A 130195-nucleotide genomic window follows, 5' to 3' on the forward strand; every position below is an offset into this window, starting at 1 on the left:
GCTTTAGTCGGATTCGGGTAATCGAAAATCGCTGTTTACATAAAAGACTCTTAATCAGTATTTTCTCAATCGGATTATCGGTGACCAAACCATGTAAACGTACTCGATGTCTAGGAAATTTTGGGCTGGCAATTTGTGCCACTTGATTTCATAGGGGCATGTAACTGCTTAGTCAGGCAAGTGGCGAATTCATCAATTTTATATGTATGAAAACGTAACTTTCAGAAATACCAAACACAACTTGAGGAGATTGTTTGACCTTAAATGAATTGGCCACAAATGTAAAATATTTAAAATGCTCTGATAATGTTTACATTAAGAAAAGGTACTTTGCATACAAATGAAAATCTACCCAAGCAATTTCTGCTCCAATAATTTCTAATATAAAAAAAAATAGTGATCACAAATAGCTGCTCATGTAAATCATTTAAATGATCTGGTCAAATAGAGTGAGAACCCTGTAGAGACAAATCTTTTCTGGAAACTTCTTAATCTTAAAGTGGGTCGTTTCGAAGCCCCTGCTTCTGTAGACATTTTTGTTCACAGAGATGATGTAACAGCGTGTTTAGTGTTCAGTATCTGGAACAAGAGGTTGGTTTCTCCATCTCACTTGAATTTTTTTATTAGCACAAGTTGTGATTGTAACTGTGCCCTAGAGAGAAGACATAATTAAAGGATTTTAATGAAGTGTCCAAAAAAAGAAACCCTGTGCTGTGATGACCTAGAGAAAGTTATGAAGGCCGTGCTTTTGCTTAGCTTTTTATTCTTTTGTAAATCAGGATTTTTTTGTTGGGGTATTTGGCTGTGTGACATTGCTGTTATGTATACATAAACTTATGTGATTAGGTTACTTGTATTGGCGCAAGTATTTACCAGTCTGGAAAGGAGAGTTTGTGATTTGAGGCTGCGCCTGTGTTTCTTTCCCTGTTGGCATGAATTGATCATTGCAGTCCGACGCAGAGCTCTGTGCTGTAACTGGTGACAAGAATATTAGGAGAATATTCAGTGAGGGAAAAAACACCTGGAGGGAAGAATTAGACTATTGCAGCAACAAATTCAACTGCAGTCTGTAAGAGCAGCTCGATCGTTCTTCCTGCAGCGCCAGTTTGCTTCCACTTAAAGCTCATTAGATTTCACATCTTGTATTTTTTATTTTTTAATTAATGGGTGGTTCTTAGTCAGAATAGTATTATAAACGCGATAAGACTAGGTCTAGTTGATAATCAAATGAGTGACTGCAATACAAAATGTACCAATCAATGCACAATGTAATGAAATATGATGGTGCAAAAATGACTCCCTTTACCTGTAAAGTGTTCATTCCCTGATTTTTAGTTGATTCTGAAGTTGTTACAAGTGTTATAATGCATTTAAATCTGGAAATTATTTTTTTCACATTGTAGGTGAATTTGGACACAAAAAAAATCCTTGTTTTGTAAAACAAATTTTTAATATGAAATGTATGAGAACAGAACTCTTTAAAATTTGAATCATTTACTTTGAGGTTATAACTGTTCAAAAATGTACTTTATTTACACATGTACTTTATTTCATTGATTGATTGATAGAACTAATTTTATATCCATGACATTGCAACACTAAAGCCCAACAGTCACACTATGCAAAAAAAAATGCTTTTCTTATATTTTTTGTCTTGTTTCTTGTCCAAATATCAAATTTCTTAAATCAAGAAGCATTTTCTAGACAAGCAAAACACATTGTCTTGTTTTAAGAAATAATATGCCAAAATCAAGTGAGTTTTTCCTCAAATCAAGCAAAATAATCTGCCAACGGGGTAAGCAAAATAATCTTCTCACAAATCGAAAAACAAGATTGCTTAGCCCATTGGCAGATTATTTTGCTTGATTTAAGGAAAAACTCACTTCATTTTGGCGTATTATTTCTTAAAATAAGGCAATGTGTTTTGCTAAAATGCTTCTTGATTTAAGATATTTGGACTAGAAACAAGACAAAAATCTAAGTAAGAAAAGCATTTTTTGCAGTGCAGCTTTATCAAATGAAATGAGTGGTTAACTCAAAACTTACAGAAAGGTAATTCTACTCATTTGGAAAAAAAAGAGTTTTGAACTCTTGTGTTGAAGGTATTGAGGTAATTAAATACCTCATCACTTCAACTCAAAGAGTGAGTTCACAGTACTTGGTTGGTTTGATTTCACTTCGTTTATTGGGTTTTTCTGCGCTCAAATTGCTTCGCTTACTCAAATGGATTTAGTTCACAGTACTCATTAGGAATAGTTTCTAAACTTAAATGGTTTGTTGCAATCGGTTTCCTCAAATGGTTCGAGTCATCTTAACTTGGGTTTTACAGTGTAATTATTATTATTTTTCTGCAGTGATTCATCAATAGGCATACATTCAAAATGTACCTGCATAATTCCGAAAAGCTAAAAATCTTAAAAGATTAATCAATCATATAAAACATTTTTATGTTTTTTTTTAATAAATAAAAAGTCTCTGCATTTTTATTTGTATAATATACATAAGCATGTTTGTTTTCTTACTAAAAACTATCCAATATTTTCCCCCCTTTTATTTCTTTAATTAAAGTTTATTTCTTGATGTTCCTTGAAATGGACTGACTTCGTTAACAGACTTCAGTAATTGAATTATTTGCCTTAATCTGAATGAGACAATAATATGATTAAGGTGTTTACATCAGTTGCTTTTTGAATGTTTCTTTCATGATCCCGTTTTACATGTTATAGCACATAGTTCGATTAACATAAAAAAATCGATGAACTCAAAAATCGCTGTTTACATGGTAGACTCTTAATCAGAGTATTGTCTTAATCATTTTAAAATCGCATTATTGGTGCACATGTAAACATACACAATTTTTAAGGATTTTTTTCCACATGCAACAGTATAAAAGGTTTTACTGTAGTGAGAAATGCAGTCTCTCTCTCTCAAGCCAGATGTACAGTTTGAAAGGCATTCGCTGGTTGTGTTGGTCTAATGATTCTTGCAAACAGGTGCAGATAAGCTTGACAGCATCAAACCGTTAGCCCAGGACTGTGCGTGCGCTTTCTGGACGCCTGACAGACACTGCAATAGAGGAGCTAAAAATAAAGCAAATTGCGCAATTGTTGCTGGGCTTTGATATGTATTTATTGACATTTACTTTATGCAGCTTAGAGGGAGGAATGTAGAGCTCATTTTGATCTCTGCTGGACATTGTGTCACAGATACAGAAGCAACATTTCTGTATTTCATGATTCATGTTAAGACTGCAGTAAAGATTGCAGAAGAGATATTTTTGTTTGTTGTAATGGCAAACTTCCAGGCTGGACTCCAGATTAATTATGTGTGATTTACTTTTGTTTTAAAGGTTTGTAACTTTCAGTAAAATGTTTAGTTTACTGCAGTGGTTAAAGAGCCCCTCTTATGATTTTTCAAATTTTCATGTAGTATGTGATGCATTTATGAAGATCTGCAAAGATCAAAATCAATTCTGAAGTTATTGTAAAATGTGTTGCTAGGTATTCATAGTTTTATCTGTAACCAATTTGCATACCCTCCCTTAATTGGCTGCTTGCATACTTTTACTTCCCCCTAAACTCTGGAGCTGGTTTGAGTTGTCAGCATCATGTTGAGTGATTTATTGAGACAAAACAGTTATTCTACACAATTCAGCTTACACTCATCTATAAAATTATTGTGCGGAAAACTCTTGCATATGAAATGATCCAACATAACATTTCATTTCCAAGAATGAGTTTGCTTACACTAAAAACTGATTAGTTAGCTTTACTAAAACATGAGTTAACCCATTATTAGGTATGTGCATAATTAAAAAAAATAAGGTCAACTTACACTTAGAATTAAAGATAAGCTGTCACTAGGACAGTACCTAACAGGTCCCCGTTGGAGCATATTAATACCTAAAAAGTACAAATGTGTACCTCATAGTATCCTAAATGGTAAAAAGGTGTATCCTAAAGTACAATTATGCATCCCTAAGGTACAAAAGTTTACTTTCTAAAAAGATACCACCTAGTAACATCTTTTATACCTTTATTTTTGGGCATGTACAATAGGGTTTCTCACTTCTTTAAAAAAAAAAAATTAAGAAAAGTCAGCTTGCCACTTTTAGGGCGACAGGTTTATTCACTTTTAAAGCATGTTTTTACTGGTACATTTTTTTTTACTTTGTGGTACTTGATGAGATCTTACAGCTGTGCAATACGTGTATGTATAAATGAGTGTTTAAAAGATGTGTTCTTGTTAGGTCGGGGTCGATCAATTATAGTTCTCTAAAGTTGATGCAGGCTCAAATTATCTAGTTAAATCAGCAATCTCTACTGTGCAGTGTTCACCATCACTGAGGAATTAGAAGACATGTTTATTGGTGTTTTGTTTTAAAAGCTGTTTGAAGATATAATCTTCCAAATAATCCTTTACATGGATAGTTCACCCAAAACTGAAAATTCTACCATCATTTTCTTCTCACATCACAAACCTGTTTGAGGGTCTTTCTTCTTTCAAAAATTATAATTTGACTTCCATGCATATAATAGCTTTTCTTGGATGCCTGTGGTTATTGATTTTAAAGTCAGTGTGAAATCTAAACTAGCTTTTTTTTTTTTTCTTGTAGCGCACATTGTAATTCTTAACGTGAACAATTCACCCATGCAAGGTTATTCACTGGGGAAAAAAGTTTTTTGGCAATGGACCTTTTTCACATTTCTAGGTTTCTCCACAGCATTAGTCATAGTTGGTTAAACTTAGAGTGCAGTGAATGGGAGAATACAACAAATAATTTTTCAGTACCATTTGCTGAAATAATAAAACAGCTCAACAATGGTATTAACAAGACATTCGGAGAAAGGAAAATATAGTGAGAAACTGATAACGGCAGAAGAGAGAACAGCGTCAAATTTACTGTCCTCCCCATGGATACTGAATTAGTAACACCTCACACAATCTGTAATTCATTTATTGTAATTTGATGCAAAGATGATATAATATATACACTCACCAGCCACTTTATTAGGTACACCTTCCAACCAGGTTGGATCCACTTTTGCCTTCAGAACTGCCTTAATTCTTTGTGGCATAAATTCAACAAGGTACTGGAAATATTCCTCCTGGATTTTGGTTCATATTCACATGATAGCATCACACAGTTGCTGCAGATTTGCTGGCTGCACATCCATGTTGTGAATCTGCAACACAATCTCACAGCAATTCGTAACTTTTTTTATTTAGTGGCTAATTCATATGAATTCGTACGATCTAATTCCTACAATTTAGTACGATTTGCCCATCACTCAATGGTGCTCTATTAGATTGAGTTCTGGTGACTGTGGAGGCCATTTGTGTACAGTGAACTCATTGTCATGTTCAAGAAACCAGTCTTTTGACATGCTTTATGACATGGTGCGTTATCCTGCTAGAAGTAGCCTTCAAAAGATGGGTACACTGTGGTCATTAATGGATGGACAACACTCAGCAACAACACTCAGGTAAGCTGTGGCGTTGACACAATGCTCAATAGGTACTAATGTTCCCAAAGTGTGCCAAGAAAATATCACCCACACCATTACACCACCAACCCTACCATTACATACTGACCCTACCATCTGAATGTCACAGCAGAAATTGAGACTCATCAGACCAGGCAACATTTTTCCAATCTTCTATTGTGCAATTTTGGTGAGTCTGTGTGAGTTGTAGCCTCAGTTTCCTGTTTTTAGCTGACAGAAGTGGCATCTGGTGTGATCTTCTGCTGCTGTAGCTCATCCCCCTCAAAGTTGAACGTGTTGTGCATGCAGAGATGCTCTTCTGTATACCTCTGTTGTAACGAGTGGTTACTTGAGTTACTGTTGCCTTTTTATCAGCTTAAACCAGTCTGGCCATTCTCATCTGACCTCTGCCATCAGCAATGCATTTGCACCCACAGAACTGCCGCTCACTGGATATTTTCTCTTTTTCAGACCATTCTCTGTAAACCCTAGAGATGGTTGTGCCTAAGAAATCCCAGTAGATCAGCAGTTTCTGAAATACTCAGACAAGCCTATCTGGCACCAACAACTATGCCACATTCAAAGTCACTTAAATCACTTTTCACCGCCACTCTGATGCTCAGTTTGAACTCCAGCAGATCGTCTTGACTGTGTCTACATGCCTAAATGCATTGAGTTGCTGTTATGTGTTTGTCTAAGTAGAAATTTACCTTATTGTGCAGTTGGACAGGTGTACCTAATAAAGTGGCCGGTGGGTGTAAATAAATACATATAAATGTTCATGCATTTTATTAATCAAAATATTAAAAACTTTGTAGGATTTAAGATTATGATGACTGGTAAATGCGTCATAAATGTCTTGTGAAAAGGGTCCATCTTCAATCAACATCCATTGATGTCAGTTTGACAGTTTCAGTTACAATATTTTTATATTCTTAACCACGCCCTTCATGCCTTTTTTTTCTCTCGAGGGAATTATGTGCAAAAAGAAATCCCTGCTCCATATTTAATATTCTGTTTCAGTTAAATGTAAATGAACACTGAAAAAACACAACTTCTGGTTCACATGGCATTTAAGCTTTCTTCAAATTTTCTTTGTGTTTAACTCATAAAAGTTTGGAATGACTTAAGGCTGTGTAAATAGTGAGTAAATTTTTATTTTGGCTAAACTATCACTTTAAAGCGGGCGACGCGGTGGCGCAGTAGGAAGTGCTGTCACCTCACAACCAGAAGGTCGCTGGTCGAGCCTCGACTAGGTCAGTTGGCATTTCTGTTCGGAGTTTGCATGTTCTCCCCGCATTTGTGTGGGTTTCCTCCGGGTGCTCCGGTTTCCCCAAAAAGTCCAAAGACATGCAGTACAGGTGAATTGGGTAGGCTAACAAACTGTCCGTACTAGTGTATGTGTGTGAATGAGAATGTATGGATGTTTCCCAGTGCTGGGTTGCAGCTGGAAGGGCATCCGGTGCGTAAAACATATGCTGCATAAGTTAGCGGTTCATTTCGCTATGGCGACCACAGATTAATAAAGCGATTAAGGTGAAAAGAAAATGAATGAATTATTGAATAAATTATTGTTAGATGAAATTAGGTAATTATAGATTTTTATTTAAAATTCTGTTGACTTGCTATAAAGTCTAAATATCTAGACAAATATAAGACATAATTATGTCTGAAGAGTTTAGATGCAAAAACCTCTAAATGCCATTTGATATTTTCTAATTAGCATTTTTTTCAGACTTTTCTGTGTAGGCTCAGAAACTTTAATTAATAGTGATGAATAAGTTCTTTTCATTGCCTTTAAAGTGAAATTACTGAACATAAACATAGGAGGCTGATAAAAAAGCTCATTGTAGGGGAAATTTCAAATGTCATTTAGAGGTTTTTTCATCTGAACTCTTCGTATATTCCCAGTGCTGGGTTGCAGCTTGACGGGCATCCGCTGTGTAAAACATATGCTGGATGAGTTGGCGGTTCATTCTGCTGTGACGACCCCTGACGAATAAAGGGACTAAGCCAAAGGAAAATATTTAATGAATGAATGAATAATTATGCATAAGTTAACTACCCATAGTGACGGTGATTTAGAAAATCTATTTTAAAAGCAAAATAAAATTGCAACAACAGATTGAAAAGGTGGATGGTGGTAGTTGTTTCATGAGGTTTACTGTGATTTCTCTCATCATCAGCAGGCAAATTCTGCAAATGTACATCTACATCTCTCATCAGGATTGATGGAAATGGATTTTTTTGAGTACCACCACTAGTCCACTGCAACAAAGGTCGATGCAAGTCCATTTCAGTCCATTACCAGCTTGTCCCAAGGCTAAATCTGCTACTATAGATTGAACCTTAAAATAATGATGGAGTGTCCTGCTTTTAAAGGGACAGAAAGCCCCGGTATCAGTTTAAAATCGCCAATTAAAATGTAAAAACTATACATGCCCTTTCCTCAGGTTTAAAATCACTTCATCTCACCTTCGCTAATTTCTGTTTAGATGCTGCAGAGCAAACCTCATCTCAGAGACGCTCTGCGCAAAAACATTCAGTGTGCTCAGAATGGCAGAAACACAGATGTGTCTATATTTAGTCTTTCAATTAGTTATGGTCAGCTGAATCTTCAGCACATCTGTGCAAGGTAATCATTTAGAGCATTTTAAGTGGAACAACATTAAAGAAACAAATGCTTTCTATTATTACAACTAATAAAATGTTAAAACAAATAGTAAAAATAATAAGAAATTAGTTTGTTATTAGTTTTACTATTATTACTGTAGGTGTCTGCATTTACTATTAGTATTTTGATTAGTCTTATTAATTTTAAAAAAGCAAATTAACAAAAAAAAGTTGTTTGGCGTAGTGGGTAGCACAATTACCTCACAGCAAGAAGGTTGCTGGTTCGAGCCTCAGCTCAGGCGGCATTTCTGTGTGGAGTTAGCATGTTATTGCCGTGTTTGCGTAGGTTTCCTCTGTGTGCTCCGGCTTCCCCTAGTCTAAAGACATGTGGTATAGGTGTATTGAGTAAGCTAAATTGTCCATATAGTGTATGATTGTGTATGGATGTTTCCTGGTGAAGGGTTGCAGCTGGAAGGACATTCGCTGCGTAAAACATATGCTGGATAACTTGGTTGGTCATTCTGCTGTGGCAACCCCAGATTTATAAAGGGACTAAGCTGAAAAAAAAATATATGAATGAAGTTGTTTAGTAATGCTAATAACACATAAATGATACCAACCAACATATTCTTAACGTTTGCTTCTCAAACCTGCTTCGGTTGCATGGCAATTGTTAGCAGAATGTTGTTTTTCTTTGTGTTGTCTAAATCAATCTTGGTCACTTTTAGAATCATCCTGGCCCACTTTGGAGCACTGAGGATTAAACATTTACGGGACATACGCCGCTGCCTTCTGCTGTGGAAATGAGGCCATGTTGAGTTATGGTGTCTCCCCACTGGCTCTCTGTGGGATCTGGGTCAAATAAAGAGTCAGAACCAGGGCTTCATTCAGGCTCCAGAGATCTGGCTCATCTCTGCCTCTCTCTGCCCTCACTTAATAAAAAACTGAAATGAGGATAATGTTTTACTATGAGTAGGTTTAAAGCACTATTATAATAATGCATTATCTGTGTTATAGCTACTATTCAGTACAGTGTAAATATAGCTATAACCTTGAACACCAATGTTTTACAGTGTATCCAAGAGCAGACTGATGTGAGTCTGTTGTCGCAAATGATGAATGTCTAAAATGTTAATAAGCATGCCATCATCATTAGTGCACTTAAAGATTTTCTTCAAATTTAGGTATGTTTTAAGAATAAAAAGTATTCATTAATTTTCCTACAGCTTAGTCCCTTTATTAATCTAGCGTCACCACAGCGGAATGAATCGCCAATTTATCCAGCATATGTTTTAAACAGCGGATGCCCTTCCAGCTGCAAACCAGTACTGGGAAACACCCATACACACTCATTCACACACACACACACACACACACACACACACACACACACACACACACACACACACACACACACTACAGCCATTTTAGGTTATTGAGATTGGACAGATTAGCGACTACCGATTAGGTCATGAAATTTGATTATCGGCCGATATCGATCACTGGCCACTATTCACTAGTAAAATAGTATTGTATATACATAAAAATAAATAAAATGCTATATATTATTTTATATTTAACATGATACATCATATTAGTATACTAGGAAAAGCCAACTAAAACTTAATCAAGTAAAATTAATAAAATAAACTTAAAGTAGTAAGGATAAACACATAAACAAATGGGTTATTTAGCATAATTAATCTTGTAACTAAAATAAAAAGTCCCTTGTAATTTAACAAAAACACTTATCTGTTTCATCAAATCTGCTTGATTGTTGTTTTAGAAAATAAAATATGTTTCATTCAAAGACAGAGATGCCCAAACTAGGCCCATGGTAACCTTTAATTCGGCCCACCATACCATCTGAAAAGAGTGGAATAATGATAGGGATGGTTTAGAGATTGTCATTTCAAATGTAATGTAAGGTAAAAGCTAACTGAATTTTATTGTAAATTAACCAGATTTAGTTTAAATGTAGCCCATGCTGTCACCTGATGGATAGAGGACAATGCAGAGACCAGCAAATCAAGGCAAAGGCCGATTTAGCCTGACTAAGTAGTGTATTCAGCATTGACATGCACTGTTCACTGTTAGGCCTATGCTTTTATTGCAAAAAGTTATCATTTTATTAGATAATACAATTTAAAGTAATGTGTTTTTTTATTTTTTATTATGAAATAAAATTAGAAAATTTAACCATGGCAGCTTTAATGTAATACAGTTTGGAATATGTCGGCATACGGCTCTAACCTATAACCTAATTAGGACCAGGACCTTGGTGTCCCATCCAAAAGACAGCGCTCAAGGAAAGTATAGTGCCCCCTTCAATTTACTGGGACATTAACCTCAAACAGACCATAGGTTGAGCGCCCCCTGCTGGCCTCACTAAAAACACTTCCAACAGCAACTTAGTTTTCCCATGTGGTCTCCCATCCAGGTACTGACCAGGCTCAGCCCTGCTTAGCTTTAGTGTCAGTGAGTAACCGGTCTTGGGCTGCAGGGTGATATGGCTCTGGCTAATAAAAATAAAATTATTGTTTTAACAAACACTTATCCCAAAACCACAAATTCTTTATTTTTTTAACTTGAATTTATGAAAGAATTCAGAGAAACTTCTTCAGATAACTTTATATGTTTATCTGCAGTTAAACATGCCTAGTTTGCATGTTTTTGGCAGAGAGCTTAAAGAAAAGATAGAACAGATGTTTAATGTACATAAACACACATTTGATTGATGTGTTTGTCAGTAAAATCATTATTATTGTGGAACTGTGTGGAGTTTGCATGTTCTCCTTATGTTTCCTCTGGGAGCTACAGTTTCCCCCAGAATCCAAAGTCATGTGCTATAGGTGAACTGTGGATAAACAAAATTGGTTGTAGTGTGTGTGTGTGTGTGAATCCAAGAATGTATGGGTGTTTCCCAATAATGAGTTGCGGCTGCTTTGTAAAACATAAAACATGCTGGAATAGTTGGCAGTTAACTCCACTGTGGCAACCCCTGATAAATAAGGCACTAAGTTGAAGGAAAATGAATGAGTGAGTGAATGATTGCATTTCAGTTTGTTTTTCAGTAACTGTTGTTTCATTTAATTTGTGTTTTTCATTTATTCTGATTTCTTTTCAGTTCATGTAAAAGTTGTTTGACCACTACTTTCTGTCTTTGTTTACTAAAATAACCTTGCAGCAGGCACTGTTTTAAAACCATGACGGCTGAGACAGTGAGATGAGCAAGTTCAAGTGCAAAGAGCTTTATTGTCATCTCAACAGTACACAGTGAAATGAGACCATGTTTATCCAGTTACCACATAAAAATCACACACAACTACACAAAACAGTAGGAGACACACAAACAACACAAAACACCTCAGAACCAAGGGTTAAAGAGTAAACTACCTGATGATGTAAAGTGCAACCTGGTGCAAACAGTGCAAGACAGACATTAAAGTGCATTAAACAATTCAGAAGCAGAAACAGAAGCAGAAACATTACATTTATCAGTAAACACAGTTCCTCTGAATAAGTGCATGTGTTTGGAGGTAGTTCAGTTGATGCAGCTGCTCGGGATGCTCTTGAGCACAGGTGTCAAATCCAGTTCCTTGAGGGCCGCAGCTCTGCACAGTTTAGCTTTAACCCTGATTAAACTCACCTGATCAAACTCATTGAGTCCCTCAGGCTTGTGAGAAACCCACAGGTAAGTGTGTTGAAGCAGGGTTGGAACTAAACTGAGCAGAGCTGCGGCCCTACACAAACTGGATTTGACACCTGTGCTCTTGAGGGTCCCTCTATAAAGCATGTTCGGGATGGAGAGATTAAAGCTAAAGTTAAGACAGCTACAGCTTTGTCAGGATCTGTAAGTGTTGACAGATGAGGACAATATTGGCACACAGCACTGGCACTGGGTAAGTGTTGAGAATCAGCTCTGGTTTGCTTCTTGCAGGCACATTTTCTCCTCAATCCATCACAGGAAGTTCAGGCACAACGGTGTTTATAAAACAATAATTTATTTGAGTCTCATGACAAGAAGATGTAGAAGATCAGATGATATAATCGTCTTGACGGAGGGCTCTGGAACTTCTTGTTGTTCTTTATCTGGTGACCTGAAACAAGCAACACACACATATGTTGGTCTCCATGTTACACTAGTACACACCTCCTGTATAAAAATGTTCAAGGAAGAAAATGTAGAATTGAATACCTTGAACCAGCGATGGCTGCTGAGTTTCCCCAAAGCGATCCTCTTCCTGGGGCTCCTCTGCAGGCAGGACTGGACCAGTTGGCAGCACTCTGTGGAAAAAGATGGAGGAGTCTGATTATTATTACCTAAACTACATCTACTTGCTTTAATAATCAAAATCTTAACAATAAGATTTGATGATGCTGAAACATGAAGCCCAAAACTGATGAACATCACTGAATTATTCCTCTGTGTCATTTAGATTTACAGTTGGCTTTCTCTGCTGTAATAAATGGCCAGCTCACCTGTTGACAATCCAGATTTGATCCAAGTTCTTTCGTCTGTCAAGTCCAGGTCACTGTGTTTTGGAGGTTCTCCACACAGCAGCTCATACAGGAGAACCCCCAGTGACCAAACGGTTGCCGCCTTTCCATGGTACCTGCCACTGGATCTAAATTCAGGTGGACAGTAATCTTCTGTCCCTGAAAAAAGAAGATTTTCTTCATTAGTGACAGTAAGAAAGCTGATGCTGTTCAAAATATGGAGTTGAAGAATTAAAATCTCAAACTGCAGACTTGAAGGACAATACATACCACAGAATGTTGTATATGCTGAGGTCTTCAGAAGGTCACCGCAGCCAAAGTCGATGAGCTTCACTTCCAGAGTTTCCTTGTTTATCAGGAGGTTTTCTAATTTAATGTCCCGATGGAGGACCCCTCGCTGACAGCACATGTGGGCAGCCTGCACTACCTGCCACATGATGTGCCGTGTCATGTTCTCACTGAGGGTTCCTCTGTGCCGCTCCAGGAAATCAAACAGGTCTTCGCAGGGTGAGGGACGCTCCAAGATCATTATGTAGGAGTCAGACCTCTCCTGCCACTCCAGCATCCGGATTATCTGAGGAACGGTCGGACCATTGTTGGCAAGAATGGTTAGAGCAACCTCTAACGGAAGGGGTGTAGGATGACCAGGCTGTAGAGGAAAGACATTTGTTGTCAGTGATGTTTAAAATCCTTTTTGGCTCTAATTAACAAATTTTGAAGTAAAAACCAAGAGAGCTGCTTACAATGCTGAGGTAATCCATGTCACTGCTCTTCACAACCACCTTCATTGCCACCTGATCAACAAAAAAAAAACATTAGTAATTCTTGCTCTGAGCTCAAATCATCACAGTCATTCAACTTTTTCAATGTCATGTGACACAATAACCAGACTTGAACAGACACTGAGAGAAATATTTTGCTTGATGTAGTGAGTAAAATATACCTCAAGACCATCCGTCAGACGAACTGCTTCAAGAACTGTCCCGTATCCTCCCTGGCCAAGCTTTTTTACAATTCTGTAGCGGCCCAAAATATCTTCTGCAAAAAATAAAATGAATAAACATTATAGAAGAGAACATACAACAAGAGGATTAAAGCTGACATTTTAATTCATAATTTGACAGAAAATTTGTCTATTATTTTGAATATTTCACATTTCTTCACAACTCAATTTAAGTAAAAGGATTCTAATACACCTAAAGTAAGTAATTAACACATATTATATTAACACATGTTGTTGGAACACAGCATGAACATTATTGAGATCATTTAAAGGTCAAAAGGATAAAGGATGTTAAACCTCCTGACCTTCAAGACTGCTGGAGCTGGACGTCCTGCTGGAGGTGCTGTTGGAGCTGGAAGTCCTGTTGGAGCTGGTATTGGAGTTGGAAGACCTGCTGCAGCTGCTTCTGGAGCTGGACGCCCCGCTGGAGTTGCTGTTGGAGCTGAAACTAGAGCTGGCCTCGTCAAGACTCAGGCCGCTGCTGGTGTCAGTTTTCAGAACTTCATGACTCTCCACAGAGAAATCCATGAAAGTATCATAATATTCTGAATTTCTCTCCTCAGAGGTGACACTTTGAGCAGAGAAGTAAGTAGAAGACGACCCGCTCCTCATCTTTTTTGATGGTCGCCTCTCCTCAACGGGCTCGAGATGGTCGAACGCCTCGTTGGGGCAGGAGTTTGTTTGCGCACCTTGATGGAAATTGTGCGCAATAACGCAATCGCTGTCAGAAAAACAATCTCTCTTTCTCTTCTGTCCCATGATCACAAAATTTGGATAAAACACTAACGCTGTTGAGTTCGTGTAATGCAGACAGAAATATCGAGCCAAATGACAAATCTGTACAGAGAAGCTGTTTAAGAATGCAAGACATTCTAAATGTTCCATTCTAATTATGACGCAACAGCAGAGGTTTGTGTTATTGTTTGAAACGCAGTGGGAGAAATTATACATCCCAAAGAAAACACATTAATTAAAGCTATAAAATAATAATTCTGGACAAATTAAACAGAAAAGCTATATAAATATAAAATACACACAGAATACAGTTAAATGTTTTAATATTTAGTTAAAGTTTTTACATTAAAAATATGCTAAAATTTATAATTGCTTCAGGCCTTTAAATAGGCCTACACTATAAGTTCTATTCTTGTTTTATTGCATGCACTCTATTTGTGTGGTCGATTTAGTGTTTTTTTTTATAAGCCATATACATATTTTACATTTATGTCCATGTTAACATAAATAAATAATCAATTAACCATCTCTGGGCTGCTGTAGTTTAATTAAAAAATTATATTTCTTATGTTACATCTATACAAAACCTTGTAATACATTATCATACAGTTCTGGAAAATTTAATAGAGCTGAAATGCTCGTTTGTGTTATGAATCAATGTCATAAACAAGCCTAAGGCGTCTTTGTCATTTCACAGAAGAATATTGTCATTAAAACATTTACTTGCAGAAAAACTCAATAAGCTAAACCTGAACAGATTGCCTCTTGGCCAAGTCCTCATTGTAAATGAGAACTGGTTCTCAATTGAATTACCTCGTTAAATAAGGTTATTAGATGTTTTCGTTTTTTTTTTTTTTTTGGCTTTTTTATTAGTCTGAAAACACGGAATATTTTATATCTAATGGCTTTTTCCTGCAATGATCTAAAGGCAAATGCTGTTAAAAAATAATAATAAAAAGTCTTATTCTTATTTGTAAAACATGTTTATAATTTTATGTCAAATATATTAAATAACTTTAAAATTAACAAAAGTGATTTGTAAAATAAAGAACTTATATAGGTAATTTTAATAAAAGTGGTGTTTTTAACTAAAAACAACAACTAAACGTGTATTTATTGCTAGTACTTGTATAGCAAGACCTAATGATATTGTTCATTCAGAAAAAAAAGAAAATTTACTCATCGTGAATATATTTTCAGCTAAACACAAAATTTATGATCATTTAAAGGAAATTGGCAACTATTAGCCGAATTCCACAGAAGAAAAATAAACAATTATACAAAATTAATAAAAAAATATTATATATATATATATATATATATATATATATATATATATATATATATATATATATATATATATATATATATATATATATATATATATCATGTAAATGGTTAAAGTGAACTGTTGGTTTCAAAATAGGCATGAATTAAAACATATTGTTTTTGTACTCTTAACCCGAAAATGAAACGTGTTAGTTTTTACTTGCCCATAACTCTTTTTAGCGATACATTAAAAGGTTAGTTCCCAACATTTTTAAAAGTACCTTTATAAGTTCCACGGGAAATGATGATCTATTTCAGTCTGTCTGTGCCTTTTAAACCATTTTGATGTTAAATTGATGAGTTTGAAAACGCAATTGTCCCATACATTTTAAAGAAAATTGAATAATTCACAAAATTCTCGTTTGTGTATTTATGTCATAAATGCCGTTAACATTTCACACAAGAATATTATCAGTAAAACATTTATTTACAGAACATCTCAATCAAAATGTCTGCTTAACCTAAAAATACGTTTTCTTCTAAAAGCAAATATTGTTAGCCCGTTTTAAATTTTGAGGAGGCATACGTTAATTGTTTTAATAAAAAGTTGTATTCTTATTTGCAATATCTTTAATATGTCTTGTATATTTGTAAAAATAACTTTAAAAGAAACAAAGGTGATTTGTAAAATAAAGAACTTACGAGTAATTTTAATACAAGTGGTGCTGATAACTAAATAAAAAAAGTAAATTGATTTATTGCTATCATTTATTTGCTATCATCACAAGACTTAAAGAAATAATTCTCATCGTGAATATGTTTTCAGCTAAACACAAAATCAGATATTTTAAAGGAAATTGGTAACCAGAGAGTTGACATTAACCGAAGGAAAAAGTGGCCATCAAGTTAATAGTTGGCAGCAATTGTATGATTACAAAATATCAGTAAAATATCTTGTTTTTGTACTATTTAAACCAATAAAAACACCCAAAAAGTAAACTTATGTTACTCTTTACTTGCTCTATGTAACTCTTTTCTTCAGTGGAAAATAAATTGTTTTGGTTTCAAACATTTAATATTTTCATGTTCCACAGAAAATAATCATATATTTCAGTCTGTCTTTGCCTTCAAAACCATTTTAATGCTTAATCGATACATACTGTCCCATTAATGCAATGGAAAGTCATGGTAATACTCATTTGTACTTATTAAGGTTATAAATTACTGATAACGCGTTATCAAAATTTCACACAAGAATATAATTTATAACAAAAAATTAAATGGTTTATGGTTAGACTTAAAAGGATAGTTCATTTAAAAATGAAATTTTACGAAATATCAATCAAAATATCTTGGTTTTGTATTTAAACCAATAATACACCCATGAAATGAAATATATGTTACTATACTTGCAACATACACTCACCGGCCACTTTATTAGGTACACTCGTCTAACTGCTTTTTATTGGACATTTTTAATCAGCCAATTACATGACAGCAACTCAATGCATTTTGTCAAGTAGACATGGTCAATATGATCTGATAAACGTTGCCTGTACTGATGAGTCTTGATTTCTGCTGCAGCATTTGGATGGTAGGGTCAGAATTTGGTGTCAACAACATGAAAGTATGGATCCATCCCGCCTTGTATCAACAGTTTAGGCTGGTGGTGATGGTGTAATGATGTGGGCGGTATATTCTTGCTACTCTTTGGGCCCATTAGTACCAACTGAGCATCGTGTCAACACCACACCCCACCTGAGTATTGTTGCTGACCATGTACATCCCTTTATGATCACAGTGTACCCATCTACTGACAATGTCATAAAGCGTGAATCATCTCAGACTGTTTTCTTGAACATGACAATGAGTTCACTGCACTCAAATGGCCTCCACAGTCACCAGATCTCAATCTAATAGAGCACCTTGGGATGTGGTGGAATAAGAGATTTGCATCATGGATGAGAAGCCAACAAACCTGCAGCAACTGCGTGATGCCATCATGTCAATATGGTCCGGAATCTCTGAGAAATATTTACAGTACCTTGTTGAATCTACACCATAAAGGATTAAGGCAGTTCTGAAGGCAAAAGGAGGTCCTACCCAGTACTAGGAAGGTGTACCTAATAAAGTGGCCGGTGAGTGAAAAATGCTGTTTGGTTGTCAACTTTTTTAAAGTATCTTTTTATGATCCAAGTAAATTATGCTATATTTTAGATTGACTATGCTTTTAAAAACATTTAAAGCTTAAAGTGACGAGTTTTGATATGATACAGTTCCCTATCAAGGCCCCTAAACTCAAGCGACATTAGTTCTGTTCTTCTCATTAACCTATAAATCTTCAAAATCAACCACAGTTAAAACCGGATTAAGAGTGTTAAAAAATACCAAATCTCTTTTGGACAGCTTAATAAAGGATAGGTTTTATTATTTGATTTATCACAAGGCCAAACACAATGTCCAAACAAAAGATTGACACCTGAAAAAAATATGGACAAACAGAACCTTTCTATTAAGACTAACATTACTACAGACAAAACACACAATGTCGCGTCTATAAAACATAAAAAAAAAAAAACCAGTTTGTTTTGCATATTGATGTCCATCTGTCGTCATGTAGTATCCCTGAGCTTTTCTGGTCGTGTCTGTTTATGCTAGGACTGGTCAGTTGGTCTGATCCATGAGGTCGGTACCCACTGCGGCTCATCGTGAGCTCTTCTCACTGCGGTCAGCAGCTGCACACACGCCGCCTGGAGCCCGTCGTTTACAATCACATGATCGAAGAACTGACAGTAATGCTGCTCCATCTTGCGTCCCGCGTCCTCAATCTCCAGAAAATCTTCATCCTGTCTCAAGAGAGAGAACTTATAAAACAACAGAAACGAGGGTTTCTGCAGGTTTCCCAAAGTCAAATTTAAGACCTTTTCGAGACCACTATGAATGAAATTTTTAGACTTAAACAGGACAAAACCATAAAAATCTAATTTAGTTACTTTTTAAGCCACATATGTACAATAATGTGTCAAAACAAGCAAACTCTTGTTGTATGCATACACTTAAAAATGTAGGTAATAAATGTAACTTGATTTAATATCTTTTTGGATGGATTGATGAGTGTTGGCCTGATTGGGTATCTTTGCACATAGGTGTCACAATTACCAGCGATCTAATCCTTGTAGATTGCTGGGAAACAAGCAGAGTCCATAGGACTACAAATCTGCAATTATATGGACTACAGATCCAGTCATGCACTGCTCACATACACCAGTTCCGGATTCCGCTGATTGCACAAACACACATAGCCGGAGGATCATTACAGACTGATTACAAGAACTATTTATACAGCACACACATACACACACTTCACTGCTGAGTCTTGTTTAGCTGTATTGTGAACATTACGACGTGTTTTCCTTGCCTTGCCCTGCCGTGTTAGACCCTTGCCTTGTTTTATTGTTTATTCCTGCCTGCTGCCTGCCTTCTGATCACTCGCCTGTTATTTTCACTATGACTCTGGATTCTCTGTATCTACCTGATTGCCCCTGTGTTGAATGTTGCTTGCCTGACTTCTTCCTAATAAACCTGCATTTGGATCTGCAATTCTGTTGTCAGCGTCTTATTCACATTACAATAGGGCATTAAAAGACCTGTTTAAAACGATTTAAGACCTACAATGCACAAATTCTAGACTTTTTAAGGTCTAAAATTTAGTTTTTGAAATTTAGGACATTTTTAGACCCTGCGGGCACCGAAATATGGTATGGTGTGGTATGGTAAGACAGTCTTAATATTTAATCTAAAGAACATACACAGGTAAAAACATGACACTGTACTACAATGATTGTGCTCAGTAGTAAACCATGCTGACCTGAACTGTACAGAACCATACCGTTAAGTGGAAATCATGAACAACTATTAGTGTCTATTAAATAAGTATTTATATGTAATAAGCAAGAAATCAAAATCAGATCAAATTAAAATAGTATGTCACAAGTACTGGTATTTAAAAAAAAGTTACTAGTACATATCTAATAAACATCAGCTAATCAGTAGGTAAAGGTAAAGATGAACAGTTACCCTAAAAGGTCGGCTTGTATAGTAATTTGTGATGATATTGGAGTTCATCCGAGTGCGCTTCATCTGCTCAACAGTAGGAGGCTTTATAAAGATGACGTAGGCCCTCAGCTCGGGGGTCCTCACTGACTCCAGTGCCTGAAAACAGTAAAAGAGTAAGTTCAGTGGCAATTGTGCTGGTTGACAAAGTCAAATTTCAGACTTTTCATTTAAAGACTTGCTGCCTCCATATCCTTCCATATTACATTGTGAATGATGCATCCTGCACATGCACTTCAAATAAAAGGTTTTTGCATTAATTAATTTGCCGAAAAGACTTCATAACTTTCATCACTGTTACAGAAAAAGTACAAACAAGAACAGTAAACTGCTAAAATTAGTAAAAAACATAAAATATTTAATGTTGATGAGAGCTTCTGTGAGAAGATGAAAAAAATATTCACAACTTTGGGGGGAGAGATCAAATCAAATGAGATTGTGCTCTTTTCAAAAGAGGGCGGAGCTAAAAAATGCCTGTGTATCAATACAGTGGCAGTTCAAAATTAAGACTAACATCATATGCTAATGAGGGAGAGATTGTCACTAATGGGCGGGGCTTTCCCCCTCTGATGACACGTACAAAGGGAGAATGTCAATCAAAGTGTTTCTGCAGACTGTTTTTATAAAGTGCCATTATAAAAATAATTAATTAATATATTTTACCATTAAAAGCTGGTTATGTTCACTGACTGTAGCCACGCAACTGTGCTTATAAAAGTTATTTTTTCATAATAGATCCCCTTTAAGCTCTTATAGCAGGCCAATCTAATGGGGAAATGAAACTAGATGTAATACTGTACATGTATTATCAGCAAAGTGAACAAAATTTGAAGGATGAGAAAATGATACTAAAATGTGCCGCTAATGAATTAGCTACTAAATTAAAAAGTTACAAAATTGCGTTAAAAGTATGCTGTACTCAAATTTTAAATAAATTAAACCTAAAGAGTAATAAAATTATTAATAGCACAAAACAACTAAAATGAAAACAGAATATTTACAATAAAAGCTACAAATATTCATGCAAATCATAACAGTATATCAGTAATACTAAAAAACACACACATTTTCTCTTCAACATGCGGCAAATATTAAAGAAAGAGTTCACTTTTCTAAGCCTAAAAGTTAGCAACACACCTGCAAAAACAAACACTATTAAAACGACAAATGAATTAATACCAAGGGGAAACTTACATATGGCTCAATGTCAATCACACAGATCTTCCCACTTGTCAAGACATCTTTAACTGCATCCACACTAATGCCATAGAGATGACCTCTCAACTCCCCGAACTCAATAAACCTGAGGAAAACAGAGCAAATCTGTCAAATAATCACCCCAAAGCTGTTATATATCTTTGTATGCACAACTTAAAATATTTATTGAATTTGAATGTTTGTATTTGACACCTTCCTGTGAAAAATATTTCCCAAAATGATGTTAAACAGAGCAAGGAAGTTTTCACAGTAATTCCTAAATAATTTTTTCTTCTGGAGAAAATCTGATTTGCTTTATTTCGGCTAAATTGAAAGCAGTAAGATTTTTTATTAAACCATTTTAGGGTAAATATTATTAGCCATCGCAAGCATTTTTTTCTGATTGTTTAAAGAACAAACTATTTTGTCTAATAATGTGTTGAAAAAATCCATTAAACAGAAAGATTTGGGGGGCTAATAATACAGGAGGGCTGATAATTCTGACTTCAACGGTATGTGTATTCCAGCACCTGTGATTGCACACCATGCTGTCGAACTGCTCTCGGCTGACGAAATGATATTCTCTGCCAGCTTCCTCATGGCATTTGGGTGGCCGTGTGGTATCTGAGCGGAAATTAAAGACTTCATAATCAACAAATGCATACACGTTTAACAGAAATAAAATGCATTGTTAGATTCGCAATGAGAAACTTACGAGGAACGGGTCCTTGGTAGACCTTTGGATTGATCTCAATCAGCTTCCTGCGTAACTCATTTACACCGACACCAGATGGACCTGACAGAAAAACACAGGCTCAGAATATACAGAAAAATGTGCAAGGGATGAATGAACTTTACATCACTGCTCATTAGTATTGCATAAAATGTGTTTAAAAGATGTGAAAAGATTATTTGAATATAAAAATATGTACAGTCGAGCCGACGAGCCCGAATTTCATCATATACCTGGCAAATCTGACTTGAAGTTATATTTATTCAAGTTTGTTTGACCGTAAATGACACAGGCTTTTACCAAACGATACAGTGCATCCGGAAAGTATTCATAGCGCTTCACTTTTTTATTCCAAAATGGATTAAATTAATTTATTTCCTCAAAATTCTTCACACAATACCTTATAATGACAATATATTTTAACTTTTTTTTATTTTAACTTTTAATGTATTTTAATATTTTTTAACTGTTGTAAATGTATTTATTTAAATTTATTTTACATGATTTGAAAAGGCATTCACCTGTCTATATAAGGTACCAGGGTTGACAGTGCATGTCAAAGTACAAACCAAGCATGAAGACAAAGGAATTGTCTGTAGACATCAGAGACAGGATTGTCTTGAGGCACAAGGCTGGGGAAGCTTACAGAAACATTTCTGCTGCTCTGAAAGTTCCAATGAGCCAGTGGCCTCCATTATCCAAAAGTGGAAAATGCTTGGAGCCACTAGGACTCTTCCTAGAGCTGGCTTGCTATCTAAGCTGAGTGATCAAGGAGAAGGGTCTTGGTCAGGGAGGTGATAAATAACCTGATAGTCACTCTGTCTGAGCTCCAGTGTTCTTCTGTGGAGAAAAGAAAACCTTACAGAACGACAACCATCTGTGCAGCTATCCATCAATCTGGCCTGTATGGTAGAGTGGCCAGACAGTAGCCACTACCTGCCTGGAATTTGGCAAAAGACACCTGAAGGACTCTCAGACCATATGAACTAAATTCTCTGGTCTGATGAGACTAAACTTGAACCCTTTAGAGTAAATGCCAGGCGTTTTGTTTGGAGAAAACCAGGTGCCGCTCATCACCAGTCTAATACCATCCCTACAGTGAAGCATGGTGGTGGCAGCATCATGCTGTGGGGATGTTTTTCAGCAGCAGGTACTGGAAGATCAGTCAGGATAGAGGGAAAAATGAAAGCAGCAACAGACAGAGACATACTGAATAAGACCCTGCTTCAGAGTGCTCTTGACCTCAGACTGGGGCAACAGTTCATCTTTCAGCAGGACAATGACCCAAAGCACACCGCCAAAATATTAATGGAGTGGCTTCACAAAAACTGGGTGAATGTCTTTAAGTGGCCCAGTCAGGGCCCAGATCTAAATCCTATTGAACATCTCTGGAGAGATTTGAAAATGGCTGTAACCGTCGCTTCCCATCCAACCTGATAGAGCTTGAGAGGTACTGCAAAGAGGAATGGGTAAAAATTCCCAAAAGACAGATATGCCAAGCTTGTGGCATCAAACGATTAAGACGATGTACAAGACGCATCGCTGTTTTTATTTACATTTGAACAAAAACTTTAAGTGAGAATTTTCCAGGGGTATAAATAATTTCAGGCTTGACTAAATATATATATATATATATATATATATATATATATATATATATATATATATATATATATATATATATATATATATACATACTACAATATTACTGTTTAAATGGAGAATTTTACGGTTAGATGTCCTCAGGAACAGTTCCCCCAAAACTAGCCATTGACTTCCAAACAAATACTATGGAGTCAATGGTTAATGTTTTTCCAGCATGCTTCGAAATAACTTCTTTTGTGCTCAAACAGGTTTGTGACAAGTGAAGGATATGACAGAATTGTTATACTTAGAATGATGACATTATTTTTTGAATGAACTAACCCTTTAGATACCCACTAATAGAACTATGAAGAGCTCTTCAGACACACTCACCTATCAGTGCTATGAGGCGGTGTGTGTGTTCTGGATGGTGTTGGTATCGCACCACGTCCTCATAAGGGTTTGATAGTGAACTGTAGCAGCTAGCGGGGCAGCAAAGGGAGCAGAATTGAGACGTTCCGAAAGCCTGACCCCTTCGCCGGCGACAGAGACGCAAACTTCTACGAAATCCAGCTAATATGACAAGGAAACATTGAACACACAGTCAAACATGCAAACAGGCTAATGAATCAGGAAGAGATACAGCAGTAAGTGGAATGCATTGTATTTTGTAATTAATCTAGTATAATGAATGCATGTAATATACTCTCAGAAATAAATGTACAAATGCTGTCACCAGAGCAGTACCCTTTCAAAAGAAACACTTTTGTACTTAAAAGTACATATTCGTACCCAAAGTGCCCATATTGTGCGTTAAAGCAACATTAAAGGTACATATCAGTACGTAAAATGATAGTTCACCCAAAAATGAATGTATTTACTCACCCTCTAGTGCAGGGATGGCCAACCCTGTTCCTGGAGAGCCACCTTCCAGCAAATTTCAGTTGATACCCAAATCAAACACACCTGAACCAATTAATTAGGAGCTGAACACATGTGATAATTACAGGCAGGTGTGTTTGATATGGGTTGCTCTCCAGGAAAAAGGTTTGTCCACCCCTGCTCGAGTAGTTCTAAACCTTTATGAGTTTCTTTCTTCTGTTGAACACAAAAGAAGATATTTAGAAGAAAGCTACAAAACTGTTCCCATTGACTTCCATAGTACAAAAAACAAATACTATGGAAGTCAATGGTTACATGCATCCAACTTTCTTCAAAATATCTTCTTTTGTGTTTACCAGAAGAAAGAAACTTTTAAAGGTTTGCAAAGGGTGAGTAAATGAATTCATTTTGGCTGAACTAATTAAAAACAGTACAAAACTTTCCCTTTTAAAAGGGTATCATGTCCATTTGTACCTTTATTTGTACACAGAAAGAACTTTTTGCTGACTTTTTGCTGTGGTAAAATCTAATAAATTTAAAATCTAATATAATTTTTAACTAGTAATATAAAGTGTCAATAACTAGAATTTTCTAAGTTAATAATGAATATTTACACATTTACTTCATGTAATAAATGAAACAAGTGGAAGGAGTTAAATATTAATATCAATTTACTTGTAATATTTAAATATTTTCAAATAGTTGCAAACCTAAAAAATATAAAGTAAATTTTAATAATTGATGTGTCGTGATGGATGTGTAGTTCCCAAAATGCTTTGCATGGGACTGAATTAACAGTAGAACATTTTGAAAATAAAAGCAATCTTAGTTGTGCAGATTTAAGAGAAAGACCTGTTAGAGTTTAATAATTATTAGTTCGAAGATTAAGAAAGAGTTTTGAGGCAGTGTTTTTAGTTTTGCGGTTAGAAGAAGAGTAGCACTCCTGCTTTGGATCTTGGCATTTTTTCAACATTATTGTTTGATGCTTCACTCAAAGAGCCATAGCTATGCTAATGCTAATGCTAACTCTGAGATCAGTAGGGACTTTTATAGTAAATTTGCTCTTGGGTTCAATTTGCTTTAACTAAAGTAAAAATAACAAATTCCAAGTCAGTGGAAATGTGTGTTTTAATTAAAAAAGTTATGCCAGATGTACTAATTTGTAACTAATAATATTTATTTAAATAAAAAAGCAGTGTTCCTTTTGCTAAAACATGAACTTGACATTATTTGAATAATTTAAATAAATATAGACTCATAATTAAAGATAATCAATTAACTTTTACATCATTAATTAAGGAGTGTTAGATCAAATATTAAGTCAATTTTACATGATATTATTAAGGTAATTGTATCTGATATAAGAATGTAAAATTTACTTGAAACTTGTAAGAGAAAATTGTTACGAGGATTTTAAAGTAAATCTTAAGAGTTATTATTTTTTTTCCAGTGTAAGAGTATCTGTAAAGAAGCTGTTATTTCACCACATTTTTTTTACCTGTCATCTGGCTGGCGAGTTTGACAAATTTGAACATTTTATTATGAGATGAACCAGACCAGTTGTTCTTTTTAAGTCTTGATGCTGTGAACATGAATCAGTAAATCTTGAAATGATCTGAGAGTCACTCACTCAAATAAATCCCCTTAATGTTGGTGCTGAATTCACTCTCCTCTGAAACGAAACAAAAGACACAATTAGAGAATAATCATCAACAACTGCAAGAAGAAAATAGTATAAAATGAGCACAAGCAATTGAAAATAATATTTAAAGACCACAGATGGGCTATTTTAAAGTGTCCCAATTGTGTTCTAGATATATCCTCCAAAACATTTACATCTATCCAAGGTCAAAATATTTTTTAATAATTTTTGCTTATACACACTGCAGGTTCAGCTCTTTTCTCACAGGATCTGAAACAGATGGTTTGAGGATTCAGTTTCTCTAAACTCCTCCTCCTTTCATAGAGCCTGTCTATAGGTTTATATACAGTAGAACTTGTGAACACAATGACGTGTACAATAACAATGGTGTCAGTTTGACCTCAAGTCCTCCTTTGGAAGTGCATGTACTGATTTCCAAAGAGGGTAAATAGCATCTTCTCAACAACCAAAGCCAAACTATTCCAGGCACTAGAAATAATTACAGTTTAACTCTTACAGTTTTCATTCATTCATTCATTTTCCTTCTGCTTAGTCCCTTATTTACAGTTTAAGGGTTCGCCACAGCGGAATGTACCACTAACTATTCTGGCATATGTTTTACACAGCGGATGCCCTTCCTGCCACAACTCAGTACTGGAAAACATCCATAAACACTCATTTACACACACACACACAAACACACACTACGGCCAATTTAGGTCATCCAATTCACCTATAGCACATGTCTTTGGACTGTGGGGGAAACCAGAGCGCCTGAAAGAAACCCACGCCAACATGGGGAGAACATTTAAACTCCACATAGAAATCCCAAGTGGCCCAACCGGGACTCGAACCAGTGACCTTCTTGCTGTGAGGTGACAGTGCTAACCACTAAGCGACCATGATGCCGCCCTCTTACAGGTTTACTCTTTGTAATTACAAAATAGCTGGGTTTAACTTTAGACGGTTAACCTTCACTCATTCTCCCAAACTGCTAGATCAAACACTGCATTAAAGTCAACTAATCAGAAACACAGATTTGAGTTATATGTGTACACTCACCATCCTTTAGCTCTTCTAATGAATCATCATGCAGCAAAAAACAAAAAACAAAAACAGAAATACAGTTATCGGAGACAATAAGTTTAAAGTATTAAAATAAATATTATGAATCACAATAAAATAACTTCTGAAATCTAGTTACTAGACATCGTCACAGAAGTTAAAGATTCTGTTAAAGCTGAATTTAGTACATTTTTTTTGCTCCTGATATGTTCAGGACTTACCTACCAGATTCAAAAGCCTCCTCATCTGTAAACATTGAACAAAGACACATTTATTATTATATTATAACAAGCGTTATATAGATGAGGTTTCAATACTCATTTAAATGAGAAAAGAAATACATACCTGCCTCTACACATTTTTCATCTATGGCAATCATGTCATCTTCTGTAGAAAGAAGACAGAGTTTTGTGCCTTAACCAGAATATTATGGTATCTTGGCACATCATTAGCTAATTATTTATTAAAACAAATAACCAGAATTGCAAAGGCATAGCTTATTGTGGTAATTAAACTAATTGGGAATAATAAAGGTTTGAAACAAGTAAAAGGTGAGTAATGGATGACAGAATTTTCTTTTTTTGGGCGATCTATTTCCCTAATACTGAATGGTTTAGTTCTAGTCCTGCATGATCAATTGAAATAAAATCACAATCACAATTAATCAAAAGCTGCGTTGGTCATTCACATTTTGTCTGAGCAACACAAATTAATAGTAAATGTCCTCCAAAGGCCAGAGGGCGCTCCTGCGCACAGAAACTTCAAACAGCTAAAGCGTTTGTTGGATAAACACAAATTTTAACTGTTTTCTTTGATTCAACCTCACCACATGACTATAGAATCAAATCACAGAAGGATTTATTTCAGTCACTCGACTGTAGTTATCTAGTGAGTTTGAAGTAAAGACATCTTATTAAAATGTTGTATTTTCATGTGCTTTCAGATTTAGCAGCAACAGAGTGGTAGTTCACTGAGAATCTATTCAAACAGCTGTCACTATCCGCTTGTTAAGTGTGACGTCACGCGAAGCGCTTTCCTGGTCCAAGCGCTCTATCAAACTAAATGGGGAGACTCATCAAATGGTAATAATAAATGTTTACAAAGCGCTGTAATACTTTTAAAAAATCATGATCGCAATATAGATAACCATGCTTAATATCCGATGGCCAGAAAGTGATAATTTTTTTATAAGTTGTAAAAATAATGGTGTCTGTGATGCAGCAAGTCCAGAGACTCTTGTGTACATCATGATTTTAAATGAAATTCACTTTAATGTGTGATAGGACTAAAAAAAAGGTCATGAACGAATATTTTCTCAGTTTAAATGAGTAGCGGTTTGGATCTGGGAACAGTATTTGATCCATCACGACTTAACAAGCAGATCGCAGAATGATTATCTTCAATTTCATAAACTCCAGATTAAATCATCTATGATCATGAACCCAATCCTGCATAGCATGTCAGTGAACTATGACTCTTTGTATTAAATGCAGCTCCATCTGAAAGCAGAAGCTGAAGGCTTATTACTGATTACAGAGCCTGCTTGACTGACAAACTGCGCATGACACTGTTGCCCAAATGAAATGCTCACCTTCATCTACTGTGCTCACTGCAGGTTGCATGCAAACAAAAGATAAACAGCAACAGCTGAATAAAAAAATACATGCTGAACAATGCACAAATAAAAAAAAATCAAGTACACTATTTACTTACGGCTTTTGACACAAGTGTGAGGATGATAAGGCTGAGACCACCAGAACTCTTTCTGCTTCCTACAAACACACACACACAGATCACATTTGGCCTTTAAGACTGGGGACAGCAGTGATTATCAGCATAATTGCAAAATCATATTCAAGCTGCCAAATCTCATCACATCATAGCCTATGCGAATACGCAACTACTCTGTCAGTGACCTTTAACCCCTGACTACTGAGAACTGACCTTTTCAGCAAGCTGGTGGAGGGAATGAGACCGGCGCACGCAGAGGTGCTGGGTAGTTTTACAGCTTGCCACCAAAGACTGTCTGACTGATCCACGATCTCTAGGATATCGCCCTTTCTGAACGTCATGCCGGCATCTGCGCATGGAATGGAAGGGTCCGCTTGAGGACTGTAGTCCACCATCGCACGCACATACAGCTTGTAGAGAAAAAACAAAGACATCACAGATGACTTTTAAGTATGTTAACCATATATCTACTTACCTCTCTCTCTCTCTCTCTCTCTCTCTCTATATATATATATATATATATATAGCATAGAGAAAATAAATGGTCTATCATTTCATATTATGTTCTATCGTATATTTTGTGGTGTCACAAACTACATACCTTTTCATAATTTATGCAAGCGCAATATTAGACAAGATAAAAGATGACAAAAGATGCACACAAAAACATAAACAATAGTATTGTGAGTTGCAATATTGTACATTTATATAAAGATGTTTATATAAAGTTCATTTTGCAGTTTATTTAGCGATTTTTTTTTTCATTTTTATGTTGGACCTGTATTGTCAGTGTTTGAAAAGTGTTCTATATTTTTTATTTATACATGGTACTATATGATGACATAAATCTTTATCAGGATAGTAGATGGTTTACCCTATAAAGTAAGTAAAAGTATCAGTTACACTCCTGACCCCTAGGTGTCGCTGTTGCACTGGTTGCTGTGTTGAATGTGCTTGAATAAAATATCAAAAAGCTGTTTTGCTGCTCAATTCCAGCTGAATACTCAAACAGCTGCATCCTAAATCACTTTTATAAGCATGACCTAGTTTACTCCTACTTTTTTGGAAATTCCTGGTGAGTCGGCTTGCCTATTTAATTCAGAGAACTGCATGCATGATTGATACCATGTCATTTTACTGATCAAATACAGAAGAAATAGCTCATCTAGGTATTCCTAGCTATGTATGCTAAAAACTTATCAGTGCTGAGGTTTGATAGCTCACCATGGTTTGGTTGTTGACTGGCCTGTCAGTGATGGAAACCACCTTAAACATTATAGTTCCATGTGAGTGGGCCTGTAGGAAGTAGACACAAAACTTCATGAATACTGATGATTTATTACTTTCTTGATCAATTTCTTGTAGACTGTTTTTGTTTTATTATTGAAAGAGATCGTGAAGAGGTAGGGATGACAATATTCTCCTAATATGGGACACCAGTACTCAACCAGCACATCATCACATGTTTTTACTAGGTCAGGCATGTCCAAACTCAGTCCTGAAGGGCCGGAGTCCTGCAAAGTTTAGTTCCAACCCCAATCAGACCCAACTGGACCAGCTAATCAAGCTCTTACTAGCCTTTCTAGAAACATCCTTGCAGGTGTGTTGAAGCAAGTTGGAGCTAAAATCTGCAGGACACTGGCCCTCCTGGACCGAGTTTGGACACCCTTGTACTAGCTCGTATGTCACATGAGATGTTTCAGTAACATTTAACTGATTACTCACTCACTAAATTTCCTCAGGCATTCCTATTATGACTTCTGGATATGCTGCAAAAGTATACTACTAAGTATACTAACCAGAATCTGTATGATCTGCTCTGGTTCTAGTCCAAACACAGGTTGACCGTTCACCTCCACCAGCCTGTCTCCAGCATGCAAGAGACCTTCAACAAGAAGCACAAGGACAACAAACAGGACTCTGAGAGGTAATGTTGACTTAGAGACTATGATGTGCCAGCATGGGTTTAAGAAAAAACGGAGAGTAAAACCAGTAAAGCCTCACCACTGCGGTCCGCCAGTCCTCCATGTATAACTCGAGCAATATAGATTTCCCCTGTAACATCATCTCTCCTGATTGTCGCTCCCTGTATTTAAAAAAAACAAGATATCAGTCAAAATAAATACCTTATTCGTTATGTATCAAGTACAAAACTGGAGTTTATCTGATGGAAGTGGCATGCACGTGACCCAAACACAAAATGAACAACATCCTTATATGAAGAGAAGGAAGTCAAATGAAGAATGAAATAATCAAGAAGAGAAATGATATGAGAAGGGACGGAGTCATGGAGAAAACAAAGATATGAAAAGCAATGAGAATGACCCATGAAAAAGAAAAACACATGACTTCCAAAAAGGTTGGATGAGCACTGATGTGCAAATGGTGACAGTGAGGACTGGTGGTGTCATATGAAATGCATATATGCATATTAAACATCTGAAAACCTGCATGCTTGAGCCAGCAAGAATCTGAAAGGATGTTCGTAACCATCCAAAACGTGGAAGCAGCTTCATTCCTTTTTCTTGTTTTTCTTCTTCTGGCTAAAGAAACATCTGAATGCTTTGCTGTTCACTTTGTGGCTCTGGGCAGGGCTGGACGGTAAGGAGCCATTGGTCATTGAGTGCTGTACATCAACACGTCTCCTTTGAGAAGATGGCGATGACTTTGCGTTGGGATTAAATGATCCCCCTTTAGCTAGCACCGGCTGTTCTAGCAGACTGATGGCAGATGAGGAAGTCGATGAAGAAGAGGAGCAGGTGGGGCAATGAGAAAAGCGAGAGGAAGAGGCATTAGCTGGACTGGTGGGGACACTTAGCAATCTTTTGTCCATCTGGTCAACAATAGCGCTTGGAGCCCCAGAACAATGAGCTGATACTGATGTTGGGTTGCTTGAGGAGACTAGCTCCTGGAGCTTCTCTACTACATGCGATAGCATCGCCAAAGCATGGGTATTCTCCTGCACGCTCTCAGATATGCGTTCAGTAGCAGTGGTCATCCTCTCACTAAGCAGGTGGACGTTTTCAGAACTGCGCTCCATGCAGCTGGCGGCCTGCCGCAATGTACTCCGCAGTTCATCCAGACTTCCGGTTTCCAGCCTTCTTTGGGAGCAAGCGATGGTCTCTCTTAACTCATGACAGTGCATTGGACTAGGGGGAGCAGTTCTGCAAGTTACTGGAGGGGGACGATAGCAGCAGGACGACGAGGATACCCATGGGGCTGGAGTAGAGAATGTATGTGGCAATGAGTTACCAACATCACTCTCTTCCCCGCTGTTTAAATCCTCAATTAAATTGCCTTCAGAGAACGAAAGAGACATGAACGGTTAAAGGGATGGAAACAGGAAGATTAGAGAAAATAAATCAACAAAACCATTCAAGTGATGAATGTAATAATGGAAGTCTACAAATCCACAAGTTTGGACCTTACCAATCACAACTGAACTACAGACACAAGGGGTGGAGCTACTGAGGCTAGGTCTCCATAATGCACTGCTCTGGTGGCAAGTGTTACAAGCATTGCTGTGGCTTGGCCTGGCAGGAGAAACAATCCTTGGGGAGGAGGGAGTGTTAATGGATGTGGAACCAGCAACTCGTGGACCTTTAAACATGGCATGTAAGCTTCCGGCCAGCCGCCCTCTGGCTGAGAATAATCCACAGTGGGTTGCCTGTCTTAAAGTCTCCGAGCGGTTTTGAACCTCTTTACCAGCTCCGGTCTATCCATGACAACACACAGCTCAGAGTGTTAGTTACCAACCAGAACACCTGATAAGAACAGCTATCAGTGAGATAAGAAATAAAAACCATAAATAATAGAAGGAAAGAAGTTATTGCTAAAATTCGTATTAAGAACAAGACGTTATACCACTAACAGTATTTATTGCTGTACCCTGTTGTCATGCTGATCTGAAAGGCAGACTCCAACAATGTACATTGAAATAAAGCAAAGGTCAGTAAAAGCAAGCCTTGGGTTTGCCTGCCACTCCCTTCTTCTGGTCATGCTCACCAGAGGCTGATTGTTTTTGACCAAGCAAACAATCCTCATGGCCTCCTCATCCTCAGGCAAGTCGTTAGGCAATGGTGGCAGATCTGGTTCATAGTCCCTTAGGCTTACCGTGTCATGAGCCGACAGCAGAGCCTGAAAAAAACACATGGTTTACATTATATTTCTATTCACAACCAATCAAATACTTCAAGTGTCCATAAAGATTGGCCTGAATCATTACCAAACTTACTTATAAATAGACTAATGGCCAACAAAAGAGGAAAAAACATGCCTCTGTAAACTGTTTGAAAAAAAACACATATATTTCAATCCTTTAAATGAATGCTCACCTGTAGGTGTGGCTGACCAAGGAGGTCATATAGTTCTCTAGATTCATTTGAGGGGTTTGGGACTGCCAGAAGGTCAGACAGAATCTAGAACAGAAAACAAGAACTTCAGAACTCATATTGCTATAAAATTTGTCGTCAAGACCACAATACCTAAAGTCATGACTTTCAGCAGACCCTCTAAAATAGGGATGGCAAACTCTGGCCCTCAAGAATTAGTTGTCTTGCAGAATAAAAAAAAATATATGAAGATTTTGTAGGTTTCCAATTCTGCTCTGGGAGTGCCAGCATCCTACAGAGTTTAGCAACAACACACTTGAGTGGGATGCTGCATCCAAATTAGCAGACTGAGTAATTACATTTGCTTTTAAACTTTTTGGATGCAATTTCGATGCACAGAATGTTTCTACTGAGTTTGAAAATCTTGATTATCTGGTTTACATGTGTTTAATTAGGGAAAATTAGGATAGTTCTCTTTAAGACTGCTACCCCCTTGACTCGGCCCCTGAAAAGTGGTAGAAAATGAATGAATGAACTCTGAAGATCATCCTCTCATTTAACTAGGGGGCAGTTGGCCTAATGGTTAGGAATTTGAACTTGTTTTTTAAGGGTTGGAGGTTCAATTCCCAGCAGGGGAGTGAATGAACCACCCACCCTCTCTTTACCTTCGATACCCAGTTGAGGTGCCCATGATCTAATTGCTCCCTGGGCACTGGAAGTAATAGTTGCTCACTGCTCTGGGTTTACGGTCACTGTGTGTGCTTTCACTCGTGTGAATTCCAAGTACAGGTAACCATATTTGACAATACTCACTTTACACACACTTCAAGATTACAACTCTAAATGGTACTATTTAAAAAGTCCTCACTTACTTTAAGACATTTAAGACACTGGGAGGTTTTTGACATTTTTTTGAGAAAGGGCAGTATAGACCAGGGGTCACCAATCTCGTTCCTGGAGGTCCGGTGCCCTGCAGGGTTTAACTCCAACTTGCCTCAACACACCTGCCAGGGTGTTTCAAGTATACCTACTAAGACCTTGATTAGCTTGTTCAGGTGTGTTTGATTAGCATTGGAGCTAAAACCTGCCGGACACCGGACCTCCAAGAACAAGTTTGGTGATCCCTGGTATAGACTGGCAAGATGTGAAAATGGACAGTAACAGCTAGCAGAGGAAACAGCTCTATACGCTATTGGCTTTGACAGAGTAGAAGCAAACGTTATGAGTGGAACAAACTGGTTAAAAAATTATGCCAATAAACTTTAAAGCTAACCTGTAGAGAAAGTCCAGATGAATATGAGACATATGGCCTGGCTGGACCCCTTAGATGCCTCTGTAGACATTCATACACCTGCAGAGAAAAAAAGCAGACAATGAGCTCTCAATTTGTACTAATTACAAATAATATATGTTGGATGGACTCTACCTTTAGTAGTGACTGCAACCAGGGGGCGTTGAGAAGACCATACAATAGTTCAGCTCCATTTATATCTTTATTAATAGAGCCTCTCACCTCAGCAATCACATGTGCCAAGATCTGTGTCAGACCTGAAACATACAAAGCAAAAACATCTAGGACTGGACACTCAGTACGTTTCAGTTATGTGTCATGCTGTTTGGCTTCTTAAACAGCCTTAATAGTATTAATATTAACATGTTTCTAATCAGCTAGGCAAACTGAATAGATAAGTTGGCTGCCATCAGATTTAAGGAGCAATGTTTAGCTTCCTACCTTTGTCTCCCACCTCCAGTGGAGCTGACCCAGGATCAGTCTCCATGTCTGGTTTCATTGGCAATCCTGGACAGTTTTAAGGATCAGGGAACAAATAGAAAAATGCACTGAACCTTGTCATGTAGAGCTGTTGGAAAAAGCACATGAACTTAAGTACAACCACTGAATAGTTGTTGCCTGTTGTAAATAAGTGAATTGTAAATAACTCGAGCTAGTAAACCTAAACCACAGAACCAGTCTCTACCATCTACTCAACCTTACATTGCTTTTGAGAAAGATAGAACCTTTTAGTAGTAGTAAATGCACCCTAACTCTGGGTAATATGTAACGTAATACTGGTTTAATTTGCAATCAAAGGGGAAATCCTTTCATAATTTTCTCACACTTCAATTCTTGCAAACTTCACTATTTTTTTCTTCTGTTGAAAACCGTTAATCACTTTCATAGTATTTGTCAATGATCCAGTTTTTAGCCTTCTCCAAAATATATATTGTGTTCAACAGAAAAAGAGACTCATAAAGGATTGGAACCAGGCCTGTATTGGCTAATTGGCAGAACCGGAAGAATTCCTGGTGGGCTGGTCCCTAGCTGCCTGCACTCTCAGCAGTCGGACTTTTTTTATTTATTTATTTATTCATTATTTTACCATAGCCTCTACCTTTTATTAAATTTTTTTTACAGCAGCTGCACACTTTTTATTTCTTTTCTCGCAGCCCCATTAGCTGAATGCCGCCTGCTGGTTAATGATGACGTACTTATTATTCGACTACCCAACAGCGGCACCTTGCTCATTAGCAAAATCGTTTGTTAAGAGATGCGCAAGAGATGAAAAAATTATAATAAAAAGCGCAGAAATGGGCATAATTAAAAAAAGCTGAGGACATTTTTCGTTAAAACCAGCCTCAGCGAGAGTACAACACATGAAGACGATGAAACGGCCGGTAAGTTAACGTTAAACTAGTTAGGAGCAGTGCAAAACAACGATGTCTGCAAACCACAGTTTATGTACCAAACGTTTTCTTGTACCATAGCTCATTAGCAGCAGCAGCCTCTAGTCTAGCTTTCTGCTAACAGCGAAGAACCAGGCCCCGTAATGTTACAAAGCACCAGTCATGAGCCCAACACACTGAAATGGGCAGGTAGGATTGTTATTTATTGAATATAAGAATTTGAATAATTAATGCTCAATGAAAAATGCCCTGAGACGTTTAATGTAATAAGAATACTGCATTAATAAATCTGACTTAACTTGATCAGAAAGCTAAAAAGGGGTAAAAATTAACATCATTAGAAAGTAATACTGTAGTTAAAAACAGCGCAATACTTGTTTTATTCATTATTTGTGTTTAAGGACTGGATAACTGTAAATAATCTTGCACAGAATATATATTCAGATATGGCAGAAAAGGACTTGCGATGTTTTAAAGAATAGTGTTGGAGATTTAGCTACCCTTTAATGTTCTCATATTTAAGAAAAATATTTGAAGTTTTAAAACAGCTGTGTCCTTGAAAATTCAATACATTTAATTTTAATCTTTATTTTCTACATATAGCTTATATATTTGTATTTATTTTATATTTTTTAATTTCAGGGTTTGGATATTTATGAGCGCTAGTTCTTGCCGAAAATAGATTTTGATACTGTTAAACATTACATTGTGTTAACTGGTCAAATAAATCTTCACTGAAGTACTGACGTTATTTTAATATAGTCAGTCGTGAACTGAAGTGGGCCGATCTAAGGCTTGAAACTCCAGGGCTGAAAAGAAATCCCACTCCGGCCCTGGCTCATATTATTTGGTTTTTAGCCCTTTATATAAAAAAGTTTGTGCACGCTTAATTTAAGATATAAAATACACACTTATTTGTCCAGTTCACCAAAAACGAACTCGTTTTATGCTGGCCCGCAAACGGAAAGTCTCGTTTTTTGTTGAATCTCGCGATAATTCTGCAGGCCTAATTTTCTTTTAGAAATGCCGCCATCTTCTGGTGATCTAACACGTGGTACCAATGATCGGTATATCTGGTATGTATACAAATTAACCACAATATAACTTGCTTTTTTATTAAATCATGTTGTATATGTTTGCCCATATGAGGTATTGTTGTGACAGAAAAAAACGTTAATTTTTTTAGCAGGAAAAAGACGTTTTTTATCTAGCCCTATATGTAATATAGTTTGCTGTTGTAAAATTATGAGGCTCTATTAAAACTTAAAGACCTGCAAAATATTAATTAGCTAATAATATTAGACAGCAAAGTATAATTTTACCTTTTCTTTCACCCAGCCACAAGGTCTTAACTTATATCCACAGCGGCCTGTTGACCGACAGGCAATCAATCAATCTGAGTCAATTCAGCAGTCGATCACACTTTCGTGGCATGAAATATAATATACTATGTTTGTTATTAGACAACTCTGATAAGATTCGGCTCTTTTTTTTTACGAGTGGCTACAAAGAGCTTTTCTCCTAAACTGAATAAAGTAAGTCTCTAAAACAGAAAATAAATGCCAGGCTACATCTAATTTAGCTTACATGCTAATCCTGTTTATATTACCAGTATGCTGATATAGTACTGCTTATATCTGTATGTTTCTCCTCTCTCACAAGATAAGTAATGCTGGTTAATAGTGTATTTATAATGCCTGTCTCACTGGATTTACTGAAATATGAAGTAATTGCAAGAAAATTATCTTAAAATAACCCTTAATATATGTATTATTTTAATTTATATTAGAAGATATTAACACAATTTGAAGAATACAACAATCTAGATGCTATTAAAAGACATTAATATACTTTTAATAATGTTAAACAATGTAAAAAGAAGCATTTATGTTGAATAAAAAAGTGTATATTTGTATTCTTTCTTTGACACATTAAAATATGTTGCTAAGAAATAACTACATTTGATTTTAGTGGCAAGCAGAACAAAAAATTCGACTGGCCCAACTGTGCTATTATTAAAAATTCTTAGTGTTTAGCCATGTACAAGTATTAAATATTAAATATTAAAATGTCCTACATTTGACTTGATAAAATTTAGATATTGCTGTTTGCTGAGCCTTTGAATATCAATTGCTTTGATATACATGTTAGATTTCAGGGACAGTAATAGCAGTTTTATGTTGGTCTCTTTATCCTGATATGATATCTGTCTTTAACACAGGACTGAGATCTAATGATTCTGAGGAAACCAACAAATTTCCAAGAATCAGCTCAGCAGAGCGGCATGTAGAAACAGCTCTCCTGAAATCAGCATAACCTAGAGAGCTGGAATTCACATTGTGCCTGAGGAGAGAATTCTTGCCTTGAACAGGAATGACTCCACCTATCAACAACAGTAAGACATTTTGAGCAGACCTGACTGTGGAAGTCAGAGCTTACTAAAAGGAAGTGGTTTTCTGTGTGAACAATAACCCATAAAAACATCCTCATTCTCTTCAACTCACATTTTTGCTGTATGAAATGACATTACTTGACCTGGCAAATCTAGTTTTACAAGACTTAAAAAAATAAACACGGATAAGAGGTTTATTTTAAAGACTGTGGCAGTAGATGTTTGTTACAGTTGTTACAGGACAGATACTACCTATGTTTTATTGCCAGTTTGGCAGTATTTGTTAATACCCTCTGCCTTTTTCATGAATCTTCATAAATAAATACAGATTAAAAATATATATATTTAAAATAGACCACTTAAGCTGCCATGTTTGATGAGCAAGCTCTATGTGCTTTTATTTTGTTCTTTTTGTGGCATCTCAGATTATAATGCAATATTGCGAGTTAAACATTAGATGGCAGTACTGTTTCAGTAAAGCAGTTTGGGCAAGACAACTACCCTGTACTCAAATTGCCAATTAAATGCACCATGTCATTGTTTGACAGTATAGTTACTATGAAATGTAGTATTTTTTTATTTTATTGTATTTTTTACAGTGAATTAAATTTTTACTCGTAACGATCATTTTATTTTATTTTATTTTTAGTATTTTTTTATAGTGAACTTAATTTTTGCCCACATCTTTATAATTCTATTTATTTTTTGTAGTATTTTTACAGTGAATTACTTTTTTTTTATCCAAAACTTTATCATTTTTATTAAATTTTTTATTGTTGCTTTGAAATTTTTGATAGTTTGCTGATAGCTCATTGTGTTTTACCTCATATCCTACTACTAATATTCTTTTGGCCTTTCAAGAGTTCGAGACTGTTGCCCAGCTTAGTTTAGGAAAGCCATTTTTTTCACAATTGCTAGAAGCATGACAACATAATTGATCAGTTAGACAAGAATCAAACTAGGAAAACAAAAATCAGGATAAGTATTTGAGCTTAACATATTTATATATATATTTATATTTAAAAAACTTTAATGCATTACATTAATATAATGTAAATATTTTTGTGTATTATTAAATTTTTGTTTGTATTTATACAGTTTATACATAAAAATATGCACATATTATGAAACTTATGAAAAAATATATATCTTAAAAGTAGTGTAATATTATGGAATTGTATCTGTTTTCATTCATTAATTTTCCTGCGGCTTAATCCCTTTATTCATCAGGGGTCATCACAGCGGAATGAACCGCCTACTTATCCAGCCAATTTTTTTATGCAGCGGATGCCCTTCCAGCTTTAACCTATCACTGGGGAACACCCATACACTCTTACTTTCACTGATTAAGTTTATTTAATTATAGCGCATGTCTTTGGACTGTGGAGAAAACTGGAGCCTCTGGAAGAAACCCATTCTAACACAGGGAAAGTATGCAAACTCCACACAGAAATGTCAACTGACCCAGACAGGACTTGAATCAGCGACCTTCTTGATGTGAGGCAACAGTGCTAACCACTGAACCACCGTGTCACCCCATAAATAAGATTTATATTTTTTCTATGTACAATTACGTATTTATATACATTTGATATAATCGTCTATTTATGTACTACTTAGTACCACAAATTGTTGAGTTATATATATATATATTTTTTAATGTAATAATTATGTGTAATAAATGATAATACATTTCCCAGTGATGAGTTGCAGTTAGTGGGCGAGGCAGTGGCGCAGTAGGTAGTGCTGTTGCCTCACAGCAAGAAGGTTGCTAGGTTGCTGGTTCGAGTCTCGGCTCAGTTGGCGTTTCTGTGTGGAGTTTGCATTTTCTTCCTGCCTTCGTGTGGGTTTCCTCCGGGTGCTCCGGTTTCCCCCACAGTCTAAAGACATGCGGTACAGGTGAATTGAGTAGGCTAAATTGTCCGTAGTGTATGAGTGTGTGTGTGCAGATGTTTCACAGAGATGGGTTGCGGTTCATTCCACTGTGGCAACTCACGATTATAAAGGGACTAAGCCGAAAAGAAAATGAATGAATGATAATACAATATAAATTTTTGTTTGATAATAAATGAAACAATAAATGTGTATACAAATGTACCTGCATGTTTTAGTCCTATATTTAGGAATACAGGTATACAGTTTATTAATCAATAATTACACACGTGCATGCCTGATGCAAATCCTTATGTGTTTGAGTCTTCATATGTCCTTTGTCCTTTTTGGTAACGTGTTCAGTAATTATTTAACAAGTCTTTATTTTTGGATAGACCCTTAAATAATAGATTCAAATAATAGGTTACTCAGTGCTGTCAATGTGAAGACCTAAAATTAGTCTTCCTACATAATGAATTAGTCCCTGAGCAATTTTGGGGTACTGTGACTTGTCTAGATCTGACTTTGTCCTTTTCCAATCACAGACCATCGCTCATGCCCACACGCACACATACACATCTGTCCTTCTGTCACCAGAAAACCTGAGCTCTTGCTAATTGTAGTTCTGGCAGGAAGCCTTCACCATAATGGTCTGTCTGTACAGCAGGCTCCCGTTCAGAACTATGGCTAGATGAGCCGCCACTGCACCACAGAGCGGGACGCCTGCCAAAACGAACTCTGCAACCTCTTTGGTGTGCCCTTCGGGTCAGCTTACACAGCAGCGCGCCGTTCTGCTGAAATCCCTCAATTAATGCAGAGGAGGAGGAATGACTCAAGTGAAAAAAGCAGGTACACAAAATGGTGCTCGCATTTATTTGCTGTGTCAGAGCGGGGCAGTCCAATACAAGAGGGTTTACAAATCGGGATGTAATGTGAGAGTGTTTCAGGAGGAAGAGTGATGTTCATGTCCGTGTCATGTGTAATCTTTCATTTAGTCTCTGGGTTTTGGGTCGGGTGTTCACTTTTTGACTTTTCCCTGGGCTGCCACGGCCTCCATGGCTTTGCGCACTGTTTCCTCGTCTCCCAGGAACTGCATGGGTTTGATGGGCTTCAGGTCTTTGTCCAGCTCATAGACGATGGGGATGCCAGTGGGCAGATTCAGCTCCATGATTGCTGCATCTGACATGCCTGCGGACATAGATATGGTCACAAATACATTGAAAGTATTTTATTATACAGCGCTCAGCATAATTGAATACACCTCGTGTTTTGAAAATGAATATTTGTATCCATTTCTCAGTGAATATAGGCAATGCATTTTGGTGCGTTTAAACCAAACAGATTTCCTAAACAGATATATTTATTAAAATAATATTTTAGTCACAAAACATTTAAAAGATAATACTATTAAATTCAAAGAAAATATTGCAAAAACAAATTACAACCTACAAAATCTCAACTACATTTTTTCATTTGTTTCTTTTCTTGATTTTTCCTTTTTTTTTAAATTTGTATTTAATATTTTTCTATAACATATACATTATATACATATACATATACATATATATACATTTGGATTTACAGTTTTTGGACCATTATTGTAAGTTATTTTGTTAGATAAGCTCCAGATTTGGCTTCAGTACCGACTAATCTAATGTATATGCACAAATATAATATTGTATAGCCTCCTATTAAAAATATCAATCTACAAGAGAGATTTGTGTGGGGTGAAATAGTTATTACAAATACTTGTTTATTAAAATGTAACGACAATACATAATATTGGTCTGAGAAATGAATAGGGTATATGCCGAGCTAGTGTTGTTCTCATACTGATAAACCTCCGGTGACCTGTTATTCTGAGTTTTTTTCCATTTTATATGGTTCCTTTTACCGCATCGATGTTGTAATGTAATTAAAATACAATCAGTTAAATAGACTTTGGCATTCATTTAGTTGCTCAAAACGAGACGAAAAGCCTTTTACTTGCACTCGCGGCGTCAGAATCGGCAGGCTAGCGCAGAAGCTCAATTGAATATACTGGGGTAAAATAAATGCTCATATTTTAAAGACATGGCGGGGAAAATGTAATTTAATGCGGTGCTTCTTGCACAATCTGACACCCACTTCATATTGGATATCACTCAGCCAGTGGAGATCGCTGATTTTTAAAGAAAACAGACCTTAAATTTTGCAATTTTGCAATGGCATTCAGTTCACCGGAAGTGCTTAACCCAGGTTACTGGCAAATTAAAAGTTCTATTAGCATGCTTCGTCATACCCTATTGAACTAAAATACAAGTAATTTGTCATTTGAAAATACAAAATGTACAAGCAATCATTTAAAAAAAGTGCAATACAGTAGTTTTAGTCTTTTTGTTTGTTATTAAAACTACTGTACTAGGTATATTAGGCTGCTGTCAGTTTAGGATTGAACCAATGTAATGATCCATAACTGTTTATGCTTACTAGACATAAATGACTGCATTCAATACTATTCACTACATGGTACTGTGATTCTTTATTTAATTATGTATTTGGTTATTACAGAGTGACTATTTCCTTTTCTTTATCATACATGTTTCTTTATCACAGAAATATGTAAAAAAAAAAATTAAGCTGTTCTGTGCCACAGCATCTATTGTCGTATCATCTACATCTACTCTACTATATTTGAATGACCAAAAAAAAAAAGTAACTGGTAAATAAAAAAATACATAGTTATTTAGCTACTACAATGCATTAGGGCATGGTGGCACAGTAAGTAGCATGAATGCCTGACAGCAAGAAGGTCACTAGTTTGAGCCCCGGCTGGGTCAGTTTCTGTGTGTAATTTGCATGTTCTCTCCGTGTTCATGTGAGTTTCCTCCAGGTGCTTCAGTTTCCCCCACAAGTCCAAAGACATGCGCAATGGTTTTTTTGGGCTAACAACTCACCTCATAAAAATTTGATGTTACAAAACTCCAACATGGTGCAGCTAAATATTAACTTTGGTATGAATTGCCCTGTGAGTATGTAAGTAAGTACTACAATGCATTTGAAAATAGAAATGTTAAAATACCTAACACTAGCAACCTAGGTCACTCATCAGCTAGTAATAAAAAGCAGCAGTTTCAAACTCAGTTTCTGGAGGGCCGCAGCTCTGCACAGTTTAGTTCCAACCCTAATTAAACACACCTGATCAAACTAATTAAGTGCTTTAGGCTTGTTTGATACGTACATATAGGTGTGTTAAAGCAGGGCTGGAACTAAACTCTGCAGAGCTGCGGCCCCCCAGGAATTTAGCTTGGCACTCCTTCTCTAAAGCAACACAGCTGTTTTTTTCTATCCTATAATAGCATCAAGTGTCTAATGTGTGTATTTATACTACAAACTGTAAAGTTGGAAAAAATTAGACTGTCTAGAGGTTCATATAACTAGCTTAAGACAATTTGGGACCCATTTAGGAAATATATCCAAGAACATGTTTTATTGTGGATAGACTAAGTCCTTGTTCCAGAAAATGGATTCTTTTTATTTTCTAAGTTCAAAGTAGAGTGTATGTGATACAGATTGTACAATTGTAGTTTTTGTTAAGCCACATAGTTATTTACCTTTCATTGTATGCCCTTAAGTTGATACTATCTATACCAGGAGTGCCCGAACTTTTTCTTATGAAGGGCCAAAAACCAAACTTCATTGAGGCTAGTGGGCTGTAGGTAAATATGGTTGCCACGGGTATTTTATAATGTTTAGAAATTACTAGAAAACATTTATTTATATTAACTAATGCAGGTTTTTATTTACATTTATTAAGAAACTTATTACAATAAAATCAAAACAATTTCTTTTGCCTTGATTTTCTTGCCAGTTGTCTTTTGCATAATTCTCTGTTTGTTGAGTGACAGTATTTACATACTAAAAAATTTTATTTATTTATCAGATTTAATTTTTGTTTACTTTTTTGTAGCTCAGCAATAAAACAAACAAAAAAGCTACATCAAATTGGCAATCTCTGTTCTAAAGGCGTTCGTCCTAACCCTCTCCATCATACTCACTTCTCCTTTCAGATGGGATAGTGGGCCAAATCAAAGGTTACAATGGACCAACTTTGGCCCCCGGGCCTACATTGGGCATCTCTGATCTATACTTTTTGAAATATAATTGTTTGTTTGTCTTTTTTTTACTGTAATTTGCCATAAAATTATATAAAAAAACAAAAACAAATTACACCCAATTATGTTTAAATGACAAATTGACTCATAATTTGCATCTAATTCTTTACAAACAATTAATCAAATACTGCCCATCTCTGGTTGCAACCACTGGTGAATATTTTGACACATACATGGACTTTCTTGACCTTTCCTTGACCTCTGTGACCTTTCTTTGCACTAGTGCATCTCTCTAGCTGTTGAGAGAGAATGCAGAACCTTTTCTACTGAAAGGTTGTGCCCGTAACAGGAACCATTCCCTTCCCTCTCTTGTCTATGCATGAATGAGTGCTATAAATAGTCTTTGTGCCATCAGGGATCATTGTAGCCTGGTGGTCAGACACATTCTGTGTGTCTGAATGCTGCATGTCCTTGTGTCTTGACACGGTCGGCTTACTAGCAGTTCTGTTGTAATAGAGTCTCTGAATGGTCTTTTAACTTAATGTTTGGCAGGATGATACTCACTCTCTAAGTGTTTGACGATGCCACGCAGACTGTTTCCATGAGCTGCAATGATGACGTTTTTGCCAGCTTTGATCTCAGGTACAATAACCTCATTCCAGAAAGGCAGGGCACGAGCAATGGTGTCCTTCAAGCTCTCGCAGATGGGCAGCTCACCCTCTTTCAGACCCTTGTAGCGTCTTGACTGGTTAAGAGGGAAATGGGGTAACTTTAAACTTTTTGCAGTGATGTGAAAGCTGTCACAAACATCAGTGATGTATAAAGAAAGCTATGCAGAGAAGGTATTAATTTAATTGAAGATATTTAGTTTGAAATATTCTATGTGTATGTTTCAATTTATTACAACAACATATCAATTAAGTTAAAAAATCATGCAAATAAAAAAATAATAGTAAAAATGTAATTTTTTTTATTTTGTTAATATAATGTTATATTTAAATTTTTTACTAGTGCGTCAGTTTAATAATATATATTGTAAGTAATAAATTAAAATAAAGTTGACATGTTATATACAATATAATGTAAGTATATTTTGTTATATTAAATATATTATGCATATAAACATACAAAACATCCCATTTAATTATTAGATATATTAATTGTGTATATGTTTAACAAATTATAACAAAAAAGGTTTTCTCTTACCTCACTGATGATCTTGTGATATGGATGGTCCTTATCCATAGGTGGAGGAGGAATATCAAATGATCTGCGCCAGATCTTAACCTGCTCCTCTCCATGTTTGGCTGCTGTCTCAGCCTTGTTCAGACCAGTCAGACCACCATAGTGACGTTCATTCAGACGCCAGGTGCGCACAACGGGCACCCACATCTGGTCTGTGCCCTCCATGATGGTCCACAGAGTCTTGATGGCACGCTTCAAAACAGAGGTGTAGCAAACATCAAACTTCATTCCAGCGTCTTTGATGGCCTGAGCGCCGCGTTTCGCCTCCTCCAGGCCTTTCTCACTGAGATCTGCATCAAACCAGCCGCAGAAACGGTTTTCTTGGTTCCAAGAGCTCTCGCCATGGCGTACAATCACTAGACGATGAGCAGCAGCCATTATGAAAAGGATATTTGGGTTTCACTACAGTATTTGTCTGACAAAACCCACCAAACACAGCCCTCCTTGCTGTTGTGCACACACTCTGTGACAGACAGTGAGCCCTGCGTGCCTTTGCCAAGCTCTTTTTATAGCATTCTGGTATGTGGCCTGTCATGAATGTCATATCTCTGCTGCTTTTTAGCCAATCAGTGTTTTGCTTTCAGACTGACAGATGACTTTGCCTATTGCCTCTTGTGTCTAAGGGGAGGACCGGATTTCTATCTACTACTCGAAGGGCAGAGGTCGTTCAGGGATTCAAAATAGCAACATGACTTTTAAACTGAGAGGTGTGGAATAAAAGTGCAAAGATCAGAGTAAGCCTTAGATCCTAACGGCTAGCAAGAGCCTACGAGTGAACAGTGCAGCTCACACACACACACACACACACACACACACACACACACACACACACACACATATATATATATATATGTATAGAGAGAGAGAAAGACAGAGAGAATATAGAGGCCCCATAATGCACAGTATAGCAGGAGTTTGCTAACTTTTTTGCCTAAAGCAAACATATTTACTTAAAGTATCCAGTAAGAACTTTCTCTCTCTCTGTCTCTCTCTCTCTCTCTCTTTCACACACACACACACACACACACACACACACACACACACACACACACACACACACACACACACACACATATACATTAATATATATATGTGTGTGTGTGTGTGTGTGTGTGTGTGTGTGTAGCTCTGGAAAAAATTAAGAGATCCTGAAAAGTTATACATAGTTTTACATAGTTATACATAGTTTTTTCCCCTTTCTCTATTCTATGTTATTCTAAATATTTTTTTTAAATCATGTTTTCAGACTTTAAACATTGCAAACAAACTATTAAATAAAATGTAAAAATTACATACAACTAAAAAAACTATTAGTTTCTTTGGAATATTACAGTTATAAAAGCCTTTAAAAAGCACAATATTCACATCTTTGTTTCTGTGGCCCATATTGCATGAAGTACCTCTCATAACCAGCAGAGGTGATGGTGTGTTTCCACAGGTAAAGCACTGAAAATAGAGCTATAGCCATTCCTTACCTCTTTTCCAATCCCCCTCCCTCTTTGCACTCTTTTTCCAGCTTTCATCTCTGCATCTGCAGTGGAAGATGAATTTGCTATGTGCTTATATTTTAACTTCTGTGTTGCTTTAGAATTCAATTATTGTTTAAACAATGTGACAACTCAGTGCAAATCATCACTTGTTTATTTTTAGCTTCTTACACAAAGAATGACCTTGGTTGCAGTCGCTAAGCGTATACTTATAAAAATTTGCATTTTAATCACATTATTAGATCAAAAACCTTAACATTTCTACAGATATTTGTGTCATAGTCTGTCTTGCACACACAGCTGCACATCTCTCTCTCCCCCACACACTCTCTCTCTCTCTCTCTCTCTGCTATTGATACTGCATTGTCAGAGTTTAGAAAATCACTTGCGTCAGAGCTCCTTTCTGCCTATATAAGCTGCACTGACTGCAGTATGAGCAGCAGATCAGTGCTTGAAGGCTGATCGAGCTGACTGTGGTACCTAGGCACAGAGCAGCTTGTCCTTGGAGCCATGAGTGCCGTCGGGTTTGACCCTTATTTCTCGTCCTCTTACAAGCGCTGGTATGTGGAGAGCAGCCCTCGGGTCTCTCAGCGTGGCCGCTCTCGCACCACGTTCTCTGCCCACCCACCATCTCTCTCCTCTAGCCGCCTCCACTATGCCTCCCCCGGCCGGACGTCTAGCGGTCTGCTGCTAAGCAGCCCCGGTCGCTCCGTGGATATTGACATCAGCCATGCTGCCCAGGTAAGCTCTGAATTTCGGGCTGTGCGAACTCAGGAGAAGGCCCAACTGCAAGATTTAAATGACCGCTTTGCTGGTTATATCGAGCGAGTTCATGAACTAGAGCAGCAGAACCGTGCCCTACAGGCTGAGTTGCTCCTGCTGAGACAAAGGCATGTAGAACCGTCCCGCCTGAGAGGCCTGTATGAGCAGGAGATTCGTACCCTAAGAGCCGCTGTCGAGGAGGCCCGCATGGAGAGGCAGGCCGCTTTGAGCCACCGGGAGAGCATGGAAGATGCCTTGCGGAGCCTGCAAGCCAGCTATGAAGAGGAGGTTGTCGCCCGAGAGGACTCCGAGGGCAGACTTCTGGAATCCCGAAAGGAGGCCGACGATGGTGCTTTGGCTCAGGTGGAGCTGGAGAAGAAGGTGGATACCTTGCTGAATGAGCTGACATTCCTGAAGAAAGTCCATGAGGGTGAGATATCAGAGCTGCAGGCCCAAATTCAATATGGAGCTCAGATCGCTGTTGAAGCAGAGGCCGCCAAGCCTGATCTGTCCAGCGCCTTACGTGACATCAGAGCTCAATATGAGAAGTTGGCTGCTAAGAACATCCAGTCAGCTGAAGAATGGTTCAGAGGAAAGATGGGTCACCTGACGGAAAGTGTAGCCCATCACACTGACGCAGTAAGGAACTCCAAAGATGAAGCGGGAGAATATCGGCGTCAACTTCAAGCTTGTGTCCTTGAGATCGATGCCTGCAAGGGCCTGAATGAGTCCCTGGAGAAGCAGCTGAGGGAGGTGGAGGACAAGCAGAGTGCTGAGGTTGCAGCCATGCAGGTTAGTACTACTGCCAACTATTTTACCTATTAAATCCCCTCGAATCATCATTCTTACATCCATCCTTCTCCACAGGATACAATCAGTGACCTTGAGGATGAACTTCGAGCCACTAAGGGCGAAATGGCCAGATATCTTAAAGAGTATCAGGATCTTCTCAATGTCAAGATGGCCCTTGATATTGAAATAGCTGCTTATAGGTGAGATCACAAATATAACCACAGGCATTCAGATTTATGTTAGTGCTTCTAAGGCAAATCTTTCCCCCTTATTATTACAGGAAGTTGCTTGAGGGGGAGGAATCTCGCTTCAGTGTGGGAGTTGGAGGTTTGGTTGGTGCTTATTCTGTTGGACCGGTCTACTCCCGTCCCATGTTCTCCCTGTCCAGCATGAGCTCTGGCACCCCCTACCTGCTCAGCTCTCGTCTAGTCAGTTCATCCTTCTCAGCAGATGAGGCCATCACATCCAGTCAAGCTCAAGAAGCTGCTGCCAGTCCAACACAGGAAGAAGAAGAGGAGGAGGAGGAAGCAAAGGAAGAGGAAGAGGAAGAAAAGGAAGAAGAGGAAGCTGAAGAAAAAGAAGAAGAGGAAGAAAAGGAGGAAGAGGAAGAAAAGGACCAAGAAGAAGAAGAAACAAAGGAGGAAGAAGAAGGTAAGATTTGTATGCTACTGTAATTTGGTATGTGTTATTTGAAGTATAAACAAGAACTGCATCACTAATTGTTGTTTTTAACAGGTGCCGAAGAGGAAGCTGGAGCTGAAGAAGAAGAAGAAAAAGGAGATGAGGGGGAGACTCAAGAAAAGGAAGATGTTAAAGGGGAAGATGAGGAAGGAGGAGATGAAAAAGAGGGAGATGAGGAAGAGGGTGAGCAGAAAGAGGGAGAAGAGGAAGAAGAGGGAGAGAAAGCTGATGAGGAGGAAGTGGCCGCAGAGGAGGAAACTGAGGCTGAGAAAAGTGAAGAGAAAGCTGACACAAGTGCTGATCAAGCCAAAGAGGACACTGAAACAGACAAGGAAGACACAAAGGAAGACTCAAAGGAGGACACAAAGGCAGAAAAAGACAAGGTAGAGAAGGAAAAAGTTGAACCCAAAGCTGAAAAAGCCAAAGAGGAAGTAAAACCAGAACCAGCCAAGGAGAAAGCCAAGGAGAAACCCGAACCGGAGTCAAAGGATAAAGGCAAGGAAGAGCCAGAAAAACCCAAAGCAAAGGAAAAGGCTGAGCCAGAAAAGCCCAAGGGAAAAGATGAAGGTGAAAAAGCCAAGAGTGAGAAAAAGGAAAGTGTGAAACAGGAAAAGGGAAAAGAGGAAGCAGAGAAACCTAAAGCAAAGAAGTAATGAGGATCTATAACAGCACAAATATTAGTACCCGCTTCTTTAGTCTACCTTCAGTCTGTTACAAGCAGTGTCCCTTGACTTATGGTGCTCACAGTTAATTGCAATACAATGTTTGAAACTACAATCAACCTTATCTGCTTTTAAAACAATTGATGATTGTCTGATGCTGTTGAGATGCTGATCTACACACCCCAGTGAATGTATACTTGTGAAGTAGATTCTATTTTTGAATGAGGCATCAGTTCTGCAATAAGTGAATGTCAGCGCAATAAAAACAGGCTTCCTGATGACTGAAAACATGTGTTGATTCTTGTTTTCATTGTTTGTGGGTGTAATAATTGTGTTAATTCATTACAGAGACGTTCTTCAGATCTCAGATAATTAAACCAAGTTTTAAACTTGAAAATATAAAAGGTGCTTTGTAAAAAGACCAAATTAGCTGCAGAAAATCTCATGCAGGAAAATCAAATATCACCGAGGCAATAATTAAGGGCTCTAATATTTAAGACATAAACTAATTTTAATTAATAAATAATTTCTAAAGGATTTAATTATTCTAAATATACAAATAAATAAATAAATAAATAATTTATAATAATATAAAAAAAGGGCGAAGCAGTGGCGCAGTAGGTAGTGCTGTCGCGGCACCTCAGAGCAGAAAGGTCGCTGGTTCGAGCCTCAGCTCAGTTGGCGTTTCTGTGTGGAGTTTGCATGTTCTCCCTGCGTTCGCGTGGGTTTCCTCTGGGTGCTCCGGTTTCTCCCACAGTCCAAAGACATGCGGCACAGGTAAATTGGGTAGGCTAAATTGTCCATAGTGTATGAGTGTCTGTGAATGTGTGTGTGGATGTTTCCCAGAGATGGGTTGCGGCTGGAAGGGCATCTGCTGCGTAAAAATTTGCTGGATAAGTTGGCGGTTCATTCCAATGTTGCGACAAGAAAATGAATGAATGAATATAAAATAATTTCTCCCTGTTCATTTCATACCTTGTTAGAAGCTGCAGATGTACCTGAAGTTTCAGAGGTCCTTCAGAGTACTAAGATCATTTTATATAGCAAATCAAACCATCATTATCACCTGTAAATAAAGCATTTTCCTTTACCTTTCAGGCATTTCATTCCACTGTGGCAACCCCTGATTAACAAAGGTACCAAGCCAAAAAAGAAAATGAATGAATTTGATATTTTTTTCTTTTACATGTATTACAGTTTTTGCTTGAACACTTTAGACACATGCTTAGACCAAAGTACCAAAACACAATTGGCATGTTATTTCTGTATCTACAGTAGTGCATTTGTGTGTGTGTGTGTGTGTGTGTGTGTGTGTGTGTGTGTGTGTGTGTGTGTGTGTGTGTGTGTGTGTGTGTGTGTGTGTGTGTGTGTGTGTGTGTGTGTGAGACTGTGTGTGTGTGTGTGTTTTCTTTTCTATTTTAACCTTTCAGTACAATTTTTGGTATTGGTCACAGCACCTTTTGTATGAAAAAACATAAATACTGTAAGAGTCTCATTGAGCTTTACAGAATGCTAACTGATTAATTAAAAATAAAACAGTGCAAAAATGAAAGACTGCAGTGTTTTATATGAAGTACACTAGTTTGTTGCTGCAAATATGAAATATATTCATATGATGCAAGTTTGTATAATTTTGTCATCACAGTGATATTTTGGTTAGATGTTGATAGTAAAGTTTCAATTTGACATAGATGTGAATGTTTTTTTCCGAGTGTTCTGTCTTTTGGGTTTATGTTTAATGTTGTGACACAAAGAGCCAAAGTTAAGCATAAATTGCAATTCTATACTGCATACAGTGCATCACAAACTGCTGCAGTAATGAAGACTGCACAAATAGTTCACGGCAGTATTTTTAGAAGTTCCTGTAGCAAAATCAGGAAACTGTGCTCTGGGCTGCTATAAATAATTCCGTAAGGTTTTTTTTATAGATCGAAAAGACAAATGCACTTTGATGCAATTAATGAAATTTTATCGCTTTTTATTTTTCATTATATATCATATTTCATGGAACGATGGACCATTTACTAATGCGTTGAGCTGTCCATAATAAATGCTGCAGTAAAACCACATGTATTTGTGAGTAGGTATCATATATCTCTGATGGTGCACACACTGTCTGCAATGCAGCAACATTTTCTCATTAAAGTCTCGCACACAACTGCTGCTGTAATAACTGTCATATTATTGCACTTTGCACATACTTACACATGCTTCACTGAATAAAAGTACTTTCAGAACATTCAGAATGTTAGACAAATCTTTGGGTTGCTGATCTTGTCTAAAAATCTGATGTATTTTTATTGTATTATATTATTGGCGATTTTTAAGTTGCTATTAGTTGTTTTATGAAAAAAAAAAAATATATATTAATATTCAATATCAGAGTTACTGTACCCATCAAATATTGATTTCTTAAGTCTTCTGAAGTCAAAGACTGGCATTGTGTTGTCTACAAATGATAATAAACATGTCTGAAAACAAACTACTTTTTTATGCCAAAAATCATTTAAATGTATATTCATATACATTATATTTGACATTACATTTAATATTTTATGCTGTAACCGACAACATTTTCCCTTATTTTATATTTTATTTTTTTTTACTTTGAAGGGACATAATAGTGGAAAGTATAGACTGGAAACATGGCAGAGGCAGAGAGAAGGGAAGAACTGGACTTGAAGAGGACCTCAAGCTGGGAATCAAACTCAGGTTGATGTGAGTACCTCAGTGCTACATGTCAATGCACTTAACCATTAGGCTTTTGGTGCCAACCAACAATTTTATCTTAAATTGGGGAAAAAAATGTCATCAGTAGTTACCAAATATACTTAATAAAAATATGAATAAACATAACTGTAAATCCAGGAGAACTGAGAATACTGTCAAATTGTCTCTGTAAACACTTTAAATATAATAATTAAAATTTGATGTTCAATTTAACAACTGAAAAGACAATTTCATACACCATAAGTATACCAAATGAACAGACGACTAAATAAATGCAGTATTTTAATATGATGTTTATTGAGCAAATGCTGCTGAGAAATTCATTCAGATGAACAAAGACATGGGACTGCAAACGGTAGCACCTCATTAACGGTAAGTAGTTGAATTCAAGTCAATCCTATGCATACAAGAATGTATGTGCGCATTGACAGGTTCATTTTCAAATGCACTCATCAGGTAAACATAACTGACAAAGGTAAAAAGCATGTTTAAGGCTAAGAGTTTCTTAGTTGCTTTATGTACTGAGTGTATATGACCATGAGCTATTTTCACCATCATCTTCATCCACCCCACCCTCCCACTTTTTTTTCTTCTTTTTTTTTTTTTTTACATTTTTGGCTCAGTTGGTGTCCTCGCGCTAATATTTGTAAGGCTACTTCGTCAGAAGAACACGTCTCTCTACAACCCTCATTGCCATTATTCGAAGCAAATGTCATTCGCCACCATTCGATTGTATATTACTGTCATACATAGGTATTTTTCTATCCCAAAGAACAAGTAGCATGTTCCACCCCCCCAACATCCCAGAGCTGGCATGCAGATGCCACATTCAAGTGACCGCCCCCCCTCCCCCAAATATTGCAGTTTGAACGAAAGTGAAAGTGAATCCCCAGCGTCCCGGACCGCATATGCAGCAAAACCCATTTAAAGCTGTCACTCAACATGCATTTTTTTAGCTTGCCGCATCTTATGGCTTCTCTCTATGCTTGTTTTGTTTTGGTGTGGTTAATGCAAGTACATCTGTTGAGCTTTATGATTTCTTCATTATGTTAGTTTTGTGTTGATTGCTTGATATGCTTCCTCCCCCTGGGATTTATTCCTCTTCGCTCAGTTATAGGGGTTCGATCGGATCTAATCGGCTTCGGTTGCCTTCACTGCCTGCTTCTCCGCTGGTTTGGAGACTACCTTCTCCTGGACGGTCTCCTGCACTTCCTCCCCCTTCTCGGTGACGGTAACAGTTTTTGTGACTTGTTTGACTCCATCTTCTCCAGTGGTGATGGTCTCCACCGTCTTGGTGATCACCACCCTCTGGCTGCTTTCGTCTTTGGTTGGGCTTTCGTCAACTCCGTTGGAGATCACCTCCTTCTTATCAGACACTTTCTTGTCATCTTTCTTGCCCATGTCTCCGTTCACGGTTGCCTCTTTCTTTTTATCTTCAGGCTCCTTCTCTGTTTCGCTCTTCTTTGTGGCTTTCTCGTCTGCTGGTTTTGGGAAATCTTCTTTAGGTTCAGCCTTGGATGGTTCTGACTTCGGAGTCTCCTTCTTGGAAGGTTCAGCCTTGGGTTCCTCTTTCTTAGGACTCTCAGTTTTGGGAGGCTCACTTTTGGGAGGATCCTTTTTGGGAGCCTCGGTTTTAGGCGTCTCCTTTTTAGGGCTTTCGCTCTTTGGGCTCTCGCTTTTGGGAGACTCTGCTTTAGGAGACTCTGCTTTAGGAGACTCTGCTTTAGGAGACTCTGCTTTGGTTTCCGTCACAGTTGCTTTTTCTTTCTCGGATTTAGCCTCTTCCTTCTCCTCTTTTCCCTTCTTGTCTTCCTTGGCCGCTTCTGGTTCTGCTTTCTTAGGCTGCTCCTTTACTTCCACTTCTTTTTCATCGGTTGATCCTTTGTCGCTGCCTGCATCTCCTTCTTGATTCTCATCACCTTCTTCCTCTGCTTCTTCTTCTCCTCCACTGGCCTGCTTCTCCTCTGCCTTCTCGCTTTCAGGAGAGGCCTTTGCTTCAGGTGCCTTGCTTTCTTCTGCTTCCTCCTCTGCTTCCTCTTCTTTCTTCTCCTCCTCACCCTCCTCCTCCTCTCCTTTCTCTTCCTCCTCATCACCCTTTCCAGCTTCCTCCTCTTCTTCTTGTTCTTCGTCACCTCCCTCTTTCTCTCCCTCCTCTTCTTCCTCAGCAGGGGCTGCAGAGGCTACTTTGGCTTGGGTTGATGCCACCACCTCCTCTTCTTCTCCTTCACCCTCATCTTCTTTCTCTCCCTCCTCATCATCACCTCCTTCTTCTCCTTCCTCAGCCTCTCCCTCCTCTTCTCCTCCTTCCTCGTCTTCTTTGGCAGCTGACAACTCCTCTGCCATTTCAGCCAAAGCCTCATCCATCTCAGACTTCTCATCCTCCACCCTCGTCTCTTCAATGATCTCCTCTACGAACTTGTGTTGTACTTTAAGCTTGGGTGGCTCACTTTTCACCTTGGGGCCTTTGGTGACGGTCTGGCGGTATGGGAAAGTGCTAAAGTGGCTCTCCTCTCCTTCAAGAAGTTTTCTAAATGAAGACAATGAAAGGTCATAAAAGACTTAGGCTTAAATTGATCTTCAATTGTGTTTTAAAATGTGAAAAAACAGAGTTTTGAATAAATGCAATAAATAAATGAATATTTTTCATCTAATTTACATATTTGCATCGATTACAAATCAGAGAATTTATTTTATTATTATTAATAATGTTATGCAAAATGTATATATAAAATATATACATAGAATATAAGATTTTAAACATTTGCATTCTTAATCATATAAAATGACTATTATAATCACTATTTGATGTATAAAATTTTACATTAAATTAAATTACACAGAAATCAAGCTTTTTGCCTAATGTAGCATTATAATTTACATATTTGTAAATTGAATGGAAGATAACATCCTTATTTACATGTTTTTTTAACTAAAAGAATTTACTTTTCTAATATGAATCAAATTTTTATTAATATAAAATAAACATTGAGAGCAATAATACAAATACATAGTGTTAAAAATTCATTCATTCATTGTCTTTATTAATCAGCGTTCGCTATAGCAAAATGAACCGCCATTCATAATTATAAATAAATGTTAAATGTTACTTAATGTTTAAGTAATTATTACATATTAAATGTTTAAAACTATTTAATATAATATTAGGAATACACTAAAATACTAATTATTATTCATTATTATATTGATAATATATTATGGCATATTGATATGATTTTTTGACAAATAATAATATATTCGGAATAAATAAATATAACGGTTTTTAATTTTTCTGCATTTACTTTTTACTCTTATGCATATTATCTTACCTGTATGCAGCAATTTCTATATCTAATGCCATTTTGACATTCAGGAGGTCCTGGTATTCACGCAGATGCCGTGCCATCTCCCATTTCGTGCTCTTGAGTTCATTTTCCAGCTGGTGGATGGTTTCCTAATAAGTTAGACATAATGTTGTCATAGTTTAGTCAAACAAAACAGTTGCTGAAGACAGAATACTTCAAGATAATATTTCATGCATATACATATTCTCCAAGCATCTTTTTGTGATGCAGATATTTTTACAGCCAATAACTGAGTTACAGTTCACTGTATCACTAAGGCTTCAAGGGCACTCAGTAGGTGCATTGGATCAATGTGTATGAGGTGATTCCAGGACAGAGCCAATGAGCTAATCTTGCCTGTGCTCTGACTCAGCAAAGAGTGCATGAGGAGAGACTGCAATGTAGGAGTCTGTCTATCCTTAACCCTTTCTCACACCAGCCCACTGCACCTATGATGTAATCAAGCATCATATGCAAATCCTCTGCTAGGTGACCAGCCTGCTTAACTGCGGCTTGATTTGATTAATCTATAAACAGCTGCAATGCATTTTACAAGCCAAACTGATTTATGAGGCACAACCGCGATATTTAGAATAGTGGTCAAACAACGATTTGATCTTATTAACAATAGCTTGCACTATTTAGAACTTACAGAACACTTTTATAAAACACCACACACTTGTGGAGGATCAGCTCTTGTTGTTTAAATTCTAAAAAATGTGTAAAGTATGTGAGTAAGTGAGTAACTACCTGCAGGCTGGCAAGGTCATTGTTGTGTCGGTCTTCTATGTCGTTCAGCTGCCTCTCCAGAGACTCTTTGGTTCCTCGGACAGACTCCAGCTCCACGGTTTTGGACTGTAGCTGGCGGCGGTAGTCTGAGATCTCGTCCCGCGCGGATTTGATGGCGCTTTTGTTTTGCTCGGCGGCCTCGGTGAGTTTGCTGTAGCGGCACATAAACCAGTCTTCCACCTGCTGGAGGTTTTGCGTCGAATGGCCCTCCAGCTGGGAACGGATCTCGCGCAGCGCGTCGGTGATGTCCGCCTTCTGGTAGTCCCTCTTCTCCACGGTGATCTGCGACGCCTGCACCTGCGCCAGGAGGTCGCTGATCTCCTCTTGGTGGTTGTTGCGGATAAACGCGATCTCGTCCTGCAGGGACTGCACTTTCTTCTCCAACTCTGCTTTGACGAGTGCTGAGTCACCCATGTCCTTCTTCAGGGCACGGACGATCGCCTCCGTCTCTTCTCTGATGCGGGCTTCCTCGTCGAAGCGGTCCCGCAGGCGTTGGATGTCCTCTTCGATGTGGTCAGTGTCCAGCTGGATCTGCGCCTTCTCGTGGTGGGTCTGCTCCAGCATGGAGCGCAACTCCTGCAGCTCCTGGTCGTAAAGTTCGCCCAGCTGAGACTGCGACACCTGCTTCTGCCGCAGTGCCTGGATCTCCGCCTCGATCTGCTGGTTCTGCTGCTCCAGAAAGTGCACCTTGTCGATGTAGCCGGCAAATCGGTCGTTGAGCCCCTGAAGTTGCTCCTTCTCGTTGGAGCGCTTGTAGTCTCCGTTGATGATGGAATTCTGGGTGAAGTCGAGGCTGTCGGCGGAGCTCAGTACTGCCGAGCCGTAGGCTCGCGCAACCGGGACGTTAAAGCTCCTCTTGTATGAGGAAGAACTCGGGCTCGTCCGGGACCAGGTCTGGGAGCGGAACCCGCTGGAGGGGCTCGAATAGCTCGTCCTGGTGTCCATCACCCTCCGGTAGGGGCTTCCTATAGTATCTATCGGATAACTCATCCGGCCGAACTGACGGGGAGTGGAGGTGCAGATGAACAGAAGAGTGAGGTAAAGAAGTGTACAGGTGCGGTGTGTGTGGCTCTCTCAGCGCTGGATAGCCGCTCTACCTGCCTTTATATACTCGAGGCGCTGTTGCGAAGAAGCTCAGGCTTGTTTTGACTGGACCATTGATCCGTCGATGTGGGAGGGTCCTGCCTGCTACACTTATCTTTATCTGACTTTCAGCTTCCTGGTCACACATCACGAGTGCTTGGGTGGCTAATCAAGTGTGCGATATACAATTAATAACTAATACAATAATATTTTTGTGTAATATTAATCAATTACCATTTATTTAAGAGTTTTCCTCAGTAGACCCAATTACTGCTCATTGATGTAAGTAGTAGTTATGTTTAAATATGGGGTAGCCTAAATGATCTAGACGGTTTCATGCAGTAGTAAATGTGTTGACTAATCTAATGTGTTACCTCTAAAAAGTTTTTTTTTTTAACAAGAGACTAAAAGTTTATGCATCTATAGTATTTAAATGTTATACCTCTATATCTGTTTGCTATATATAGCATGCTCTGACTAAACATCTGCATTTATTAAGCTGTTTAATAATACATCATTTTAAGATGCTCCCTAACCAACCTCTACTCTTAAAATCGCTTTCGGGTATTTGTGTGCAACACTTCAAAGAACAGTCTATAACAAGCTGTACTAACAGATATGTTGGTTTGAATATAAATGGCCAAAGAATGCTCCTTTGTCTTGTTCATTGGAGATTTTATGGCTCGAGTTACAGTGGACGTGACATCATTAGTACTCTGGCCAAAGTCTGAGAATCTACTTTCAGCACCAAGGACAGCAGCCCTTCGCTCACACACTCAAGGGCATTTCACAGCTCTAGCTTCACTGTCGAATGACACGACTACTTCCTTTTACAAATTTGACATTTTCTAAAAATGAAACACTGAACAGGCATGTTTTTTAATATGCATTGCAGTGTGGGAAAATGTGTAGATTTGAAAAATGAAGGGAAAATTTTGCATGCATTTTGGAGTTTATAAAGGGTTAGTTCACTCCAAAATGAAAATGTACTCCCTGTTCATTGATCCTCAAGTGGTTACAAAAATGGACGAGTTTCTGTCTTTTGTTGAACTATAAAGATGATATTTTAAAGAATGTTAGAAACTAGTAACCATTGACATCCATTGTATCAAAGACAACCAGTAAGACTTTACTAAGGGGTGTTCATAATACTGTTATGACACCTTTATAATCATGGCATGACACATGTAACTTATTATAAACACGATCATCATGAGACTATTATAACTGTTTTGAATATTGGTCTTTTGGCATTAAAAAGTCTCAGTAAAATTGTCAATATTCTGTCAAATAATTTTATAATGCAGTATCAAAATGTAATGACAATTTAAAAACAAATTTAATTTGTACCAATGTAGGTCAAAAAACATATTGACACTGTTATAAAATTTATGACACAATTATAATATGATGTCTTGACAGTGGGGGAAAGAGTTATGAAAATTCATACTTAAGGAAAAGTATTATTACTTACCCAAAAATGTAGTGCAAGTAGAGTAAAAATATCTGTTTTAAATATTACTCAAAGTATGAGACCTTTTAAGAATACTCAAGAGAAGTAAGTAGTGAGTATTATGCTGTGAATGGTTGATGCATCAATTTGTGCATGTGTGTGTGAAAACGTAACATCCTGTAGTGCATTTAGTGATTTTATGTGGTCATTTTTGTGATTTCAATGCAGGCCATGTGACAATTTTGTTATAAGGTTGTTCTGTATAATGCATGTATAATGCAGTTTTCTTTGTGCGATTTGATTGGATGGCAATCACAAAACTGTTTATTGTACTTCTAGCACTCTACTCCTGCTTCTTCTCTACTAGCCAGTCACCATAGACAAGAAAAATGATAAAGTAGTGCCTACAGGTTGAAGGAAAATAGTGGACTAAAAGTTCTGATACTGCACTAAAATTGTACTTAAGTGAAAGTAAAAGTATCAGTTTTTAAAACTACTTAGTAAAGTACAATTCCTGAAAAAAAAACTACTCAATTACAGTAATTAGAGTATTTGTAATTTGTTGCTTCACACAACTGTGTCTTGATAATGTCAAGTTGTACTGACAAAGACACTGACAGGATTTGCCATCTCGGTAATGTCAACTTTGTCAAAAAGCTATCATAACAAAGAAATCTCAAGCAATGTCATCTTTGCGTTTAAAACTAAAAATAACTGAGTGAATGAAACTTAATGTCAATTGTCATATGCATGGATAACCGATCATTAACATTCATATCATGCTTATAAAGGTTACAGGACAGTCTAATGAACACCCCTTCAAGTAGTTTTTCCAAACAACTACTATGGAAGTCAATAATTAAGTGTTTCCAGCATATTTTAAAGATCTTATTTTGTGTTCAACAGAGGGGAGAAACCCAAATAACAGAAGGGTCAGTAAATAATGATAAAATTTTCATTTTGGGAAGAAGTGTTCCTTTTGTTTTGAACATTTAAAGTTGACATTGTTAAAAAGCTGTCATCTTTGTATCAGATTAAGTATAATGAGACAAATATCCTGGTAAACATGATGCACCTAGAACTTCCAAGAGCTAAATAGTCAAGTTAATGCATTATTTTAATGAGTATTTACTTCATCTAAAAGATTGTTATGCTGTATAGTGTATTTACACAAACTAAATTTATATTTATTTCATGTTTAATGTGTTCTCTACACAGTTACAGTAACATTTACATTTACTATAAAATTTTAATTTACAAAAGTGGTTTTATATAGAAAGAAAGCATTTCAAATGCAAGTAAGTTGTGAACTTTTTCATGAAATAATCTGAGAAAATCATGTCAAAAATTGGGTAAAAAATGTTCCATCATCATTCAGCATAGCTGACTGTACTCCTCGTTCTGACCTCTTCTTTTTAAAATAAATAAAAGAGAAGGTGATGATGCTGCATCTTGACTCAAAATGTCCTACACAGTGGTGCAGTGGTTAGCACAGTCACCTTACAACAAGGTTGCTGGTTTGAGCCTCAGCTGGGTCGGTTAGGGTTCCGTTGTGGAGTTTGCATGTTCTCCCTGTATTGCCGTGGATCCCTGGTTTCCAGGTTTGCTTTACAGTCCAAAAGCATGCACCATAGGTAAATTGAATTGAACTAAATTGGTCGTAGTGTATGAGTTTGTGAATGTGAGTGTGTATGGGTGTTTCCCAGTACTGGGTTGTGGCTGGAAGAGCATCCGCTGCGTAAAACATATGCTGAGAAGCGGTGGTTCATTCCGCTGTGGCGACCCATAATAAATCAGGGACTAAGCCGAAGGAAAATGAATGAAAGAATAATTAGTATTTAAATTGCACTATTATTCTTAAATGGAGCCTTCAAATGATTATTGCTCCTTTAGACTTACAGTGCTTTTGTTTAAAGTTAACAAATTATTTAAACCATGGTAAGATATTGTACACATTCTACATAGAGCATTAATAAAGAATAAAGTATTATTCGCTTAATGCTCAAAACCTCACTTTCATCTTCGCTCCAATAAAATCTAGATATATGCTTTTATTGCATTTCTTTCAAGTTGAAGGGATAGCTCACCCACAAAATTAGAATCCTGTCATTCACACATCCTCCATTTGTTCCAAACCTGTTTGAGTTTTTTTCTTCTGTTAAACTCAGAGGAAGATTTACTGAAGAAGATTGAGGAAAAAACAGCCGTTTTCTATGAAATCTACTGTAACTTGCTGGCAGCAGTTTGCCAATAACTTGCTGTAAACCAATTGCAGTAAAAATACTGTATTTACTTTAACACCATTTATCTTGCTGCATATGTATTTGCAGTATTTTATATACACATAGTAAATGTACAGTAATTTTCACAATGCAACTTAAAAATACAGTAGTATGCTGCATAACAGTCCTACATTAAAATACAGTTTATTTTACAGTTAAATAATTTGTAATTTACAAAAAAATATCGTTAACAGTATACTATAGATAACAGTGGTTGCTTTTTTCCCCCAACATTCTTCAGAGAATCTTGTTTTGTGTTCAACCGAACAAAGAAATTCATAAAACTGTCCCCTTTAATAATTGTCAGTACACCTTTCTTGGCAGACTGCAATTCTAACTTTGTCTTTTTGTGCAGGTTGATGAATTACGTCTAGGTTTTCAGACAAAGTGTTCATCATCAACTGGGTGGTGTTAGATAGTGCTGACTATTTCAAACAAATAACTGTCTATGCTTAAAAATCACTTGCCTTTCTGTCTTTATATGCCTTGCGTGGTGCAGCTAAAGGTTTTTGACAAATCTGCATATCCAACCTCTGCCTTTCCAATGAAACCTGAGAAAAATGACTGGGACATTTAAGAAATGCAAACATACCAAGTCATTATTATCAGTTTCTTTATTACTATACATTTGAGTAATGGGGCTGCATGGCGGTGCAGTGGGCAGCATGTTCGCCTCACAGGAAGAGGGTCGCTGGTTTGAGCCTCAACTGGGTCAGTTGGCGTTTCTGTGTGAAGTTTGCGTGTTCTCCCCGTGTTTGCATGGGTTTTCTATGAGTGCTCTGGTTTCCCCCACAAGTCCAAAGACATGCGCTATAGATGAATTGGGTGAGCTAAATTGTCCGTAGTGTATGTGTGTGAATGAGTGTGTATAGATGTTTGCCAGTGATGGGTTGCAGCTGGAAGGGTATCCGCTGCATAAAACATATGCTGGATAAGTTGGCGGTTCATTCCGGTGTGGCGACCCCAGATTATTAAAGGAATAAAGCTGAAAAGAAAATGAATGAATGAATTTCAGTTATGAAAACACAACTTGAGAGTGCACTCCAAAAATATTTAGGCCTAACTAATATAAGTTTTGTATACTGATTGCACATAAAATATCCATCCATTTGGAATACATAGTTTTAACATTACTAATCAACCAATCAACTTTATGTGATGGATATTTGTTAATTACGGTGGCATGGTGGCTCAGTGGTTAGCACTGTTGCCTCACAGCAAGATGATCACTGGTTCTAGTCCCGACCGCATGTTCTCCCTGTGTTTGTGTGGGTTTCCTCCAGTTTGTGTTGGAGTGATCCAGTTTCCCTCACAGTCCAAAGACGTGCTATAGGTGAATTGGGTAAAATAAATTGGCCGTAGTGAGTGCAAGAGTGTTTGGGTGTTTCTCAGTGCTGGGTTGTGGCTGGAATTTCGTAAAACATATGCTGGAGTAGTTGGTGGTTCATTCTGCTGTGGCAACCCCTGATCAATAAGGGATTAAGCCAATGGCAAATTAATGAATAAATATGTGTTAGTTAAACAAATGAAACGAATGAGAACAAGATTTATAATATCAATAAATTCAATGTGTTTAAAAGCTTCTTCTTAATTCTTCTTTTGTGTGGAACATGGAGCTTCATCAATGTTGCTCCTTAATAGTAAGTAAACCATTGGATCTGGCATTTTCTACAGCTATGTTCGTACCCTGTTAATATCTTTTAGCTGATCAAATCTAACAGTATTCAATTTTTACAGATTTAGATTGATTCTAAGGAATCTGACATTTTAGAAAACTGACAAAATAAATAAAATCTAAGAGTTACAAACACTTAACAATAAACTTCATCGTGAGTGTGTTGAGTTGCCATCTGATTGATCCAGACCTGCAGTTTTTATAGATAATTCAACTAAAGTGCTTCGATTGAGACTTTGCGTTGCTGAAAGTCACTCTGACCTTAAATCATCTGGCATTAGCTACTGCTAATTTCCCATCAACTCAGCACAGCTTAACAGCATCACCACTAATTCAAAATTATTCATCGCAATACTTCAATCTATTGAATCGAGAGAACGGTGAAATTGAGAGGACTAAAATGAGATATTTCCTATTTCATTACAGGCCTCTTTCTCTATCTGCTTTGTCATTGGATTTGCTGTGTCCGCTTTTAGCCTGCATGCAATCTTTCGAAGAAGAGTTCCTGAACTCATTGACCTTATGTCTCACATTGAAGACCATCCGTTTAAAAAATGTGCAAATCATCCCAGAGGAGCAGGGTGCCTGTCGCTCAAGGTGCTTTTGTGCTCATGCAGCGCAGTTTAAAATTCAATGCAGGCCACAGTTAATGCTGCAGAGAACGCCCTTACTGTACCAGCCCACTGTGATGCATTAGTGGAGATCCAGCCAGAATCTGCCTATATTACGGGCAGCGAGCTCCAAATCTGCATGACAGTGATAAGGCACGTACGCAGGAAAAAACTGCCCGTGATTTATTAATAAACAATGCTTTGGGGAGGTACAGAATATACGGTGCATTAGTGAAGGCAGATGCTCATGTGAGTGAATTTCTGCCTACAGCAGGAATGTAGACATAAGATAAGGGCTTTAAAAGTAAGCTTTGTATATGTAAACCTTTTTTGTAATATGACTGTTTGTGAATGGAGTTACTGGCTCTCAAAAGTAAGAGCTGATTCTGAACTGCCCATAATGACTTTTAGTTTGTAACGATTTTGCGTTCGGAACAGTTTTACACAACCCAGGCTCATTCTGATTACATACCCCTATATATATTTCTAGAGAGCGCCAAATACGTCCCAGGAGCTATGATTTTTTTTTTTTTAAGTTTTTGTTTTTGTGAATCCACCAGAGGTTGCTGTGTACACTTTTTTTAGATCTCAAATTTCTGCCGTTCACTCATGCTGTTCCCGTGTAAATCTATCAGAGGCCACTTTCGACTGACTGTCTGACTGACTGACCACTGATTGACCTGCCCACCTCCTCCATAAACCCGACCGCAGTATTTCCAAAAGCAATCCAAAAAAGAAAAGCCCCTACGGCAGCCTGACTTTTACCACATTTTCAGATTTTACCACAATCTCACCCTGTTATTTACTTGTTTATTTTATTTTTTGGCTTTAGTTTTGCCTATATTCTAGAACCGTTCTTCGCCGGACTCAAACCCCAATGTTGCGGTCAACTCCCCTCTGCATCTCAAGTCCGCCCACGTACGTGTCACACTACCGAACAAACTGGTAACAGTGGAAAAGCTGTCCACATGGAGGAAAGCAGGCAAATGTGGTTGTTGCTAGATCAGATACGGTTGAGGACAGAAGGTAACAAGAATTCTTTAGATTATTTATTAAATTCCCCATTTATTGTATTTTATTAACGTCTACCCCTGCCCCAACCCTCACCCAACCGTCACAGTAATGTAAAAACAGTAGTACTAAATATTATTTGTTATTTATTAACTTACCCAATAAATTGTATTTTTTAATGTCTATTCCCAATCCCAAACCCAATCGCCACAGTACTGTAAAAATATTAATTATTGTTGTAGAGTTTGTTTTAAAAGGATGCTTTATTAATGAGCGTATTCTCAACTGAATCCTATCTAGACTTTACAGTGTAATGTTTGTTACAGTAGAGTTTTTGGCAAATGTGTTTTTTATCTCCCATTATTCGCATTAACCCTTTTTTTGATTCGGTCCAAAATCACCTAAAATAAGCGTAAAAACTTTTTTTTGCAAACGAATGGATTTTATTTGAAATTTGCTGTTTTCTCATGCGATGCATTATGCACATGAGCACAGAGAGTGATGGAAACCTCGCAGATGTCTACTTTGACTTTTTTTAAACTTTAACTTCTAATTTGGTTCATGCTTGGTTTTGGTTGATGAAGTTGTTTCATCTAGTCGACATGTTGGGAAGACACTTTTTTTTTCTGGCCTAAAAAAGCAAATACATTTTGCACTTTTAAAGGATGAAGGTTTTGTCTCTAACTGAAGCTGATGCAATTGTTGAAATAGCTGATGAAAAGCTGATGAAAGAGTTGAAATTCAAATATGGTAATGGTCATTTTGTTTCTGACACAGTGAACCAATCACAACAGACAGGGTTATCTAACCAATCAAAGTTGCACTTTTGCACTTTTTTGTGTTGTCAATATGATTATGTTTATATAGTTCCTACTGGTGTGTGTTGTGTGCAATGTTTGAATGTTTATAACCACCTTCGGGAAAAGTGAGGGTTGCGAGTCACTGCAATTGTTATTTTGGGGGTTGCAGGCTAAAACGTTTGGGAACCCCTGGTTTAAGTGACTGAAACCACTTCAGATATAGTAGAAAAAGAGACGATGCAACAACTTTTTTTTTTTTTAGCTTTAATGGATATAAATTTAATCAGTAATCATTAAAATAGTTTAATTGAAGCATTTTTACTGTCATAATGGATTTAAAGTGAATGATTTTCACATCTGAGTCCATTTGGAGTTGTTGCTTGATTAAACAGCAACAACTTAATATTTTTTAACCAAAACCATGCTATGTTCAACAATCAATGTTTAAAAAAAATCATGTTAAAGGTTTAAATCATGTTAATTTTAAATTGATCAACTTCGCTGAAGGAAAAAAAATATTAATTCATTCATAAAATGTGAGAATTACCTAGATTAAGCCAATGCAAAAATCTAATATTATTTTCTTTTAATTTCCTAAAGAATAATTGCTCACAGTCCACAAGCCTACACATACACACGTTATTAATATGTTTTTAGATGTAATAATATATTTTTTAATAAGTGAACATTAATTTATTTCTTTTCGGCTTAATCCGGGGTCGCCACAGCGTAATGAACCGCCAACTTATCCAGCAAAAGTATGTGTAAAAACATATGCTGGATAAGTTGGCAAATCATTTCGCTGTGGCGACACCTGATTTCAGTAATCAACAAAATCTGCCCAAAAAGAGTGATATGGGTCAAAATAGTAAATAACTTCACAAATACTTAGAAAAAAAATGGTAAAAACAAAATGCAACAATATTATAATTATATATATATAATATGTAATATATTTGATCTTTTAAAAAATTTTTATAAACTCTAAATATATTAAAGTTCAACATTCAACAAAACAAAAAAATGTGGGTCGCAAAAAAATTGCAAGATAAACTCTGGCACAAACATAGAATGGCGGTGCATGAAATAGAGTCAAAGCTGATTGAAATCTCTGGAAGACAGTATGTTGTTAAATCAGCCCTGAAGGAATTATTTTGCTCGACTCCCTGTCCTGAAGAGAGAGCGCATGACTCAGCATTAATCTGGAGACAATGTGTAAGAGAAGCGCTGAAAGCTTTTGGAAACACATTCATCTGCGTAATTCATGACTCATTCAATGTCCCAGCAAACATCAACTGAAACTATTTCCATTTCTCGCCCTCCAAATGTGTGTTTTTTTACTTCTATTTCTGCCGGCCATGTTTTATTCATACGCGTTAGAGAACGGGTTAATGTGTGTGTTGGCACATAATATGTGTGTGTAAGTGATAGAGAGACCCCTGCTGGTCTGTTTTAGCTGTGATTTATTACTGTATGTTCTCATTAGTCCCTGGAGGTGCTTAGCAGAGTCAGCATATCGATGTGAAAGCAGAACCGCATCATACGAGCCTTTACCAGACACACTCATTACACACACTTACTACATGTGGATATGCAATCAATGCAGAGGGAAAAGTGCTTGGACAACATGTCGGCTAATATTCTGCAGGAGAAAAAGTGCAGTAGATGTTATAGGGTCTGAAGTAATATTTTGTAAATCGGCGTGGCTGAAAATATAAAGTTTAAAAGATTTCTTTAAGAATATTTTAAATATGTATTACGTTTAATGATAAGTGACACTGCAGACTGTTGTACTGTTACAAAAGAATTGTTACAAATTAACACACGTATTTGTATTATGTTTGAAGGATGATATGATGCTGGAGGACAGAGTAGCTTATATAGCGATGCAGAAAATTTTGTCATACACTATCTGACAAAAGTCTTGTAGTTGATCCTAGTTGTAAGAGCAACAAATAATAACCTAACTTCTAGTTGATCATTTGAAAAAGAGACAGAAGGTAGATTTTTCAGATGAATTATCTGTTGAACTGCATTCCAAGCATCCCAAATGCTGCAGAAGACCTATTGGAACCTGCATGGGCCCAAGACTCTCAGAAATCAGTAAAGTTTGGGGAAGGAAAAGTCATAGTTTGGGGTTACATTCAGTATGAGGTATGCAGGAGATCTGCAGAGTGGATGGCAACATCAACAGCCTGAGGAGTCAAGACATTTGTGCTGCCCATTACATTACAAACCACAGAAAAGGGCAAATCCTTCAGCAGGATAGCGCTCCTTCTCACACAGTACTTCAGCCTCCACATCAAAGTTCCTGCTAGCAAAGAAGGTCTAGGTGCTCCAGGATTGGCCTGCCCAGTCCCCAAAAATGAACAGTATTGAGCATGTCTGGGGTAAGATGAAGGAGAAGGCACTGAAGATGAATCCAAAGATTCTTGATGAACTTGGGAGTCCTGCATTCTTTGCCATTCCAGATGACTTTATTAATAAGTTATTGGTGTCACTGCAGAGATGTATGGATGCAGTCCTCCAAACTCATGGGAGTCATAGACAATATTAATTCTTTTTCCACTGTACCATGACTTTATATTCTATACTGTACATTATTTCTGTTAAGTGACAAGACTTTTGTCTAAGCAAAGTCAGACCTTACTGTCCTAATTAAATAATTAAAAATCAAGGCATGATCATAATTTATATTGGTAAAATAAGCATAATCTAGAGGCGTTTGCCTTTCATATAAACCACTTCTGATACCAAATGATCAGCTAGAAGTAATTATTTGTTGTTCCTAAAACTTAGATAGGCGACAAGACTTTTGTTAGGTAATGTATATGTCATCAAAGGAATAATAATAATAATGACTGAGCAGAAGATAATTTGATTGATACTAAACTGAATTTTTATGGTGGTGGTCTGTTTAACTGATTGTTTAATAAATTGATTGATTGATTCATTCATATATTTATTCATTGACAATATAATAATATATACATATAACCATATATGATAGAGATTTAAAGAAACAGATGTCCAACGTTTGCAATTATATAATTAACATTTTTGCCATTCGTTCTTTGGTTCATTCCTCATCTATTTATTATTTCTTTTCTATTGAAAATAAATACATAATTGAAAAAATACAAAACAACAGTTCAGGTGGTTCATTCCGCTGTGGTGACCCCTGCTAAATCAGGGACTAAGTGAAAGAATTAATAAACAATAGTTCAGATATGAGCAAGGCTGTGATTCCTTAAAAGCTAATAAAATAATTAATTTGATTTGTTTAATCTAATGTTTGTTTGTCTGATTATAGATTATGGATGGTACATAAAAAATGTAATCTCTAAAAACTGTTTATCAAAAGTTTATCAGTCCATTTGTTTTATTGGACTTTATTTCTACTAAGGGTCCACAGCTTAATGGTACGCTTAATGGTTTGTGACAGGCCAGTAGTTGGTGATGACACTATGTGAATTGTAAAAGACCCAGGCACATTTTGTCTCACTCATTAGCAGAGTAAAGTTGGGCTCAGACTGTGATTTTGGCCACGATTTGATCGCCTGAGACAAATGTTGAAAATCATTTAAAAAAAAATTCTTTAATCCTGTAGAATCTGCCATCTTTGTTAGCTATGTTTGCTAGTATGTTCACAAAGAGCCGAATATTGTCTCTTAAAATTAAATCCTTTCCCTGATATAAACTCTGGCTATCAGAAGATCACTTTTCTGTACACTCTCAGAAATAAAGGTTCAAGAGCTGTCGCTGGGGTGGTACCTTTTCAAAAGATACACATTTATACTTAAAGGATCCATATTGGTACTTCAAAAGCATACCTACAAATTTTAAGAGGTACGCTTTTGTGCTTTTTAGGTACTAATATGTACCCTTGAGGTATTAATATCAACCCTTTAGTTACAAAAGTGTACCCTTTGAAAAGGTACCACCCCAGTTACAGATCTCGTACCTTTATTTCTGAGAGTGTATGTGACTTTAACCATCATCAGCAAGAACCAAAATTAGCACAAATGTTGACAATGAGCAAATCACCTGCAAACCTCCACAGGAAAAATGCTGAAATGGGTCATATAGACCGTATGTAACTATCATGCATATAGAAAGCTTCACGCAATGTGGTCACTGTTAAAAAGTGTAAGAAGTTATATTCTAATGTTAAGTCTAATGTGCTGTATGGCTTTTATTGACTTTCGTTTTATTTTAAATTGATTACTTGATGAATCTCTGGATGAATATTCTTGCGTGTGTCTGATTTGACATCTTGTTTGTTGTAGAGTCTAACATTGTGGCAACTGAGATCTTACACTGTGACATGAGGATCATGTCTGAACAGTCTGGTAAGCTAGCAGACTATTATAGGGATAGTTCTTTCTAAACTAGAAATTCTGTAACCATTTATCCTTCACATGGCACAAAACTGGAAACTATGGTCTTCTATAATATTCCACCCAGACTCATTCTGATTACGTACCCCTTTATAGATTTCTGGAGATCGTAATATATGAGAAGCAATCCAGAAAATGAAAAGCCCCCGTGGCAGTCTGATTTTTACCACGTTTTGAGATTTTGCCAAATTCTCACCATGTTATTTACTTGTTTATTTTATTTTTTGCCTTTTGTTTTGTCTTACCTGCTTTCTGGAATCGTTCTTTGACAGACTCAAATCTCATTGTCACAGTCAACTCCACTCTGTGTCTCAAATCCTCTGAAGTACGTGATAAGACACTGGAAAAACTGGTAACAGCGGGAAAACCATCCACACGGAAGTAAGTGGTCAACTGCTGAGCGCAAAAAGGCGCAGCGTCATACCGCGCCATATAGTTCATTTTAAAGATGAAATGCAGCCATACATACCTCTGGCTACATAATTTGCGATATCCCAAAATGTATATAGGGCTGCGTTTTCAGACTGAGCCTATGTTGACAGTATTTGTTTTTTCTACTATGGATGTCATTGATTACAGTTTTCCAGCTGTAAAATGTTTTCTTACTTCAGTGGGGTAAAAACAGTGAATATATTTTTAATTTTGGTGAACTGTCCCTTTAAAAGTCCCACAGTTTTAGTCAGGCTTAAGAAACCCTCTAAGACCTCCAAATAATGAAAAAAATAAAGAGTTTGACAGTCTGGTCCTTGCATGGCTCTAGAGGATGTGGAGTATAAGGCACGACTCATATTACAAAGCCCACTTTTATTGCACTTTGTTGAGTGACGATCTGTCATTGAATGGAAAAGTCTGATATAGAGAAAAAAAAACAGATTTTAGCAACATGAGGTTGAATCAACGATGACAGTTTTAATTTACAGGCAAACTGCTCCTTTAAACTAAGCAAATAAGGGTGTCATTATTCTGATGGCATTATTAACAGACAAATTCTAAACCATCAGCTCAATTTTCTCTCTTTCTCACTCAATCTATCCTACACGTGGGCATCGCAAAGGCAAACAGAGCTGTTAGATCAGAAAGCTTGCTTAAACGTCTCAGGAGAGGCTTTTTATTGGGCTAAAATGATGACAGGAGAAACTGTGTTCGTTTAGCTCACCCTCAGGAGCGTGAATGACTATTTGCAGTTTTCCTCGGGTGTTATTGAACGTACTCTCTGACCTAACGCCTGCAAGGGATGAGTAGCTCAAATCCACTATCTCTGCAGAGTAATGCAGGACTCCAAACATCAGTGAAGAGGAGAAAAATACTGATTCCTTCAGTCTTGAGATGATTTTACGATGTTTTTAATAGATACAGTGGGTAAGGAAAGTATTTAGACCCCCTTACATTTTGAACTCTTTGTTGTGTGGCAGCCATTTGCTAAATCATTTAAGTTATTTTTTCCTCATTAATGTACACACAGAACCATATATTGCCAAAAAAAAAAAAAAAAAACAGTTGTTGACATTTTTGCAGATTTATTAAAAAAGAAAAACTGAAATATCTTATGGTCCTACAGTACGTATTTAGACCCTTTGTTGTGACACTCATATATCAGAAAGCAGGTAAGACAAAAACAGAAGCCAAAAAAATTAAATAAACAAGTAAATAACAATTTTAAATAAAATCTGAAAACATGGTAAAAATCCGACGAGTGCTTTCCTTTTTCTAGATTGCTTTTGAAAATTGTTGATTGGGTTTAGGTAAGGAGGAGGGTCAGTCGATCAGTCAGTCAGTCAGTCATTTAGTCAGTCAAACAGTCAGTTGACAGCGCCCTTTGGTGTGTTTACGCGAGAACAGCAGGCACGAATGGCACTCGAGAGAGAAATTTGAGATCTTAAAAAGCGTACACAACGGCCTCTGGTGGATTCGCGGAAACAAAAACTGCAAAAAAAAACAAACATACCTCCTAATGCTGTGTTTACACCAGACAAATGCAAACAAGACATTGTTAGTTACGACAACTTAACATAAACAAATACATCACAGCTCGTCTTTATTTTGTCATGACAACATGACAAAATAACTTAGCAAAAACAACATAACTTGTCATAAATCTGTCATAAACGTGATTGTCATGAGTTCATTATACTGTGTCATGAATAATTTTCTGATCACGTGTTTGGTGGAAACTATTATATTAAATATGAGTGTAATAAATATTTAATGGCATTTTAATGACAGATTCAGTTTGTATCACTGTTGTTGAAGTTGGTAAAAAAATAATGACATATATTTAGAATGGCTTTATGACATATACAGCTTTATTTATAAAATGTTTTGTTGTCTTGGTAATGTCAATGGTAATGGTTGTCTTTGCTTTTAAAATGACATAACTGAGCAAATCACAACTTATGACAGTTGTTATAAGCATACATACATTCTCCTTTACATTCATATGAAGCTTTCATGACTTCTTATGAACACCCCTTCCAGTAAAGAGTTTACCTAAATGTTTCAAATTTCATAGGAATTTTCAGCTAGGATTACTCCAGTCTTCAGTGTCATATTTGTTTCTCTTATTCACATCATATTACTTTAGTACTTTTTTAGCTATCAAATGAGAGAGTTAGAGATTGGTTGTGATTGTTCTAGGGTTGCTAGATCTTACAGAGACAAGCGCAGGCATGATTCTCTAAGCTGAGTCACATCTCCCTTATGAGCCCACATCAGGTTGGAGGACGTGATGTGATGATGTCATCCAGAAACCGTGTGTGTGTATGTGTGTGTGTGTGTGTGTGTGTGCGTGTGTGGATTGGTAAGGGAGGGGTTGCCCAGCATACGCAGTTTATCTGCAATGCATCAGCAGCTTCATCATGCATTTCCCTACTCCCCTTCCTCTTTTTCTAATAATCATACTTCACATATTGATAATGAAAAATAGCAGTTAATGTCTCTGTCAAATCTGCTGCAACTAATGCATCAAATCTAAACGAGTTTTTAATATGTTATTTTTGACCCAAAGTTAGCCCTATGGGTGGAGCCCTCCATCATGTGATCATCCTCTGACCAATCCAAACTTGAGTCCTTCATCAGGTGAGAGGATTTCGCTGATGTCTGTGTCAACAAATTGTGTCTCTCAGGGGACAGAAAGGAGTCCGTTTACCCTTCATAGATTAGATTAGCCAACAAAAGATGACTTTCAGCAAAAAAAAAAAAAATACCAAGAAACATGCATGCACACACACTTTCATGCACCAGCAGGCTCGTGCTCATGGGTCTATCTTATCCTTGCGATTTATGTGCAACGGTCTAAATCATGTTTATGATTGCATCTAGTTTTTATTGCTTCTCTAAACATGACTGCGGTTTATGTGGCTAAACACATGCCTACTGATCAGTCATCGTGTCATAGGACTGTGGAAGGCCTGACTTTATCCAGCAGACTAAAACAAATGACAGCAATAAAGCAATGATAAATGAGAGGGAGAATGTGCTTCTCTGAGACGTCGAGGCTGGTAATCACATTCTGCCACATGCTGCCATTGCTGGGCTTGAGAGTAGTTATTCCTATTGGGACTATGTGTTCTTTTGGGTGTTTTATTACGCAGAAGTAGTACTTAGTTGTCCAGATCTAAAAGATAGATTTGTTGAGATATTTGCATGGTATTTTTGTTTTTTAAGGTGGCATTTATATGAGACCATTGTAACAAAAAATCATGTGTTTTGACCATTTATAAGCAGCAGCAGCATTAAGGGAGGGCGGCATGGTGGCTTAGTTATTAGCACTGCCGCCTTACAGCAAGAAGGTCACTGGTTCAAGTCCTGGTTGGACCAGTTGTCATTTCTGTGTGGAGTTTGCATGTTCTCCCCATTTTCATGTGGGTTTCCTCCAAGTGCTTGGCTTTCCCTCTAAGTCTAAAGACGTATAAGTGAATTGGATGAACTAAATTGGCCGTATGAGTGTGTTTGAAGGTGAGAGTTACTTGTACGGGGTTGTGGCTGGAAGGGCATCCGCCATGTAAAACATATGCTAAAATAGTTGGTGGTTCATTCCGCTGTGGTGATAAATAAATGAATGAATGAACATGTATACTTTTGAAAGCAGGGATCTGAAAACAGTCACACTTCTTCTCTAACATCTCATCTCTAAATTTGTAATGCACATTATTACTAATCTTCAATGTCACATTATCTGTCAGAAATTAATCTAAAATTCAGATTTAAATTCTGAGTGCTAAAACTTTTCTCCTTATTATTGATTATGTCTAGAATATCAAAATTTACTATATGCGGTAGATCCCTTATCATATCTAGTGCCTAAATTCTGGAACAGCAAACTTCGCACAGTTCAAGAAGCAGAGACATACACTTTCAGTTTAAATCTAGACTAAAGACGAATCTCTTTGCAATAGCATTCACATAAAACAAAAACACATAACTTTGAAATCCAACTCCTCTAAAGGATTGTTAGGCTCCATTAATCAGGCCAACTAGAGATGGCAACACTTCCAAAAAAGACACTGGCATCTACACTCAAGTTAGTTTGTTAGTCTCATCTCAAAGTTTACATAATCTTGGATCTGGCTTATATCCAGAGCAGATGGTTGTCAAGATCATTGATGAGTCAAGAGTGCAAGACAATTTCTGCAAAGACAAAAGTCTTAATGAGACATCAGTTTTAAAAATACAGTGTTTCAATGTCCATTTAAAAATAACATTAGTAAAATTACAAATAAATATACTTAAACTAATCAAAGGATATTTGCATATAATAAAATAAAAATGTTGTTTATGCTATTTATAATAGAGCCACAAAATCTGCCATTTTTACCACTAGAAGGTAAGCTTACATGTCAATTTTAAAGGGCACCTATGGTGAAAAATCTACTTTTCAAGCTGTTTGGACAGACATGTGAGTAAGTATAGTGTATAGACCGTCATATTGGGGTGATATAAACACACACAGTCCTTTTTTTTTCAATTTAACAACATAAAAACTGTGGACCAATTGGAGCGGTTTTCAGACCGACCGCAACTTTACGTAGGACAGCGGTCCGCCTGCCCACCAATATTGATTGACATCCATGCGTCACTATCATATCCTCAGTTTTTTGTTGCATGTCCGCCATTTTCAGCGTGTGAGTCAAAGCGATATCACTAAAGGACGATTCGGGAAACTTCATGTTTCTGCCGCGTCACTGAGAGTGTCCGGTGTGCCGTGCTGCGGGGCATTCTGTGCCTCAGTCAAAGTTAATTCAGTGTTTGTGGTTATTAGTCTCGGTGTACAAGCTCGGCACTTTTACACCAAGACTATACAAAGACAGAAATGGTTTTGTAATCTCTGCTTGGTCTGTGTCCTAGTCGTACTACTGAATGCTCATACTAGCTTAGCTTAGCTTAGCCTATCTCTCTCTGTCTGTCAGCCTGTCTGTTGCAAACAGAGCGTGGGAGCTGTTGGCTTCGCCCCCTTGTTACGTTGTGCGGGAAGCTGAAACTGTAAAGCAACACGCCCCTAAAACAGCAAACTGTGTAAACGCCCCCAACATGACACTTTTGAACACATTATAATAAAAACATCTGAACTGGGATTTGAACTGAACCTAAACTGGCACACTCAGAAGAACCATAATATTAATATTAAATCATGAAAAAAGGGGTAAACTATATGTGCCCTTTATTATTAATTATCATGTTCAGTTTTTAAGTAAAATCAAATAAATAGCATAGCTGTTGAGGTTCCAGTATTGATTCAATAACCTATCAGTTCAAATTAATCTATGCCATAAAATGGCAAAAAAGAACTAAACATGTTTCTCATGTTCACTGTACTGTTCGACTTTGGTTCATTCTGAAAACATAGCCCTATATACATTTCTGGAGCCAGAAGTACATATAGCTGCATTTCCTCTTTAAAATGAATGCTACGGGGCGATATGACGTTCCTTTTTGCGCTTACCAGCATGCCCGCTTACCTTCGCATGGACGGCTTTCCCACTGTTGTCAGTTTTTCCAGTTAGCCTGCCATGTACGTTGGCGGACTTGAGACCATGTTGAACATGACGACATGGTTTGAGCATGATGAAGAACGGTTTCAGAAAGCAGTTAAGAAAAAAACAGAAGCCAAAAAATAAAGTAAACAAGTAAATAACAAGGTGAGAATGTGGTAAAATCTGAAAATGTTGTAAAAATCAGGCGAGGTCTTTTCTTTTTTTGGATTGCTTTTTAAAACTGTCGGTTGGTTTTAGTAAAGGCATGGGTTGGTCAATCAGTGCTTTTGAAAACACTATTGGAGGGGTTTAGGGAAGAAGGAGGGTGGTGAAACAGCAGGTGAATTTGAGATCTGAAAAAGCATACACAGCAGCTTCTTGTGGATTCATAAAAAGAAAGACTACAAAAAATGTACCTCCTGGGACACATTTGGTGATCTCCAGAAATGTATATATCAGTACGTTTTCAGGATGAACCTGGGTTGGTACTGTTACTTTTCAATGTAACTGCAATATGAGGCCCTGTTTTTATTTATTTTGCATCAAATAACCCCAAAAATAGAGCAACTTGAAAAAGTTCAAAGATATGAAGTATACTTGCCCTGCATGTCAGAGCTGATATATTTGGCAGGGACCCAACTCTCGGTCATAGCTTGTAAAACTAATAAGATTAATAAATAATTATATTGAACAAAGGGATAAACTATTGATTATACAATATAGTTCATTTGTTTAGCTTATTAGTAAACCACAAATGAATGCATAATAAAATAAGAAGAATGGGGTTCATAAATCTTTCACTATCTGCCTTTAAACGGTAGCGGGTCCAATGCATTTAGAGACTATATAGGAGGCTAAATCAGATGATCATCTAAACAATAAAACAATCAATCCTGGCCTTACACCGCATGCATATAAATGCATATAAAAACATTTACAATGCTGGTAGATAAAGAGTGTGCAGTGCATACTTAATATATTAAAAAAATAAATCTACTTCTCCTGTGCAGTTTTGGAATTCAGCCCAAAACAATACTCTGATTTGATCTCTAATTCAATTATAAGATAACTAATCCACATGCAGCATAAGATTTTACCTGTATTTTACATTGTGATGCTAGAACATGCACCATGTTTTTAAAGATGGAGTTAAATAAGATCATGTTATGCTTTTTTTTGCATTTTCTTACTTAAGTGCATAATCTTGGTGCTCAAAAAATAAAATAAATAAAAAACTTATATATACCTTTACAAAACAATTTCACTGAATTTTTATCCGCTAAGTAAAAGCAGTTTCTGAACTCCCTCCAATGCCTTGATTGTATCCTAGAGTTTTCTTCAGGTAATAAACACATCACAATATTTTAAATCTGAGAGATGCTGTTTCACAGATCTAATATACTGATATTCATGCAGTTTCTTCATCAATTGTTTACATTAACAGACATAATAAATTATGTGAACTTTTAAAGTCTTTTTAAAGCTATCCTTCAGAGGAATTTGCATAGGCTGGTAAACATCTTTGAATTTCATTTGGACTATGGTGATTACATAAGGGATGGGTGTAGCTTTGGCACGCCATCTTTTAAAATGTAGAAATCCTCTCCATTTAAAAATATAAACATACAATCTGCTTTATAGTGGAAATTAAAGTGTAATTTTAATTTAAAGCAATACTGACACTGTTTTTATGTTTAATACTGTAAAGCTATCTTCTTTAATGTAATTAACAACATAAATAAATATGATGTGACTTGAGTTCTGCATTGCTCATGCAGTTGTCGCAACATAGGCTCATTCTTAAAATTTACCCCTTCTGGAGAGTGCAAATTATGTAGCCAGAGGTACATATTTTACATTACATTGTTTTATTCTTTAAAATGAACGCTACAGGGTAGTTTGACGCTGTTCCCTTTCACACTTACCAGCTGACCGATTACCTCCCTTTGGATGGCTCAATCGGGGGTTTTGAAAACACTTTTGGTCTGATAGTCAAGCAGTAAGTCTGTCAGTCAGTCGACAGCGGCGTGTAGGGGATTTACCCTAGATGGGTAGGCATGAATGGCACTAACGAGAGAAATTTCAATTTCAAAAAGAGTACACAGCGGCCTCTGGTGGATTTGCGAAAACAAAAACTGCAAAAAAACATACCTTCTAATGCTGTGTTTACATCAGATGCAGCACACCCGGATAAATTGGGCTATTCGTGTGTAAATAGGTGCGTAAACATTTTGAGTTTACTCGCTTCATTCGTGCATTAAATCCGCTTCATTCGCACATCAAATTCACTTCTCAATAGACGTGGATTCACATGGACTCTAGCTTCGTTGCTAAATGGCTAACATGGATTTTATTGCGAGAATAACTGTGTTTATGTGCTTTTTGAAGGCTGGAAAACAGCGTCGATTTGTTTGGAGCCGTGTCTGAGTCCACTATCTTTTCAGAGCTGCACCCAGCCCTGTGAGTTTATAAACTTCTCCAGAAACTTAACCTGGATGATGAAAGCTTTCAATGGTGCTTCCGACTGAGCCAAGCACAGTTTGATCTACCGTTGTCCGGTGTCGGCAGTAGGATTTCCCCCCGGGACACCAACAACAGGCGCTACATCATAAGCACGCCCCTACAAGAGAAAGCCCCTGATAGATTAACTTGAGCGATTTATGCGAAACGGGCGTTAAGTGCGTCAATCAACTCAATCATGCAAAACGCTCACGCAGCTTCATTCACATGAATTGTGTCCTTCGTGTCGCCTCATTTGCGTGTATCGCGCTGCAGGATGTCTATTCGCGTCTTTGCATTGACTTAAAATGTAAATCACTTGCACTTGACGCTTCTTCCACGTTTGGTGTGAAGGCAGCATAAGACATATTTGGCACTCTCCACAAATGTATATGGGGTACTTATTCAGAATGAGCCTGGGTTTACTTTATCCATGTAGCACAATACAATAGTCATTGACCATTGTGCTGTACAGAAAGTGTATATAAATCATTACATTCTTCTAACTTCTGCTTTCTAACTTCTGTAAACTTGTTTGTGTTTCTATTGTTATCTTTATATTGTTTCATATATTTACATATTCATTTCTCAGCCAAGTTGGCTTTGTATGGGTGTTCACCGCTGCTTAGGTTTGGCACACTTATGTTTACCCTAAGAAAAGAGCAACAAAAGAACTTATTAAACCCTTTTGTGGCCACTGTACTGTGCTGTGTTTTATGGCACTGCATTTCTTCTTCTATAGTGCTGCAGTTTTATGATGTCCTGGATTGTATTGAGCTGTGTTGCACTTTCTGTATGTATTATATTGTGCTGTGCTGTACTATACTGTGCTTAGCCCTGCTGTGCTGGCCTGTCTCGTAATTGTTAAAGAGCCGGCCTTATATGTATATCCCCATTGCGTCTGTATGCACTGTAAAGACTCTCAGCCTGCCAGCAGCATCTAACAATAGGTTACAGAACGGGCAGTTTCCCCCACTTCCCTCTGTCATTTGCTTTTGTTTCTGGTAGGGCCAATTAGATAATGAATGTTTACACAGGCGAGCTCAATGTGCCAAGAGTTTCTCAAATGCTCTCTCAAATGGACTGTTTTCTTAACTGCAGCATCACCGTGTCCTTTCTTGTCTACCTCTATCTAATAATAAAAACTCTAAAATATATATTTTGCAGTATTTTCTGAGTGTGTAAATGAGATTTGAATCAACGATTGAATTTTCTATAGATGCCACCGGACTGACTTTAGATATTTACATTCTCTGTCTCCTTCCTGCAGGCGCAGTATCTGATATTTAATCAAAAGCTGTAATGCAATGCTGTCTCACCTCGTGGGGTGAGGGAGATATATGGATGTGATTAGTTTTATGGGAGAAAGGGGCAGACAGCCTGTCTCATTGCAGCCCTGAGTCGCACCCAGAAACCCTGACCAGCCCACGACAACACACAGCTGGAGAACAAACAGAAACAGAGAAATATAATATGATTTAATGAGACATGAGTCGTGCTGAAACAGTGAAACACTTCAACATGACTATCTATCTATCTATCTATCTATCTATCTATCTATCTATCTATCTATCTATCTATCTATCTATCTATCTATCTATCTATCTATCTATCTATCTATCTATCTATCTATCTATCTAGGGTCAGAATTTCCATCCTGCCTTGCGCATCAACGGTTCAGGCTGGTGGTCTCATGTTCAGTCCACTTAATTTTGTGAAAAGCTAACTTAATTTGTATTAGGACAACATGAAGAAATTATGTGGAACACTGTCTATCTGTCATCCCAACATTAATCATATGATAAAAATTATTACATTGGGCAGCTGATGGTTGCCATTGTTTTCCATAATAATGCTATCTATATTAGAAATTAATGGTTACCATCAACTGTTTGTTTTCCAAATCAACTTAATCAATTCACTTTCATCATCATTATTATTATTAATTTGTAATAGTAATTTATGTCGGTTTACCATATTACAGTGTTTCTCAGTCGCTTTGGTGCGTTTCTCACAACACCAGTGCATTTCTGCACAACAGTTAATGCATTTCTCAAAACTATTAGTACAATCTGCAAAACCTAGCTGATAACCTGCAAAAGCGCGTCACATGCTCAAAATTGATAGTTCATTCCTCAAAAGCAAGTATTGATGTCAATCAAAGTGTCAGTATCATCAAAATGAAAAGTCCTGACACCATTGTTTATGAACTAGATAGTCAAATGGCTTTTTCATGTTTTCATTATGACAGTTTACTCTGTACATTTTTTCCATTGCCAAAAAGTCTGATTTTGGTGACACTTCCTGAAAATGCTCAAGACAGCGCTATATACTGTTTCCACAGCCATTTGAAAACTACAGTAAAGTTAGACATCACTGCTTAGTGAGGTATCTGAGTACAAGACACTGAATATGTATGCTTTATATTTTTACTGCAGATGCTCTTTGCAATTCTAATTTATTCACAGCATTGGGAAAAAGAATAAACACACCCTTATTTACAACAAACAAACTCCCTTTGGGTAGAATTGTGCACAACTGTACACAATATTGCAGTACATATTGGAACTTAGCCTACAACATAGACAGGTCTGTAAATCATTCATCAAATTGTTCAATTTTAAAGACATTTTCAAGAAAATAAAGATTTAAATTGGTTTTTATAAAATTTGCTTGACAGATTTTGACAACTAGTTCAACATTTTTTTTAATGTAATGACTCAAGTAATGAGATGAGGACTATTAGTTTTATATGCAATGACTATACAGCATTTACAAGTTTAGTTAATTTTGACTGACATGACATAAGCAAATGATAATGTTATAAATAGCAGAGAGTTGTATGAAAACAGTTGATGCATGTTCAAAAGCATCTGCAATTTGTTGGAAAGAATGAGAAACTGCTACTAGGATGTGCACAAATGACTAATTGCTTTGAGAAATGCATTAACTGTTTTGCAAATGTAAATAGTGTTGTGAGAAATGCATCAAAGCGACTGAGAAAAAACTGTAATAGTATTTTAAATAACCTGTTTTCCTATATAAAAAATAAGTCATAAGCTAAGTTGAAACTGATTGTGCAATTTGATTGATATTAGTTAATTTTGAAGACATTTATTTACAGTAAATAATATGGGTGATGGATTTTACATTACAGATTTTCTCAGTCGGTTGGTACATTTTTTAGATCAGAATTAAAATTTGCAAAACTGTAAGTACATTTCTCAAAACAATGCGTACAAACAAAAGCAAAAGCCAGTCTTTTTCTTAAAATCTTTAGTTCATCTCTAAAAAATAAAAATTGGAGTCAATGAACATGTCAGTAGTCAGAATGACAAGTGTGAGACTATGCAGATACCTATTATAAAGCTCTTTGATCAACATGCCATAAGCAGTTGATAATGTAGGAATTAGGAAACATCAGAGAGTTGTACATGATCATTTGCATGCAATGAACCAAAGCATTTGCAACTTGTTCAAATAAATGAGAAACTGCTTTTTGATGAGCACAAGTGACACAGTGATGTGAAGAATGAAGAGAATTTCAATTCTGATCTGAGAAATGTACCAAAGTGACTGAGAAAAACTGAGGGAGACCGGATGTTATGACATCTAGTTAAATAGTCGTTAGACAAAAAAGTAACTGTGAATGTACTTTTTAATCTCCCAATTGAGACTTTAATCTCACTATTCCAACATGTATAGGCTCAGTTCCACAATTAGGGCTTAGTTTAATGCAGAAAAAGGTCTTTGTTAAGGCAATTGTGGGATTTTAAGAGACAGTTCAACCAAAAAAGAATTACTCCACTTGATTTAAAACAGTTTTTTTTTTCTTCTGTTGAACACAAAAAAGAATATTTTGAAGAATGTTGGAAAGCAGCAGCCATTGACTTACATATGATTTTTTACTATGCATCTTGAAACAAAACAGCACTTCTGGCATCATTTACTCACCCTTCACTTAACCTGTTTGACTTTTATCTGCCGAACACAAAAGAAGATATTTTAAAGAAAGCTGTACACATTGACTTCTAAATTATTTGCTTTTCTTACCATGGATGTCAGTGGTGTCAGGTTTTCAGCTTTATTCAAAATATCTCCTTTTATGTTATACATAATAAAGACATTTGTAAAGGTTTGGAACCACTCAAAGGTGTGTGAACATTTTAATTTGTGGGTGAACTATCCCTTTAAGCCATGTCCGTGAAACCAGGGTATAATGTTGAAATTCATTTTAAATAAAGATATTTCTATTATAAAGTGAACTGAGGTACTGCAGAAATGCCCAGTGAGTGGCCTGCGGCTCTAGTTTTTGGCTCTGGTTGGGCCGGTCTGGGCTGGAGGAAATGTGCTGCGTCCGCAGGGCCGCTCACTGATATCCGATGTGAGATGGAGGTGTAATTGATAATGGTGCAGCCTCTTTTCTGCACTGCAGAGCTGCTTTCCTTCCTGTGTGTTGTTCATCCGAGCGCCTGTTTGTTTTGGTGGTGCTCTGTTACATTAAGCAGCAGTTAATGCTGCCCTCTGTCGGCCAAACACAAGAACACGCGACTCAAAAATGCTGACTTGCAGACTCGAGGGATTTTGCTGAGGCAGCGGGAGATACGGGCTTCATCTCCAAAATTGTTTCTCAATACATAACTGCATTTTTTTCTGCCCTAAGAGCATTGGTTATAGAGGTGTCCGCGGGCTGTGAGCTGGTTTGAAGTGACCTTGGGGGAAAGGCATGTTGTCGTGTAGGAATGCAAAGAAAGGGGAGGAATTTTTGCTGAGTGGAAAAGGGAGGGAGAGGAGAAAAGGATGGGATGAGATGAAGGTGGTATTGACTAGCTGATTATTTGTTCTGTTACATAGGTGTTGAGGTAAATGATTTCTGTTGATGCGGAGTAAAAAACAATAGAAAAACAGTAAAAACACGCCTGTTTTCATTATTGGAAATTTTATTTTGCCTGATTTGATGCCTTATTCGTGATTCTATTTGGTCTTTTCTCTATTTCTCTTTTGAATCTTTAGCTTTTTAATGATCTTAGAAAGCTCTTTCATCATTCTCATGACTAAAGTAAACTTGTAAAAAATACTAACAGTAAAACAGTAATGATATTTAAGAGCTTTTATACTAATAATAGTTATGATTATAATTGTGATTCTGTTGTTATATTTTTTAATTATTAGATATACCATTATATTATTTTATTTGATATTTTATTATGTAAACTAGCAGCTATAGGTCTCTGCAACTCTCACATGGTCGCCTATTGAAGCTAAGTAGGGCTAAGCTTGGTCAGTACCTGGATGGGCGACCACTTGGGAAAGCAAGATTGCTTTCGGAAGTGGTGTTAGTGAGGCCAGCAGAGGGCGCTTAACCTTGAGGTCTATGTGGGTCCTAATGCCCCTGTATAGTGAAGGGGACTCAGTCAGTGAGTGCTGTATCTTGAATGAGATGTTAAACCGAGATCCTGACTCTCAGTAAAAATCCCAGGATGTCCTTCGAAAAGAGTAGGGGTTTAACCCCGGCGTCCTGGCCAAATTTCCACACTGGCCCCTGTCCATTTCCTAACGATCCACATATCATAACTGGCCTCATCACTCTGTCTCCTCTCTGGCGCAATATGACTGCTGTCACATCATGCAGGTGGTGGTGGATGAGAATATTCTCCCCAATGTGTAAAGCGCTTTGAGTGTCCAGAAAAGTGCTATATAAATGTAAGGAATTATATTATATTATATTATATTATATTATATTATATTATATTATATTATATTATATTATATTATATTATATTATATTATATTATATTATATTATATTACACCCAGTCACTCACTTTTCATCAACACAAAACACCAAGTACTATAACAATGTATTTTAATATTTACATAATTTATTATATATTATTTATTATATATTATTATAATTTTACATAATTTATTATATATTATTATTATTTCCCAGTAAAACATATGTTGGATATGTTGGGTGGTTCATTCCGCTGTGGCGACCTCTAATGAGTAAAGGGACTAAGCTGTAGGAAATTAATGAATTATATATTGTTATTCATATTATTTATTATATACACTGTAAGAAATGCTGGGTTATTTAAACCCAAATTGGGTAAAATATGGACTAACCCAAAAATTAGGTTAAATTTAATTAATATTTAAATTAATTTAATTAAAAAAAATTTACCAGCAGTTGAGTTAGTCCCTATTACACCCACAGTTGGGTTGAAATAATTCAGCAGTTTTTATTGTAATAATAATAATAATAACAACAACAATAATAATAATAATAATAAATTAGACCAAACAACATACAACATTTAATTATTCAGTTATTTAAAGTTGCGTATATAATAAATGTGTTATTTGTGTTGTCAGTTTTGAGCTAAGAACAGACATTTCCTAAAAATAATTATTTTTACATTTCTAATTAGCTGTATTTTGACTATAATTTGAAACACTGTTTTTTATAATTGTATTATCAATAATATGTTTTGAAAAGTGAAAAAATGTAAACAGGTAATTTATCAATCTCCATGAACTGTGTGTACTTTTCAAAATCTGATGATCCAACATGAACAAAAATGAATCACAGACAACACTTGCAAAAACATCTGAATGTCTGTGCAAATGAGTTCACCAACTTTACTGTTTAGACTAATGAACAGTGCAGAACATTATACTATTTCTTTTCATTTATTTGCAAGTTTATTATCTGCAAGTTTTTAGTGTCCTCTCAGTCAGTTTGCTCTGCCTCTATTGCATCACCAAAGAGAAGCGTCAGAGTTCTGGAGTATAACGATGTATAAATAGAGTCTAAGCAGGAGCTCTTTCTCTTTCATCCCACACAGTTTGCCTGCTGTTTAATTCACTCCGTGCTGCTTTGAGATCAGAAGCACGCTGGTATCACAGAGCCTTTTTCTTTCTCTCTAGGGAGAAATGAGCTTTTGTGCTGCTCGTCTGAATGCCTTTCACACTTGCTGTAGTCTTGAAGAGCCGGCTGAAGCTCTGAGCGTCTCATGCGGTATCTGATGAATGCAGGTTTCTGCACTGGACTTTGCTGATTCTTCTCATTAAATATTCAAAACTCTAAATGCTGCTATTAGTAATTGAGATACACAATGCTTCCTGTTTCCCTTGTGCTGGTAAAATGCCTCTAGATCTGCAGGAACTTTTTCAGTTTAATGCTGCATAGTGAGGAAGCAATACTGCATTGACAAGTAATTGAAATAAATTAAGAGTTGAGAATTTTGTATTTTTCATTTTGGTCATTATAATATCTCAGTGTTAATACAGTGTTTTGCATAATTGAGTACAGCACATTTTGATAATGAAGATTTTTATCCATTTCTCAGTGAATATAGGTAATATATTTTGGTGCATTTAAACAAAACTGATTTATTAAACAGATATATTTAATACTTTAGTCACGAAAAATATTTAGAAATTGAAAGATAATACAATTAAATTCAAGCACAATATAGCAAAAAAAAATTTACCTAAAAAAATTCAACTAAATGTTTTATTATTATTATTTTTTTTGCTTCTCTTGATTTTTACTCTATTTAAAATTTGTATTTAATATTTTTTTTCTAACATATACATTTGGGTGTACTGGTTTTTGGACAGTTATCATAAGTTATTTTGTTAGAAAAGCTCCAGATTTGGCTTCAATACTGACTAATCTGCACAAATGTAATATTGTACAGCCTCCTATTAGAAATAAGAATTTAAAAGAGAGATTTGTAAGGGGTGTACTTAATATAAGCTGAGCACTGTACATTCAGTTGAGGTAATTGTCTTTTTGTGTTCAACTTTACCCAGATTTTTTTGAGGTATATGTCTTAATTCTGACCAGTAAGATAATGCTTTTGCAAACTCTTAACTTATTTAAAACCTATATTTATTATAATTTTGTCGCAGACTTTTTCCTAACAATCAAAAGTTTGGTTTATAAACGCAATTTTGAAAATTGTTTAGTAAAGTAAAAAAAAAAAATACATATTCAATTATTTCCATTTTCAATAAATGTATGAAATAAGTGTTCATAAGACAGTTTCCAGTTGTAATTTGTAAAAATTGTAAAGTTTAAGACATGGGAAAAAGATTTGGGATGCACATTTGAAGATGAGAGCTGGGGGAATTTGCTGGGAATTTAAAAATAATGTCTAGAGATGTTAAAACCATTTGTTTGAAAATTTTACATCCTAAGGTTTTACATAGAGTTTACTGGACTCCTAAGAGTGTGTTAGGTTTTTAAAAACAATCCAGAATGCTGGCGATGCCAAGAAGAAGCAGGTCACCTATTTCATGTATTATGGTAATGCCCAGAAGTCCAACATTTCTGGAGAGAGGTGCATGAATACCTTGTAAAGATATTGCAGACCCCGTATGACTTTTGCCCAAGCGTGTCCTTGGTAATCCCTGTCCCTTAAGCCACATGAATAAAGCTGAATCACAGTGGATACAGAGCTGTATCATGCTAGCTAGGCAGACAGGTGATTGTTAAAAACTGGAAATCTTCCAGTAGACCTCCAATTTTTGAGTGGATCTCAGAGTTAGGACAAGTTTCAGTTTTTAAAAAAATGTTCCCATATTTTACATGAAGGATTGAAATTTATCTTGATAAATGAGGAGATTTTTAAATTTCATTTCAATTTCATTCTCTCAATGCTAGCAAACATGTAACGACACAAAATAATAATTAAAGCTGATATTAGCAACCCCCCAAACCTTTTAAAAAAATTATTACATTTATTTATTTTTTTCCTTTGTATGTGCTTTGGTTTGGTTTACTTACTCAATTTATATGATTTTATTTGTTGTTTGTAGTTATTTATTTTGTATTAGTTTGCTTTTATGCTAATGGTCTGTATTTGATATTCAACTGCATTATTTGAAATAAGAAAAATCAATAAAAAGTTGTAAAAAAATAGTTTTTTTGAATCCAATTTGTATTAATTAAGTAATTATTATTTGTTTGTAATTTATTATTCTTTATTATTTATATATTTATTTGTTGAGATTATACTTTTTAATTTATTGTTTAAAATTCCATGGATATGTGTTAACGTATTTGTTCTTTCTATTGTTTTAATTTATTTGTATTGGTATTTGTTACTCTTCATTTATTTATTATTCTCATTTTTTATTATTCCTTTTTCATTTATTTTCATAAATTTTTGTAATTTGTTATTGTATTTTTTTTCTTTAATTATTTTTTAATTTAAACTTTCTTGTGTAATTCCTTCATATTCTTTATTTATTAAAATGCTAATAATTTTGTAATTGCTTCATATTTCTTTAACACATGCACCCTGTGCCATCCAAATGAGTTACTGATTCCACAAAGGTGAAACAGGTCAGCGAAAATCATCAATAAGCAATTAAACTGGTGACTTAAAGATGTCAGCTCCAGTCTTTTCACAGCAGCTCTGAAGTGTTAATGCAGCTTCTCTCTCTCTCTCTCTCTTTAAATCCCTCTCGTCTGATCTGCTCTTTTACATTCAGTTGCTCCACAGGGCCTCATTTGTTGATGGTCTTGCATTCGTCGCTCTCCTCATATTCACAGGCAACGCCCTGCTTCTGCAGCACTGCAGTCTCTCCGAGTCTTCCAAAACTCTCACCCCTCCTCTGGATCCCTCTGTGTTCATCTGCAGTCAAGAAGAGCAAACCTCACCTCCTCCTTCTCTCCATCATTGCTCTCGTCCCACTGACGGCCACCAGACTCTTAATCATAACCCACTGATCTCTCACTGGAAGAGAGCCATCCAAACCTTGCCTCTTCATCCTTGATAGCTTGCACAAATAAAGGGAAAATAGCTGTCACAAACGGTCCATGTTTGTTTATAAACAGTTCAAACTCGTCTGAGCATAACTGAATTTGCTCTTCAGTGTTTGGGAATTCAGTAGTGACATTTACATTACACTTAACCGAACTAAACCCAACTTCAACTGTGAAAACTGGGCTAAAGCTGTCTCAATTCACTAGAATGTCATCTACAGTATGTGAAGCTGCTCTGACACAATCTACATCCTAAATACACTATAGAAACAAAGATTAAATTAACTTGGGTAACTTAAAGGGTAGTTAAAAAAATGACCAAAATGAAAACACTGTTATTAGTTACTCATCCTCATGTCATTGCAATCCCCCGAGACCTTCATTTATCTTCAGAAAACAAATGAAGATATTTTAGATGAAATCCAGGAGCTCTCCCATCTCCATAGACAGCAACGGTCTAGGGTCATTCAAAGTCCAGAGAAGAAACCAAAAACTTTCCATGTGTCTTCAGTGGTTCAATTGTAGTCATACGAAGCTATAAAGAACACTTTTATGTACCAAAAAACTGTAAAAAATGAGTTTGTTCACTGATGTCTTCTTTATCAGATCATTTGATTTTACTACAGGCAATATAATGTTTGTGTGTTGCGCTGCTTACATTTAAAGATTCGGTATACTTCAAACTAAGTTGATACATCATGTAATGCGTAGTGTACATACCCTCAAGTGTATTCATATTGCTTACTTGGTGTTGTTGTTTTAAAGGGCACCTATGGTAAAAAATCTACTTTTCAAGCTGTTTGGACAGATCTGTGTGTTGATATAGTGTATAGACCGTCATACTGGGGTGATATGAACACACCCAGTCCTATTTTTTTCAATTTAACTACAAAAAAAAGGGTCGGCCAATTGGAGCTGTTTTCAAATCGATCGCACCATTACGTAGGTGTGCGATCCCCCCGCCCACCGAATTGATTGACAGCTGCGCGCATTTACATGTTTCGGTAGTCACGTGTATATGTCAACAAGACCAGGCAGACATACGCAAAGCAACTGTTCTGTTCGCTAGGATCAGCAATCATCATCAAATGTGATTAAGTGTAAGTTTCACATGTTTAAAGTGTTTTAAAACAGAGTATGTGTGTAATTAATTACAGCGTTTTACTTCAGCTTTACTTCATCAGCAAAGCCGCGTGTCAGAACAAATATAAAAGAAGACGCTTCAATCCCGGTTTGTGGAAGTTAAATCAGGTTTATTTTGTACATTAGCATAACAGATATCCACACAGTACTTGAGGTTAGCCTTAACTAAGCTAAGCGCGCTCTGTCTGTCTGTCTGCCTGCCTGCGTGTGTGTGTGTGTCATCTGCGGTGTGCGTGTGTATCTGTGTGTGTGTGTGTGTGTGTGTGTGTGTGTGTGTGTGTGCGCGCTTGTGTGTGACTCATCAATGCAACTTCACAATACTGATTAGTAAAGGTTAGTTCTTACTGTAGTATCTCACAAACGCTACGTGAGACCTTCTTCCTTTAAGTCTGTCTGTTGTCTGACGCAGCTAAGGGAGGATTCATGTAGAAACAGTAGGCGGGAAAGAATCGTCTTAAAGGCGCAGTACGACTAAACCCCCCCCTGCTGGAAATCAGTATAAAACAGCATCTTGTAAAAGGTATAATGAAAAATCTGATGGGTATTTTGATCTAAAACTTTATATACACATTCTAGAGACGCAAAAGACTTATATTAAATCTGAAAAAAGGGGTAACCTAGGTGCCCTTTAAATGTTGATGTCCTATTTGACCTTGTGTGGAAATAAGTGATGAAGCACTTTAAAGAAGGCGAAGTTCCAGTACACACCGACTGATTGCATAATTGTTACAGACCAAGCATAGGTCAAAGTAGTTCAGGATCCAAAACAAATCCTTAAATAGTTAACTTTGGTGAGCTGTTTCAAACTGCTCAAAAGAACTGTTTTGGTCAGATTACAATCAAAATTTTGTCATTTCACTTAATTTTTCAATTTGATTTGAGGTATACCAGGAACTTAATGGTATTATTGCTCATAGTAAACATGCACCCTGTTGAGCTGACAAGGAAGACTCTGGCAAACAAAGCCGTTTTTAAATTTTTTCCCTAAAGTGTTCAAGGAGCTTTGTATGATTAAAATTGAACCATATTATTGTGACAATGATTTTGGTTCCTTTTTTGTACTTTGATCATCTCGGGACCATTGCTGCCTATTGAGATTTAGGGAGCTCTCGAGGGTGAATTAATAACAAAATTTAATTGTGGGGTGAACTAACCCTTTAACAGAACCACCACAGGGTCAAATTTACCTAAAGCTGTTTTTCAATATCCAAGTCTCCCAGTTATTGATTACAATTGTGTTTTTTGTTTGTTTGTTACAATCCCATCGACGGCTGCAGATCTGCCTATATTTTTGCACTGCTTGTATTTAAGTGTATTATGCTAAGCAATGCCTTTTCCCCACTGAAATAGTGGTATTCAGGTTAGTCACAATGGATAAAGATTGTGATTAATGGATGTCAAACAGATATTAGAGGCATTGAATGCCATGAGTGATGGTGAGTCTGGTGGTGGGTGATATCAGGGGTGAGTGATGTTTTGGGTTGCATCAGCATTGAAGTTGATGACCAGTCATTTTGTGAGGGAGCAGGCTCAATACAGTGATTTACTAGGTATATCCATATTAAAACAGTAGTCATCATGTTCATGGATTAATTTTTATCTGCATTCAGCAAAAAAGCATAAGATTGTAGTATTTGAAAAGGTACCACCTCAAAAATTTTATACCTTTATTTGTGAGAGTATGGGATGAAAACAACTCTAAGTGGGCCCATCATAAACACTGGTGACAAATCTAAATAACTTAGATAAAACATTAAACAGGGCTAAATTGCTTCTTACTGCAAAATGCAAAGATAATATTTTTTTTCAATAAAATTGAACTCTTTTGTGGTTTAGGAAGAATGATTTGATTTCACTGATTTACTGAAGCATAAACTTGCATGAAACATTGATGTGTTTTCTAATATAAATATGATTTATTCATGAAATATATCAGTCTTATTTTTATATGAGATTTTATTACCAAACACTTTAAAGAGATAGTTTACTAAATTCAAATGCTATTGGTTGGTCGGCGCCAGTGGTGTAGTGGTCAGTGGGTCGACACATACACTCTGGTGCTCGTGACCCGAGTTCCTGCCTTGCACTCCTATGCTGATCCTTCCCCTCTCTCTGCTTTCCTGGCAATGCTCTCTACTGTCCTATACAAAAAGGTGAAAACCTAAAAAATAAAAATAATAAATTCCTAAAGGTCACATTAAGATACAGTTTTTAGGTGTTAGTATCAGTATTACTATTTTGTAAGATATTTATAAGCTAGTGTTTTCCAAAACAGTAACAAACTTTGCATTTAGATGATGTAAAACTGATATAAACATTGTAGTTTGTAGTTTGTCACTTCTGCCTAAATGGACTAACAGTTTTATTCACGTCACCACATTCTACAGTTTCTCATCACATTATAACCAATCAAATGCTTTCCAGGGTCTGATATGGCCCGCCCAGTGCTTAATTTGTGAATTGCGAGGTCCCAGAACAGATCGGGGTGACGGATCTGGCATGTTACCCGAGGATGGAGAGGTGTCGTACATGAAAGTGGAGAGCGGTGGGGGGAGGGGCGATGCAATGTCAGACACAATGCACTCAATGGAGTGAGCAACGTCACTGTGACGGGTAGGGTTAGGGGTGGGGTTAGGTAAGTGCATTAAAAAGCTTTGAATGCAGCTCAGATTGCACTGCCCCAGATCTGCATCCAGACTCCTCTCGACGGAGGAGGAGGGCTGTTGAGGAGGGGGATCAGTAAAATGAGGTGCCGGATCATATTTCAGAAGTGCTGGATCCGGATCTTACGTGTTCTGGCACAAATTAAGCCCTGGCCCTGCCCCTTCAGGACGCTTCTCATTTGCTTTTCATTTGAAGCACTTGAGCTCAACCACTCTCACTGACAGGGCAGCGCTAAACAAAACACGATTGGGTGTTTTTTTAAAAGGGGAGGAGCTACTGTATGTCCCACCCTCACATCGTGGTTCAGTTGAAATTATGTCAAACATCAAATAAAAATGCATATTTCAAAGCACTTCACTAGGCCTTTAAACGCAATGGCTATCATTTTCCAGTATTCCTCATTATGTTTTCTTTTGTGTATAACATTATTTTATGTAGGCTATACTTCTGTTTAGTTTTACTTATTTATGTTAACATTCATTTTAAGATTGTATTAGCTTGACCTTATAATGCCTATTGGTTTTCCCATACTATAGGTTTGTGGCCTGTAAGTTCACATCTACTGAACAAGCTCTGGTCAGTTCGTGCTATGAAATAAGTCAGGCCTGGTTTTAAATTGAATTAGCAAACATGAGCCATCAATGAAATGGAAAACTGCAGAAGATATTTCAGGAGATCTGATTAGAATAGATTGTGCAAGATTTAGATGCTTCTTCCTAAAAGACAAATGCATTAGATTAAAAAAGCTTCTATGGAAATATACATGAGCTTTCCTATTTAATAGAGCAGAAAAAAGATATGAGTGAGCAAAAACTCAAGCTACGTCAACATTCAGTTGCCCAATGCATAGCAAAATACTATATTTATAGTGGCAAAAAAAAACAGATTTATTATGAGCTCAGCATAAAATCTGAAGCCTGCAGGTCTAATGGATCAATATATTGTTGTGGCTCTGAACAAGGCAGTGCAAGGCTGACAAATCAGCTGTAATGTAATGCTGGATGCAGCAGGGCGGTCGCAGCACTAACATCATCCCGGCTTGTTCTCTAGGGGCGTCGTAATTGAAGCTGCATGAGAGCTTCAGCAGATTCCCAGCAGGAGACACGAGAAGCGGCTCGATACTGAGGAGGACGAGGCTCCAGAGCGGCCCGATCCGTTACCTCTGCAAAAACACAGCCATCTTAATGGGAACAACGCGAAACTCTTAAGCGTGAGTTTGAGCCCCGATGACAGAGAGAGACCAAGAGAGAGAGAGAGATGTGAAAACAGATTAGATAAATGGCAAGCCGTATTAGTTTTATATTTTTATAATCACACTTCATAAAAACAGTCTGCTGAAACACTTTTTAGTTGAGTATTATACACATACACAAAAAAGATTTAAAAACCATTATTACATCAGTTCCTCCAGTTTTATACAGAGGTTAACAATGTTACACATATATTTCTAGGCCAGTGGATGCAGGCAATATGGTGATCTTGCACACAATGACAGGGTTATACCTTTAAACTGTTATCCTTGGCATTTGACAGATAATTAAAAAAGGGTTTCCAGATGCCTTCGAAGCCATCAATGTTATCAGAAAGATTGTGTCTAAGTTTCTCTAAATGTAAAGTGTTATAAAAATTCTGAAAGCCAGAATTTAAAAAGTAGTTGTGATGCCTTTTTTCATAGACAAAGAATATATATTTCTTTTAGCTATCATCATCATTCTATATTGGACAGCTTTTTTTAATCTGATGACTGAACCCATGTCAGATCAACCAAAAACAGTGATTGCTGGATCAGGGGCGAAGTCACAAGAATAAGCTTTAGAGTAGAATCTGAAAATTTTGCTCCAAAATGACACATTTGTAGCTCTGCCTATACTGCCTATTGAAAAGAGGGCTTGGAGCACAATCTTATTTGAGTTTAAAGCAACAGTCACCAAAACAGCAGAATTTGCATCAAAACCTATAAAGGTACAGTTTCAAAGAGTTATAAAATTATTCATGTAGTATTTTGAGCTGAAACTTCACATACACACTTTAGGGACATCAGAGACTTATTTTACATCTTTTTAAAAGAAGCATAATAGGTCCCCTTTAAAGTCTGTGTGAAATCTAAATTTACAGTGATTATTTTGCTAGCTCATATTGCTATTCTTAAGGTGAACAAACAATTTGTGCAAGATAATATAATAAAGAACAATGTTGGTTTTGACAATCTTCAATCAAGGTCTGCCCATTCGCTTCTGCATTGGGAGTGGCAGTCCTTCTCTATTTACATCAACTTGATGGTTTTCTTTGCAGTATTCTGAAGTACGCCCATCTTACTATAAGTAGGCTTTAAGGGGATGGTATGCAAAAGAAAGCCAACTATAAGGCCCAATCCCAATTCTATTTTGCACCTCTACCCCTTCCCTTTGCCCTTGCCCCTTGAAATAAAGTGTGAAGAGGAAGGGCTTTTAAATTTAGCCTTAAGAAATGGGACACCACTACAACACCTGCACACATCATCCTCATATGTCATCGCGATCTCTTACTTCATAAGAGATCAGATGATCAAGACTGCTGTAGTTATTCCAGTTGTGTTATTATTTTTATATTTGTCAGCAGGAAATCACTGAAGGCATATATTATGTTATCATAACGATATAATGTGGCAATACGATTGTAACAGTACTGTGCATTTACACCGTGGCCATATTCATCTATTTAAACACACAAAACAAGATTAACATTATACCAGACTGTAAAAAGGTCCTTTCCAGCCACTGACAGGGTATCAGAGTGTCACTGAGTGTCAGAATGTTGTGGGACTGCTGTACAGGAGTTATTATTATGGATTATAAATAGCGAAATTTAACGTTTTTTATTTTTGCTGGTTTTTTTTAAGCATGATGGTAACATGAACGCGATTATAAATATATTACAACATGTGCTTGTTTGTTGTAAAAATTCGTAATAATGACAAAAAATACTAATTTGTGCATCTCCTGACTGCAGCCATGCTGCCGTTGTAGATGGTGTATTGTGGAAGATTTTCTTACCCCTTGGATTCAAGTGTGCTCCTGAAAAATCTTCATTTAATAGGGTTTCTACCCCTAACCCTTAGCCCTACACCTTCAAGCTAAAGAGAATTGACAAGGGGTATCTACTTTTTTCCTATGCCTCTTGATGTTTGCGTGAATAACTGTGATAAAGCATTGAAGTGGGTGTTTTATTAAAATGAATACAATGAAGTGGCTTTATTCTCCTTACAGTTCAATTATCAAAAAAGCCAGTCACTAGCCAAAAAGCCAACATCAGATAACAACATTTCTGTGATGTGATTTATAACTGAGAAAGCAGCATGAAATTGGTTGGTGATCTTTTAAAACGTGTTTTAGGTATACAGGCTAGATTAAAGTATTGCAATTTTAAAGATTTTAATCTAATCAAACCGCTTTAGAAGAAAGAGAATTTAATTCAGCATTGCACAATGATTTCTGTTCACAACACCCAAAGCACTCAGAGCGTCTCAGCGTGCCACTATCAAATGCAGTTCTCTTACATCATTTCACACGGCTGTAAATAAGTAGAAAATCTGAAAGAAAACAAACAGTAAGCAGCACCGAGTGGTATTATCAGGAACAAAGTTTGTTTGTACATTCAACATCCAACAACTTGCACATCCAAAGCTCTTTGTTGCAATTATTGTAAACACTGTTATATACATTCAAAGCACTTTCTACCCTGAGCCATGCATGATTTTCCCATAAAAATCTCTCTTATACAAACACATACACAAGTGAGAAAACACGCAGAGATGTAGTCTTCAGTACAAATATCAAACTTTTGATAGAAAAAAGGTTCAAGTGTTTTCTTGTTAGTTTGCTTTTCTGTTCAAATGATCAGTAAATCAATAAATGATTGAATAGACAATCTATTTTTTTTTCCTGGCCCTCCTTGCATTCCAAAGCTGAAGCTGGGCCTGACTTTCTAGCAAATTGCTTTCATTGACCATAAACAACCTCAAAACCTTCCACATGAGTATTTCCACAGCAGTATTACATGCTAAAGGCTGAATATTATAAAGATAAAATAATCTGGAGAATCAAAACACAGTGAACTCAAAATGACTCTTGCATAAAAATGTTATGTTAACAAAACAAGCATTTCATTAAATGCATGAAAAAGCACAGACGTACCATTCACTCTGTTTTCACTTTATTAGTTATCAGGATCTAAAAATATCGTACTGTTATCTAATGAATAAGAACTAGGATGTAATAAATAAGTACTAGTAATAAGAATAGGCCTAATGGAAAAGATTCTACCAAAAAATGAAGGACGAGTAGCATGAAAATGTAGTGTGGTTTATCCACATTCTTCCGCATGTGACTCCTGCATTTTAAACCTTAGTCATTCATTCATTCATTTTCTTTTCAGCTTAGTCCCTTTATTATTTAGGGGTCGCCAAAGTGGAATATCCAACATATCCAGCATATGTTTTACACAGCGGATGCAATTCCAGCTGCAACCCGTTACTGGGAAACACCCATAAACTCTCATTCACACACATACACTACGGACAATTTAGCCAATTTACCCAATTCACCTATAGCACATGTCTTTGGACAAAAATGGCAACTGAGTCAGCCGAGGCTCGAACCAGTGACCTTCTTGCTGTGAAGCGACATCGCAACCCACTACGTCACTGCGCCGCCTAATCTTAGTCATCATAATTATATTTTCATTAAATATATCAGAAACATTGATTAGATTCATTAGATATTCGTTTGATAATAATAAATATTGATTAAATATTATAGGCACTATATTTCAATAGTGATGAGTAAATATTCTGTTGTTATCAGTAACAAATTTAAATCTTTAGTAATATAATAAGAACTAGTATCTATTTAACAGATAAGAGGATCTAATAAATAGATAGGACCTGATGAAAATTTATTCATAATAATAATTACAGTTCCTAATAAATAAGTACTATATAAACAGATATTTTGTAAGAAATATCTAATAAAAACAGCACCATATTTCACAAAGAAGTTTTGGCATCTTTCTTTTAAATCCATAAAGATATGCACTATTCTTTAAAGATTGAGCACTATAGCTGATAAATACTAGTATTTAATGGTAAATACTCTAATATTTGTATAATCTAAAAAGTGCTAATAGCATGAGAAATAGAGTTTATATATTAAATGTTAAAATGGCTTGCCAAAGCCTGCGTCTGTCTGACTGATGCAGCAGTGGGATTCATTTCACACACTGAGGAAAAGCAGAGCTTACATTATTTCTCTTGACAGGAAATGTGGTTGCAGTTTTTGATTTTGGCTACACATCTCATATGTTTTCTGATCTCTTGCATTAGTGCTCTCTGCTCTGTGCCAAATAAAGAATCTGACTGATGCAGTACAGTGGTTGCTGTAGTCTCATTTTCACAGATTACTTTGTCAATGTGCAGATTTATGATGAGATAAATGAACCATTGAGTCTCTTTTAATATTCTTTGCTTATTTTGGCCATGAAGAAAGTCAGAAATTTTTAAAGAAAATAAAATAACCGAATTAATAAAAATAGAATGTAAATGTATTCAGCACATTACAATTAAATAAATATATAAATACTAACTAAATTATACAATGATTAATTATACATTCATGAATACAAATTATGATTAATCTAGGATTTTAAGTTAATAAAATTGAATATATCCAATTAAATTTTATTACAAGTAACATTTATAACTAAATGTAAACATTCAAACTGTTAAAAGGCTAAAAAAGGAGCTATCAGTTACATTTAAAAAGAAAATAAACTTGGTAAAAAATTATTCAAATTAGAAGTCAATTAAAATAAAAAGGTCAAAATAAATGATCAAATATTGATAATTAGCACAAAATATCATTAGGTAAACATTTTATAATTTAAGACAACTCAGACAATAATCACAGTGTTTATTAAAGCAAATGCAAATAAAACAAATGCATTCAAATTGATAAAAATAATCTAATAATTATAAAATAATGAATGCAAACTAATGAATAAATATGATAACAATTTAATCATGCAATTTAATCAATGCACTTCTATTTTTACATCATTTCACACAACTGTAAATAAGTAAAATAGAAAGCTATTTACAATCCAATCAGAAAATGCAATTAGACAGACAATACCACTTTAGCATAGCATTTTCTGAAAGAAAGCAATAATATTAAGTTCTATCTATCTATCTATCTATCTATCTATCTATCTATCTATCTATCTATCTATCTATCTATCTATCTATCTATCTATCTATCTATCTATCTATCTATCTATCTATCTATCTATATCTATCTATCCATCTATCTATCTATCCATCTATCTTTCTATCTATCTATCTATCCATCCATCATCTATCTATCATAAAAATAAGTCAAATGCATACAAATTAGATTCAAATAGTCTAATAATTATAGAATAATTAATGCAAACTGATAATAATTGAATCATGCAATTTAAATAAATAACTAATATATAAACTTTATATTAACAATTAATAATAATAATACAAGAATAATCAGAATTTTGACTATCATAAACGATTACTTACTTTTTATTTTCTTTGAAATAGACATTTGTCTAATGTAAATCAAATTCAAGCACTAGAAAATTCATTCATTCATCATCTTGTCGGCTTTGTCCCTTTATTAATCCGGGGTCGCCACAGCGGAATGAACCGCCAACTTATCCAGCAAGTTTTTACGCAGCTGATGTCCTTCCAGCCGCAACCCATCTCTGGGAAAGCACTAGAAAATGTGATTCAAAAATGAAGCATTTAGCATTGAAGTTTGTCCTGTTCTGCCCTCTAGTGGTGAAAGATGAGCAACGTCATTTTCAAAGTCCTGTCACTAAAGACTTTAAGTTGAATAAATAATAGCTTTCAGTATTCTATTTTAAAATTATATCCATATTTAATCATTTTTATACCAATAATCATATAAATAATTCGAGACTTATATTGAAAACAAATTTATTTTATATTTTTAAGACGTTTATATGTTTCAGTAAATCAAAGTCTGATCGATAGTCTCGTTTTATACACATAGAAAACATGTTTATGTTTCAAATAACTTTAGTGAGAATAAAATATCAAAATATTGGTGAAATCATGTAAGAATGAAACATCAAACGTATATGCTTGCCAATTATCTATATTGTACTCATAGATATATACACAAAATATTTAAAGTTAAATAAATAATCGTCGTTTTAGTGTTTTATCTTTAGTTATAACCTGATACAATTATATTTCATCTTTAAATAAATAGCTATATTAATAATTATATAGCCTATGTATATACATTCGAAACATTTATTTTATATTTTATTTTTTATTGTTTTAACAATACAATAATATTAACCATAAAAAATGGATGACACCAAGAATATATATATATATATATATATATATATATATATATATATATATATATATATATATATATATATATATATATATATATATATACATATATATATATATAATACTAAAATAAAATGATAAAAACAGGGTACAGAGGCAAAACTATCAAATTAAATATTGTTTAAAAGTTCTTTTAAAAGGGGCGAGGCAGTGGTGCAGTAGGTAATGCTGTCGCCTAACAGCAAGAAGGTCGCTGGATGAGCCTCGGCTCAGTTGGTGTTTCTGTGTGGAGTTTGCATGTTCTCCCTGCCTTCATGTGGGTTTCCTCCGGGTGCTCCAGTTTCCCCCACAGTCCAAAGACATGCGGTACAGGTGAATTGGGAAGGCTAAATTGTCCGTAGTGTATGAGTGTGTGTGTGTGAATGTGCTTGTGCATGTTTCCCAGAGATGGGTTGCAGCTGGAAGGGCATCTGCTGGGTAAAAACTTGCTGGATAAGTTAGAGGTTCATTCCGCTGTGGTGACCCTGGATTAATAAAGGGACTAAGCCGACAAGAAAATGAAAATGAGTTCTTTTAAAAGTTGACAGTTTTTACACTTTTTTTGCTGTAAACATTTTGTAAAGTAGTAATTTAACAATTTAAGTCACCAAGAGAATTAAGCAAATGAGGTAAGGATGAAGAAAATTTACATTTGTGAATATAATATTTACCCAATAAAGTAAATAAATTGCCTAAAATTCTATGTTATTTTTTCATGAGAAAAGTAACAAAGGATATTAAACATGGAAAAATCTGTGTTAAACTTACATTTTTATGTTAAAAAAAGACAAATAAATCAGACTAAAACACTTTAACATTTGAGCATTTGACAAAAAGATGATCAATCGATTCAATACTTGTGTTAGAGAATACACAGTTTAAATAAGGATTACCAAATTTAGATATAATCTCATAATATAATGTGGGGTAGATATTATGAACACTTTTAAATGTATTTCTTTAACTTTGTTGGGAACACAAAATCTTTAAGGTGAGAGCCAAGCTTTTTTCAAATTAATTTTATCGATTAAAGAATTCCAAAGAAATTTTCCCCTTGGAGTGATTCTTTTCTTTGGCTGAAACACATTTTTTATAATTTTATTACTAAATTTTAGGTCGTAAATGTGTCAGTCTAAGGTCTTAAACTAAAAACTTTGGTTCTTTTTTACCAATCCCTTTAAATGACAAGTGGCATTTCATTTCAGATTTTCTCAGTCACTCTGGAGCATTTCTCAGATTAGAATTGAAATTTCCAAAACAGTAAGTGCATTTCTCAAAACATTGCATACAAATAGGAAAACACCATGGATTACCAACAAAATCCAGTATGTTGCTCAAAATCCTTAGTTCATCGCTGAAAACTAAATTTCTTATCAATGCCATCAGAATGACAAGTCATTGTCATTTTGCACGGATAAGACAGTCAAATTACTTAATTTTGGCAATTTACTATATGCCTTTTTTGTTTGCTTGTTTGTTTTGTTTGTTTGTTTGTTTGTTTGTTTGTTTGTTTGTTTGTTTTTTACTCTTTTTACTGTAATTTGTTGGCAGATCATGCCATTGTGATACAGAACGGAAAAGACAGCACTGCATAGCACAAAGAAAAACAAAACAATCTACTTTCAGATACACCATTAAAAAAAAGTCAAGAGGAACCTGGGAGAAATTTACCAATTGTTAACAGATTTAGAAAAAAAAGTCTACTGAAAATGTATAGAAAAATGCATTCTGACAAAACAGGACAACTTGTTCAGTCATTTTGCATAAAGACTTATGCCATGAACAAGATATAAAATGCTGTGGGGGTGAGACCATTAAACATGAGACCATTCAACAGAGATCAAAATAATAAGTTTTTATCAACATGACATAAGCAATTGACAATGTAGAAAACATCAGAGAATTGCACATAATCATTTGCATGGATGTACAGATACATTTGCAACTTGTTCATAACGAGACACTTTTTTTTCTGATGTGCACAAGTGACACAGTGATGTGAAGATTGAACAGGGAGTTTCAAGAATTTCAACTGATCTGAGAAAGGGACCAAAGTGACTGAGAAAAACTGTAAATGAGCAAGGCCATTAGGTTTAGCCTTAAGCATAGTATGACATACTTTATAAATTACAGGGAAATCATTTTTAACCATAATTTCTGCATATAAATAGAAGTTCCCTTGTGAGATTATATTTTGAAGACATTTTCAGACCCAAATCTGATGGATAATCATATCCATCTACTATCAACTATATTATAGATCAGTGAATCTGACATATGTTCATAAAATATATATTTTTAAAAAGAAGCCTACAGTGCACTTTATAATATATATATATATATATATATATATATATATATATATATATATATATATATATATATATATATATATATATATATATATATATATATATTTTTTTTTTTTTTTTTTTTTTAAAGCAGGTGTAATCAATATTTGATATATCACTGCTCCACTGTGCGGCGCTACACTTTATGAAATCCCTCATTACTACGGGCGAAGAAGCCGGAGCGGATTTGTTCTCCCAGAATGCCTTTCACTTCCTCTTTCCTTCCGCGGCCTGAGAACGTAAGTGCCAGTATGAATCCACTGCAGCGATGCTTAAAATAATCCATTTAATATCGCCATCATCATAAACATATACATCCAAATATCACATCGACACGTTTAGTAAACTTATGAACAATAATCACAGAGAGTATGAATTGATATAAGGTATAAATCATGATGATATTTTCTGGAAGGACGAGCGTCAGTGTTCTGCCATTTTCCAGAGCCCGTGGAGGTATTCGCATACATGTGCTTAAGAGCGAATGAATCAAATTTAACGTTACAACGTGTATTAAGACAGACGAACAGTATAATCGGAGCTGACAGTATACGTGCACGAGTCGACGCGTGCAGTAACGTTATAACATTAACGTGCGGACCCTGAACAAACGCTCGGTTACAGTGCTAGTCGTACATATGCTAATATGACCGTGTCTTATTTTAAGGTGTAATTAACTTTTTTTTTCTTTTTGTCTGTAGATCTCTGAAAATGGTCCGCTACTCTCTCGACCCAGAGAACCCGACTAAATGTGAGTGTGTAACCGCTACTTCATATGTCTGTATGGTTTTGTGTTGGTTAAATAATTGTGTTTGTGTTTTACAGCATGCAAGTCGAGGGGCTCCAACCTTCGTGTTCACTTCAAGGTAAGATTTAACTCTCTTGAACACTTGAGTTATTGTGGAGAATGACATTCATTGACACTCCTGAAGCTTGTGCTAACTGCCATGCTAATGTTTGGGTGATTAGTGGGCAGAAAGGCTTGGGGTAATTATAAAAATTGCTCAAGTTATTCATAATTGTAAATGGGGTTCGTATTTGTCTATAAAAGCGTTATTATTTTCTCCGTCTAAGGTACAAATGAGATTATTTCTAATCCAGGATGGTTAGGCATTTATGGTTTACTGCTGTTTTAAAAACTTACCTCTAAAGTTTCTGTCGTTACTGTTCCCAAGGTATATGTGAGGTGTTTTTGGATCAGTAAAGAGCAGAAGTCAATTATTTATTTTAACTGTTTAGCCTGAATTGTTTCTGCTTTAAAGTAATTTATCTTTAAAAAAGTTCCATTTAAAATTCAAACAATTCAAACTCTACTGAGATTAATTTCATCCCTAGATTCAGTCGTCCGTTATTAGTAATTTAGCTTATTCTCATTGAGAGAACGAATCAGATCTTCACGGTTGTCCTGTGATGATCACTTGAAAGAACATTGTTGAGTAGCCATAAGTGTTAATTGAGTGCTTGTAAGGTATATATTGTATATATGCTATTTGTATGTCTACATTTAAATAAAAGTTTTGGTCACATGGCTGCCTAATAATTGTTTAAAATGATATAATTGCAATTCTGACCATAATGGTAATAGTAGAGCAGCCCTAGTGCCAGTGAAGTTTAGAATGTTATGTTTATTCTTTCTTTTCTTTAATAACTGTATTTAATATTTAACTTTTTCCCTTCAGAACACCCGTGAAACCGCTCAGGCCATCAAGGGCATGCACATCCGCAAGGCTAACAAGTACCTGAAGGATGTGATCGTCAAGCACCAGTGTGTTCCCTTCCGTCGCTACAACGGGGGTGTTGGCCGCTGTGCTCAGGTCAGGTTTTGTCCAGTCCGTTTTAAACAATGACTGTTTAAAATGCGTTGTCATAAGCACAACATGAAATGCTTTAAATTTGAAATTGGACAACAAATGCATTGTTCTGAGCTGCTTGTACAAGAATTCGTGGGTTTTTAAGATTAAGACTCTTGTTTATCAAGGTTCCATTTACTTGACTAAACAGTAAAAGTAATATTGAGATTTAAATGTTAAATTAATTTCTGTGGGTGGTAAAGCCATTAGCATTCATTATTTCTCTCTTTACTGACACTACGCAATTCCGCTTGTTAAGTCATGATATATTAGTGATGTCTGGAATACTGTTTCCTGGTCTGAGCCGCTGCTCATCTGAATTGAGAATGTTTATGATCGCTTTTTAGTAAGGGTGTCACGATCCTCCAAATCCTCGATTCGATTACATTTTCGATTCTAAAGGCACGATTCGATTACATTTTCGATTATGAATAATTAATTAATTAATGACCAATTAATTATTTCTAGCCTACCGTTTAAACTACCTGACCTGCATGGTCTTTGTTTTACCCATAAACAAATCATACAGTAAATGAATAAAGGCAAGATACACACATAATTACCACCTGTCAATCACTTTTTTTCTGCGGGACTCGTGAATAGGCAGTGATCTGTGTCGTTATAATGGCGTCGGTAAAAAACACGCACAACCAACAGGAACCAGCCAACAGTATCTGAGGTGTACGCTAAAATGACTAAGTACAAGTGAGTGAAAGATTGAAGCAGTCCTCTGACTGCCTGGACCTGCTGTCTCGAGCGCATGGCTGTGAGTGTGTCTGTGTGGTCACGTGATGTGCATTTTTAGAGGTAGAGAGGAAGGAGGGCTGCTCAGGAAATGCTACACGCCACTGTGGATGTCAAATCGTCGTCGTTCTAAAATGCCATTTAAAAACAAAGACTGTAAACAGGGCCTGAGTGTGTACTTTTCGCGAGCGGATTTGCAACAGGGGCGGGCGGAGGATTGCGAGGCCGGTGTTGTCTATCGGACGAACCATACGTAATACGTACATACATAGCAGAGCTTGCAAAACTGTGTTTTTTTTTTTTGTCGACTACACGAACGTTGTCAACATAACAACATGAAAAAGGAGAGGGTTTAAGTTCTGTCGACGGGTCTCCTGCTTCTGCAGTTTAACAAGCACTGCAACAAGCCTGTTTTTTTCTTGCTTGGCAAGCCAAGCTGACATGACATGGGGGGCGTCGCAGCATCGACGATTCTATTTTTTGATTCGATAATCGAAATTGAGCATAAATTTCGATCGTTTTCGATTATAATCGAAATCGTGAAACCCCTATTTTTTAGTCATATCACACATTAAAGTGAATTGAATATAAAATTGTGGTGTACAAAAATCCGTCTCTGGACTTTCTGCATCACAAACAACATTTTAGTAAATTATATATCTTTTTTATATAATTTTCTGGCCATCTGATATCAGGCATGTGTGTGTGTGTATGTGTGTATATATATATATATATATATATATATATATATATATATATATATATATATATATATATATATATATATATATTGTGACTGATTTTCTAAAGTCTTACAGCGCTTTCAAAAGTCTTATAGTGCATCCATAATTGCAGCATGGATGACTGTTTCAGCTGGTAACAAGTTATTTAATCCTAACTGATGCAGAGTACCTTCTCATTTCTTAAACCATGTCGTGCGACACATCCTGTGGTCATGGGAAAGATGTTAATCTGCTTCGAGGGCCAAATATTGGCATAACACTAGCCAAGAAAACAAGGAGATTGTTGAAACTGTTAGTAATTGTGTTAAGGATTGTCTTACACATTATTAAAAATTTGAGGGATAGTAGGAAAGTCTTGAATGATCAATTTGTGATCACTTAAACCTCTGAAGTCAAATTGTATAAACGGTAGAACTAGCTGAAAACCTGAACTGAATGTTCTAAAGAAACGGGTTATTCAGTCAATGGATTTTTTCAGAGACATTATACACCAATTTTTTAGTTATTTACACTCCACTAGAAGTCTTTGAAATCCATATATTAAATCCGATATTCACAACAGTAAAATGAAAGTTTGCAGGGACTTTCACTAAAACATTTAATGATAAACTACCCAAGTTAATGTAAGATGCATCTGTAATGAGTGTAGTATGGGAACAATGTTTTGTGTAGTGTTGGGTAAGGTTACTTTATAAGCAATATTGCAATTTTAAGCCAATCTTAAAGAAAACCCACCAATAACATTCACATTACTTTCCCTAAAGTAACACATTTAGTTACTTTTTTAAAAAGGTACAACTACTCTACACTGATTACAAAGTTACCAGTTACTAGAGTTAAATGACTTATCCACTGATTAATGCAATCTTTAAGTAACTTTTTATAAGTCTTTGCCGTATGTACCATAATGTACATATTCAGCCGTTATTGATAAATTCATTCAGGCAGGCAGAGGAATGTTTGTGCATGAAATATGGTCTCATTAATTTGAAATTTTTAGTTTTCTAGTAAACTTCTTCAGTTTACCTAAAAATTTAAGGATTAAATGTTGTTTGTGAGATTTCTTGACCATTTCAATGTGGTCATGTCATTGGCCTATGAACACATCCTGCTTGTTATCAAACCGTTTCATAACTGTAACGAGGCAATTCAATCATAACTCAATTCAAAACAGCCATAATAACATAATTTACCAATATGTGGCTCTTTGGATTCTCGGAAGCTATAGAAATAAAAAAATGTAAAACAGGAAATGCGCTGGGACAATTGTTTTTGTTTACATCCCTTAAAATGGTCTATAGCAGGGATCATCAAACTTGTTCCTGGAGTTCCGGTGTCCTGCAGATTTTAGCTCCAACCATAATCGAACACCTGAACAAGCCAATCAAGGCCTTACTAGGTATACTTGAAACACCAAGGCATGTGTGTTGAGGCAAGTTGGAGCTAAACCCTGCAGGGCACTGGACTTCCAAAAACAAAACTGATGACCCCTGGTCTTAGGGTTGTAACAATATACCGGTATGACGGTTTACCACGATTTGAACGTGCACGATTATCATACCATGAACAATTGCATATCAACGGTTTTAACCCTAAAAGACCGAGACAGCCGCCCGCGGCTAAAAATAAGTATTGCTCTTAAATGTTTAATAACTTTTGATCCGCTCATCCGATTCATACAATTCAAAGATTGGCATAAAGAAGAGAATCTCAGCTTTCCAGTGCTGTATCACATAACATTCGCGGACTTTCAGAGGCTCCGGAATCAGTGCGGTTACGTCATCAACATTTGACAACGCTGATTTGACAAAGAAACGCTTGTCACTGTGTCTCCGGACAAATCAGACATGATACATTGATGCATTATCCCTCCTCCATGCCCAGATTGGTTCAAACTCGCTATATCACAACCAATAAGCATAGGTTTCGCTTTTGTTTGTGGACCAAGCTTTTTGAACAACACGGAATGAGAGAAAGGCATACATTTCTGCGCGGCTAAATAAAACGCAAAAAAAAAGTTTTGCATGAAATAATTCTCATACTAAGTACTTTTGCATGCACAGCAGCACAGAAACATGACAAAACAGTGACACAGCAAAGACGAACTGCTGCTCTTGCTGTTTTCAAAAGACGCAAATGAAGATGCAGCTGTTTGTCTGCATTGCAGACAACCATATCCAAATCCATATCCATAGACAACCATATCCATGCTGGCACATAAAACCTAGGGATGTTCCATATTGAATCTAGTTTCGTTATGTAACTATTTATAGTATAGTAAATATTTATATCTATTTTTTACTGAGGATTTGCACCATGTTTATTTGGACTTTATTTGGACTTTGACACATTATTTATTATTTTCTTATTTTTATTTGTTCATTGTAAGTGGTGTTGTTTATAGTAACTAAAAATATATTATTTGTAAAAAGTCAAATTTGCTTCACTGTTCTATTATTTTGTAACATACCGTATACCGCGAAACCGTCAAACCGTGGTATTGTTTTAGACGATTATCATACCGTGAAAAATTCATACCGTTACAACCCTACCTGGTCTATAGGGATATTTAGTGTTGAGTCAAGTAATTTAATTTCTTTTGAAACGTAAGAATTTAATTTAATTTAAGAAATTGTTATTTTAATTTTTTTTTATGAACTATAAAGTAACCCAACAGTGGCGGAATATTTGGTAGAACATTTCCTGTAGGGTCTAAATTTGTTTTAATTGCATTATAAAAGTTGTTCGGAAAATAAATCGCATGCTTTGAATGTGAAACTAGATATATATAATATATTCGTATATATTATGAAATCTGATCGTTTTACTACATCTTTGTTAAATACTTTTTTTTTTTTTTTTAAGGAAAAAAAAGCTTTTGGACTGTGTTGTAGCATAATGTCAAAGTTGAATAAAGAACTTGGTTAACCTTGTTCATCTGAATTTTTAGGCTAAGCAGCATGATTGGACACAGGGACGCTGGCCTAAGAAGAGCGCAGAGTTCCTCCTGCACATGCTGAAGAACGCAGAAAGCAATGCTGAGCTCAAGGTATGAACATTTACACTGGATAAGTCTACAGTTCAAATTACAATAGACTTTACAATTATGAGTTTGACTTTTTTCTTTTTTCTCCTCCTCCTACGGTCATCCTGGCTTGGCTGTATTTAATCTCCTGTTGTTGCATTTATTTATAGGGTTTGGATGTGGACTCTCTGGTGATCGAGCACATCCAGGTAAACAAGGCCCCAAAGATGCGGCGACGTACCTACCGCGCTCACGGACGCATCAACCCCTACATGAGCTCCCCCTGCCATATCGAGATGATCCTCACCGAGAAGGAGCAGATCGTTCCCAAACCTGAGGAGGAAGTTTCTCAGAAGAAAAAGGTATGATGAGGGATATTCCTCATGAGTGCAGTACACATGGCTGTAATGATGACCACCACTTAGGACACCTCTGAATTAATGAAGAGACGAGTTTCTGAGCAGCTGTTGTGTGTTGGGTGCATTTGTGTAAATGACTCTTACATTAGGATCTGCTGTTGGTGAATGCACGGTAATCATTCATTTTCTGTCTTTCTGCAGGTTTCTCAGAAGAAACTGAAGAAGCAGAAGCTTATGGCTCGGGAGTAAATGTAAATAAAGTCCAACATTCGTACTACACCATGACTCTGTCTTTTTTTTTTAATTAGGCTGCATTCTCACTGCATTGTTCAAGTAAATCAACTCTCGATTTATTTTTTTTTCTTCCATGTGGCACAGATCGGATAAAGCCCATGTACATGTAAGCAGGAAAAAATTACATGGATTCCAATTTACTCAAAACCAGATTCAGGACTTGTTAATATGTGGAAGTTTATCCGATAGTAATCTGATGTGCCCTCCTATCTGCAGTTTAAGCAGGTAGATCGGATTTTTACCTGCCAGTGTGAGCCGCGCATCATTTAAAAACCAGAGTTGCAAACTTTAAATATCATACACGAGGACTAAAAAAAGCTTTTATATTGTATAACATCATGTAGCACAATTAATGAGGGTGAGAGGGATCGCAATATTCGCCACGTAACCAATATAAACTAATAGTAAACCATTGCACACATCGTGCAAAAAGTTACACCATGGACATTACATTAAAATGCCAACTGGTTTAAAAGGCCTAAATTAAAAGATGACCAATAGAATAAAAAAAAAAAACCCGAACAGATTAAATACAGGAACAGAGAAAAGGGTGCTCATTTATTATCAGCTGATAGTCAGTGCCTGCTTTTTTCCCCCCCCTGGCCATTGTGCCTTTGCAGTGTGCTGTGTAAATGCTGACAATCAGATAGGAGTTGCTTTTAAAAGATGATGTAAAAAAATATGGATAGTCACAATTGGAAGAGATTATCCAGATCTGCAGCCTTTGTTATTACTGCTGTTAAAAGTGTGATGGCTATTAAAAACCCTTGCTTTAAAAATATGACTTAACAGTTCAGGTATATTACTGTTTATGTAACAGAAATATCTCAATAAATATAAACTAATGTGCAAAACAACATTCAGAACACAATCACATCCTGGATTCCATTGGCCTGTAATTTGAATACCTTGTTAAAGGAAAAATGTTTTTGCTGTATTTATTGGTGATCCTGTTTTCTTAAGATTTAGAGGACACTCAAAGATCTTCATTTGTTTTCTTTGGTTAAAAGAATTTATTTTTGACCATGTAGTTAATTTGTTCAAGTCAGATTTATGGTTAAAGTTGCTTTTTAGTCATTTAGTAGAGGAGTTTCTTTCAGATCAAAAAACTTGAGCCAGACAATCTGTAAATCAAACTACACATGAGAAATGTATTTCTACTCCAAGAGCTATGGACAATATTAAGGCTTGTCTTTCTGTTTTTGCTGGATTTTTCACATATAAGAGAGAGTACATTTTTTCTTCTATAAAGATCTGAAAACAAAGTATCAATTTTTCATTTGAAAGTGAAACTTTCTATTTCAAGAAATATGCGTAGCTGACAGAAAGCAAATGTGTTCTGCTTAACACAACTATAGTGTAAAGGGATTTCACGTTTAATAATTTCCAAAACCTGAATATTTAGCATTTCCTATTATCATTTTGTAGTACAGTGGTTCATAAAGTGGGTGCCGGCGAACAATTAAGGGATCGCTTGGTGATTTTCAAAAGTCAAAGAAGTTTTATACTTTGAGTTACAGTATTTTATCCATAACCCACAGAAGATAAAAATAGTAGTTAATAGTTACATTAAAAAGCAACAACATGTGTGTTTGTTAAATTAACCACAGCAATAGCGTCAGCTGCAGCAAACTGATCTTACAGCACCGGTTTAAACTTGGACACCTTTATGGCAATCATACATTAAAATAAATGCAGGTCACAACTGAATATTGCCAATGATTTCTGAGTGGCGGTCTTCAAAATTAAACCAAGAATAGACTTGTGCTGAAAACATTGTGCCCACCAGTCTCATTAGGTGAGGGTAATATTGAATTAAATGACTATATAAATTATAGCCTCGTTGTTAGTCTGTTACACTTTTTTGTGTTGTCAATATGCTTGTGTTTATATAGGCATATTGCTGTGTATGCTATATTTGTACATTTATGCCTCCGAGGAATGCCGGGGTCACAAGCCACTGGCCTTGTTATTTTGGGGGTCGTGGCCTCGTGGGCTGAAAGGTTTGGGAACCCCTCATATTGTGGATTTTTACTAAACTGCACAGTGCTGCAATCACCAATAGAGGGCAACGTAGCACCACTATTTCCATCGACGAGTAATGCAAAAAAAAAAAGGGTTGAGCTTTTTTTCCCTATTGAGCTGCGTAATTTAGCACACACGTTCACACATCAAATCTATCATATCACCAAAATATGAATCACATTTAGTGCAAGTAATATATATATATATATGTGTATATATATATATATATGTGTATATATATATATATATATATATATATATATATATATATGTGTGTGTGTGTGTATATATATATATATATATATGTGTGTGTGTATATAAATATATATGTATGTATATATATATATATATATATATATATATATATATATATATATATATATACATACATGTGTGTATATATGTGTGTGTGTGTGTGTATATATATATATATATATGTATATATATGTATGTATGTATGTGATTGTGTATATATATATATATATATATATATATATATATATATATATACACACACACACACACACACACACACACACATATATATGTGCAATGTTACTTATCTGTTATATTTTTAATGTTTAGACCTAAAAATAATTGTTGCTCTAAGTGAATCAAAATTTAGGGAGGGTTTTGTGTACATCCTAACCAAAATAAATAGGCCTACATCAATTTATGTGATGAAAAGCGGGGCCAGTTGTCATTTCCCAGCATCTGGTATTTCACTCTGTTACCACTAGATGCTGCAACACTTACATTTTGCATCAGGCCATATCAGGTGGTTTTGTTGAGAAAACGAGAAAGAGATATACCATCTCACAAAATAGTTTTTATTTCATTGTCTTGCATAATTTTATTAAATAATATAGTGTCTCCAAATTAGCTTCATTATCTTTTGTGCAGTAATTTAGGTTACAGGCTACTGTTTATTTCCGTTGCAGATAGTCATACATTGATAGAAACAGAACCTTTAAGACTTAATTTATTATTAATTTATATTAACTCAAAAAAGGCCAATAATAGTACTCTGACAGAAAAGTGCTAGAAAGGATTGTCTGAGAAGATGATGGGAAGCAATTTTAACTTGGATATCGGAGCTGAAGTAAAATATGATTTAGGTATTTATTCGAGCTTCATGAATGTGCGATTGTTTCGTGATTTATCTGCGGAGTGTTTAAGCCTGTCCGCAGAGACTTTCCAGCTCATCAGATATCCGAGCGCCTCACATGACCGGCACGCATGCAGATGTCCCTTTATTTAAGAAATAGATCTCAAATTGACTAGATTGATTTTGTCCCCTTTTTGTATTTAATAGTGGGTCGGATGGCAGCTCTTTTAATGTGCAAATGAGAACCAATGAGGACAGACTCCTAAATTCAGTTCAGACACTCAGCTGACACGAGTCGCGTCACTGCCGCCCTCGGCCAATCAGATCGCGCCGAGCCCCTCTACTTTCCCATGCACGCTCTCAAAGTTTTGACTTTTTGCAGCAAAAGACAGCAGGTTGATGAAAATGTTTTATTATCTCCCAGATCTTCATGTGAACTACCCAGAAAGACTCTCTTTTTATTTATAGATTTCAAAAACACTCTTTTGAAAGGACGACGCTCTGTTGTATCATGCAAGATCTAAAAGAACAGAATGGATATTGGCCAGAGGAGATGAGTATGAAGCTCCAGTACAACTGATTGGGATTTTTTTAGAGAAATTACTTTTTTGGCTCCATATCGCAAGGTGTCTTTTGTTTATTTTTCGTTTCTCCTCTTCATTTAGTATTCTGCGTTTGTTTTCACGTTTTCCCGGGTCACTGTCCTGCTTCTTGCGCGATATTTAGTTAAAGTTGTAGTTTGTGTCTTGGTTATGTTAGCGGTGGGGCAAATGGACGGGTCTCGCCAAAGCGCTTTCCTACTCAATACCCCACCTTTAGCTGCTTTACACAGTATGACCGAGATGAAGACGCCGCTTTACCCAGCCTACCCGTTATCTTCCACTGGACCAGCATCCTCCACTTCACCGACAGCTACCTCTCCGAATCCAGGTGGGATCCCGGTCTCGTCCCCGGGGATCAAAACCTCCAGTGGACTTTCAGCTCTCGCATCAGCCCAGCAGTGCGCGATCGCCACACCTCACGGAATAAACGACATCCTCAGCCGACCCTCGGTGGCTTGTTCTCCCGCAGGAATCTTGTCTGGACTGCCCCGTTTCAGCAGCCTGAGTCCCCCACCGCCTCCAGGGCTTTATTTCAGCCCTAGTGCCGCGGCTGTAGCGGTGGCTCGCTATCCCAAACCCCTGACAGAGCTTCCCGGCAGAACCCCGATATTCTGGCCTGGAGTTATGCAAAGCCCACACTGGAGAGATGCCAGATTTGCGTGCTCACCACGTAAGTGCACTTTTTGTTGTAGCGTCTGAATGATAACTTATTAACAATAATAACAAACATAATCACCATTAAAGGATGCGAAAATATCATTAGCTAATTTGGATTGTCTTCCTTTACAGATCAAAACTCAGTTCTGCTCGACAAAGATGGGAAAAGGAAACACACGCGACCGACGTTTTCCGGGCAGCAAATTTTTGCACTGGAAAAAACATTTGAGCAAACGAAATATTTAGCCGGCCCTGAAAGAGCCCGACTAGCCTACTCTTTAGGAATGACAGAGAGTCAAGTCAAGGTAAGACACCCAATAGTTTATGACGAAGGAACGAGGAAATCTATCTATCTATCTATCTATCTATCTATCTATCTATCTATCTATCTATCTATCTATCTATCTATCTATCTATCTATCTATCTATCTATCTATCTATCTATCTATCTATCTATCTATCTATCTATCTATCTATCTATCTATCTATCTATCTATCTATCATACAAGTCAGAGAATTCGGGGGATGATGGAGGATGATGCATGGGAGGGTCGGCATAATATGTTTCTTCAACAGTTTGCAATGCTTTAATTTATGACTTTTATTTACTAATTTATTTTCTATATCATTGTTGGCTATTTACAGGAGCAGTCTCGTTTTAATGTTCAATTACAGACTATTGTATTTAGCCTATTTCACGCGTTAAAATAATTTAAAATGAATGAATAAATGAAAATGCAATATGCTCTTTTGCAAATATTTATTACAATTATTGCAATAATAGGCTATAGATCTGAAAACCTCTTAACCCTGCTCGTATTTTTTCTGTAAATATGTTTAATGTAATTCCCTGTTTTTTCCTTGAAAGTTTATTTTAAAATATTTTTCCAGCTCTCCAGATTAGTCATGAAAATAATTTTAATTTAAGTTTTTTTTCCTCAAAAGCTGATTCAAAATGATTTATTTTTCCAGCAGGTTAAGACAGGAATAATCACTTTAATTTCCGAACAGACTGTTATAGTAATGTCCATTTGGCATGCTGAGTTTATTTTATTTATTTATTTGTTAATTTTGTAATGAATCATAATTTATCTGTTTATTAAAATAAATTTTATCTCGCTTTCAATCGTAAAGGTGTGGTTTCAAAACCGAAGAACAAAATGGAGAAAACGGCACGCGGCTGAAATGGCCTCGGCGAAGAAAAAACAAGATTCAGAAACCGAGAGGCTGAAAGGAGCTTCGGAAAATGAAGACGACGACGACGACTACAATAAACCTTTAGACCCAAACTCGGACGATGAAAAAATTACACAGTTACTGAAAAAACACAAACCGAACACAGCTCTTATCATTCACACGTCGGAAAACGAGAGCTCGTAAAAAGGAAACGGGAAATGGGTTGTCAGATTCTTCAAGAAGTGTCAAAATTAATATATGCTACTTTTCCCCCACCAAGTTTGAGCTCTGGTTTGAGAGGAAGGATGCAGATCAGAGGAATATGCACTATTGGTGGAACTGAACGTGCATCAGTGTCTGCTATAGACACGTTTCAACATAAAGACAACGGTACTTTTTTGTAAATTAACAGCGTGAGTTGTATCGCATAGGAATTATATTACTGTGAATATTTATGTGTAAAATATTTTGAATAGTAAACATGACAGAATTCGTTCACTTCGCTTCAGTTTAATTTTTGGTTAAGGCTTTGTGATTTGCATTTTTTTCATATCATTAATTTGTGTAGGTGCTTATCACCACGAGTTATTTTATTTTTTCTCTGAGTGTAAGTTCCCTCAACCATTTGATCTTTAAAAATAAACAACAATAGAAATATATAACACCTTTCAGAATTTACCACACTAATGGCAAAAGACATATGAGCGACAGCTCAAATTGAGGCTCAGTCAAAAGATTTATCTGGCTTTAACAAGTGTAAATACAAACACCTAACCGTATATTTGTAATATAATGCATAGTGTTCGTCTCCCAATGTTAGGATGTTTCTTTTATTTTCCCCCATGATTAATTTATGATATTTTAAGTTTGTAACAGTGTTTTGGATCCTGCAAAATGCGCCATGCAGGTTCGTGTGTATTGCACTTTTATTTAATAAAATGTTAAACGTATGGGATATTTTCCTTTTTGTTATCCAAATATAACTATTTTGTGAATAAATCACAGTTGAGATTTCAGGCATTCATAAAACGTTACTTATGATTGAGCAGTTTGTTTTGGGTGACCCAATTTATGAATCTGCTTCGGGAAGAAGTTGTTTCACTTTTGCATAAGCATTAGCTATATATATTAAATAATTTGTATTATTGTTCGTTAATTTTTTTTCAGAAAGTAAATAAGCTTCTCAGGTATTGTCTTAATATTTTACATAATTGTTTTATTACGAAGAAATCATTACTCTGAGCACTTACATTAAAATATAGTCTACTGAATTTCAGTCAACTAAAAAATGTCGATGGGAAAGGTTATATTGCAATATTGACGAAATAATGAAAATAGAAAGCGGGTTTTGGCGGTCTTCAGCTGATCGCGTCACAGCTTCAATATGTCAGCTGATTCGCACGATTAAATCACCATGTTCTTTGGAAATTGGAAATCATTCAACCGATTTGTTCTCAACAAACCAACAGAAAAAATATGGTTAGATGATGCGCATGCCGTGCAGCCTTGTATAATCAGAAAATATTTTGAGCTGGTATTTTTGAAGGACATCATGTCCAGTCCTTTTCCACAGGTCACTCAACCCATATAAATCACTTATTGGAAGCGATGCATCGTTAACTATTCTAGGCAACATTAAGCAGTGCAGATAAATTGAAAAAATAAACATTAATTTAAAAACTTTAATTTGTCATTTACATATTCGTTTTGTGTAGATTTTGATGCTCAGATAATTGCTTAACTACAGAATTAGGCTAGCCAATAAGGATTCATAAAAACGAAATAATTTCAAACTATTATTCATCTGGGAAACAACAACAACAATAACAACAACAACAATAATAATAATAATAAATTAATAATAATAATTAATAATAAAATAAGTTACAAAAGGAGATTCCAATGCATTATGAGAACTATTTCGGTCCTAAATGAAACCTTTCAGTTTTCGAAAGTGCTATTTTTTTCCTTAAATTTTTTATAACATAAGGGACGTTTTTCTTTTTTTAAATAATTGTAAAGAACAATTTGTGCTATCGAAATATTTCATTGATGTTAAATATTCTTTCTGAAAAATAACTTTTCTTTTTAGAGTGTGAATAAGGAAAGACAGCCTTTAGCTGTTGGGCATTTGGCACATTATTTAATTATTACATTATCATACGCTTGCGTGGAGCAGAAAAATATCTAGTTTGAAACAGAAATTGTAATTAATAATGGGGAAACTGAGATTAACTGGCACAATTATAATAATAATAATAATAGTAGTACACTGAAAAAAATTATTCAAAGATGATTCCTTGGATTTACTCAATTTCTTTACGTTAAGAGGTTGTAAACAATTTATTTGGGCTGAATTTAAACAAACAAATTAAGTTGAACATTACTAAACTTAATTTGTTTGTTTAAATTTAACACAAACAAATTGTTTGCAACAGTTCTGCATGCAACACTTTTTTCAGTGTAGTAGTAGTAGTAGTAGTAGTAGTAGTAGTAGTAGTAAAGCATCTCAAAAAAGAAGGGGGTATTTTGGGAAAGGCTTTTTAAATTTTCGATTTCGTTGTGCAAATTTACAAATAATATTATTCAATTTGCACAGATATAATAATTTTGTACTTTACAAGTTTAGGGAAAAAGAGAGTCGTGTTTAGCTTCCATTAACCTCAATTAAAAAGTAAATTTGTTGCAATTAATTTAAACTGAACTAAACTGAACTTCAACCCTGAAAACTGAACTGACACAGTTTCAATTTACTATAAACTTCTATATTAAGCTACTTTGACACAATTTACATTGTAAAAGTACTATATAAATAAACATGAATTAAATTTAATTGAATTAAATAAAAAAGCTAAATATACAAGCGCGCACCATATGGTCAGTTTGTAAATGCAGAAAGTTAAATTGGCTGGTTTAATTTTATTAAAATTAAACAGTCTTTCTTGACTCCATTTTATTATTTTTTAACAATGTCAACGACTTGTTTTGATTGCATTTGTTGCGAACTTTTAGGACTTCTCATTACGTACACTTCATGTTTATTTCTTTTCTCAAAATCCGTTCCCCGATTTGTTTTGTTTTACAGAAGCATCAATGCTATTTTCGTTGCATTGCTTAATATTATTTTTGTCTCAAGCACTGAAGATGTGTCAAACTCTAATGAATCTGTCCTTATTTGGCTACATGTGTAGGCCAATGACCTGATGTCAATAAGGTATCAAATTACTGTTGAGTGAGAGCTTAATGAACTCTCATCTGCAATAATTAATCTCTGATTGCTTCACATTAAAATACATTCATGAATATGCTCATCAACTCTCTCATACTGTACAAAGCCATTTCAAACGAGGACATCTCGAAACGAGCAGACACAAAAGAATAACAATGCTGAACGGTGTCTGATTAATTAGTGACCCTGAGCATTCTGCTTATTATTCACAATAAGAAATTACATAATAAGAAAGTTTCTTCTCGTTTATTTTGAAGACGCATGATAGACACGCTCTTTAAACCACACTGTAAACAAATACAGTCGGCTTGTATTGGGACAACATCAAAAATGTATAAAAAAAGTTAACTTATTAGTTTTTACAAATTTAAGTGGACCGAACACAAAACAATTAAGCTGTCTCAACGAAATCTCAAGAACTGTGTTGTTTCAGCTTATTTTTAATGAGCAGTTTTAACAAGCAGCCAACAATACTCTTGATTTATTTAATTTTATTTTCAATAAAAATGTTAAGCACACATTAATATGCATTTTAAAGTAGGCCCTACTCATACATAAACATTCATATAACATCGTTTGCCATGCATTTGAGCAGGTGGACCAGACACAGACAGGGAAGACCTGGTTCTGCTGGCTTGCTGGTTGGTTCCCCCTGATCTGGGTAGAATTATGATCCATCAGCGTGGTCCAGGTGTGCTGAACATGGCGTCTGTTCCTCAGGGGAGAGATCTTAGCATCTGCTGAGTGCCTGCTGATGTAGTGTTGTCGCACAGATCCAGAAACAGCGCTGGGGCTGCAGCTGGCCACATGATCCCGGGTCAGTGCTGCTCTCCCATCACACACTTGTTGGAAGTCGAGTTAATTAGTTGAGAAATAGTAGTTGCTTCATACAGGCCTTATGAGAAGACGTGTATTATCTGATCTGTGTGGTTTGTTTATTTATTTATTTATTGTGTGTGTGTGTGTGTGTGTGTGTGTGTGTGTGTGTGTGTGTGTGTGTGTGTGTGTGTGTGTGTGTGTGTGTGCGTGCCACTGAGAAAATGAATGGAATGCCTGAAATCCTAAATTCCAATTCAGCTGGAAAAAGGATGTAGCCTAGCTGTATAGGCTAATATGGATTTCTAAGTTTATTATTGATATTGAAGTTTAAAGAAAGGAGAAATTGGTCAAAAGATATTACAAATGCCATATATCAATATTTATTTTTATTTAATATATTTTATTAACCTACAGGCCTACATTACTGCACAACTGAACTAATCAAATGTGACGGATAGATGAATGAAATAATTTATTGACCAAGGAGGAATAACACTTCATTTCCCAGGATGCACTTGCATGTCCTCAAATCACATTTCATTAAATTGTACTTCCTGTCATTAGTTCAACTTCCTATACGGTGTGACCTTTTAATTCCAGTGTTAAGTTCTTTATTGCAAGCGTTCTTGTTTTTCAGTTTAATTTCTAATGTTCTAAAGCTCTGCTTTTAGTTTCTACAAAACAAATGAATTCAAATCTACTCGAAATACATCTTCAAACACCTCTGCTGCATAAAAAGGCGCAAGATTAAGAAAATAATCCACCAGCCCGTATGCTGCAGTTCCCAGGCTCCGTGACAGTGGGTTTTTCTCCACACACATCTTCATCTGTGGCCCTGGGTAAGTTGTCTTTTAGCATGTAGCGATGTGACTAATTTGCTGATAACTGTGGGTTTTGGATAAAGAGCCCCATTGATGTGGTCATGTTCTACAAGAGATTACATACAAGACTGTGTCACAAGAGGCTGCAGGCGTAGAGAATGAATGCTGGCTTACATGCGCCTCAGGCCTTATCTTTTTCCCAGCCATTTGGAGAGGCCTGATAAAGAGCACCTTGGGATCCCCTATTATAAAAAAACCCCGGTGTTATAATGGTGCACTGAGCTTGCAGCTATATTTACAATGCATCAAAGGGTTACCCTTATTGAGCTTTGATATGATTTCATTGCTTTACCTGATTTTCCGATTGATCAACTATCGATTATAATTGACCGATAATCGTTTTTTTAATCTATCAAACTGACGATATTAATTTGCTGACAAGGCGTAAACGATGTATAGTAGTTGTTACATTTTTTGCTTAATTTGCAAAAAAAGTGCCTAGTGCAACTGGGTTATGTGCAAACAACAGTATAATGGCCGGAGCAGATTGAGTGCGAGTGTATGCATATTAATAGTGCAAACTAAGATGGAGAATATAGTGTGCTACTTTGCAAAAAATGAAACCGTTTATGTCCACTGGTTATCCATTTAAAAGTATGATAGCCGATGGGAAAAAAAGAGTTCTTGAGTCTGGCAGTCATGCATCTCACACTCCTTTACCTCCGCCCTGAGGGTAGGAGTGTGAATCTTCTGTAAAAAGTTTCTTAGGTGCATTTATTTGATCAGAAATTCGTTATATTTGTTCTGTGAAGTAACTGTATTTGAATAAATGTAAAGATCATTTTCTAATTTCATTTACATTTGGAAAATATAGATTTTCAGCGTCATTAAGGATTATATAATAGAAGATATAGACCTAGTTTATAATGATATTGTGTACAATTGCATTCTGAACAATTTAATTCATTCCTGCTGAAAGAAAATTATTGACTTAAAATGTATTGGTGATTAGCGATTGGCTCAAAAATGATCCGAGCACTCTTAAAGCGAAAGTTCAGTCAAATTTAAATTTTGTCATTTATTCACCCTCCAATTGTAAATCTGTTTCTTTCTTCTGAGCGCAAAAGATATTTCATAGAATGTGCAAACCAGCAGCCATTGACATCCATAGTGGGGTTTTTTTCTACTATGGAAGTTAATGGCTCCTGATTTCCAACATTCTTCAATATCTTTTATCTTTAACACAAGGGGAAAAATCTCATTAATTTTAGATGGTGAGTAAATAGTGAGTACATTTTAATTTTTGGATGACCTGTTCTTTTAAGCATCTAGAGCAAAGTTGTAAATCAGCAAATGAAGTGCTTGGTTAATCATTGCTCTTCTGAAGTCTGTAATGCTGGAGCTGCAGGTAATTGTGTAGAGTTGGTTTGAGGTCTCTTGAGTAAATATTTGTATTGTTCTCCAGGAGCTGGGGTTTCGGAGGGCATCTTGGGTGGTTTGAACACACTTCGATGTTTATAATCTCATGTAATCTTGTCTAGTTATGTTCTTATGATCTGTCAAAGCCTTTGGTTGGAGTGGCTTACAAACAAAATCAGGTCTCACAATCAGATTGTGGTAAACAACCCAAGATAAGCAGTTTTAAACTAATCTGAGTAGAATTTGTACACTGTGAACAAACAAACACAACAACAGGTGGGTTCTGTTAAACATGTTAAACTGAGATTCATGTTTAAAAACTTTTCTCTTAAACTTTTTAGAATGCTTTATATTCATTCATTCATTCATTCATTCATTCATTTTCTTGTCGGCTTAGTCCCTTTATTAATCTGGGGTCACCACAGCAGAATAAACTGCCAATTTATCCAGCATGTTTTTACACAGAGGAGGCCCTTCCAGCTGCAACCCATCTCTGGGAAATGCTTTATAAACAGTTAAACTATTGTAAAATATTCATTCAATCATTTTCTTGTCGGCTTATTCCCTTTATTAATCCGGGGTTGCCACAGCGGAATGAACTGCCAACTTATCCAGCAAGTTTTTATGCAGCGGATGCCCTTCCAGCCGCAACCCATCTCTGGGAAATATATTGTAAAATATTATTGAAGATAAATCAGTTGTGAATTTAGTGTTTTGGTAGAAAATTGAAAGAAAATGCAAGTTGTAATATATGTATATAATGTTTTTTCTTTGATTTAACTATTGCGAGATTTAAAAAATATGAAAATTAAATTAGATTATTAAAATTAGCTTCTTTTAAGAAGTTTTATTGTATGTTTAGTTATTTTTGATTTAAATCAATCCTTTGTAACTCGATGAAATGCAGTTTGCTTTAAAATTATAAAACTAATTAAAATATTACTTTATGATCTATTATTCATATGTATAATTTAAAAAGTATTTATTTGTGTACTATTTTAATTTAACAAAATAGGCTTCCTCCAGGTGCTCCAGTCTCTCCCCCAAGTTCAAAATCATGCAGTATAGGTGAATTGGATGAACTAAATTGGCTAAATTAATTTGTAGTGTATGTGTGTGAATGTGAGAGTATATGGGTGTTTCCCGGTGCTGGGTTATGGCTGGAAGAGCATTCGCTGTGTAAAACATACGCTGGATGAGTTGGCGGTTCATTCCGCTGTGGTGACCCCTGATTTATAAACAGACTAAGCTGAAGGAAAATGAATGAATTATTATATATAAATAAAGCAGTTGTGAGTTTTAATATTTGCTATGTTAATATTGAGAAATCATGTTGATTTATTGCTCATCTACATATTTTTTGTTTGATTTTTACTTCTTTTTTCAGATGAAAAAATAGTTATGTTTAAAATATATGTGGCATTTAAATTAGGCTATCAGATTATTTTAAGAATTTTTATTGTATGTTTAGTTGTATTTGTTTTAAATTAATTAACTTATTCCTTGGTAACTCGATAAAATGCAAATTTTATTTTAAATTATCAAAATAATGAAAATATTATATTATTGTCTATTATTCATTTGTATAAAAAAAAAGTAATCAATCATTTACTATTTTAATTATTTTAATATTCAGTTTCCTCCGGGTGCTCCGGTTTTCCCCACAGTCCAAAGACATGCAGTATAGGTGAATTGGATACTAAATTTTCCGCAGTTTATGTGTGTGAATGTGAGAGTGTATGGGTGTTCCCAGTGCTGGGTTACAGCTGGACATCTGCTGTTTCATTCCACTGTGGTGACCCCTAATGAATAAAGCGACTTAGCTGAGGCTGAATGAATGAATTGATAAATATAAATAAATCATTTGTGAATTTGTTAAATTGCTATAAAAGTATTCAGAAAGCATGCTGATTTGTTGCTCAGTTTAGGGTTTTGGATAGAAAACGACAGTTAATCTCTACATTTTTGTGTTTTATTTGAACTTTTTAAAAAATATTAAAAATATTTAAATTTAAATAAAAGACGTTTAAATTAGATTATTTGAAGAATTTGTTGTATGTTTAGTTATGTTTTATTTTTTAATTAATTAACTTAAATTAATCCTTAGTCACTGGTAAATGGAAAGTTCACTTTCAAATAATAAAAATAATAAAAAATATTGTTTTGTTATCCAATATTTATCTGTATAATTTCAAAAAATAGTCAATAATTTACTATTTTTATTTTAATATTCAGTTAACAAATTGGGGTGACACAGTGGCTCAGTGGTTAGCACTGTCACCTCACAGCAAGAAGGTCACTGGTTCGAGTTCTTTGTGGAGTTTGCATGTTTCCTGTGTTCAAGTGGGGAGGCCAAAGATATGCACTATAGGTGAATTGGTTTGAATAAATTGGCCATAGTGTATGTGTGTAAATGAGTGTGTATGAGTTGAGTGTGTTTCCCAGTGGGTTTCAGCTGGAAGGGCTTCCGCTGCGTAAAACATATGCTGGATAAGTTGGTGAGTTATTCGGCTGTGGCGAATCCGGCTTAGTCCCTTTATTCATCAGAAGAAAAATAAATGAATGAATTAACAAAATTAAAAATTTGATTAACACTGTTTTAAAATGCATTTTAGACCAATTTAAAAATACATATATTTTTTTTAATTTAAGTTTTGGTTGACTACCCGGACTCAAGTCCATTTTTTCTTGTCATTGCTAACAGTGGTCTGTATAAGCTTAAACTATAGATGCTTTTCTGTACTAACAATTCACTTTCATGTACATGTGTTTATCTTAGTTGATATTAATTAACTAATACACTACATTAAATGCCAAACGTGTTAATAGTATTTATTGTACTTGTGCTAACATAAACAAATGCCAAACAGCTTTAATTTTATTAAAAAAAGATGAGTGAATTCTTTAACAAATGGTCATTGTTTGTTAATATCAGTCAATCAATTAAGCATCATTAACTAATGGAACCTTATAGTGAGTTATATATGAATCCATAAAATATGCTTATTCCAAAGCCATAAAGCAGCGCATTGGCATTTTGTTTAATGATGCTGATGGTAATGGTGGGGTTGGGGAGGGGAATAATGACAAAATGAGCACCTTCAATAGACGCTCGGGCCATGAATAAACTGCCCTCATCGGCCCAGTCCAGAGTCCTGCATTTTATTAGCAATAGCCATGCTAAAATAACCTGCTAACACGTCGCACAGCGCGGCAATAATAACCTCCTCAATCATATTTTAAAAGTCACGTCAAGCCAGGCCTGTATAATTCATCTCTATGCAAATACATCAATGTCAGCCCATTAGTGTATTGCTAAAGAGGCTTTTTATTAAAATGCATTCTTGCCTTGTCCTTTTTTTTTTGTCATCTCTTTTTTTTTTTAACTCACTCCCAATAAAACATGAGCCCTATTGGCCAAGAATTATAGCAACTATTAGAGTAACATATGGACAGCATGCACTCGGAAAATAAAAACCAACAGATAAAGTAGCAGGGTCATGGCAGGGTACAAACACTTAGGAAAATGGCAGCGGAGTAATAGATTTCCCTGTGCCACTGGAATCAAAGCCTTATTATACATGCATTTAGAGCTGTATTGTGTGGCTGGATTTGCAAGAGGGAAGTTATGACCGGTGCCATGAATTAAAAAGACAATAAAAAGGTGATAAAGTGCATGCTGGATGTATTAAATGTTTTAATGAAATTAAAGTAGTGGAGGAGCTGTGTGACGTCTCGATCATTCTATGATAGTGACATTGTGGAGAGTGAGAAAGTGATTGAGAGGGGGGGGGGGGGTAGCATGGGTTGAGCAGGAATCAGCTGATAGAAGAGTTCCTGTCATTGGAAGACACCGAGATGAAGCCAAGTGTCATTCAGATCCAAAGATCTAATCAGAAGTGAGAAAAACTAGGATTGTCACTTGATTTTATGTATATGTATGTATTATGTATATGTTGATGTTTATATATATATATATATATATATATATATATATATATATATATATATATATATATATATATATATATATATATATATATATATATATATATATATATATATTATTTTTTTTTTAATCGAGCGATTTAAATGTTCAACATTTTCATAAACCAACGTTGGGATAGTTTTTCAATTGCATTTAAATGACACTTTTTAACCCAATGATTGGGTTTGTCAATTTTAACCCCAATTTTGGGTTACAACGTCCCAGAATATTGTAGAGAGTATACAGCTATATAAAAAAATTAGAGACCATCCACTTGAAGAATCTTGGTTTCTCAGGGTTTATGATTTTGAAACTACTGGTGTCCATATTTAAATTAAAAATGTTGTTATTAATAGTCTTTTTTTTTTTTTGCATTAAAAGCAAAAATGTGCTGTTTTTTTTTTTTTTTAACAAAACCAATGTAAATTAGAGCAACAGAAAGTAGCTTTAAGTAAATGACCAATTGTCATTTATCAAAAAAGCTCTTGATGACAATATTTTGATTTAAAATGTGTTAGACATGATAACAGACCTTAAAGAAATCATTTTACTTAAACCAATATTTATTAATTAATTCCAATAAATGCCATTGGCTTAAATATTCATGCCAGGTATAGGAATTGTTTGATTTATTAGTATGTTTAGATGCAAAAACCTCTAAATGAGTCTGAATATTTCTTCTTAAATGAGCAGTTTTATCAGGCTCCTGTGTGCAGGTTTAGTAATTTCACGTTGGGGGCAGAAGATAAATCCTTCTCATTGTCTTTAAAGTGAAATAACTCAACATAAACAGGAGACCAAATTTTTTTATTTTCGATGGACATTTCAGATGGCCTTTACAGGTTTTTACTTCTCAATACCTCGTTTATTCTTTAAATGTCTGATATCATGTAATACACTGTGCATTACTTAATTTCATCATATAATATATACAAATCAATGGATAGCTGTATACACTTAATATATGGTATCTTTAAACATTTGTACTGTTTTCTCTGTCTACCTTCCATATGTGCAGATATACAGCTATAGCATGTCCGTAGTCAGCCTGGTGAAAGAGGTGGTTATTTTTTCCTAAACTATGGACCTTTTTGCATTTATTTGCCTCATTTTCTTTTTAATTATGAGGTTTAAATACTTTTTGAGTATCAACCACACTTTTGATGTACCAAAAAACATTTCCTAAAAATTTGGAAAAAAAAGACAAAAACAAATTTTCTAATAAAAATGTATTACATCATATCATTAGAAAAAAAGGATGCTGTTCAAGTTTTAAATGAAAAACTAGTCTATTGTCATTTATTGGGCAAACACAAACTAGCCAGCACATTTAACTTTCCTCAGTCATGCTGAAGCAACCATCAAAAGAGGATTCTGCTTGGTCTTAAAGCCTTTTTCTATGGTTATTTTCAGTTTGTTATTTTGGCATAGCAGTCAAAATAGAACAAATGAGCTCGTGTATGGGATAAATTCTGGACCTTTGTCAGTGAGGGGTGGGTCTTTCGAACCATCAACCCCCTAGCTAGGGGCCCGTATAACGGTCAATATTTTTTTTTAGCCTATTTTAATCAATTTATTTAAATGTTAGTGTCTAAATCAGTAAAAGTAAGGTGGCAAAGTATTCTTTATTTATTTATTTATTTATTTATTTATTCGGAAGCCTCGGGTGAAACCAGCAGAAAACGAGGGGTTTATCTGCTAGAAAAAGTTTTATGAACCGCAAAAACAGTAAAGTGAATCCTGCACATTCTCCACGTGTTTACCGTGTTGTGTTTGGCCGAATGCGGTGTTTTCGGGGCCTGATTACCCGCTTATAAGTCTAATGCTTTAGCGGGGCCAGTGGATCCTGTCATGCCTGCGTGAACAGTGGATTTTTCTCCTTTATGGTGTCATTAATTTACCGCGGATCATTAGCCCTCATACAAACCCATGTTTTGACAAATGTAAGCAGTGAATTATGTACATAATGTACCGCGGCCGTCCGTGAATGAATCACATGATAAACAGGATCTGCCCTGGCATATTACCCAAATGTGTTTCAGGGGGTGTCTTTCTGTGCCCAGACTCGTCACTCCATTACCGGGACAGCTCACTCAATAGCGGCTGTGTGTCTGACACATGCGGCCATTCACAAGCTTTTCATTGTGACCGCCGGTGCGTTCCGGCTAACAGCATTAAATATCGGGTCTGATGAAAAATGATGAAAAAGTGAACATGGAAATGATATTACGCTGCGTCTCTGGTTTCTTGTGCCCCGCGCGCTGCGCTTCCTGAAATATGGAATTTTAAGCGAACGCGCGGCGTGAATTTCATTGATGAGCTCGGCCGTATTTTTCTGTCATTTGTCTCGACATGTATTTAACATTTTTGCTAGTGGTTCAGACTGATGTAAATTAGGGTGTGATGCTGAGTGTTTACGTGCTGTGGAAGAAATAAAGCAAAAAACCTGTCGTCAGCTTAACATTAATGTCATTTTATTAAAAACACTTGTATGTGATGTTGCTTACTTAAGCATGTGACACAATTTAACAGAGGGATTGACTGAAATTGGCCCTAGACCACAAAACCATTGTCATTTTTTAAAAATTGATTTGACTTTTCTAAAAGCGGGTTTGTATTTCATTTTATCTGTCCTTTGCCCAGTAGATCGGGCAATTTTTTTTGCAGTTTTTCAGAACTTTGATTTGTTAATGTCTTGTTATAATCGGGTTAAACCGACCCTGAACCTTTTTGCATGGAAATATATATATATATATATATATATATATATATATATATATATATATATATATATATATATATATATATATAGCTATATATATATATATATATAGCTATATATATATATATACATCACACACACACACACAATGTTTTTTCTTTCGTGCCTTTGCTTTCCATTGATGTTTGGGTTTGTTGAAATAGAACACTTATACAATTTGAAAATGTTTCCATCAGAGTTTTGAAAAAATTAGATAGATAGATAGATAGATAGATAGATCATCATTTTAAATGGTCTATAGTGCTTAGTAATGCACACTAGGCTACTAAACAAAATTGAGGCTTTTACACATATACAGTGAAAAATTGACTAAATATCTTAATGGATAATAAAATAAAATTTTCTAATGATTTTTGGCATGAAAAAAATATATAATTTTGACCCTTATAATGTATTTTGGCTGTTGACAAAATATTTATCCATGAAACAAGACTGCATCCAGGGTCAGAACTATGTAAGTTTTAAATGACAGTAGCAACAATACACAATAAAAGCAAGCTAAAATATGAACAGAGCAATGACATAGTTGAATTAAAACAAACAAACAAAAACAACCACAAAGCATATGACCTAAAAACAAAACAAACAACTGAAAATAGGTTAACACAAACTCAAGAGTTTAAATAAAAGAAACAATTTAAATAGCAGAAAAATGAAGCAATAACATAAATCTATAAACAAGAGTTAAACTCAGAAACACATCTGTTTAATAAAACATCAGCAAAGAAACAAACCAAAATATTTTAACAAAAAAAGAAAATATTTAAATAAAAAACAGAGCTATTATATCATCAACAAAGCAAGCAAGAAAAATAAAGTGACAACATGAATAAATGGAAAAATAAAAACGGTTTAAGCCCAGTTATAAAAACAACAAGACATTAACAAAGCAAAGTTCTAAAAAAATTCCAAAAAATAATCTACAGGGCAAAGGAAAGATAAAATTAAACCCAAATCTCAAACAAACTGCTAAAATATTGTTAAACTCAAATAACAGTAACAAAGCATATAAAAAAATGATATAACAACTAACAAAATGCAAACAAATGAACACATGAACTTAAAACTCCATCATTTAATCAAAGAAACATCAAGAAAGTCAATTCAAAATAAACCAAATAGAGCACCCCAAACAAACAAATGTTGAACTGTTTATCATCAGCTGGAGGAGACTATTATCCAGCTTTTTTTCTCCTTTTGCCTATTGAATTTGGATGATTCATGTACATGTTTCACAGTTTTATAGCTTGGGTTAGAGCTTAAGTGGGAGACCAGAGCATGAACTCCACGCAGCCTCTTGCTGACCGGCGCTAATATCTAAAATGCTTCTTATGACCTACTTATGAAGTCAATCTTTGTGAATCTATTGATCTGAATGCCAAATCCGAGACTGCAGGCTCATGCAAACGGACGAAGGACGATGAGCAGAGAAGATCTTAAGTGCATTGTTTTGACCTCTCGCCTCCGATTCACCACATGACCAGAGACCCAGACGGTCCTTTCTGTCAAAAGTCGGAGGTCAAATGTTCCACAAGAGGTCATTCGCCATCAGTTTAATTTAATATTTGGACAATGGAGTAAATACATAAAAGAATGAAATGCTTTTAAAGAGGAAGACTTTAAGTCGGTGGGGGATGGACTCTAATTGAATGGACTCCTGATTTCACTGCCAAAGATGTTTTGGTGCGTCTTTAATCAATGCTTAAGGCTCATAAAATCCCTAGGTCATAGTCAGGCATATTTCCATAATCAATAACGACGAGACCTCAAGTTCAGCAGGCTATGATCCTGTTCATGCCTCTTTATTTTTCATAGAGATATTTATCACTATTGCTGTCACAGAGAATTGGAAACCACATATAAATGCACATCTCGAAAACTAAAAACAGTTTAGTTTTTTCTGCTTGTGTGTGTGTGTTTAAATCCCAGTTCAGAGACATGTTAATATATTTACAATTCAGCTAAATATATTTAGCTGAAATGAGTGAGCTAAGTTGGCTGTAGTGTATGTGTGGGTGTTAATGCAAGAGTGTATGGGTGTCTTTCAGTGTTGAGTTGTGGCTGGAAGGGTATCCGCTGCATAAAACAGATGCTGGATAAGTTAGTGGTTCATTTCGCTGTGGTGACCCCTGAGTAACAAAGGGACTAAGCCGAAAAGAAAATGAATGAATGAAACTACTATAAAGTATTTTTTTATGCAAGTTGTCCCATAATTTTATTGTTTTTTAGGAACTGCAAGTTCATACCACAAAATTTCATACAAGTTGTTTTGTTTGTGTACGCTTTTCTCAACATTCTGACAGTCCTTTTAATTTTTTTTTATACTTGAAACAAAATTGCAAGAAAGGAAAGCTTATATCTGCTAAAACCTCAAGTTCACAGGTTGCAATTTTGAAAAACAAACTGGCAGTTCTAATTTAAAAAAAAAAGGCCAGAATTATGACAATTGTTAAACTGTTAAAAAGTTCAAATGAAATCTCTTGCACTCCCAAAGTTATATCTTGCATATGACGTCACCTTGGAATTATAAGGTCCTATCTGCGTTCTGAATGATTTAGAAATATTGAGCTTTAACGTTTTTGCCATACATTGCAAAAAGTATGTGTGTAACATTTGATTTTTAAATAAAAAGTCTTAATGTAAACAAATGATAAACACATCCCATAATGTAAATAAGTTGTCATTTAATAAGAATGTCAATGACTCAATTTTGACATTAATGTCAGATAGAACCTTATAATTCTAAGGTAACGATTTGCCTTTTTCTAAATTGCCCAATTCAGAAAAAGAAGTCAGAATTGCCAAACATTTGGAACTGTAAGAGAAGAAGCTAGAATTCTGAAACTTTTTTTAGTTCTATGCTGGATTTGTAGGTTTGTAGACTTTCTCACAATGCTGAGTTGTTTTTTGTAACCTGTATCACTAGTTTGTCTTTTTTCTTATGGTGAGTTTATAACTTTTATTTGTGCAGTAAAATGT

General features: G+C 36.0%; 7 protein-coding genes, 2 long non-coding RNA genes and 1 other non-coding gene across 43 annotated transcripts in view; 6 read left to right on the forward strand and 4 right to left on the reverse strand.

Moving 5' to 3' along the window:
• Window positions 1-11334: 11334 nt before the first annotated feature.
• LOC108180740 (serine/threonine-protein kinase pim-1) lies at window positions 11335-15621 on the reverse strand. 3 transcript variants are annotated; one of them, XR_015520213.1, is made up of 8 exons: window positions 13908-15621; window positions 13543-13637; window positions 13343-13393; window positions 12870-13248; window positions 12582-12758; window positions 12298-12386; window positions 11871-12199; window positions 11335-11697 (listed from the first exon to the last, which is right to left on the reverse strand). XR_015520213.1 is itself a non-coding variant. In XM_087301123.1 (7 exons), the coding sequence occupies exons 1-7, from the start codon at window positions 14551-14553 to the stop codon at window positions 12188-12190; spliced, it is 1449 nt and encodes a 482-aa protein (XP_087157249.1). In that variant the 5' UTR covers window positions 14554-15621; the 3' UTR covers window positions 11335-12187. The 3 variants fall into 3 exon arrangements, 1 of the variants encoding a protein (XP_087157249.1); XR_015520214.1 differs by having other exon boundaries at window positions 11335-11713; XM_087301123.1 differs by having other exon boundaries at window positions 11335-12199.
• A 2381-nt stretch (window positions 15622-18002) lies between these two features.
• LOC556594 (MAGUK p55 subfamily member 4-like) lies at window positions 18003-37173 on the reverse strand. 9 transcript variants are annotated; one of them, XM_087301090.1, is made up of 22 exons: window positions 36889-37164; window positions 34617-34743; window positions 34311-34432; window positions 34158-34235; window positions 32888-32971; window positions 32559-32690; window positions 30558-30639; window positions 30353-30438; window positions 29778-29849; window positions 28767-28963; window positions 28536-28594; window positions 28414-28431; window positions 27168-27209; window positions 27048-27068; window positions 26820-26834; window positions 25746-25787; window positions 23627-23806; window positions 21632-21712; window positions 21447-21540; window positions 20914-21022; window positions 19684-19818; window positions 18003-18452 (listed from the first exon to the last, which is right to left on the reverse strand). In XM_087301090.1, exons 2-22 carry the CDS (start codon window positions 34672-34674, stop codon window positions 18261-18263), a joined length of 1899 nt encoding a protein of 632 aa, XP_087157216.1. In that variant the 5' UTR covers window positions 34675-34743; window positions 36889-37164; the 3' UTR covers window positions 18003-18260. The 9 variants fall into 9 exon arrangements, 4 of the variants coding, with proteins under 4 accessions (XP_087157216.1, XP_087157217.1, XP_087157219.1 ...); XM_087301091.1 differs by lacking the exon at window positions 36889-37164 and adding an exon at window positions 35643-35753; XR_015520207.1 differs by lacking the exons at window positions 26820-26834; window positions 27048-27068; window positions 28414-28431 and having other exon boundaries at window positions 27140-27209.
• Window positions 35410-94918, forward strand: LOC103909450 (uncharacterized). Of its 21 annotated transcripts, XR_015520226.1 has the most exons (9): window positions 35410-35557; window positions 35648-35755; window positions 36588-36642; window positions 37788-37961; window positions 40495-40679; window positions 45793-45876; window positions 50652-50689; window positions 52167-52271; window positions 85129-87121. It is a non-coding gene; the product is annotated as an uncharacterized LOC103909450 (long non-coding RNA). The 21 variants fall into 21 exon arrangements; XR_015520225.1 differs by lacking the exon at window positions 45793-45876; XR_015520228.1 differs by lacking the exons at window positions 35648-35755; window positions 45793-45876; window positions 85129-87121 and adding an exon at window positions 92837-94918.
• On the reverse strand, window positions 40690-45639 carry pgam2 (phosphoglycerate mutase 2 (muscle)). The gene is made up of 3 exons (NM_201024.1): window positions 45131-45639; window positions 44489-44669; window positions 40690-41018 (listed from the first exon to the last, which is right to left on the reverse strand). The coding sequence occupies exons 1-3, from the start codon at window positions 45545-45547 to the stop codon at window positions 40849-40851; spliced, it is 768 nt and encodes a 255-aa protein (NP_957318.1). The 5' UTR covers window positions 45548-45639; the 3' UTR covers window positions 40690-40848.
• Window positions 47092-49841, forward strand: nefla (neurofilament light chain a). Its single transcript, XM_087301088.1, has 4 exons — window positions 47092-48210; window positions 48286-48410; window positions 48491-48861; window positions 48946-49841. The coding sequence occupies exons 1-4, from the start codon at window positions 47167-47169 to the stop codon at window positions 49542-49544; spliced, it is 2139 nt and encodes a 712-aa protein (XP_087157214.1). The 5' UTR covers window positions 47092-47166; the 3' UTR covers window positions 49545-49841.
• On the reverse strand, window positions 52877-57479 carry nefma (neurofilament medium chain a). Its single transcript, NM_001111214.2, is given in 3 exon segments — window positions 52877-54810; window positions 55610-55734; window positions 56375-57479. Coding segments are annotated over 3 exon segments (2550 nt in total). The 5' UTR covers window positions 57404-57479; the 3' UTR covers window positions 52877-53414.
• Window positions 94919-101777: 6859 nt separating the features above from the next.
• On the forward strand, window positions 101778-108578 carry rpl17 (ribosomal protein L17). Of its 2 annotated transcripts, none has more exon segments than NM_001243037.2 (7): window positions 101778-101814; window positions 102277-102326; window positions 102401-102441; window positions 103255-103389; window positions 107863-107961; window positions 108108-108299; window positions 108498-108578. In NM_001243037.2, coding segments are annotated over 6 exon segments (555 nt in total). In that variant the 5' UTR covers window positions 101778-101814; window positions 102277-102286; the 3' UTR covers window positions 108546-108578.
• On the forward strand, window positions 108340-108402 carry LOC137488882 (small nucleolar RNA SNORD58). Its single transcript, XR_015520945.1, has one exon. It is a non-coding gene; the product is annotated as a small nucleolar RNA SNORD58 (small nucleolar RNA).
• A 3557-nt stretch (window positions 108579-112135) lies between the features above and the next one.
• nkx6-1 (NK6 homeobox 1) lies at window positions 112136-115108 on the forward strand. The gene is given in 3 exon segments (NM_001002475.1): window positions 112136-112995; window positions 113115-113287; window positions 114117-115108. Coding segments are annotated over 3 exon segments (939 nt in total). The 5' UTR covers window positions 112136-112475; the 3' UTR covers window positions 114363-115108.
• A 3668-nt stretch (window positions 115109-118776) lies between these two features.
• Window positions 118777-130195, forward strand: part of LOC141379847 (uncharacterized) — a 59124-nt gene continuing 47705 nt past the window's right edge. For all 3 annotated transcript variants that reach the window (XR_015520248.1, XR_015520247.1, XR_015520249.1), the window contains exon 1: window positions 118777-119045. This is a non-coding gene — a long non-coding RNA (uncharacterized LOC141379847). The remainder of the gene's footprint in view (window positions 119046-130195) is intronic.

This window comes from Danio rerio, chromosome 21, assembly GCF_052040795.2.
Source record: "Danio rerio strain M-AB ecotype USA chromosome 21, GRCz13ab, whole genome shotgun sequence".
NCBI lineage: Eukaryota > Metazoa > Chordata > Actinopteri > Cypriniformes > Danionidae > Danio > Danio rerio.

Bases quoted from the DNA above. Each gene is read 5' to 3' on its own strand.
- LOC108180740 (XM_087301123.1), bottom strand. From the start codon at position 14,553: ATGTATAATTTCTCCCACTGCGTTTCAAACAATAACACAAACCTCTGC. The intron at 13,638-13,907 runs GTCAGGAGGTTT...TATTTTTTGCAG, and splicing joins CAGCTCCAGCAGTCTTGAAG to AAGATATTTTGGGCCGCTAC. The intron at 12,759-12,869 runs GTATGTATTGTC...TTCTTTTTTCAG, and splicing joins AGCATATACAACATTCTGTG to GGACAGAAGATTACTGTCCA.
- LOC556594 (XM_087301090.1), bottom strand. From the start codon at position 34,674: ATGAAACCAGACATGGAGACTGATCCTGGGTCAGCTCCACTGGAGGTG. The intron at 27,069-27,167 runs GTATGTATTTCT...CAATGTTTACAG, and splicing joins TGAAAAATGTGTAGAGGCAG to ATGAGGAGGCTTTTGAATCT. The intron at 19,819-20,913 runs GTAAGTTTCCCC...TACTGTTTTCAG, and splicing joins TGATTGACATTGAGCCATAT to GCACTGGAGTCAGTGAGGAC.
- pgam2 (NM_201024.1), bottom strand. From the start codon at position 45,547: ATGGCTGCTGCTCATCGTCTAGTGATTGTACGCCATGGCGAGAGCTCT. The intron at 44,670-45,130 runs GTAAGAGAAAAC...CCTCTTAACCAG, and splicing joins ATCACAAGATCATCAGTGAG to TCAAGACGCTACAAGGGTCT. The intron at 41,019-44,488 runs GTGAGTATCATC...CTATGTCCGCAG, and splicing joins CATCGTCAAACACTTAGAGA to GCATGTCAGATGCAGCAATC.
- nefla (XM_087301088.1), top strand. From the start codon at position 47,167: ATGAGTGCCGTCGGGTTTGACCCTTATTTCTCGTCCTCTTACAAGCGC. The intron at 48,211-48,285 runs GTTAGTACTACT...CCTTCTCCACAG, and splicing joins CTGAGGTTGCAGCCATGCAG to GATACAATCAGTGACCTTGA. The intron at 48,862-48,945 runs GTAAGATTTGTA...TGTTTTTAACAG, and splicing joins AACAAAGGAGGAAGAAGAAG to GTGCCGAAGAGGAAGCTGGA.